Genomic DNA, 139,260 nt, shown 5'->3' with positions numbered 1-139,260 from the left:
TTTATTTCTTAAGACATTTTACTTATTTATTTTTAGAGAGAGGGGACTGGAGGGAGAAATGGAGAGAAACACCAAGACACTGGTCAGGGCTAAAAAGGGTGTGATTTCAAACAGCCTTGGGTTAAGGTCAAATTGGGGGTCACAGTGATTCTTACTGCTGTGGAGGTGATCATTAAAGGTACCCTAATATATTCGTGCTTGTGTTTAGTTTACATTGTTTCACACGCAAGTTAAAATTCCCATACACATGTTTTCTTCTTGGTAATGAACTTGAGCCAATTTATTTAAGCCTTTTGGTAGTGTGGCTTAGGACCAGCCAGGCATTTTAGTGGGGGCTTTTAAAAGCATGAACTCTTCACTTTTGGTAATTTGTTACCAGTGACATCTAGCCAGATAGCTGTAGTATCGGTTTCTTTGAGAACTGCGTCCTCTGGACCTTGCGCTGTGCTATACCTTTCCAAGTTAAAGTTTAGAAAAAACCATAAACTCCTTTATTTTCTTCTGGAGAGAAGGCATGGCCCTGATGTCACTGTGTGGGATAAAAGGGTTGTTTCTGAAGTGTAATTATGGAAGCCTTTATCCTCCATTACTGTCATGATCGTGAAGAGTTAATTGTGGTTTAAAGGAATTAGCTCAGGTGAGTGTTTCAGGCCAACACGCTACATAGTTCTTGCTTATTACAACAGGGTTCTGTTGGGCAGGGCGACTGTTTTTGCTGAGGGCGTTACCGCAGGTCCTTTGCCTTTCAGACGTACAGCCGTGGTTAGTAGTTGTGATCTGGACATTGGGTTCTGAACATTTACCAACGTGGAGTAAAGAACAGTCTTCTCTGTCTTCATGACATATTTAAGATTTTCATGACAGATGTAATTACATTCACGTGATGTGTCATGCAAACACCACCACGGAACAGCAAATACGTGTATGTGTATTGAGAAAAACTTCCTTCCTTACTAGGTGGATTACTTGTGTGAAGGAATTTGGGAGATCTTTGCAAAAGCCTGCAGATGCGGAAATGACTGAATTCACATAAGGTTCGCGTTATCTGGGATCATCCGTAGTGTCTTCCTCTGGCATACCTCGCCTGGAATTCAGTTTCTGGGTTCAGCTACTTGGACTATCTTTCAATGCCTAATTTTAATCAAGACAAGTATATTACAGTAGTTCTCTTGCAGCTTTCATGCTTCTAGCATTTTCTGTTTTGACAGTTCTAGATAGCATAGGTCTGTCCGGCTTTTGCCCGTACTGGGGTGGCGCTTTGATGCTGGGGTTGTCCCCTCCTGACGAGGTTTTAGCCCGGGGCATTTGCTGAGGAATTACATCTCAGGATTCTTTAAAATAAGAAATATGTGGAGAAAAAGAATAAACTGAAATTAATTGAAGACAGCCAGCTAGCTTCTTATTTTGTTTTCTTTACCGACCATAGTGACGTGCAAAGGTTTTCGCTTTCTGGGCGGGTCGCTGATGTCCACACGTTGTGAGGTTCTAAGAGGACTGACCCTGGTGGTCGCCGGTTTCCAGGTTTACGGGAGGATAACTTGGGATACTGGTGATTCATTTCTTAATTTCAGAATGTCTTTTTTAAAAAATTATTTTTATTTCAGAATGTCTTGAGAATACCATGAAGTTCTTTTGACTATCCATTTATAAGCAGCCTTGCAGACACCTACTTGATGAGTAACAGTGGGTTTTTTTTGAATAATAATAGCTACCATTAATCCAGTATTTATTGTGTAACAGGTACTGGGCTAAGTGATTACCTTCTCTCATTTAGTCTTCAGCAGTTCTGGGAGGTGGGTAATGTCTCTGTTTTACAGATGGTGGGAGCCAGGAGGGATTAGATAACTTTTTTAGTAAGGCATTATTGGATAAATGGCAGAACCTCAACTCAGGGCTATGACAAAGAATGCTAGTTTCTGCCCGGGCTGGTGTGGCTCAGTGGATTGAGCGCCTGCTTGTGAACTGAAAGGTTGCTGGTTCGAGTCCTGGTCAGGGCACATGCCTGGGTTGCCTGCCAGGTCCCCAGTAGGGGCATGTGAGAGACCACCATTTGCTGTCTCTCTCTCTTTCTCCCTCCCGTCCCCTCTCTCTAAAAATAAAACAAATAACATCTTTAAAAAAGAAAAAATGCTAGTTTTTCCCCCAGTTTCATTTTTTTTTTAAAAAAATTGTAGTAAAATACAAAATTTGCTATATTCAAACCCTTATCAGAAATATGATTTGCAGATAGTTTCTCTCATTTTGTAGGGGTTTTTTTTCCCACTTCCTTGATGGTGTCTCGCACAAGTTTTTAATTTTAATGAAGTCCAATTTAGTTTTCCTTTTGTTACCTTGTGCTTCTGGCTTCAATTTTAAATACATATGTATACATTTAATTCTTCTCCGATGGAGAAAGAACAAATCTATAACCAGTTATTCACAACTCTTAAGTACCATTTGCCATCCTAACTGTGACTAAAAAGTTGTTTTAAGTTTATTTCCTCTGTCTGATCTGGTAAAAAGGTTGATGAGCAGTGAAATGGGATTTAAAATGTTGACAGAAGTAACTTATAAACCCACTTCAACTTCTTCTTAATCAAGAGATGATTGTTGTATTTTCTAGGGAAGCATTTTACAATCAACAAGCATTGAATACCCACAGTATGCCTAGTGAATTGGTTGCTGTTGTTCCAAAAAAAGAAATCATGGTCCTATTTCTTCTGTCAAAATTGATTTTAAGGAAGGCATAATAGAATATGTACACATAAAACAACTATAAAACACTGTATAGACGTATAAAAACACCAGGGGATAAACTGTGGAAGTGCTGAAGGTAAAGAAGAAAACAGCAGGACCTCAGTTCTCAAAGGTGTGATGTGTGGCCCGTCACCCAAGCGGCAGCATTAGTACCATCACCTGGGAGCGTGTTAGAAATGCAGAGTGTCAGGCCCCAGTCCTGGCCTACCAGGTCGGAATCTGCATTTTAACAAGATTCTCAGGTGATTTTCATACGCATTAAAGTTTGAGAAGCACTATTATAGGATTGCTTACGGTGGGAAGAGATTAGAGCTGGGAACCCATTGAGGGGAAAAGTGGCATCAGTTGGTTTATTGAATGTAGAAATATAGAGAAAAAAGAAAAAAACCCCACATTTTTGCACCCGGATGACCAGGAATATGGAGGAGGCTTGGCAGGTCTCGGGGAATAAGAGCAATCTGGGGAAGCCGTAGTTCAACGTTCAGTAAGTTAAGGATTGGCTGACAGAAGCAGTTTTAAGTTGCAGCGTTATTTAGGATGGTGCAGGGGTTCAGATCGGGTAGAACTCGGAGGTGTTCGATTTTGGGGTCGCCTGCGGGAGGCCTACTGGAGGTACAGAAGTGAATGACTGCTAGAAATAAGGGAAAAGGAAGGAAAGTAGCAAGAATTTAGTCATGACGGTTTCATAACAGGTGGAGAAATGAGAACTCACTTCTCCGGGCCTGGCTGTACAGTAGGTGCTGAGTGGACTGAATTTTGTTGGATTATTGGGAAGCATAGGAAAATAGGTCTGACTGAAATTGATAGATCTGATTGTATTTGAAAAGACTCTTCTTATAATTTCAGAAAATAATTCGATTTGTTAACTGATATCATTCTAATATGGTACTTGCAGAAATTCCAGCTGTATCCCAATACAGGGTAGACTTGCTGGGCATGCGACCCCACCATACCCCAGCAGCCCTTGGGAACTGAGGTTGGTGTGCTTTAGAGAAACACATTCTGTGAGACATGAGTCACTTTCTTCCAGAGTATCTCGCGTATCTCTTCCTTATGTATTTTCAGTGTCCCGTATATTACTTCTACACCTCATCTGACTCAGTTGTTTGTTGGATTTTCTTATGCATTGATGCTTAGATCTGTGCCCGTGATGAAAAATAAAGCAGATTTGAGCAGGAGGAGGGCTGAAGACTCAGTCTCCTTTCATCCCTAAGTGTGACAGGGGGAGTCCGAATCTTCCGTGTTTTCTGGTCTCCATGGGAGGGAAGCATACAATCCCGTACCAGTTGGAGAGAGACCTCCTGTGAAACAGGAGGCGTTTGCTTGGTGGGAAGGGAAGCAGAGGGCAGCTGATTCTGCCAGGAGGAGCAGGGTTGTGGGGAGAGGACCAGAAGGAAATGGGGAGCGAGCAGGTGTAGGTTGGGGGATACGGTGATACTCTGGGTGGGTAGGTGCGGTAGGTATGGGAACTGAAGTTAGGTGGGAAAGCTTGAGTTGGAAAACCCTGGGATATGTGGGAAGCCGAATCCTCTTTGGAAAGAGATTGAAGCACTTGAATTTACGATAGAAAATGACATGGAATGTTGCCCTGCCTGATGAGCTACCTTCCATTGGGCTAGTCCCGCCTGTTTTGAATTTTCTACAAAAAAAATTGGTATTCTTTTATTTTCTATAAAGTGTAATATATTTCTATATAAATATTTATATGTTTTCATTCTGTTTTATATTTTCAACATAAAATGTTGATTTTTTTTCCAGTTAAAAATTATCTTGGAATTTATTTTGGAAAGGCATTCTTAAAGAAGATTCTCCTTATGTGTGTGTATATATATTTTTAAGATTTTGTTTATTTATTTTTAGAGAGATGGGGAAGAGAGGGAGTGAAACATCAATCAATGTATGGTTGCCTCTAGCACATCCCATACTGGGGATATTGCCTGCAGCCCGGGCATGTGCCCTGACTGGGAATCAAACTGGCGATGCTTTGGTTCTCAGGCCTGCGCTCAGTCCACTGAGCTACACCAGCCAGGGCTTCTTATGTATATTAAATGTGCTGTTTTTTCCCCTCTGGTTTTATTTAGGAATTAGTAGCTAGTGCTATATACTGTGGACAGAAACTTGAAGCCATTAGAAATGTAAGGAGCCTATATTCCTCTGATTTTTGATAGCCTGTAACGCTTCTCTAAAATGTGATTTGCTTAGAGCAAATGCAAAGCTTTGGCAGCACCTGGTGAGTGATACTATACTCAGTGAGTTTTCTAATGAGGCTGATTATTGAGTGTTAATCACTAGTAATCAGGAACTTTTGCCTTTATGGTCTTATTGATTAGTTGTCTCTCCTGTGGCTTGTGACCGAAGCACAGTCTTCTCTTGTTGCAAGAAAGCAGTGGGTTGATTTGGGTAAGCAACATGATCATATTCATAGGGCATGATGATCCATTTGCTGCTTTAGTGATTCTCTCCTTTTTCCTTACTGCAGACCACCTGCATGGTTTATCTTCATCGGGTAGACCACTGCACCGGATTCCCCTGCCGCCCCCCACCATCCCTGCCCAGCTTTCTGCTTCTGCTTACCGGGCAGTCCTAGGCTACCAGCAAGCTCCTCGTGGTTCACTCTCTGGCAGTGCAGGGGCCGTAGGTCGAGACCTCACTGACGTGCCTGCACTTAGGGATGCCCGTGTGTTGGCCGAGAGCCGTCCGCATGTATTCGTCTTGCATCAGCTGTCTGACGTGCCGTCAGCAAGAATCGAATTTGTTTCTGAATATATTCCTTCCATATACTGAGCTGGGAGGTTCAATATTGCTGAGTATACACTGGGCATTGTAATGCCTTATTTTTGCGTGTTTGCAATAGAACTTTCAGAAGTTTCCATTGTAGCTATTTTCAGTCATGGAATTTCTTTTGAAATTAGATGTCTAAGAAAACGTATGTGTGAAAAGCATTAAAATGAGTTTTATTTGTATGTGGTCTTAATGATGTATATTTGCTGAAGACTTGAGTGAGTGAGGACTTGGTAACTTTTGGGCTTCTCTGAGGAAGTTCTTACCCTCCCAGGAAACTCCCCAGATAATTTTTTTGCTTTTAAGATAATTGGCTTGTAGGTAGGTAGGAGCAGGTCAGACTGCTTCTGTGCGGTAGTTGAGGCAGGTTCCAGAGGGTGCTGTGTGACGGGAGTATCCAAGTGGCGAAGTAACAGGTACTCCAGGTCACGTAAGTTACGAGTCTAAGTCATAGTAAACTCTCTTTCAGCTTAGGTCAAACACTTTGTTTTTTAGGTGAATTAAGATGATTCTTTTGAAACTTTTAAAAATAGCCAGCCTCCCTTATTTCTGATGGCTGCTCTGTGAAATCTGACAGTTTGTGGTTTAATGGAGGAATCATATATTTAAATAATTAGGAAATGTTTTAAGTCTTTGCAGCAACGCAGAAGGTAGCATGGAAGTTCAAGGAGTGGCGGGGGCCGGGCCAGGAACCTTCACCGAAGGACAGGCGGTGTAAGAAGGTACCCTTGAGAGAGGAGGAGGGGAAGAGAAGGCAGAAGGGCGTCTGTGTGCAGAGGAAATGACTTGTATAGAAAGATGAAAAAACATGGCACTTTGGGGAACTGGCAAGTAGCTTGTGGAGCGCATAGGTGAAATGCGAAGTTACTAAAGTGCATTGTCAGATTTTGGGAGGCGTAGTTACTGTAATCAGTAGCCCGAGTTCTGAGACACTAGTAGAGGTGATACTGGTTAAGCGCTTTAACAACTTTTTTTTTTCTTTTTGTGCATCTAACAAACTAATTCCCATTCACTGCTGCATACTGAGGTGACGTTACACAAGTTTCTGATGCACTAGGTTGTCTTAGCCTTTAACAGATCTTTGTTCTGCAGTTTTCATGGATTGTTGCACGTAAAACAAAAATTGTGTTCAGCTTTTTAACATGCACATGCATGTGTTCGTTCCAGATCATTCTTTGTCTCTTGGGTACTGGTTTTCTGGCACATGACAGGAGTCTGGGCTAAGGTTCGCAGGCCTGCCTGAGTTTCAGTCTCTGTTGAGAAGAGGCCAGCATTAGCTATGGTTCTCTGGGCCCAGTGTTTTCCGTTGTTGAAAAAGAGAGTGAATTAGATCTTCTCTATCAAGGTTATGTCACATTCTTTTTCTGACATTTTTAAATGATACTTTTCAAGTATATCTTGAGATGTCGAAAGTCTAGCTAGCACCACAAACACTTGAACACCCATCACCCAGGTTAAACAAAACACAAGCACGTACGCACACGTGTATCGTGCCCGTGCTGAGGTGTTTGGAAGTGAGCACGACATCACGCCACTTCACGCTCACCTCTTAAAATGAGCTCCCGTCCATAACAGCTGAATACTTTGTTACTCCTAAGAAGATGAAATTTATTTCCTAAGGTCTAGTCCACAATCGGAATGCCCCACTCATCCCAAAAGTGTTTTATAGCTGTTTTTTTCAAACTAGGTTCTAACCAGCATTTACACATTGCATCTGTTTGTCTCTTTAATCTTATACAGCCTAGTATAGCTCCTCCTCCTTTTCTTCCCTGTGGCTTTGGCATGCCTCCCCCCCCCCCCCCCGCGGCTTTTTGGAGAGTCTAGAAGGGTGTACCACACTCTGGATTTATCTGACTGTTTCTCTGTGGGGTCATTTAGCATATTCTAGCCTCTGTATTTCCTTTAAACTGGAAATCCAGTAGATCCTATTGTAACAGAATATGATTTTTCATTTCCAGACTGTAGTGGTTCAAAATCCAAACTTTTCTCAGTTCTTTTCTGCTAACTTTCGATGCCGAGATAACCTTTCGTTACCAAACAAGTCTGAGACTTTTTGTCATTTTCCCACCCAGAAAGAATCCTGTCATCCTCTAAACTTCCACAGGGCTCTTCTTAGAGTACTTACGCCCCTTCTCCCACTTTTTCCTAACTGTCGGATGACACTTAAACTCTTTTACTAAGGATAATTGACAAATGTAGTTGTGTGCACTTAAAGTGTACAGCATGGTGATTTGAGCATGGCTTTTCAGTCATTTAAGGTTTACGAATATATATGTAATTAAATCTGTGAAAGGAATCGTGATTGTGATACACTTTTTATTATAATTTTTGGTTTTTAAAAAATCTTCACACTTTCTCGATTCTTTTGAGATGGCTTCTTTGACTTTAAGGAAGGCTGATACTGATATTGCCATATTACAGAGTAGGAAACTGAGGCATAGAGAAGTTTTGATCTGAGTAATGAATGAAAAGAGTAGCCCAAACTATAAGCTCTGTCTTCTGTTTTCTAATTGGGTGTTCTCTCCACACATGGAGAAGAGTTTGAGGTGACTTTTCTTTCCTTGTAGCAGGAGTGTGCATGCGAGTTTCCGTTCATGGCAGTAAACACAGTTGAGTTCAAGTAATGGAGTGTGGTTTAAAAAATATTTTTAATTAATTTAATTTATTCATTTATTAATTTATTTATAGAGAGAGGGGAAAGAAGGGAGAAAGAGAGAGAAACATCGATGTGTGAGAGATACATCAATTGGCCCGCAACCCAGGCATGTACCCTGACCGGGAATTGAACCAGTGACCCTTTGGTTTGCAGGCTGGCACTCAATCCACTGAGCCACACCAGCCAGGGCTGGAGTGTGGTTCTTTAAGGACTCTTTGTGTTCACACTCCAAAGTGGAGGTGGCAGCAGTAAAAAATAAGGTGGTGATTGTCTTTGATCTTAGCAAATTATTACATTGCATTTCTCCAGATAGAAATTTTGAATCGAGATCTTAGTAATCTAACTGGAGCAAATGGAAAAAAGTAACAATCTTGCTGGTCTTCTTTTGTGTCTCTTCACGCAGTTGTCTTCTTCCCCATCATTACCTTTGCCGCCCCTCGCAGGCTGGATGTTTCCAGCTTCAAGCTCAGTTTCTTCAAGCTTGACTTGAGTTTAGCAGTTGAAATGAACTGTGTGGGGAAACTAGTTTTACTGAGGTCCTTAAGGTACAAGAAAAGAAAGCTTTGTCTAATTTGGAGAAAGTGTTTAATAAGGCTTTTCTAAGCCTGTGCTTATAAACCACCCTTAGCGAGTATTAGAAAAATGGATCTGCCTCGGATCATAAAGTGATGACTGTCCCGAGGGACGACTTGAAGGAGATTACGTGGAGGTCCTCTCTAATTGGTGCAGGCAGCAGCAAGGGAGGGTGGGGTTGGGACCCAGAAGTGGGGGAGGAGGAGAGCTGTCTGTGCTGGATACCAGCACACGGGCCTTTGGACCCGCCTTCTGTTCGACACCGGGTTAAAGGGGCGGAACTGTCCACCTCTGGCTTGGCTCACTCAGAGCGGGGCGGGGCTGGGGAACCTAGGTGGTCCCGTAGTGTGGTTTTATTTAATAGCTTGTGCTGTTTCTGTCAGTCACCAATAAGTTTCTGCCTTGGACTTCAGTTACCCTGGAAAAAAATTATTTTACCTTGACGGCGATTAAAAGCTTCTCGGGCCTTTGATCGTGGTTGTATTGCCAGCAGTTAATGTGGAGGGCCTATTGACAAGCCCGTCTGTGAACTTGGCTCTGCCACTTGGGGTCTGCGACGGCTGCGCCGTGTCACAGATCACCCCTCTCCCCCTGAACGACTCAGGGCGGTTTCTGTGCCCTTTCTGTTCTCACGAGTCCGAAGGGGAAAAGCGAGATACGCCGCTGCACGTAACCCGCAGGGCGTGGCGCAGAGGAACCCGAGAAACAGGAAAATGATATCCAGTGCCCTTGGAACGAACACCGAATTCTTAAAGCGCTTAAGCTGCGACAAGATCTCCGAGAATGCGGAGAATTGCTTACGTTACTGAGGGAAATGTCATGCTCTCGGAAGCAAGGACACTGCGCATCGGTGGACCGCGGGGCGGGAAGGGGGTTCCTGCGCACGTTTGTTTTCTGCACCGGATGTGCGGGCCGGAAGTCGCGATGGAGCTGCATCGAGCAAGCGGCTGACAAGGAAAACTCTTTTTCTATAATAGATGATTCTTAAGCATTTTAATAAGGGAATAGTAAGTAGGGACAGAACTTATATTTCCATGTGAAAGGTAGGTTTTTATTTTATTTATTTATTTTTTAAATTTTCCAGGTGACAGTAATAAGATTATATAGGTTTCAGGTGTGCACTTCTGTGATCCATGATCTGTATACTGTGTCGTGTGCCCACCAGCCAAAACCAGGTCGTCTCCCGTCACCATATGTTGGGCCCCCTTTACCCTTTACCACCCCCACTTCCTTCCCTCCGGTAACCACCGAACTGTTGTCTGTGTCTGTGAGTTCCAGTGTTACGCCCCACACACGAGTGAGACCATATGGTTCTAAGCTTTTTCTGACTGACCGATTTCACGTAGCGTAACGTCCTCAGGGTGCATCCATGTTTTTGCAAATGGCAGTTACTCCATCTTTCCTTACGGCCGAGTAGTATTCCACTGGTATACACAATATACACACTGTATACACATGTATACAGCATATACACAAGTATATGCACATGATGGGCATATAATATATTCATTATTAATGTATACTGTCTTGTTTTATATGAAAACTTATTTGGGATTAAACCTTATATTTATGTTCATTTTAAATTTTTAAAAAAACAAAAAAATTTAAAAAGTCAAAAAGCATGTGTGAGAAAATGTAAGTCACATTTATTCTACCACCTAACATACATATTTTGGCATGCGCCGTTCAGACTGAGGGTGTGAGGCTGTGTGTAGGAGAGAGAGAGGGCAAAACGGGTCGGTCTGTCCAGTGAGGCGCGGAGCGCTCTCTGAGGTCGTCCCAGCCGCGCCCCCGGGGCGTCCGGCTTTACTGATGTTCTCTCCTTGGGGTGGGTGTAACGGGGGTGTCATTGTCAGCGTTTCGGTTCTGGCGGGGCGGTCAGTATCTTTCTAAAGTTGACCCGGCTGTCTTAAAAGTTAGGACTTCCTCGAGTCGCCGCAGTGATGCGAGAGGTGCACATTCCGGGGCTCAGTCGGTGTCCCCCGGAGTGAGGGGAGCCCCGAGGTATCCCCAGCCCGCTCTCCACCCCCTTGTGCGGCGTTCTGCAGGAAGTCGGTGTTCCCCGCTGGTGGCGTTTCCTTCCCAACAGTGTGAACAGTGGGGCTGAGCAGCCTACAGGGCAGGCTCGGGATTTGGGGGTGATGAGAGCCAAAGATGAAGTTTCCAGGGATTAAGTGACGTCCAAGATAGTTCGGTTTTCCCGGGAGTCTAACCGGAGGGCAGTACAGCTTCCAGCAGTTCTTCTGTTGTGATATTTGCGTCAAATATGCGGCTCTTTATAACTTGGTAGGGAGATGGAGAATCTGATGTTGGAGTCCTGATTCTGCGCTATGGATTTTGTGTCAAAATCTTGGACAAGCCAAAGTATCATTGTGTTCTATGGTTCTGTTCAGCCTGCTCTGATTCTTATCTGTTCTTAAAAGCAAGAGGGTTTTGACTGCACTTAGAAGCCCATTCAAGGGGAAGGACTTGGTAAATGAACACAATTTCAAGTAAAGTGTGTTTACCTACATTTTTACCAGGCTCTTAACAAACCTTAGAATTTCTAAAGTAATGAAGACTTTTCACATTGAAAAGGGAGACCATTTTGAATAAAGAAACCGATGGACTGCTAATGCCTTTCTTCAGAAACACTTAGTACTCCTCTGGCAGTGGGATCGGGACTGGCACCAGCGTGCTTTTGGTAATTGGTGTGTGCTGGGAAACTGTGTGTTGTTTGGGCTCTTAGGGTCAGTGCCAACGTGGTTTGCCGCCCTCAGCGCTGGTTCAGACTTTTGAACCGCCCTCACGGAGCCCCAGCCCTTCCCGATGGATCGATCATGTAGCTGCACTTTGGGAGGGGCGGTGAAGTGTGGGACCATGTTGGAAATTTGTTCTAGTAACTCTTAAAGCCATGAGGCAGTGTAGTCCTAGTGGCTCGGGGTGGGAACCTTGGAGTCCGTCAGTCTGGGTTTGAACCCCGGCTGTACCGTCTAGCTGTATGATTTTTGCAAGATTTTTTCTTTTTTCTTTTACCAGACATTTAGGTATTGTTTTTTATGTGCCAGGCACTGATCTGATTGTTTGTAGCAGTCCTGTGAAATAGATATTATTATTATTATCATCTCCCTAGTGCTCTTCCCCAGCTTGGTACTCCACCTTTCTGAGTTAGTTTCCTCAGTTCAGGATGGAGTTACTGGATTCCGTGGGACAGTGTGTAGATAGCACTCTGCACAGTAGCTGGACCACAGTGAGCATTCTCTGTTGATTATTGTTCTTATTTTTTCTGAGAACAGCAGCATTTTGAGGGAGCCACTGCCGTTTACGCACGACGTGACGGCCAGAGTGGTAGGGTCACTCCCAAGGGCTTCGGAACGCTCACAGGAATATTCCTGAAGAACTCTGAATTTATCAAGGAAAGCCGCAAAGGGTCTGATTCTGTCCAGACCCAAACAGCACCCTTGTGGGGCCCTGGATCTTTGGGGCCAAGTGGGATCTGGGTTCATAGCATCATTGCTCTCCCAAACCCAAATCCATGTGCAAGGGATTATCAGAGGGTCATGGGTCTTTTTTAAAAAAAATTTAATTTAATTTTATGACATCTATTATCTAGTCTTATTTATCCAGTTGCCCCAAAATGTCTTCTGTAACTTTTTTCTGTGCGAGGTTCCGAAGCTCATGCTCTGTCTCACCAGGTATAATAATAGAAGAGCCGTTCTCAGCTGAGGGCAGTTGTGCATTCCAAGGAACATCTGGCAGTTTCTGAAGGTGTCTAAACGTTTTCCTTTATCCTTTGTGTTTTCTGTAGACAAGAAGGTTTACAGGTTCAAGTAGATTCAAGTTAGCTATTTTAGATAACGAATACTCGACGTTTGTTTTGTGGACTTCGTATTGCAGCCACACCAGGAGGCTAAGTTTGGTCCATTGGTTAACCGGTGTGAGATATTTACACTGGAATTTCTTCTTGGTAGTTAACAGTATGTGGGGTTATCATGATGCGGTCATCTGTCTGGTGATGATCCTACCCGAGTTTACAGGTTTGTAAAAGACTCTCTTAAATGTGTCATTCTTTTTTTTTTTAATTACTGGCCTTCTCTCATCTCCCCCTTTTAGTAATGGTAGAGATTCATGAATTTTTCTTTCTTCAGGATATTAAAATCAATTTCAGTCATTTTTAATGCTCCAAAATCGATGCACTTGTTGTCTCCTTCAAACTGTCCCTTGAGCCTCTGAAGTGATCTCATTAGTCTTTTTAAAAAACAATATAGCAAAAAGTATGTTTATTGTCCTGACCGGGGATCAGAGGTCGTTACCTTTGGCTTTGCAGGAGGACGCCCGACCGACTGGGCCACACTGGTCAGGGCAGGTCCTTCTCGCCCGTAGCTCTGAATTCCTTCTGATATTTCCGGCTCAGAGGTAACCTGTTTCCCCCCCTTTTTATTTTATATTTGTTTTTTTCCTCATTCAAAATCTTGCTTCCTATTGATATTAATATAGTTCCCTATTTGCTTTATCCTACAGTAACATTCTGAATGATAACAACTGGCATTCTGCATGAATTCTTAGTATTTTAACCTGCTGAGTTTCGGAAGTCCTTGCAGTTTTTTGCTTTAGAATTTATCCCACTAAAGGTGTATATAAGTCAGAGTATCATTTTAAAAATTAACTTGAAATAATTTTCTTTGTATGGTTGTGTTAACACGATACACGGTTAGATTCATTTATTTCTGTGTTCAGTTTTAGGATTTGCTTATTTGTTTATCTCCTTACTTTTTATTCATTTTCAGAGAGAAGGGGAGTGAGGAAGAAAGAGGGAGAGAAACATTGATGTGTGAGGGAAACACCAATTGGTTGCCCCTTGCACGTCTCTAACCAGCGACCTGGCCCGCAACCCAGGCACATGCCCTGACTGAGAACCGAACCGGCGACCTTTCGGTTCAAAGGCTGGCACTCAGTCCACTGAGTGACATCATCCAGGGCCCTTTTTTGGTTTGCTTTTGTTTTGAATATGTAAAACATTTCCAACTTTTCAAAAGTCAGATTTATATGAAAAGCTATCCTCAGAAATCTTCTACCCCATATTTCATTAGGTTCTGTTTTTTTCTTCCAGTGTATGTGCTTTTTTAAAATAGATAACCAAATATATACACACACTCACATATATACACACACATACAGTTAACCCTTGAACAATATGTGTTTGAATTGTGCAGGTCTGCTTATACATAGATTTTTTTCCCCCAGTAAACACTGGAAATGTATTTTCTCCCTTGATTTTCTTTTTTTTTTTAAGATTTTATTTATTTATTTTTACAGAGGGAAGGGGGGGGGGACCCTCCATCAATAGTTTATGTTACTGAAAAGGCTCCTGGTCAATAGTAGGCTACTTAATAGTTATGTTTTGGGGGAGGGGTCAAAGGTCATGTGTGGATTTTTGACTGCATGGAGGTTGGCACCCCCACCCCCATGTTGTTCACATGTCAACTGCCAGCACGTGGAGCCTCGGTTCTTGAACTTACATCATTCCAGAAAACTGTTCGAGAAGCAGTTTTTTTGAAATGCATGTATATATAGTGCATTCCAAATTTACATGAGAATAAAATATTTTACGAGAATCCTTTTAGGCTAGCACAGTCTGTTAGGGAATGATTCTGTGGGATCTATTCTTAACTCTTAAGAGTGTCGGGGAAATTTTCCTTTCATTTTCATGGTCTTGAGAGTCGTCCTCTACTGCAGGAGCATTCTCTCTCCCCTAGTCCTTGCTGCCTTCAGGTCTTCAGAAGCCTTTGCGACAACGTTTTGTCCTTTGATGGCCATCTCTTCCAGTATTCCTTCCCCCCCTGTGGGCTGTCGTGTCAGGGACGCCTGTGCTGTCAGTTTCCTGCTGGTTAAAGCCATCATCCCTCGAGTCGTATTTTGGTATTTACCTTATCTATGCATCACAGCCTCTTGTTCCTTCATTTGAAGAGTCCAGTTATTAAAACAGGTTTTCAAAGAGGGGCCAAAAGCAGGAAAATGACTACAAACAGATTTCACTTTGGAAATCATTGTTTTTAATCAATAAAATGTCAAAATTTGTTTTTTCAAAATGCATTCCAAATTGTGCAGTAAAAATATTGAAGATTATGTTTCTGTTTAGATCTGAGAAGCAAGCCTTTCTTGATTTTTTTCCATGTTAGTGCCATTTACTTGTCGTAGAGTGGGGAGGAGTGTCAGAAGGTGGTAAGGAAAGATAAGGAGTAGATGAATGTGGTCAAGGGGCTTTTGAGAAGATGAGATTTTGGTCAGGTTTTGAAGTTAACGTGGCTTGGAAGGAAAAGCACTGTATTTTGCCGTGTATATTGTGCACTTTTTTGCCCACAAGTTTTAGGGAAAAAGAAGGATGTGAATCAGACATGGGTGTAGTGATTACATACATGCCTGTAATAACGAGCACAATAATCCCATGTATAATGTGCACAGAAACGTGGGTGCGAGGTACGCACGCGAGCACATTGTACCCAGCAAAATCTGGTGTTCTCTGAAGTAACTTAGATTACTCTCTAAAAATTAGATTTCTTTCATTTTCTTCCTTATATATTAAAGCATAGAAACTAAGTATAAGGTTGCTTGCCTGCAATTTAAAGATTTGGAAACATATTTGGTGAATAAAAGCTGTTTCCTGCCTTTAAATTCATTGTCAGAGCTCAGTGCTTAGTCCCAGATATTTGAATGATACTGAGCATCTCCTTTAGTATCAGGAGTCGGATGTGTGAAACAGATACATCTGAAAGTTTCAGAGCGTAAAATACAATCTAATTGAGTATGCCGATTTTACATCTGTTTCTGCATCATCGGAAATGCTTGACTTGGTGCAGACTTAGCTACTTAGCTCCTGGTTATCTCCTGGGCTGATGTCCGTATCCAGTTGTCTTCAGAAATGCAGATTTTATTTCTGAGTGAAATGAAATGCATGATATCAGCTAAATCAAAATGCAATATTTGGGCCCTGGCTGGCATAGCTCAGTGGGTTGAGCGTGGGCTGCGAACCAAAGCATTGCAGGTTCGATTCCTTGTCAGGGCACATGCCTGGGTTGCAGGCCACAGCCCCCAGCAACTACACATTTGATGTTTCTCTCTCTCTTTCTCCCTCCCTTCCCTCTCTAAAAATAAATAAATAAAATCTTAAGAAAAATGCAAGATTTGGTGAGCAAATTCTTAGAATATGTAGGCTGATAAATGCAAAGGAAGTGCATAATTATAAACAATTCTTTTTAAGATTAGGAAGGTTTACTTAAATATTTACTTACAGTTTTATTCTATACCAATCACTGTTCTATGTAGTTTACAAATACTAACTTATTAAATCCTCCTAACAACCCTAAATATTTATGTTTTCATGGGAGCATAAGTTTAAAGTCTTTTGCTAAATGTTTCTTTTTATTTCCTCAGTTCATTTAGCAAAGGTAAGTTAGGCAATAAACTACATTTAATTTCTTTAACATGAAGCTTTTAACCTCATATTTTGCAGTGAAAATTCCGCAATTGCTCAGTGGTTTCTCTAAAATAGTATTTTATGCCCCAGAGTTTTAAGTATTTTAATAATGAACATTTGATAGATATTCTGTATTACATCCTCATATGTTTGTGACATAGGGAAAAATAAAGAGGATCCAGACAGATAAAACCAAGCTTACTTCATGCCACAAACTTTTATTTTTATCTTATTTACTTTTTTAAAAAGATTTTATTTATTTATTTTTAGAGAGGGGGGATGGAGGGAAAAAGAGAGGGAGAGAAACATCACACTGTCTGGTTCCCTCTCGTGTGCCCCCCACTGGGGACCTGGCCTGCGACCCAGGCATGTGCCCTGACTGGGAATTGAACCGGTGACCTGCCAGGTCACAGTCTGGCACGCGGTCCGCTGAGCCACACCAGCCAGGTGTGGCTGTCTTATTTACTTTTTGCACAAAGTATTTGCTTTGGAACCTTTGGCAGCACGTGGATACGGAAATGGATGTGGAATGATGATGATCCTCGTGCAGCATAGTGCATGGCCTGTCCGTTCTGTGGGACTTTGCTCTCGTGCTTCTGGCAGACCCAGGGGTGTGGATAAAGCTGCCTCATGTTTGTACAGAAGATACACGCTTTTATTGCGAAGTATTTTCTGCGTTTACTGTGAGGTGGTTTTCCTGTCGGGCTCTTCTGTTTGAGGGTCTCTTCCAGTTTGTTTTGTTCAAGGGCCGAGGTTGTGCAGGTTTTGCCGCTGGTTTTGCCTTTGCCTGTGATTCTCACACTGACAGATTATACCGAGTCTGTCTCTCCAAACCATTTAGACCAGGTGAGGCTAGACAGTTCTCCGGAACCACTCAGGTGGACCTGAAACTTCATTAAAATAGGTGCCTGCCCATCGTGTCCCATCTTCCACGCCCTGTTCAGTAAACTCATGCTTAGTACGTTCCTTAACTTATTTTTGACTCACGTAAAGGTTAATGTAGCAGAAAATAAAATTTACCTTTCATTTCACGTTGTCGGTAGAATCAGTAGGGGGTGGATTGTGATTATCTCTCACGTTCAGAACGCCTTTTGGAGAATAATGCTTTACCTCCATTTATCTGTATTTGGAAAACAGTGAGAAGTCATTAGTAGATGGTGTTTCTCACATTTGAATTATACCTGCTACTAAATAGTTGTCCTACTCTGGTATCCATTCCCTTTCAGAACTCAACTGGTTTCCATTTCACTAGCACAAGTTACAGGGCCAAAAAGTATTGAGTGTTCTGCGAGAAAAGCAGCTGGCAGTGGCGTGGTGTGCCGCTCTGGAGGGGAGGGGCGCGATCCGGCGCGCGCTGCCTGGAGGCCAAGTGGGCAGACCGGGGGAAGAGAGCGAGGTTTATTCCAGGTATTGAACCAGCATTAGTTCTGGCCCTGTCCTCTGGGAACGCAGTCCGGTAGAGGAAGCAGAGATTGCCCGGGGGCTGGAGTCATCTTGTTTTGTTTCTGTAATGAAGAGCCCACATTTCATTTGGCCCCCCCTGGGTCAGTGAGGGAGGAGTTAATCTCATGGATCCTTTGGAACCACTTTGTGAGTAATTTCTTTTAAATTAGTGTTCTTCCTACAATTAAATATAGAACATTGGATTCTGACACACACCCTCTCCTTCCCACCCGCTCTGTCGTTTACGTCCTACCCACTCTTACCAGACGTCATCGAGCTTGGTCGGCTTTTTACCTGTCCTTTCGTCCATCCATCAGACTATTTCCTGTCCGCGGCACTGCAGAGGGCAGGAATGGTTCTGCGTGTTGGTGTGAGCTCAGTGACCCTGCCCCCTCCAGGTGAGGATCCGAGGGCAGAGAGGCTGCGTCGGTCTTGTTTTAGCACTTCTGCGGTGCCACATTCTCTAAGGAGCCGAGCTGCCACTTAGGGTGAAACAGGAGTGGGTTTATACCCTCTTTTTTTTTTACCCCCCTCTTGGGCTGAAGCTAAAGTAGGGTGTTGTGGTTCTTCTGCTGCCGCGGTGGGGCGCTTCTCCCTTGGCCAAGTCGCAAGGGTCACCTGTTTCACTCCTAGCCCCTCCAAAGAGGGAAGCATTGATCCTGCCCCCTTTCTGCATTAGCTCTTGTGTGAGTCTCAGAGGAGGGTGTCCCTGGTTCCTTGACTAAAATCCCGAGTGGGACGCTGGAGGGGGCATTCCTGGGACCGGGTTTCCTCGCGGAGCCGGTAGTGTTCAGCCGCTCTTCTCGGGACACCACGGAGTAGCTCCCGTCTGCGGGCTTTCTCGGTGGTTCTGCTTGCTGGCTTCCCACACCGGGCGTCCTGACGTGTAAGCCGCTGTTGCCATCTGGTTTTTCCCAGCATCTTCCTTCGCAAAGTCTCTCTTTGATGGCGCCCTTTGATTCTTTTTAAATCCCGTCTTTATTGTCTGGTGAAACACGTAATACTACTTTTCCGGGTAATTTTTAAAACCACGTGGAGAAGGCATGCCGAGTGGAAAAGGCCTGCTCACTTGTCCCTGGAAGGGCTGGGGTGAGCCGCCACTGTCTTCATTCGTGGTCCCACACTGTGGCCTCCAGCTCTAATGGTGACGAAAGAGTCAAAGAGGAAGGACCAGATGCACCTTTCGCACCTTTTACACCTCATACACCTTTTATAAATGTTGGTTTTGATGTCGGCCTCTCATTTTTCTTCTCAGTCGCTTTAGGGCGCAACCAGCCTCTGAAAAAGGAGAAGCCCAAATGGAAAAGCGACTACCCCATGACGGACGGGCAGCTGCGCAGCAAGAGGGACGAGTTCTGGGACACCGCGCCGGCCTTTGAGGGCCGCAAGGAGATCTGGGACGCCCTGAAGGCTGCGGCGCATGCGTTTGAGAGCAATGACCACGAACTGGCACAGGCCATCATTGACGGGGCCAGCATAACCTTACCGCACGGTAGGTGGTCCGCGGGGCGCGGCGCACGCAGCCGGCGCACGCCTGTTGCAGGAGGCCAGACGGGAAGGGTGCGTCTCTCAGCTCGGGGTGGGCTTGCTTGATGTGCCAGTACTTTTGTTTCTTCTTTCGTTTTATTTTTTCCCTACCCAAGGGTGTGTTTGTGGATTTTAGAGGGGAGGGGTTGGGGGTAGAAAGAGAGAAGGAGAAACATCGATGTGGGAGAGAAACACCTGTGGGTTGGTTGCCTTCCCTGCATGGCTGTAAGCGCCCCTTCCGGGGACTGAAGCAGCACCCCAGGGCCGCGCTCGGACCAGAAGTGGAACCTGCAGCCTTTCGGCGTCCGGAACGATGCTCCGAGCAACTGAGCCACTGGCCAGGGCTGCTTTCTAAAAATATTTTTAACCTCAAGAAAGAGAACTCTTGTTTACTTGTTAGCCTGCGTTTTCTAACTTCCGTATAACCGGGGTGCCCGTGAAGGTCCCGGGCTCCTGGGGCTTCTGCCGCACCGGCCTCCTCCAGCACTGGAGTCCGTCTCCAGTGTGGGCCTCAGGAGTCCTGGAGCCCTGGGGCTGTGCCTTTCGTCCCCGTACCTCCTCTTCATCGTCCTTTCCTAGTTAGGGACAGCTTTCTGTGATGGGCGCTCCGAGCGTTTCTGGAAACCGCTCTTCTCTGCTCAGGAGTGTGAAAGCGTTGACTGCTTCCACAGACGCGTGTATGCTGGGCCCGTGTGCTTCCTTCTGCCCGGTCCCCTTGACTAGGCGCACACAGAAGTTCTCGTGCTGCACTCAGAAGATCTGGGTGTTCATTTTGTGTTCTTAGTTTTTTTTTTTTTTTTTTACTGTATTTATAAATGTATTTTTCTCTTCAGTTTTTCAAGCTAATATTTTTCTGAGTTGTCTCCCTAGCCCTGTATATATGTTCACCAGTGTGCATTATTTTCTGTTCATTATTTAGGCCCTCAGTGTGTCCTTTTTATTTTCTCTTGTACTCGTCTGCATTTTCAGAGGAGCAGTGCTGTCCACTGTTGAATCACCTGCTCCTTGCCCCGTGACTTTTTCAGATAAAAGATATTTAACCTCATGTCCTTCCCATTTTTTCAAATCTCCATTAGTTTTCTTTCTTTTTTAAAAAACATTTTTGTTTGTTTGTTTGTTTTTTTAGAGAGGGGGGAGGGAGGGAGAAAGAGAGGGAGAGAAACATCTCTGTGAGAAACACCGATCAGTTGCTTCTCGGACGCACCCGGGGACCGAACCTGCAACCCAGGCGTGGGCCCTGACTGGGAATCAAACCAGCGACCCCTTGCTTTGCAGGATGACACCCAGCCAACTAAACCATACCGGGCAGGGCTCCATTAATTCTCTGAATTAACTGTGCTTCCAAGAAAGTTCTTAAAAATATGTATTCATGGCTGTCTTGTTTTGTATTATGAAAGCTTATTAGTATGGGCTTGTGTTCATAGTTTCTATTGAGCACTCACTGTGTATAGATGGGCATTCAGTTTTTTTCTGCGCAGGTGTAAAAGGTCCCTTCACATTGACAGATCTACAGTAGAATGCCATGTCAGTGTGACCACAGTCCCTGCTTTTATGGACAGTCCCCGAATTCTTCACCACCTGTGTGATTGGAGGTGAATCTCGTCTTGCTCTGTTACCTCTTAGAGTCCCATAGTCTTGTCTCCAAATACTGCCTTCATATAGCATAAAGGGAAAGGCCTTCCCTTACAGATAAGATAGTTTTATGGCCTTTCTCTTTTAATGCTTACATCCTCTGTTCTAAGACCAGAAGGTACTGGTATTTGTATTTGTATAGGCCTCTAAGTGGATGGTGCAGAGGGAAGGAGAGCTGTTTATCTGTGATATTCTTCATTTAGAAGCCCGAGGTTCTGGGGAACGGTGGGACTTTGACTTCCTTCCTTTGACTTATCTTAGTTACCCATAGGAATGCCTGACTGGGTTCTGTACACTGTGGCCTTTTTACAAGTTCATGGAGGCAAAGGAGCTCTTTTCACACAAGGCAGGGGCCCGAGCGTTCCTGTTGGGTATTTGCTGAGATCTCCGAAGACTCCAGTGTCTCATTCCTGCTGCTTGTCTGTGTGAACTGCCAACGTAAGGAATCTTGCTGGCAGCCCCACCAACCAATGAACAGATTAGGGAGACTTATTCTTGGCAGTTTGAGAAAACTGGATGAACCTCTACCCATCTCCCCCTGCCCCCCATGGCCAAGGTGTATATTCTACTTTAGCATGAAATAATCAAACTGTTTGAGCTTTCCTCTTTCAAAACTTTATAATAACTTCCTGGGTGTTGATATTGTCATTGGTTCCCTTGCTTGGATGCTGTTGTTCACATCTGAAACTTACCCGTGATAGTTCTGAAGCAGACTTTGGAATTATGTCCTGCCGTGTGCTCTAACTCGCCATCACTTCACAACTGTTCAGTTGCATGCCTTTTCTTAGACCCGTTGTACTTAGTGATACTGTTGAAATTCCTTCCACCTTTCTGGTATAATTGCATATTTGAAATTTTGCTTTGGACACATTTTGTTGTGTTATACCCTAAACATCTGAAAGTACTTCCTAGTTTGAGTTTAAAATATTGCGTAGACTTTAGCTCAGGCTCTGGTGTCAGGCTTAGCCCTACTCCCTGCCTCTACAGCTCTGGGCTTTAGGCAAGTCGCTTCCTTTCTATAAGCGTCAGTTCTCTCAGCTCTAAAATATGGATTGCAGCCACCTACCTCATGGGGTGGTTGTACTGATTACATGTGATACAGCACATGGAAATGGCTTGCTATAGTCTAAAAAGCACTTAATAAATACTAGTGCTAATGATTGTATTTTTTGAACTCTGACATTAACAAGTAAATTCCTTTTACCAAAATCTTTAATTATAGATTGTGATCATTTTCTAGATGTAAGCACCTAAGAAGTAGTAGTGCTGATGATAGTGTTTTTTGTTTTATTTTGAAGATTTTATTTATTTCAGAGAGAGGGAAAGGGAGGCACAGAAACATTGGTTGCCTCTTGCACACCGCCTACTGGGGACCTGGCCCGCAACCCAAATATGTGCCCTGGGTGAGAATCGAACCGGTGACCAATCCACTCAATTCACTGAGCCACACCAGCCAGGGCTGATAGCGTTTTGTGAACTCTGACATTAACAAGTAAATTCCTGGCACCAAAATCTTCAGATTTTGATCATTTTCTGGGTGTATTGTCTACTGACATTTTCTTTTGGCATGTAACTCTTTTGACTTTTAGGGGACTTTGCCTTGGAGATATATATATATATATATATATATATAATGGGATTGTGTTGATTCAGCAGCAACAGGAGTAGCAGATGCATTCATTGGATGCCAAAGCAGGGAGGACATAGTTAAACATCGTCCCAGACCTGGGCCGCCCCTTGCCCCTTAATCTGCGTCCGTCCCTGCTGAACGGAATGCGGGTCGACCAGCAGGAGAGCTCCTGAGGCACACACCCTCTCTCAGCTTCCTCCAGTCAGACCTCCTTTCTCCCCATCGCGTCGTCTCTGTCTTCTCTCCCCACTGTCTTCGTCTCACCCTTCTTCTTCTGATCTTCCCAACAGAAACACAAAAGGTTCTTTAGAGTTTGGAAACTGTATGAAACTGTACACGTGTTTGTACATGCCTTGTTATGTGCGTTTAGAGTGTATCCTCAAAATAAGCAACGATTGTGTCCTGGTTTAAATTATATTTAGAATCAGTGTTATATGCATAATAATTATGTATACGTTGGTGGCCTTTTTTCCTATGTGATGAAAGGTGCCTTCCTCCGTGAGTTATCTTTAGAGCACACAGCAGAAAACGCTCTTACCACGTTTCCTCCCCTCTTTTCCGCACAGGGTCCCGTGGACAACTGTGTGCTCATCTCACAGTTATTCCCGGCACACGGTCCTCAGAGTCCTGCCTTGTCCACACACAGAATAATTTGGTTCTTTTTAATTATCTTCCTGTATTAATATCAGTGGTAATTCTTTAGTTCATCATTCTCAAATGGCAATAGGAATTGTTAAAAGGCAAGTTAGAGTCATAACTACGTAGACACTTTATATGTGTGTATTTATTTATATTTTAGTTTGGAAAGCATGGTTCAGGTTGAGGACAGTGCAAACGTGTGTTTCGTGGAAAAAGCTCCCTGGGTGATTCTGACACCGGTTGTCCCCTCTCCACAGCCTCCCTGTCCTGTAGGGGCTGGTTTTTCATGATGTAAGCAGCATTTTTTTTTTTTACTTGTGGTCTTAACTTTCTTAAAGAGCTTATTGCCTTTTTGTAATTGATTGCTATTTTTCTCTTTCTTTTTTTAGATTTATTTTATTTATTTTCAGAGAGGGGGAAGGGAGGGAGGAAGAGAGGAGAGAAACACTGACTTGTGAGGGAAATATCAAATGGTTGCCTGTCACACGCCCTCAGCTGGGGACCCAGCGTGCAACCCAGGCATGTGCCCTGACAGGGAATCGAACTGGTGACCTTTCAGTTCGCAGGCCTGGTTCAATCCACTGAGCCACAGCAGCCAGGGCTATAATTGATTGCTATGTTGCCATTAACTAAAAGTCCTTCAAAATTCATAACTGCAGAATTTTACCAGTGAAACCAGGTTATTTAAGTGGCTTACCCTCCCCACCCCAAAGGTGGTTATTTTTATTTTATTCAGGAACAGTGTCTATTTATCTTGTAAAGATGAGGATTTAATGCCTTTTGGAATTATTATATAGAAGATTAAAAAGGATTTTAAAAATTGCCTATCCTTTCCTACCCTCTCATTTTCTAGAAAGGTTGTTGTTACTCTGTAGCATCTACAATTAGTTCTCCAGCTCCCTAGACTTCAAATGTAAAACCCCTCCCTCTTGTCCTTGTGTAGAAGAAGTTGCTGCTCACTGTTACTTTTCCAGACCTGAAGACTGAACTCCGCCCTTCCTCCTTTTTGTGGCTGAACGTGGCCAGTTCTTCATCAGGTCCTTTCAGGGTCTGTTTCTTTCGTCCCTTTTCCTGCCGAGGGATACGGAGGCAGGAAACAGTCAGACTTCCTTAAAAACCCAACTTTTCAAAAATCACCTTCAAAGTAAAAGTAGGATAGGAGTTGCCCAGGATTTTCTCCCCCTTTTCCTGGTATTTCTTTTCTCACACTATCACGTGTGAATAAATTAAATCATGTATGAGCGGAATGCGCTCGAAGGTTTTTGAGACGGAGGCGCTTAGGGAGAGCACGACGTGAGTGTGTGTGTCGGGGAGCCGGTGTGACGAGGGCACACGTGCCCCAAGAGTCGGGGTGACGAAGAAGGGGTAACTTCGTGTTTTGAGTTGATGTATTTCTCATGCTGTAATAACCACCCACAGCAGTGCCCGTTGTAAACAGCCGAGAGAACTGAAGCGCAGGGAGGGGTTATGCCATTTTCTTAAGGTGTAAGTCGCAGAATGGGGACTTTGAACCTAAGTCCTGAAGCAGACAGTAACGAAGGCGGCTTCACGACACGGCGGGCCGTTTCCCCTGTTTCCTGCGGAGAGGCCGCGCAGCGAGTCACCCATTGTCAGTGCCCATTTCACGCCTGACACCGGAGGGCCCTCCCACGCCGTGTGGGAGGCAGGCGGCCCTCGGACGGCACTGGTGTGAGCTGCGCGGGTCCACTCACGTGCGGGGGTTTTTACCAATAAATACCTTACATGTATGCTGTCTTCCTTACCATTGTTTTTCCATTTTTAAAAGTTTCTGTATTGATGATGTCAGAGCAGAGAGGAAGCGGGAGAGAGACAGAGTCAGAGACGGGGGCTAGTCGTTCCGTCTGTTCACGCACTCGTGGGTCGCTCTGGTGTGTGTCCTGGCCCGAGGTCGAACCCACGACCTTGGCGTATCGGGATGGTGCTCTAACCGGCTGAGCCACACCGGCCAGGGCTATCCAGGTCAGCTTTAAATAAACCACGGTGTCCAGACCCGACTTCTGATCTGTCCCTCTGTCCTTTTAAAGAGCTGGAGTTAAACTCGCTGTGCCCCGAGAAATGTGGCAAAGTGTTACACGAGCTGTTACTCACGGGCTAACCCCAGTATGTGGCTTGAGCAACACATGCAGGCGAAGCCGCTTCCCGCCCCTGCCTGCTGGCGGAGGAGATCAGCTCGGGGCCTCCGAATGCCAGGCGCGCAGCTGTGCGGGCGGACGGGACCGCTAACCCTGCTCCTCTCCAAGCCGGACTGCCAGACCTAAGCCTGGTGTGCTTCCCCCCCCCCCCGCCCCGGCAGCAGAGTGCTCGCGTGGAACAGCCTGCAGTTCGCTGGTCCTGGAAGACCGCTCACACCGTTGGGGTGCAGGGTGCTTTTGATGACCTTTGACGTCCCTGTGGTTCAGGTCCGTAGAGAGCCCGATGAGGCCGAAAGCCGTGGACACCGCAGACTATGAATCTTCGGTCTCTTGTGGCCATTGCTGTTGGTGAGCGCGCCCCCGGAAGCCCGGTTCTGAAATGTAAGGGAAGCCACGTTACTGAGTGTTTTCTCTGTTTCTGTTGTATCTGCCGGCAGTTTTGCACGTTTTATTATTTAATCCTTACAGCAGCGTTGTGAGGCAGGTACCGTAGTCCTTGAGGGAATGGACCAGTTTGTCCAAAATTAGGGTCTACACTGGAACGTAGGTGTGACGGACCGCGGTGGCGCTGCTCCTTCAGTCGGCCGCCCCGCCCTCCCCTCCAGCCCCCTGGGCCTCCCTCGCGCTCCTCCGCAGTGGGCTGCCGAGTCCCAGGTCCTAAAACCAGGTTCTAAAACCACTCTTCCCTCCTTCACATTCACTCTGTCCCTTCAGTGTCTGTCCTTGTCGCTGTGTGGCCCACTCTGCGGATGGACCTTCCTGTGCCAAAGGAGGTCGCACGTGTTGAGAAGTAGAGTTTGCACCTTCTAGATCAGTCAGAAAATAGAAGTCAAGACTAAAGGTCCTACCCTGGCTGCTGTGGCTGGCTCAGTAGATTGAACACCGGCCTGTGAACTGAAAGTTCGCTGGTTCGATTCCCAGTCAGGGCACATGCCCGAGTGGCGGGCCAGGTCCCCGACTGGGAGCATGTGAGAGGCAACAGATCGATGTTTCTCTTGCTCACTGATGTTTCTCCCCCGCTTTTCCTCCCTCCCTTCCCTTCTCTCTAACAATAAATAAATAAAACCTTTAAAAAATTAAAACTAAAAGAATAAAGACTGTATTTCCATGGGCTTTGAAAGAAACCCCCCGCAGTTCCTCCTGGGCCCTGCCCACTGAAGGAGCTTCGGGAGGGCGGGCGGCTGTGACAGCACGCTGCCGGTGCACTGTGGATGCCACGGCGCTTGTCGCTGGGTTGCGGCGTGTTGATGAATGCGAGGCAGCGCGTGTTGAAGTGTACAGTTGGGTCAGCTGTGGCGTTTGTACACACCCGTGTGTATGAAACCATCTCCACAATAAAGACGACATTTTCGTACCCTTTCTCATGCAAAAATCGATTTTTAAACTTTTACATAATTATTTATGTAGCTACACAAATTTCAAGTGGTAAAAAATTTAAGACTGAACTGTAGCCTTAATAGCAGTGAGCAGTGGGGGCTGTGGAGTGAGGCCTTTGAACGCCTAAAAAGACATTTTCTTTCTAACCTGAAAGACTGCTTGAAAAAGAGCAAAGTGTTAGACTTTCTGGCATTTAGTAAATGTATTTTTCATTCATTCATTCATTCAAAACATTTTATTTACTTATAGAGAGAGGTTAAGGGAGGGAGAAAGAGAGGGAGAGAAACATCAGTGTGTGAGTGATACATTAATTGGTTGCCTCTCACACACCCCCACCTGGGCACCTGGCCCACAACCTAGGCTTGTGCCCTGACTGGGAATCAAACCTGCGAGCTTTCGGTTCCCAGGCCGGCACTCAATCCACTGAGCCACACCAGCCAGGGCTAGTAAATGTATATTTATTTTTGGCATGTAATTTAGTTTTACCTTTATACATAGGTGAAGTATTTTGAAGCCTAATTAAAAATAGCCATAGAAAACAGTTGAGCGAGGAAAACAGAACATGCCTGAGCCATTCATATAGACAGAAAATAAATAAAAACGGCCTCAGGAAATTGTGTACGAAACCAGAACAGAAGGTGGCGTCTTGGCAGCTTTCTTCCTGCCCCGGGGAGGGGGGGGGGGGCGCTCAGGGCTTCCTGACCCGGGGAGGCAAGGCCTGGCAGCCGCTCCTCCTGGTGGCCATCTGTCTCTGCCGGGGCCCGAGGTCTGCGAGGAGAAGGAGGAGAAGGAGGAAAAGGCGCGCGTGTCCGTCCGTCCGTCCTTCCGCAGAGGAGGTTTGGTGGGCGGTGTAGGTGAGCCTGGCCAGACCCCCTTCAGAACTAGTGAAGGGCTGGCTGGCTGCTCGGTGAGCGCGCCCCCCGTGGCCGGGGCGGGTGATGCAGACCTTTGTACGGCGCAGCTGCAGGCACAGGTGGAAGTGATGTGGGGCAGGTAGAGAAATCCCTGCGTTACCAGCTTTTAGGTGGTTCCTTTTCTTTGTGTTGAAGCACAGGGTTTCTTTAAAGCAAAACTCCCCAGAAAGAAAGGGAAGAGGGAATCCATCAATGGTGACTTGCGGGACCTAGCGATAGGTTATACATGCTGCACAGCAAAAAGGAAAAAAGACTCAGCCAACCAGAAAAAGAGTAACAGAGAATTTAGGGTTACAAAATTCTTTGCTTAGTTGTTTGTTTTTTTTTTTTTTAATTGATTTTAGAGAGGATGGGGAAGGGAGGGAGGGGAAGATAGGGGGAGGGGCATAGAGACCCCATCTTTTAACTGTGCTTTATTTTTCGCACCTTCCTGGCGAATACCGTGGGTGAGGCAGTGACAGTAATACGTCCATTCTGTCACTACGTGTGGTGGCCTCACAGCACCGCAGCCTCCCTCAGTCCCCTTGTCTTCTGCCTTGCCTTCCGGTTCCTTCTTTGACCTGTGGTTAACATCGCTGGGAAACACGTCGTTGGGCCCCATTGGGGCTGTTGGTTTCTGGCCCCTCGTCATTCACGTTTGGTTTTCCGCCCCTCTAGTGTTTGTCCTCTGCCTTGCCCCCCAGCAAGCTCATCGTGTCCTTCCCATGAACCACATGGCTGGCCGGGGAACCAAGCCCTGAGGCCTCGTTCCTGCGTTACGCATTTACTTCTTCAGGAATCCGATGATTTCACTCTTCCGCCTGCTGTCTGTGACCCTGGACAAGTCACTTCTCTCTGCTTCAGTTTTCCCGTTTACCGGATGAGCAGCCGTAGAGGGTACTGTGAGGATTGCACGTGAGTGTACGTAAACTGCTTAATCAGAGCCGAGCTAGTAAGCGCCCGGCTTTCCCAGTTTCGTTACATGTCGTGGGCTTACGTCACCGGGCCATTTCAGGCGCGCAGCATAATGGCTCGACTGTCGTGCATTGTGAGGTGATGACTGCAGTCGGTGTTCCACACCCTTCGTCTCGCACAGATGCAGGGGCAAGCACTCTCAGACGTTGGCTTTTATGTGTAAACGTGTGCCTTTGAGATGATTACTCTACAAACTGCTTTTACCCTTTTCCCAACACTGTGCTTTTTCAGGTACCTGCAGATAATTCGACTGAATTATCTCACTGAACCTGACGCAGTTAAACTAAGCAAAGTGCTCTGGCCGCATAGCTCAGTTGGGTGGAGCGTCAGCCCGATACGCCAAGGTTGCAGGTTCCATCTGTGGTCAGGGCACGTACGGAAGCAATGGATGAACGCAAGAATAAGCGGAACAGCACATCGATGCCTCTCCTCTTCCTCTCCTCTTCCTCTCCTCTTCCTCTCCTCTTCCTCTCCTCTTCCTCTTCCTCTTCCTCTCCTCTTCCTCTTCCTCTCCTCTCTATGCCCCTCCCCCATCTTCCTCTTCCTCCCTTCCCCATCCTCTCTAAAATCAACTAAAAAAAAACAAACAACTAAGCAAAGAATTTTGTAACCCTAAATTCTCTGTTACTCTTTTTCTGGTTGGCTGAGTCTTTTTTTCCTTTTTGCTGCGCAGCATGTATTACCCATGACTAGGTCCCGCGAGTCACCGCTGATGGATTCCCGCTTCCCTTTCTTTCTGTTGCTTCAGCCCGACAGTTACCTCAGCAGGTTTCCCTGGTTCTAGTCAGTCCCCCCCCCCTTCGTGCAGAGGCGCCAGCAGCCCTCAGGCTTCGTCCTGTTCTCTAACACGACCCTAGTGCTTGGGGTGAAACAGGCCATCGGTGTTTGCTGGGTGAGGGACTTGTGTGCCTGTATGAGTCGCTTCTAGTAATTTCTCACAGGATTGTGCCTGTAAACTCTTGAATTCCTCTATCAGGTTCTCACCTTTGCTGTCTGTTCAGTAATTAAACATCATCAATTCTGTGTGCCGCCTCAACAAAGCCCCTTGCTACTACTCCCTTCATGTCTTGTGACAATTCTTGTTTCCATATCATTCCTGTTTCTTGGGATGCCCTTTATTTGTATTCTGTGTCCTACCCAGCACAGACTATATCTACAGAATTTCTCCTCCTCGGCTCCACCAGCTCTAGTCACTTTTCTTTTTCTTTTCTTTTCTTTTTTTTTAAGATTTTATTTATTTATTTTTAGAGAGGGAAGGGGGAGAGAGAGAGGGAGAGGGAGAGAGAGACAAAGGGAGGGAGAGAGAGAGGGAGAGGGAGAGAGAGAGGGAGAGGGAGAGAGGGAGGGAGGGACAGAAAGAAACATCACTGTGTGGTTGCTGGAGGTTATGGCCTACAACCCAGGAATGTACCCTGGCTGGGAATCGAACCTGAGACACTTTGGTTCCCAGCCCACGCTCAATCCACTGAGCTACGCCAGCCAGGGCTCTAGTCACTTTTCTATAGTGTGATACCTCAGCTTCTACATTTGATTTTTAGTGTATCAGTTTGTGCTTAAATCTTTATAGTTACATCACATCTGCCCACCTTGATTATAGGCTCCTGGAGGTCAAGGGAAATCTTTGTTCTCTTGTCCCCGGTGCCAGCGACATGCCCTGCACGCTTCTAGGTGTTGAGCAAATGTTCCTGCAGCGACTGCGTGTGCAAGTTGTTTCCCAGAGGTCCCTGGGGGTCCTGCAGGGGTGGCGTGGTAGGGACCGCTGTCAGCAGGCAGGTCTGTTCTTAATGAGGAGACACAGAGCCATTGGGGGGGGGGGGGGTGTTCAAAACCGCCTGGGCCTGCAGAGGAGTCCTGCTGTGAGGAGGTTCTGGGTATGTTCCGCTGTGGGCTGTATGTAAGCACAGACTGTTTTATTGGTACTTCATGCTCATAGATATTTAATTCTGGGGAGAGAGTAACCCATAAAACCATAGCCTTAAAATGTCATTAAGTCATATTGACTGACTTCATGGTCTGGAATTTTCCCCTCTTTATAAAGATTTTAGTTTAAAACATTAGAGCATATTTATTTCAGTTTATATTTTGACAGGCAGAAGTGATAGAAAGAGTAAGTCAGAAAACTTTGTGTTGAATAATACAAGTTATCTTCCCCGAGAATACTGAACCGTGGCCGCTTCCGAGCAGCTCGGAGCCGGGAGCGCGCACTCCAGCACCACGGCTGTGTGCCGTGCGCCTGTGCACCTCCCGTGGGGCCGCCGCCTCGCCCTGCGAGACCTGAGGGCTGGGCCTGACTGCTCGGGCTGGAGGCAGAAGGCAGAAGGCTCGGCTTTCCGTGGAGTGGGAGGAGAGGGTGTTCAGACCTCTAGGCAGAGCCGGCGGGCCTGTTGGTAGACGGCGCGTCTTGTTGTTGAGGTCCGCGTGGTTCGAAAGGCTGCCGTGGCCCTTCGCGCCCTGTTCCAGGGACCTAAAAATGTGGGCTGGTCTACTGCTTTGTTTTGTGGTCCTGCTGGTTGTTTTTGTTTGTTTGTTTGTCTGTTTTTTAAAAGATTTTATTTATTTATTTTTAGAGAGAGAGTAAGGGAGGCAGAAAGAGAGGGAGAGAAACCTCAGTGTGTCATTACCTCTCACACACCCCCCACTGGAGACCTGACCTGCAACCCAGACATGTGCCCCGACTGGGAATCGAACCAGCGACCCTCTGGTTTCACAGGCTGGCGCTCAGTCCGCTGAGCCACACCAGCCAGGGCTGCAGTCTGCTATTTTCTCTCTGTTGTGGTGCATGGAGACAGAGACACACGTGGAAACCACTTTAGGGGTCAGTCTGGTCCTGCCTCGATTTGCTGATCAAAAACAGTATTGCAGGTTAAAGAAGGTGGCTCAAGGCTGTACAGCTGGCTAATAACGAGGCTGGGAACTTCATCCTGCTTTCCTGATTCCCAAGGTAATGGTTTGGAGTGGTGCCTAGGAGAACATTGTCCCAGCAGAACGGTTATGTAGATATCCTGCGCTTACCAGGCCGACGTGACTGGCTGCCCCGTATCAGTGGGCTGTGCGCCGGAAGGTGTTCACTTGGTGGAGGCGGTGGGCTTTAGTGGCCTGTCCACTTTCTCTTGGTACCCTGTCGGCCAGTCCATCCGGAAAACGCCGGTGGGTTTCTTTGCCTTAGGACCAGGCTCTGGAAAGTACCTGAACAGTGGTAAGTGGCCACACCCCTATTTAGGGACAACACTGGGGCGGCTTCGTGATGCTTCCTCCTTCCTAGTGGGGGGGGCTCCTTACAACTGTGCTGCGGGGGGGCTGCTTTTAGTGTCACAGCCGTGTTGGGATGCAGCCGTGTTGGGGTGCAGCAGTGAGTGGCCCAGGCTGAGTAGCATCATTAAGCAGAGGATGGGCGGGGAGGGGGGGCTTTGTCCGTGTTACGCTCGGCGACCTAGCTCTCCCCGCAGCTCCGGTGGCGCGACGGGAGGGCAGACCCGACTGCACCCGGGGCGCGGGCACTGCTCACTGGCACTTCCCATGCTCTGTGCTCTCCGCCTGTGACGGCGACCGCAGAGGTCAGCTCATAGCTCATTTGTTTTCATCGGTGACCGTTTCTCAGCCCCCACACCCCTTCTTTATTAGGTTGTAAGTGTTTGAGCATGGTGGATGGTTTTGCTCTTTATCCAAATTGAAAATCAGCCAACATTAATGTCCAGTTGGAGCGGATGGCACCCATTCCGAATAACCTTACGATAAAACATGTGTGAAGTACGCTTTCAGCCTCCCTGGGAAGTCCTGGTAATTATAGTGCAGTGTATGGTTTATAAAAAATTAGTCAGTGATACTTTCTTTTGAAACATAGATGCTTTTTTCCTTCCTCTGAGCCAGCTGGCTATAAACTTAATTCCCCGTTCGTTTTTCCTCCGCAACACTGACTGGCTGGGGTTCATAAAACACCTCCGTCGCTTCTGTGGTCACTGGGCTCGTGAATCTTGTCACAGGGACGCGAGCCGCGGGCCGGGCCCTGCAGTGCGGGGAGTCTGCGCACTAAGGAAGCCCCCTGACCCTGTGTTGTGGTGCGTTGGGCTCAGAGACGCTTTTTTTTTTTTTCTTTCTCTTCTTCAAGGTAGCTGAATCTTTCTCAAAAAGATATCCCAGTGCAATTTGAATCTCTCCTTAATTTGGTCTGAGCATTAATGATAGTAGTGAATTTGCATTTCGTGTGCTTTCTTTTCCTTTATCTTTCCATGGAAGTGTGAATTAGATATGAAACAGAAGAGATGAGGGCAAGGAGCTAGGGTTCTGATTAACATAAAATTAGGTAAACATTCAGCTACTTCGTCATGGACCTTGATGATTATCGCTGACGATCAGTTGACAGTGACTGACCTTATTTTAATACTTTTCTCAACAATGGCCAGCTAGCGAGAGATGCTTGGGTGCTTTGCGAGGTGTAAACAGAAGTGCATTCATTAGATTAAACGCTCACTCCTGTCTTCTTCCCAAAGGTGCGCTCACAGAGTGCTACGACGAGCTGGGGAACAGGTACCAGCTCCCGGTCTACTGCCTGGCACCGCCCATCAACATGATCGAGGAGAAGAGCGACATCGAGACCCTGGACATTCCCGAGCCGCCCCCCAATTCCGGATACGAGTGCCAGCTCCGTTTGCGCCTGTCCACGGGCAAAGACCTCAAACTGGTGGTCCGCAGCACGGACACGGTGTACCACATGAAGCGGCGCCTGCACGCGGCGGAGGGCGTGGAGCCGGGCAGCCAGCGCTGGTTCTTCTCCGGCAGGCCGCTCACCGACAAGATGCGGCTGGAGGAGCTGAAGATCCCGAAGGACTACGTCGTGCAGGTCATCATGAGCCAGCCCCTGCAGAACCCCACGCCGGTGGAGAACTGAGCCGGCTCCGCCGGCCGGGCCCCGGGCCCCGGGCCCTGGGCCCTCTCGCTCCTCCCCGTTGTCGTCCCCTCCTCCGCGGCGTGAAATTTAGTTTCACTGCTCTGAATTCCGTGTAATGGATTTAGTTCTGAGGAATTATCAGTGAAAAATTCCATCTGTGATGGAGACCAACAAAAATAATTAATAAAACGCAAAGAGCTAGCCTTTGAGACTCGTGTAATTACAATTTCTAATTCGAGGGACAGTTGAGCAGTAGATGGCCATTTATTTTAAAACACCCAGAAACTAGGTCACGGCGGTATTTAAACGATCCGGACTGTAAATAGAATGCCGCACCCGTGAAGAACAGCACCGAGCACCTTGTGAATACAGAGTTTTTATAAAAGGAACGATCGTTTCCAGAAGGCGTCAGTAACAGTTACTAGACTTGGGCTTTTCAGAATGGAACCTGGAGGGAGCAGCATTTGAGGTTTGCTTCTAGTCTGGCCTCGGTGCTTTGCTCAGTTACTTGCTGTGTAGTCAGTCATAAGGGACGGGGGGCTGGGAAGCCCTGTTTCAGTGCTGCTCCCCCACCCCCACGCGCGGGGCTCCTGACATTCCCACCGAGTCTCGGGGCCTTCCCGGCGCTGGTGGCCCGCCCCCTTCTGGAACACGAGGCAATAACTTAGTCAGTGCAATCAGATCCCTGACTTTCAACTGATCCTCAGTTGAAAAGTGTCTTGTTCTCTCGCTGCATAGGCGTTTTGAAGTGTCTGTGTAACGAAGCTGTCTTCGTGCCCAGGTTTAGAAGGTCATTCCTGTATGATACCATAGCTGTTCTCCCTACTCTGCTCAGAACTTTTCAGGGCTAACGGCCGCCAAATGGGTGGATACTGGGCCAGGGAATGCAAGGGGTCAAGCGCAGCTGTTCCCACTGTGGGGCAATAAAGTCATTCTCTTTTCTCCCCCGCCTTGCAGGAAGGGTGGAAGCAAGCCCGTTCCACCTGTGCCTGGGAGAACTGTGCCTATTTTCCATCTTTCAGAGAAAATTTCAAGTCATAACTGACTGATACGACAGATGTACCGCTGTCACTTAAACAGTAGCGGAGAGACCAAATGGTGAAACGTTGTTTTATATGTCCGTGCTGTCCACTTCCCCGCTGCCTTAGTTGTGGCGGACGACAGTTTCCCTCTCTCCTCTTTCCTCGCGAAGAGGCAGGTTGAGAGCCATCACAGATTTGATCACGGAGGGCTGACAGGTCTGGTGAGATAACCTGATTCTTTTGTGCTGTGGCCGGAATCCACAGATTCCTCTTCCAGGCTGCTTCCAGTAGCGAGGGGGGCTCCCGCGCGATCACTGCGCCCCTGGGAATCCACGGGAAGGAAAATGAGAGGGAGAAGGCACTTAGGCTGTTGGCAGCAGGGAAGCGCCAGACCTCCGCACCCGTGTGGATGCGGAGCACCATTCTTGATTTTAATGGCAAAGTGAGATTGCTAATTAGTTTAAAGATAATGTTTAAAAGGGTATTAAACTTCCTATAGCCTGTTAGATACAATAATATTTATACTTGTAACGTGTTTCTGAGAGCTTTAACGACTTCCCCTTGTAATGCAATTATTTGAAAGATTGTGGCTACATTTAATTTAGGTCTGCTGATAATCGAATCTGAATCCAAGAGGATACAGACAGCAGCATTAATTCCAAAGGAGCATTTTTATATGTGGAGGTGGGGGTATGTGAAGGCCTTTTGGTACCGGGCCCACCCCATCAGCAAAGAGCTTTTGTTAGCTCGTGTGCCTCCCTGAACAGCAACATCTCTCAAAATTTGTCAACTGGGAAAACAGGTGTTTAAACTTATTTTTCTTAAGTAAACTCGGTGGTCTCATCAATCACACATGGTTGGTAGAAGGTCTTTTTTATTTGTGAGGATGTGAGCTCTCAATAATTTATTTTAAAGGAACATACACTTTGAATAACAATTTTTTGGGCATGTTTAAATAACCTAGGTAAGAAAACCATGGTGCTGTTTAATTGTAAATAGATTGATACAAGATTGGACCAATACTTGATATGTACAATTTTAGTGTGTAGGATTTTTGTGCATTTTTTTAAAAAAAGATTGTTCAATTTTTCTCTTTGTCTTTGCCTTTTTTTCTGTTTTTTTTTTTTTTTCCTTAATTGTTTTTCTCACAATAAGGGTCATCTGCCTCAGTCTAATAAAACCTCTAAAAAGGTTTTCCTTCTTTTTAAAACTTCGGCTTAGTACATGAGGAGTTTATGTCACTAGACTGAGGCTCTGCGGTGCCAAACCGTACGTGGTCATTTATAATACGCTTGATCTTTTGCATTGAAATCTTGGTTTAAAATAGGTGGTGGTGGGGTTTTTTTTCTTTTAAGAATCATGGTGTTTAATTCAGTTTTCCCAGAGCACTGAGCTCATTTATAACCATTTTGGATCAAAGAGGAAGGTTTGATGGTTAAATTCTTATTTAAATAGGTGATACATACACACATGTTGGGGGAAAAAAAAAAACACCAAAATACGGAAGTGAAAAGTCTCTCTTTCACTCCCGTTCCTCGCCTCCCGTCTCTGCTCCCCAGAGGCAACAGCTGTTACCAGTTTCCCGGGTACCTTTGAAGATCCCTGGCTCAGGGGTTCTCACGCTTGAGCGTGCACCAGAGTTACCTGGAAGGCTCGTTACACTGAAACACAGGTTGCTGGGCTCCTTTCCCCAGAGGCTCCCAGTTAGCAGGTCTGAGTGGGGCCCAGGGATCTGCATTTCTCGGAGGTCCCAGGTGACGCTGCTCCGCTGCTGGCCTAGGGACGGGCCCCGGTACGAGGACTGTTCCGGGCCAACGAGTACAGACCCCCACCCTCCCCTGTGTTTCCCATAGATACGTATAGGGCCCTACCCCTCTGGTTTCTCTTTGAAACGGTGAATCTGAAGTTGTCCGGGTGAATGGAGCTGGATCTGCTGCCCGCTCCCCACTCCCCACCCCCGTCCGTCCAGCGGCCGTAGCGCTCCCTCGTCCTCCCTCGTCCGCAGGGCCGCGGTGACTTCAGCCTCAGTTCCGGCCGGGCGGTGTGGCCGTTCCCGGGCTCCTGCTGCCACGGAATGCCCTTTTCTGCAGCGCCGTCCGTGTGTCTGTGTGCGTCTGTTGGACGCGCTCCTGAGGAGGGTGACTTGCTCGATCAAAGGGTGTATACATTCAGGGGGTGGATGCTGAATTGCGCCCCCCCCCCCATATAGACTGTACCCCCTTAATGCTGTGAACGGTACGGCTGCTCTGACTTCTCTCTGCCCTGGCCAACTTTTTGATCTTGGACAAGCTAGGTGAGCATCTGCGTCCTCTGGTTTTTACTAGTGTTTTCTCTTCACGTGAGGTTTCGCATTTTACTGTATATTTTAAGGCCATTAGTATTTTTTCCCTGTCAATTCTCTTTAAGGTTGCTCATTTCCGACTGCATTTTGGTCTTTATCCTCCTGATTTGCAAAAATCCTTCCTATATTAATGAAATTAATCATTTTCTATCATGTGTTAACTTGTTTTTGTTTTTATGTAATTTACCATGTGCAAATATTAAGTTTTTCTTTTTAAAAAATGTTTTATTTACTTATTTTTAGAGAGAGGGGAAGGGAAGGAGAGAGAAAGGGAGAGAAACGTCAGTGTGTGGTTGTCTCTTGTGCGCCCCCTACTGGGGACCTGGCCCACAACCCAGCCATGTGCCCTCACTGGGAATCGAACCCGCAACCCTTTGGTTCACAAGCCGGCATTCAATCCATTGAGCCACACCAGCCAGGGCCAAATACTAAGCTTTTCGTGGTCAGACCTATCAGCCTTGTATTTTATGACTTCTTGGTTTTGGTAACAAAAGGTGTTACCCACTCTGAGAGTATTTAAAAAATCATTTTTTAGTGGTTTCATCATATGGAATTTGTTTTGGTCCAGGAATGGGAGTGGCAGCCCGGATTCACTGTTTTCCAGCTACCTGCCCCACTCTCCCCGACACTCACTGGATACAAGGGCAAAGAGGAGCCCAGCTGTGAGCTCCCCTGCTGCCGCCGGTTCCTGGGACTTCCGTTCTCTGGCTCTGGGGGGGGCGGGGGGGCTGCCCCCACTGGTGACTGCCTGCCCGTTCCAGTGGGCGTCGGCAGCGCTGATGTGGCCTTTTCTAGTCTCTGGTTTTGGCGGGAGGCCTGTGACAACACACGAGAGCTAAGAACTAGTCGAAGAGAAGGGGTTTTGCTTTGCATAGATAGCATCCTCTACAATTCTCTTCGCTTTGTGGCTGATAGAGACTGTGGAGGGCCCAGTCCCGTGGTCCTGGGAGGACACTGCAGTCACGTCCTCAGTGTAGCCTGCCAGTCCCCCCTGCCCGGCTGCTGCTGCTGCTCGCACCCACCGCTCAGGCCCCTGAGCGAGCCCGAGCGAGCCTGCCTTGTCGTCCAGGGAATTCCCACATGACTCTGACATTGCCCAGTGACACCACCGTCAAGTGCGCGAACCAGGCTCCGCCTGATAAGCTCCACCCTTAAAAGCGCAGTGGGTCGCCTCCGTGTGGAAATAAGGAAATTCGGTTGAAGTGTACTTAGAAACACATTTTAAAAAGTTTTAAGTCACATAATGTCATTGAGGGGGGAAAAATCCTAATGTGGACAGTGACAGATTTTCTTTGCTGTGCTCCTAGTCCCAAAAGAGTGTCACTTTACTAAGGGACCATTGAATTGTGTTGTTGTTTTTTTTATGCTGAGTGTCAGTTTGGGCCCATCAGAGGTAAATGCTCCGCTTCCTGACTCCATTCCAGAACCACACAGTTTATAGACATGCTCTTCAAAGGAATGTGGCAGTTGGGTCATGATACCTTTTACAGTGACCCTGGTGACTTCCAGGGAGCAGGGGAGGACTGCACTACCTGATCCAAATTCATTTGAAGTCATTGAACAGTTTAAACATTTACATTTTAGTTTACAATGTATTTAGCCAACATGAAAGCCTGCTCACCTATTACCCTCGGCTCTCCCTGCTCCCTCACGGCGCCCGTTCTGACCGTCGTAAAGGGCGGAGCATCCTCATTGCCTTAGGGGCCATGTCTGCAAAAACCTGTGCCTCGTCACCTTCCTATGTCTCTCAGGGCTGTTCCCGCACACGGGAGAGAAGCACCAGAGAGACAGAAGAGACCGATTCCAAGGTGAGCTTCGTGGTGCGACCCTTTGAAATGACGGCCAGTCCCAAGCTGTCCCTTCCCAGCCAGCCAGCCAGTCCTCCTCTCAGCACAGTACTCTGTGTCGGTGTGGGGGGGTACCTCCCGGGAGCGTGCCTGCGAGCTTCTCACCGAAGCCAGGGGAGCGCAGAGCACCGGTCTTGGCGAGGAGCCCTGCGTCTCTCCGATCTCCCGGGCACTCTCGGAGGTGTGTGCCATTACCCCGTGTGCGGTCCAGAAATCAGGGGCCTGGTGGCTGGGTTCTGGCTGCTGGACGTTATTCACGGTCATGAGCACGTTACCGAGAAATCCCGCGTCTGTTCGAGTAACTATAGACAGTGTTCACAGTAATTAACGTGGTTTCTACTGTAAGGGGTTTGAGTTCCGAAAGGCAGCCTTAGGTAAGCAGTGCTCTTGTCCGTTGCACCTCGAGAAAGTGATTCTCGATGATCGTTTGGTCCCTTGGGACCCGTCGGTTGCCTTACGGACAGTTAGATTGCACAATGTAGTCTGAAGAAATCCTTTGTTTATACTGAGTGAGCTGTGTTTCTGTACTCCCCAACCATGTTCCTCAGAAACTTATGGTAGAGGGCAATGTGGTAATTATCAGCATGATACAGAAAGAAGTTCTGAGCCAGTGACGTGGTAGCTTAGAACTTAAACAGAATCTGCTGAAACGGAAGTGGGTTACCCGGATCGCTTGCGCTAAGCCCAGGCACCTGACTGACCTTGGGTTTGAACCCTGGTCCTACCTCTAGTGAGCCACGTGTTCTTGGGGAAGGTTCGTCATCTCTGCAGGCCTCCGTTTCCTCATCTGGACGTTGAGGCCAACACCTGATTCAGAGGTTTATGAGAGGAAACAAACCCATGCGTCCAACACACCTGTCTGACCCACAGGAGGTAACTCTTCCACTACGTGGTAGTCGTCATTACATCACAGCACTGTCGGGCAGGGAGGGTTCCTGGGTCCCCTGCTACAGACGTTGCATTGATTATACAAAAGGTAAGTTAAGCCTGGCTGGCGTAGCTCAGTGGATTTGAGCTCGGGCTGCGAACCAAAGTGTCGCCGGTTCGATTCCCAGTCAGGGCACATGCCTGGGTTGCAGGCCATGACCCCTGGCAACCGTACATTGATGTTTCTCTCTCTCTCTTTCTCCCTCCCTTCCCTCTCTAAAAATAAAAATAAAATCTTAAAAAAAAATAAAAAATAAAAAGCCCATTTAAAAAAAAAGGTAAGTTAAAAGGGGGCCTGTCATATTTACTTTATCCTAGCAGGTGTGATGCATTTGCTTAAACACACATAACGAATCAGAGAGGAATTCCGGTTCTTGGCAAAACACAGCCCAAATATCCTTAAAAGTCAGTTTCCCTTCTGGTTGGCGGCACTTCACCTTTTGCCAACTGGAAGTGTCTTGCATCCAGGGAGTTTCAGCAAAGGACTGGGGGTGGGGAATTGGGGGGGGGGCGGGTAGAAGGGACCCTGAAAGTATTGGACCCACGAGTGACTGACATCGGGAAAGCGTCACCTTCCTTCCACTGCTCAGCCCCAGGAAGTGCTGGGGATTGGCTGGCTGCGCAGGGGCCGGACAGTGAGCAGGGTCGGCCTGAGAAGCCGCAGCAGAGCCGGGACGTGTGGGTGGACAAAGAGAGGGCGGTCACTTCCCATGACACTGTGGTGGGTCACCAGGTCACTCCAGTTCAGAGCCTGCTGTTCGGGGAACACTCATTTGAGCCCTTCGTACATCCAAGTCCATGTGAAGCCACCTACTTTCGTGTTCAAATTTATTTTTAAACCTGTCGCCGGCCGTAATGCCTCACACTGTACTCTCGGGTTCCTTCACTGCACGGAGACTGTCTTTCGGGGCCACGTACACTTCGAGGGACGTGGAGGAGTTTTTCAGCAGAGCCTTCTCCTCTTCCTTCTCCTCTTCGATCTCCGCTTTCTGCTTCTCCTGGTACTTGTCCATGGTGAAGATGGTAAACAGCTTAAATTCCTTGTAATTAAGACGCTTTTGTGGGAGGGGGGAGAAATTATGTCAGGGAGGATTCGCTCCTTGGTTTCGGGTGACAACAGGGCTGTCATGACTTCTCATCTAAGACCTTGGACACCTCCAGGGGCTCGGTCATGAGGACTCAGTTGTCATCTAATTGTAGTCTCGGAGCCAGCGAGTCTGCTGCTGCCTCGGAAGGCATCCAGGGCCGCAAGCTCCGTTCCATGTAGTCTGAACGGTTTGGGCTGGCGTCTCAGGACCCTCCCTTCTCAGCCCTCGCGCCCTCTTGCTTCCCCGGATGTGCTCACTGCAGGGGCTGGATCTATGCAGTTGTCTCGGGACTGGGCCCCTGCGTTCCCATCACAGAACTTCTCCCTTTCTCCGTAAATCTGCGTGCCCTGCCCAAGTTCATCTCCTGCCGTACTCAGCGTCCTCGTCTGAGCTCCCGTCATCCTGCACCCACGTTCCATGACGGTGCACTCAGTCCCTTAGTCCTCTCTCCCCCACAGGCCCATGAGTCACCCCAGCACTGCGCCACGCTGGACCAGGTTTTGCCATCCTCCCTGCCCCCCACCCCGCACCCCATCTCGACTGCAGGTCGTAGGACACTGTCCTCCGCGTCAGGACAGAGAGGCTGCCAGGCGCCACGTGAGGGGCCAGCGCTTACACGATCCCCCGTGATGTCCAGGTCGCGATAGAAGTCCCGGAACTCCTGCTTCTTGATGTGGAAGAGGAAGTCGTACATGTGGAAGTTCTCGGCACCGATCTTCAGCTCCCCGTCCAGGTCCAGCAGCTCGAACACGGGCCGCGAGTGGCGGTAGATAAACTGCTCTTCCAGGTGGTTCTGTGTGGGGGGACGCACGGGTGAGACGGGAGAGAAACAGTGTTGCTGGTGCCACTTTCTCAACTCCCCGCTGGGGCCTGGACCCCTCCGAGCCCCCCTCCGAGCCCCCCTCCGTTCCCTGCAGAGCTGCAGGCCGAAGCAGAGGCGCCCGGGGCAGAAGGGCTCTGTGGCCAGTGCGTGAAGTCCTGCTTCAGTGTCTGCCTGCGGGGGGGAGGGGGGCCCCCCCACCCCCACCCCCAGGCCGAGCTCCACTGGGCAGACAGAAGTGCAGTCACGCCTGGGGGGCTTTAGGGCACTGCTGGTGAAATCACAAAGATGCGGGTCCCTTTCCTCAGGGCGTGGCGAGCAGATAAATTCACGCCAGATGTGTGTGTGCGAGGTAAAGTGGGGACCCAGAGAAGAGCGTTTCTGGTTTCCACCCTTCGTGCCTCCAGAAGATTCTCTGAGAAAGGGGGTCGTGGAGGGAGCGAGGCGCTTGGGCTCACGGGTGGTGCTGAGCAGCCCCAGCTGGAGCTGGGGAGCTGGGCAGGGGAGGGCACGCCCCGGAGGGGGAGGGCCGTGGGGTCTGTTCAGAGAGGCCGCGTGGGGTGGGAGGGCCGAAGAAGGGCAGGGGGCAGGGGCTGGGGAGCTACAAGGAGTGTCTAGGTTATCGACGGACCCTCTGGGAACTGGAACCAGAAACGGTTCCTCCTCGCATTTTCTCCTTCCCGTTTCGAGGGAAAGGAAGAACGTTCCTGGTGTACTCGCAGTTCAGCGCTGCCTTTCGCGAGATGCTGGTAGCGCCGGGCTGGGCCGCCCCCGCCCCCGGGCCCCACTCGCCTGCTGGGCCAGCAGTATGCAGACCAGCACGTAGAACTGGTCAAAACCGATCTCGCCCGTGGCCTCCCAGTCCAGCATGTCGAACACGCTTATGATCTGTCTGCGGTTCCAGTTGGTCACGTGGTGAAGAAAGTGGTAGAACAGCACATCTGTGACGGGGCGGGGGGAGACAAGGAGACGGGTTATTCTGGGGCCACTCCGAAACCTAGTCAAGGAGCAGCTACCTTGATGCAGTCCTACATTCAGCCCTTTAAAGGCCACCACGAGGCTGATGTGGCCCCTGGTGACAATGAATTGGACACCCCTGCTTTAGATGCTAAGCACTTCAAAGGCCACACCGCTGAATGCTGAGGGCCCTACAGGAAGGGCGGCATCGCAGCCTTCTCCAACGAGCCTCGGAGAAGATCGGCTGTCTCGGTGCTGCTCGAACTGTGGTCAGCGTGCCGGTCACTCGAGGATCTTGTAAGAATGCACACTCGGACTCGGGATTCTGCCATGGACCCGGTCCGCATCTCCAACAAGCTCCCAGGTGATGCGGCCACTGCTGACCACACTTGGTGGCCGAGCTGGGGTCTGAATGTGGTCCACCTGACCCCACTGCCTTGCTCCTTCCGGGGCAGAGCCTTTTCTTCTGTACGTCCGTGGGTGATGCCTGTTTAGTCATACACAAGGAGAGGAACATGCTGCAGAGAACAGGGAAGGTTTGTGCTGAAACTCTCACCAATCATCCCGTCTCGGGGAGAGATGCAAGGAACATTGTGTGAAATGCAAGGAACCACCCTGGCGGTTCCTTTAGACGCGGCGTGTGGCTGTACAGACTGTGTACACAACCTGCCTACGGTAACTTCAGGGATTTGCACGTGTTACTTTGTCTCCACGTGATTTCCCCTTGCCCACTGGTTACAGAAGCTTTTTCCTGAATAAGATACGGTTCCATGAAACATAAAGAATCTCTGTAGTTGGGAGTCCCAGCTGAGAGCGTGGTGAACCAGACTTCCGATGGGGGCTCTAGGTGGTCTCCTGATACTCCTCCCCCACACCCCACTGGGTATGCACATGTGGGGAGAACGCACCTTATATATGCACACAGCGATGCTTGGCTTGTGCCGTGGCTTTTTGAGAGAGGGGTTTTAGCATGGGACTCAAAGGCCACTGACCCAGAACTGTTTTTAAACCACCTGGCTCTGGCCCGCTCCAGTCTCCAAGGCCATAAGCCACGCTCTGTCCCCTGTGCCTCCCCTGCCTCCGATCCCCTGGCCACCAGGAGACAGGAGCCCGACTCCCGCTGGGGTATTGCATCACCGGGGAGGGAGGGAGTTACTAGGGAGATGCGCTCTCCCCAGCAAACATTCCGGGGAGGCTACGAGTGGACTTTGGAGTGCGAGAGCCGTGGGTTTCGGTCCCAGGTGCTCTGTTTACACAGGGGTGCCCCGCAGCTGCGCTACCTGGGACTGGGTAATAATAGCAAAAGTCCGGTGACACGCCGTGTGGGCACATCTATCTGTAAAGAGAAAAACGGGGGCCTGAAATCTCGAGAAAATGAAGGTGCCCTTTTATTATTTGTTAAAGATTGAATGGACTCTTAAAAATCTTTCTGGGAGAACCTCCTTATTCACAAAGGATGTTAATCGCTCAGGTCACAGCGATGGGCAAGAAACCTTAGTTACACCCAGTCCTTAAAAGGAGACAATCCTAAGGTATTCTAACTGGTCTCCTGTTAGTTCTCGCATTCCAAGGCCGGGCGAGGTTGTCCGTACGTTTCAGGTCACTTGCGAATACCGAGAATTAGAAGGTCCTTTCAGATCGTCTCTGACTCAGACCCCCATTTGACAGAAGAGAGCCCTGAGGGGGTTCTCGGCCCCCAGGGAAAAGCACGATGACCATGAACACAAAGTCCTTACCGTGTGCTAAGCATTTCCCGCACATTGCCTCAGTCAATGATCTCTTTTCGAAAGATTATTCTTAGTGGGGAAGGGAGGGAGAAGGAGGAGGAGAGAGATATCAGTCAGCTGCCTCACTCACGCCATGACCGGGGAGGGACTGGGCCCGCAACCCGGGTGTGTGCCTTGACTAGGAATCGAACCAGCGACCTTTGGCTTTGCAGGACGACGCCCAAACAACTGAGCTTCGCCAGTCGCCAGTCGGGGCTGGTCATCTCTTTCTCCCAACTGTGAGATGGACCGCGTTATCAGAACCCTCATTTACAGATGAGGACAGTGAGACCTAGAGAGGGCGAGGGCACATTCTTTACGCCACCAAGGTGCGAGGGGCAGCGCCAGGATTGAAACCTAGAGCCTGCGGTGGCAGGCTCCCCACGGATGGCCGCCAGCCCGAAGTCCAAGTCGGTGCATGGAAACCCGGGGTCCGCCCTGGGGAGCCCGACCCCCCGACAGCACTGACCGTTCAGGGTGTTGTTGCGGTGCACGTCCAGGAGGCGGAAGTACTCCACCAAGGCCCGCACGTTTCTCACGGACAGCAGGCAGTACAGCTTGTCCAGGTAGAGGTACCACAGGAAGGACCCCTCTCTCAGTGTCATCGCGGCGCTGCCCTCGCCAGAGGCTGCTCTGGCGGCCTCGGTGAGCACGGAGCTCCGCCCTGGAACTAGAATGTTCGGAAGAGAGAGAAGCTCGGGAGACGGGGTCTTCCCAGGCAACCACCTCGTAGGAGACAGTCAACACAGAATAGATGCCGGCTGTCAGGACCATCTCGTCAGTTGCAGAAATGTCTGTCCCACCACCAGGCTGTTCACCGGACACTGCTGGTGACAGTATCTGACTGTCAGCTGCGATGGGAGAAGCGACAGCGGCTCCCGCCCAGTTCGGCAGCCTCGCCCTGATCTTGGAACCTGATTACTCCTCCGTCACTACCGTGTAACCAGTTCGAAGCTGAAATCACAGACTGGAAACGAATGAGAGCGTGGACACATTTGAAAACTCGTTATAGGGCTGGCGCGACTCTCAGAGGACGATTTGTAGCCTGAATATATTGATTAGAAAATGAGAAAAAGTGAAAAATGCACAGCATACGAAAAGAACCTGACAGATGGTGGGTTGGGGAGCTATGCACCTGAAACCTGTGTAATTTCATTAACCAGTGTCACCCCAATACAGTCAGTAAAAACGGGGAGGGGAAGAACCTAGAATTAGTAAAATAACACCAAAAAGAGAAGGAATTTTTATTTATTTTAAGAGATGGAATTTTTAAAAGACCAAAAGACAAATAAGTGAACCAGAGAACAGAACAGTAAACCTGGCCCGTATTGGGTTGGACGAAGTTAGTTTTTTCCCGTGAGATGGCTCTGGTTGTGCTTAGTTGTCTTTAACCTGATTCAGAACTATTTCGCTAGATTGTATTGTGACAGCTGTCATATCAGTGTGCATTTAAAAAACAGCTTATCAAAACTGGCAAATTTTTGTGCAGCTATTTTCATATTGAAGATGAAAGAAGATACACAACATTTTGGGGGTATTATGCTGTATTATTTCAAGAAAGGTGAAAATGCAACAAACAGGAAAAAAGACTTGTGCAGTGTGTGGAGAAGGCGCTGCGACCGACTGAACGTGTCAGAAGTGGCTTGTACAGTTTCTTGGTCCTGTTGACATTCTGGCCAGATAATTCTTTGCCGTGCGTGGGGCTGTCTTCTGCTCTGGGAGATGTTCAGCAGCATCCCTGGCTCCCACCCACTAGAAGCCAAGAGCAGGAGACAGCCAACATACTCAAAATATCCAAATCAATAAAGTTATTGGTGAAGATGAAAAATGTGTCTCTTATTTTACAGAAAAAAAACGTAATGGGCTTTTGGCCAGCCCAACCTATTCAGGCCCTGTTTTTCTTCATGTACTTTGTAATGGAAAATGTCAAACATCTCAACGTGGATGAGTATAATAAACCTACACGTGACCCCCCCCCCCCCCAGCTTCAACGATTAGCAGGTCAGGGCCGGTCTCCCGTCTATACGCACCCACCCACCACCGCCATCACTGTGTGATTTTGAAGCAGATCTCACATATGACTTCTCACCTGTAAAAATTAGAATCTATATTTCAGAAAGTGACTTTTAAAGAAAACATAACCACATACTATTTATTATACCTAAAAGTAAACAATGATCATCCCTTAATGTCATCAAATACCCAGTGGGCATGCAGAGTTCCCTAATTGTTTCTTAAAAATTTTTAAACTTGCTTTTAAGTTGTGGTTGACAGACAATATTAGTAGTTTCAGACGTAGAACAGGGATTAGACATTTATATACCTTTACATTTTTTTAAATAGTTGAATTATTTAAGTCAGGAACCCACACAGATCAGATTTGTGTGTTACCTCGAGACCATTTCAGAAGTATCTTGAGGTTCCCTCTTTCTAGTTTTCTTACTTCTTCTTGCAATTTATTTGTTGGAGAATCCAGGTTATCACAGAGAGGAAAATGCTCTGATTCTGGCCCATTTACATCTCCAAGGTCTAACATGTCCCTTTGTCTTTATTTTCTATAAACTGGTAGTTCAGTCTAGAACAAAGGCTGGTTTTAGGAAAAGATCGATAAAAACAGACAAGTTTTTGGCAAGTGCGATAAGGAGACAAAAAGGTTTTGAAAACTCAGAATGAGGAAGGAAATGCGTGGTCAGTAAGTGATTGAAATGCACACAGCCCTGCCTGGGCAGTTCAGGGGGTTGGGACCTGTCCCAATGTGCCAAGGTTTCAGGTTTGGTCCCTGGTCAGGAGGGCGCATATGGGAGTCAGCCTGTGGGTAGAGCAACAGATCGATGTTTCTCTCCTAAAATCAATAAACCAAAAATACATGTAAGAATACTAGGCACAACTCTACCAGTCACTTGGAATGTTAGGTTAGCTCTAATGCAATACATACATAATGCAAGCCACAAATACATCACATGGGTCATTTTACATCTTCTAGTGGCTCTTGTTAGATGTAGGCAGGCCCAGCAGGAATGAAAATCACCCGGCGAGAAAAGGGCACCGTGGGAAGCTGCCTGCAGACCCTCCCCAGGAAGGTTAGGGTCTGGGGTCGGCCTACCCTATCCCGCATAACAGGATGCAGCTCTCACCCAGCCACCAGCCGTAGCCAATCAGACTCCGATACCCCAGCTGCAGGTTTGTGCGTGTGAAAACTCTGACTTAAGAACAACGGAGTGAGTCCCAGCCTCCCCCGTCGGCCCCACTCCCCCTCTCATTCCCGCTGACGAGCCCTGCTCTCCTTGCTCGCTGTGTCCGCCCGGTTTCCGGAGCGGCTCCGACCTACCAGCGACATTTAAAACGTTTGTTTTGACAACATTTTATTTAATCCAGCATACCCAAAATATTTCAATTTGTAATCAATATGTTTGAAAAGTCCTTTTTTGGAGGACACGGACAAAAACTAGGGGTGGGGGGTAATGGGGGGGAAGGGGGGAGGGTTGGGTGGGTGAGCTGGAATGGGAGTAGGGGGGAGAAAACTGTACTTGAACAATGATTAAAATAAAATAAAAAAAAATAAAAAATAAAAGTAAAAAAATAAAAAACCAAAAAAACACACAAAAATCCTTTTACACTCCTTCCAGTTTTATTGAGATATAATCAGCGTGTAGCATTGTAGAAGGTTAACTTGTACAATGTAATAATTTGACATAATTATTACATTGTACAACTTAAACTGATGGTGGTGAAATAATTACCCCAATAAGGTTAGTTAACACACCCATCACCTTGTAGAGTTACTGTTTGTTTGTTTGTGGTGAGAACTTTTAACATCTGTCCTTCTGGGGGCTCTGAAGCATACACGACAGTATTGTTAAGTACGGTCACCACGCTGTGCATCAGATGCCCAGCACTTAGTGACCTCACGACTGGAAGTTGTGCCTTGTGGACCCTTTACCCGCTTCCCCACCCCTGGGAACCAGTCTATGCTACTCTCTGAGTTCAGTTTTGTGTTTTTGGTTATTTTATTTTATTTTTTAATATTTTATTTACTTAGTTTTAGACAGAATGGAAGGAGAGAGGAGAGAGAGAGAGAGAGAGAGGGTGAGAGGGAGGGAGGGAGAGAAACATCAATGTGTGGTTACCTCTCACTAGCCCCCTACTGGGGACATGACCTGCAACCCAGGCATGCGCCCTGACTGGGGATCGAACCAGTGACACTTTGGTTCACAGGCCAGCACTCAATCCACTGAGCCACACCAGCCAGGGTGTGTTTTTGTTTTTTATATTCCACATATAAGTGAAACCATGCAATCCTTTTGTTGTTTTTCTAAGATTTTATTTATTTTACACAGGGGAAAGGAGAGTAAAAGAGAGGGAGAGAAACATCAGTGTGTGGTTGCCTCTCGTGTGCCCCCCACCCAGGCATGTGCCCTGACTGGGAATTGATCCTGCGACCCTTTGTTTCGCAGGCCAGTGCTCAATCCACTGAGCCACACCAGCAGGGCCCATACAAGCCCTTTTTACACTAACTCTGAAACCCGGTGTATTTTCTACTTACAGCAGCGCATCTCTGTTTGGGCTAGTTACATTTTGAGTGCTTAACAGCCGCATCTCGCTAGTGGCTGCCATATTGGACAGCACAGACGCAGAATAATTAATTATTTTAGGAAAATTGACTTAACGAAGGCGTTGAAGATGTGAAGCAATCATCATAACCAATAATCAGTAAGTAATCCATGACGAAACGCCAGGAAAAGATATCTGGCCCGGATGGTTTTCCGAGGAGGTTTCTCAAAACTGCTAAGGAACAAATAATTTCTACGTTACACAAACTTTCAAAGCAGTTCTGAGTTTAGTAATAGGGTGGGCTGTGTGTGACACGGATCAACTGCCCAACAACTAGCGATTTGCGGGTAAAGCCACTGCATTCCCGAACAGCTGGAGGAGGAACCAGGCGGGGACCTACGGGGATCACTTCGGTTTTCCTTGAAGGGCTGGGGGGCAAAAGGACGTCTGTTGTCCCGGAAAAGTGGGGAGTCCAACCCAAGGCTCGCCATTTGAAGAGCTGTATCCAGGACACCAGCCTGCCACTCAGCGGTGAAACGAGTCCAACGACCAGGATCGGCGGGATCGTCCTCAAAGATTTCCGTTGTATCTGTAACGAGCTCATGTTTATTTAAAGTGGGAAATTAAGAATCAGAAGCTTTTAATTTAGTATGCAAACATATCTGAAGATTCGTCATGAAGCCTGTGATAAGTAATTCCCAAAGGAGCTCTCTCTCCCAGCCCTCTGCTGCTGGCCGGCTCTGAGTCAGGGTACCGGAGACCCTGGGAAGCAGGAAACGAGCCGGCGAGCCGGGGCCTCCGGGGACCGCCCGCCGCCGCAGGGGCGCAGCATTTCGCGCAGTAGGGGGCAGCGGCGCGCCGAGGAACCCACGCCGCACCCGTCGCCCGCCGGGCTTTCCCACCTGAAAAGTGGGCGCGAGCAGAACGGCCTCGAGGGGGAGTTGCAGCACAGATTCAGGGCTTCATCCCGGCTCACCTTCCCGGCCCTCGGACGACAGTCAGTGCGCACTGGCGGGAAGCCAATTCACTCCCCTTCTCGTTCTCCTAGAAGCTTTGGGAGTCACAAGGCACCACTGGCCTCCCGGAGCCGGGACGGTCCCCCAGAACTGTCCAAAGCCCAGTCCTGAGCTCGCGGGCTCGCGACGGACTACAGTTTCCAGAGTGCCCTGCGGCGACGGGCGGGGCCCGGGAACGCCCGCAGCCAATTAGGGGGTCTGAGGGCGCAGCCGGGGCGCTGCAGGTGGAGCCGGGCCGGTGGGCGGGCGCGGGCTGTGTCCCAGACCGCATCCCGGGGCTCCCGGGCAGGGTGTGGGGCTCGGCGTGACAGAGGCCGGCACGCGGGAGGAGTCCCCGGGGACAGGACCTAACGGGGGCGGGGTCCTCGGCTGCTCGAGCGGTTCCGGGTGCTCCGGCGGCGCTCAGCCCGGGGCGCACTTGATCGCGATCCAGCTGCGGGGAAGGGCGGGTCTGGTGAGAACCCCCCAGCGCCTCGGCGTCCTCCGGCCCCTCCTCCTCGAGGCCGCCGAAGCCACTGCCCGAGGCGCAGCCGGCGCCACCTCGCCCCCTGGCTCGCGCGCCCCCCAGCCATGGCTTTCGCCAATTTCCGCCGCATCCTGCGTCTGTCTACCTTCGAGAAGAGAAAGTCCCGCGAATATGAGCACGTCCGCCGGGACCTGGACCCCAACGAAGTGTGGGAGATCGTGGGGGAGCTGGGCGACGGCGCCTTCGGCAAGGTTTACAAGGTGAGAACCCCGAGGGTGGATGGCTCGGGCGCGGGGTCCGGTCAGCCCCGGCCGCTGGAGGGAGCAGAGGGGCTACCCAGCCCTATCGGGGTCGGGGCCGCTGTCCTGGTGACCCTTGTTCTTCGGGGGGGACCCTCACTCAGCCCATCGAGTCTCTGCGCGCTTGGCGCCCCCTCTGGACACCGCCTCAGCTGCCGAGCACTTCCTGTGCGTCTGGCACTGCGCTGGGCGCCGCAGGGGAGACAAAGGGGCGCGTGCGGGACCTGAGCATCGGAGAGGCCACCCGAGGCATCCTCCGTAAACCTGTGATACCAGGCGGACTTTTAAAGAGCGCCCACGCGTATGCTGTGAGCATGCCGAGGCGCTGCGGCAGGGAGACTCGGCGGCATCTGGAAGGGGTTAGGACCCGTGGAGTTGGGGACACACCTGAAGAGGGTCCAGAGACCGGAAAAGTCGGGGTGGGGTGGGGGCGGGGGCGGTCTTCAGGGAGAGGTTAGGTTTGAAAAGGCGGGCTGGGCAGAGGAGGAGGGCAGCCCCGCGGGGGTCATATTTGACTCTGCAGATGAGTCACAGCTGGGGAGTCTCCCAGCCCTGTCACCTTTCCCCTGGAGGAGTGCGGGGCAGAGCTTTCGTGGGCAGAGCTGAGTGATTCCGGACGGGTCTGCAGCCGGGCATGGTCTGGTTCCTGCTCCTGTGAACCGATTCCAAGTGGCTGAGTTTTACTGAGGACCCAGACACCGCGGACTTGACTCCACCCTCTCCCGGGTCAGAGAACCCTCCAGGAGGGCGCCTCCTGCTAAGCCCCCGTCACCCTCCCTGGGGCTCCTGTAGCCCACAGACCGCTCTGACCCCAGGGTTGCCCTTTTAGGAGGTTGGACCTCGGAAAGGGCTTCCTGCCCAGCTCCGTGTCGCACCAGGACTTGCTCTGCTTGCTTTGGAAGTGGTCTAGAGCCTAGTTCCCCGGGCGCGTGGGCTGCGTGGACGGCGGGCAGTGTCGGCATCACCTGGGAGCTTAAGAAAAGCAGATTTGCAGGCCCCACCCTCGCTAGATCTCCTAAATTCGGCTTTTAACGAGATCCCCAGGCGGTAAGAACTAAGCACATCGGATTTGACAAGCACTGCTGTAGAGGAGATTTGGGGGCCAGCTAGGCCCATGCGATGCCTGTTTTGTCACCTTCTCGCCTCCCCTGCGAGCTGGCACTTCCTGTTGCAGGGTGGAACCCCCGCTGCAGCGCAGGTTCTGTGGTTGGAGGCGGAACTTTTGTGCCGAACTTTTGTGCCGCCCCTATCGCCCCTATCACCGGGGGCTTGTGGCCACTGCCTCTCCCTGCTGCCTTTTCTGGCTGAGGGTTCCACACACCTTGGAGACCCTGGGCACCTTCTCTAGCAGGCACATCCTTTCTTTACTGTTCTCAGAGCTGCATCTTCCGCCTGTGGCATCAGGAAGCTGTCCTGAGCCTTGTGGCTCCCCCCGAGACCCTGCCATTGTCCTCCCCTTCCCGGGAGAACAGCCTGGGCTTCAGATGTGCCCTGACCACCGGGAGGGCAGCTGGACCCTTGGCCAACTGACCACACCTTTCCCTTCTCCAGAAGGCTCATGTGGGTGTTTTCCGTGCATGCCGTCGGCTGTCAAGGATGGTTTTCTCCCCCGGGGGGCTGGCTTTCCATTGTAGTCCTGTCCTCCTTGCTCCCTGTGCCCTCTTTCACCCCGCCCACCAGTGTGTCCTGGGCTCACAGACTGCTTTGTTTTCTTTTCAAACCTAAATGCAGAACTTTGCCTTTTTGCCCCTCAGATTTCCCCCTTGTCAGTTTCAGTTGTCATTTCCTGCTTCAGCTCTGTAACCACCTCACCCCCCATTCCCCCAGCTACTTGGGACATTTCAGACTGAGGACCTCATCGGATCTCAGGTTCTTCTGTCTCCTCTTGGCCCCTTTGTAAGCGAGTCTCGTTGTCAAAGCGGTGACCTGGCTGCACCACAGCCCCTCCCCTCCCCTCCCCTCCCCCAGCAAACTGTGCTCAGCTCACCATTACGATGAGGGTTTAGCTAGACCAAGAGCTGTACACCTGGAGAGTGGATTCCATTACCTGCCTGACCTCAGTGTGTGACCCTCTGAATCTAACCCAACCTGGTGTTACCTGGGGTGTACTGGGTCCAGAGAGAGGATGGGACTGGAACCCTGGGCTCTGGGCTTCAGTCGAACCCTTCCCTTAGTTGCCTGTTAAAGAATCCCCATCCTGGACCTGAGGTCCATCACTCAGGCCTCTGACCGAAAAGGGCCGCAGACTGAGCCCCTTGGAGTTGAAGTTGAAGCAGGTGGTGTTGTCCTAAGGACTCATCAGGGGCCGGAACTCCTTCCCCCTTCGCTGTTTCCTGGTTGTGGCCACCGGGCCGCACAGGGCAGGTGTCACGGCCGAGACCAGGACCTGCGTTCTGACATGGCGCCTGGGACCAGCTGGCCCGAGTGGCCGGGGGTGGCCAGCACCGTTTCTCTCCCTGTTCTAGAGCCAGCGGGGCCCGGTGGCCTCGGTGGTGAGAGCTTTCCTGAGGACTTTCCCGGTTTGTTGGACGCTGGTCATGAGAGGATGACCGATGGGATGAGAGTCTAGCCCAGGCTCGGTCTGGGGACCTGAAGGCTGGACTGCCTCTTCTCCCGGAGGGGCCGACGGGCGGCCTCAGTAGGAAAAAGAAGAGGGTGGGAGTGATTGTTTTGAGCAAAGTCAAGATCATTCTTACGGAATCCTCATGTGATTGCAAATTCATTTCAAAAGAAAGTCATTGCTAGATCATTACGAGATACAAAGTAAAGGTCATGAGCTACTAGTTGTTTCACAATTCTGCCCTTAAAAATCCTATGTATTCTGAAGATAAGGGGGAGAGGAGAGGAAGTGTTTGTTACTGCCTGGAGGGGGAAAAGCTGCCTTCAGCAGGGTGTGCTAGCCGCCTGTCACAGCAGGGGGTGGGGTGGGGGGGCGGAGGGGGGGACAGGTCCACACCCACAGGTCAACAGAGGCGTGGGCCCATGTGGGGTTGGGTTATTAGCAAGATGAGGTGATTTGTCTGCTTCTTGAAAACTGCTTGGGTTTGGATCTTATGTCATCTTTAAACTTTTAAAAGGTTATGAACTTGCAAAAGTGGGAGTAGAGGAAACACGTGTTTAGATGAAAAAGTCAACAGTCTCTCTGAGTCCGGTCCATGGCTGTGGACACGTTGATGATGTATTTCCTTCCAGACCTCATGGCTTTTGATGGGGCAAAAACAGTGTAGCGCAGGGTTGTGATCACACACACCGAGGGCGTTGGATGCCATCGTTCATCCCCGAGCCTCCTCCCGAGTCATTCTGAAACCTCACATGTGCTTCTGGCGTGGCTCATGGCTCCTTTATCTTAATGTTATCAGATGTTTGGTCTTCTCTGTCTCGTCCCCCTCTCCCCCCTTTTTACTGTTCACAAGTTAAAACTGATTCCGTGCGTATCATGGGCTGGGCTCGGTGCTTAGCACTTACACGGACACGTCCCTGCTGCTCCAGAGATCTGTCCCCCGCGATCCCGAGCTCTGTGGGATCACGCAGCAGAAACCAGAGGCCCCGTTAGAAACAGGGCTAAGGACACGACGCCCAGAAACGTCACCAGGAGCACGTTCTTCAAAACGGCCAGAACCTAAAAAACCAGTTGCACCTTTTTGTACAAGTTTTCTGGATAGGAAATAACACCCCCCCAAAAATTACAATCAACACGGCGCCTTATGGAGGGAAGACCTGCGGGGTGTCTGTGGCTGTGGCCATGGGCAGGGTTGCCAGGGAGGAGAGAGGGAGGGGAGCTGGGGTGCAAGTGATGGGTGTGACTCGGGGGCAGACAGGTGTCGGCGGTGTGCACCTGTGCGCTTTGGGCATCCGTCACCGCTCCGTTCAGCTGGGTGCAGTTTTCCGAGTCCACCTCGCGTTTCTGAAAGACGGAACAGCACGTAAGCAAATGCACGTTTAGCGTTTTGATGAACATGTTCCCTACGGACACCATGGGTGATGGGACCGAGTTGCTGTTTCCAGAGTACGTGTTACAGCCAAGCTGTGGGGCAGAGGGCCCTTGCTGGTTAACCCACATCCTTCGAGGGCCGGGTCCTGCCCGGCTGCCCGGCTGGCTCAGCTCCAGACAAAGCAGAAGTGTGGTGCGGCAGGAGGCCGCCACCCTCCCCGCCCTCCCCACCCTCCCCACCGGGGGCCTTCTCCCGTCACCTCCTCTCCCGCTAATAGTTTGAAAGCCCGGTTTCCGTCCAGGGTGCCCCCTCCTCCCTCCGGAAAGAGATCCGGCCCCAGGCGGTAACCTTATTTCCTCTCAGTCAGTGTTTTTAGACAGGAGTCCTTGCTATTGTGAGCAGGTTCCTGGCTGGGCCCTAAAACCGAGGTGGCCCGAGCTTCCTGGGGATGTGGCCCGCTGGGGGGTTCAGCGCGTGTGCCAAGGGGCTGATGTGAGAGGCTGATTTAGCACTTGCCACACGGAAGGAGACTTTTTCTGGCTGGCCGCAGCGCGGGCCAGGGCGGAGGGAGTTGGGCAGCGACCAGTTTCCCAGCCTGTGAGCTCACCCAGGGTCCCCTGGCCACCTGAGGTTCCCCTGGCTAGGGGAAGTCCCCACGGACGGCCCCCAGAAAACAGTCCCCAGAGGGGCTCCGGGAGCCTTGGAACAGTGGGAGTTGGGGTTCAGAGAAAAAATTGGGGCCCAGTGAAATCTGGGTTTCAGCCCCCTGGCAAGGGGCCTCCCCATCTGAGCCTCAGGCCTTGCCTCTAAATGGGGGGTGGTGATTTGGAGAGGGGGGAGGGCTGGGAGGAGCTAAGGAGGTGGTACACAGGCACGTGACCTGCCCCAGGAAGTGGGCAGGAAAGGAAGGTAGTTTGAGATTGTTGATGGTTTAAGTATGAGAGGGAGAAGGGCCTGGCCAGATGCTGCCCACTTGACTGGGGACAAGGCCCAAGGACTGACGCTTGTCGCTTGTTCCTTGGACTGGCCTTCCCTGCTGTGACACTGGGGCGGGCCAGCCTTTGCTGTGGGGGCCGTCCTGTGCACGGTGGGGTGGGAAGCCGCATCCCTGCCTCTGCTCGTGGGAAGTAGCACCGACACCAGCAACCCTCCGCCTCCCCCTCACCTGTGAGAGCCAGAAGTGCCTGCAGACGCTGCCGTGTGTCCCCTGGGGGGCGGCAAAATCGCGCCAGCGGAGCGCCACCGCCTCCTACAAATGAAGGGGCCTCCATTCCGTTTGGCACACAGTGCTTGCTCAGCGCTGTGTGTCCGGCCCCTGGGTGTTTGATCAGAGACTCCCTCGGGCCTTGCAGCCACACAGACCAGGGTTCGAATCCCGGCTGGCCCATACTCCGCAGCTGTGTGATGTCAGGCGAGTGGTTTGTCTCTGAGCCTCAGCGCCCCCGTGTACGTGGGGCTTAGACTACGCCTCAGCCACAGAGACAGGAGCACTGAAAATAGTGTATTTTAGTTAACCCAGTGTATCTGAACTGTCATTATTTCCGCATGTAATCAATAGGGAGTGAAAGAGGTATTTAATGTTCTTATTTTGGGGTAAGTCTTTGACATCGGTGTGTGTTTCACCTTCACAGCACACCTCCGTCTGGGTGGGCCCCTTCCCAGGGGCTCAGAAGTGACGTGTCGCTGTTTGCCCCGGGCAGTGCGGTTCTGGCCTCTGCTGGTCACTGTCACCTGCCCCCAGCCCACTCTGCAGACTTCCGTTGCTTCCTCACACCCAGGGGTCAGTGGGTGGGTTTGGAAGCTGGGCCTTGTCTGAGTGGGCTGGCCAGGTGGGGCCAGATCTAGATTAGTATTTGAGGGCCAGGTCAGGAGAGCCTTGAATGCCAAGTCAAGGAACTTGCATTTACCCAGGAACGGGGGCGAGGGCCCGGAGTCAGAACCTGGGGCTAACCTCCGGTGGGTCATGTGATCCCGAGACAGAGACTTCACTGTGCCTCAGTTTCCCTACCTGCCAAGTGGCTCTAGGAACAGTCCCGCCCGGTCGGGCTGCTGGAGGGTGAAATGACGCAGGCACACCACTGGGTCCAGGGCGCGGGGCCAGCTCCTCTGAGTGGCAGGCACTAGAATTGTTCTCCCGAGCGCCTACTGTGTGCCTGGCACTGCGGGCTCCAGGGGGAGTGAGAGGAATGAATAGGCAGTTGACCTCTGCCCCATTCCCGTCTGCTGTCACTTAACTTCTGCCAGCCCCAGGAGGGGCAGGGGCTCGTGTCCCTCCTCCACACCCAAGGGGGCCAAGGCCCAGACAGGTCCAGAGACTTGCTGAGGGCCACCCAGCTGTTCTGTGGCAAGGCTAGGACTGGAACCCAGATCTCTGTAGCCAGGAGCCTGGGCCTTTTCTTACTGTACAGAATGGGAAGGGGAGACTAAGGGGCTTATTGTGAGGAGAGGGTCCAGGGGGACTTCAGCCTTGGTGTCTCTGTGCCCAGACGGGGACCCTTCTTCCTGCCGGGCCTGCGCCAGCCCCGGCAGGGGCCGAGCCCCTGAGGGCGATGGCCACCCCTCCGGCAGAGGAAGTGGTGAAGGCCGGGCTAGCAGAGGAAGTGGCAGGGGAAGGGGGCGGGTGCCAGGGTGGGGAAGCGGGGTGCTCCCGGGGCCCTGGTGGGTGCGGGGCTGCTGGGGCTGCATCTGAGGTGCTGGGCGCTCCTGGGAGCCTCCGCCAGCAGGGCAGGGAGGGGCGTCCCGAAACAGCCCTCCCCCCTCCTCGCCCTTCCCACCCCTTCTCTGTTCCTCACGGCCCTCACCTCCCCTTCCTCCGGCTTTCCTTTCTCTTCTCTTTTCTCTCTGCTTTGCCCTTTGCTACATTTGCCCCCTCCTTCCTCCACAGCTTACTTCTTTCTTTCTCACCCACAGGCTCTACCAGAGCCAGATAGAACTCAGGCCCTGGGACGTGAGGGTGAACCACGATGCTGGTGACCAAAGAGTTAACGCTCACCAGCCTGTGTCCTGCGGGAGGACAGTGGGAAGGACAGACGGAGGGAGTCCGGGGGGGGGGGGGGGGGCGGGGCAAGGAAGCACGGCCCTTTCTGCCTGGTCTCTCTTACTAGGGCTCTGACTCTGCACAGCTGGGCCCCTCCCCGCTTTCTGGGTCTCATCTCACATGCCCCCCTCTCTCAGAGAGGCCTGCCCGACCCCCCCTCCCTGGCTGTAGTGACAGCTCCTTGCTAATTTCCGCAGAGCTGGTCACAAACTGGGATTTTCTTGTGTGTTCTCTACTTATTTTTCTTTCCTCTCGGGAAGAGGGACGGTCCCCACGGGCAGGGAGTCGTCTGTCTTCCTTGGGTAAGGGGCCGGCTCTGCTCCAGGCTGGTGCCCGGCTAGTCCCGCCAGACGGGGTGGGGGGACCAGACCCAGTAAAGGGCAGGCCCCGCTCCCCCCTCCCTGGCTGTGATTGTGACATGGGCACTGCTGCTTCCTGTGTGGCCCTGGGAGAGTCACCTCACCTCTCTGAGCTGCAGGATCTGCAGCTGTGACAGGAAGATCAAACAGGTGTTCCCCCTCAGAGACTTTGTAGCCACGGGGGCATGTGTCCCTTGACTCGGTGCCCAGCTCAGAGGGGGGACGGGTTGCATGTGACCATCGTCCCGCTTGTGATGATGGCTTTTTCCGTGGGCGCCTGGCTGGCCGGCTTCCTGAGGAGCGGGAGGGCAGAACCCCAGGGGCCGTTCCGGACGGGACGCTGTGTGGTCCGCTCCTCCGCGCCGGCCGGGATGCGCGCTGCTCTCTGGCTGGCTTAGGGAAACCGTGACTCCGTGAAGGTGGAGCCTCCTAAGCCCTGGCTGGCATAGCTCAGTGGATTGAGCGCGGACCTGCGAACCAAAGTGTCGTAGGTTTGATTCCCAGCAAGGGCACATGCCTGGGTTGCAGGCCATGACCCCCAGCAAACTGCACATTGATGTTTCTCTCTCTCTCTCTCCCTCTCTTCCCTCTCTAAAAATAAATAAATAAATAAATAAATAAATAAAAATCTTAAAAAAAAAAAAAAAAAAGATGGAGCCTCCAGCCCTGCCCTTGAGAAGTTCACGCCAGGACAGGGCAGCCTGGGCGCTGTGCCTGCCCTGGGGACGGTCCCCGTGAGTGGATGGGACGGCATCTCTGTGCCCCTTCCACCTCGCCCGCCTTCCTGGAAAGCCCCGGCGCGGCTCATCCGGCTGCCCAGGCCCAGCTCTCGGCCCTCCGGGGTGGCCGCCCGCCGTCCAAGCTGGCTTTGTGGTGCCAAGGCGGTGACCCTGGCACAGCTGGCAGGCGGCCCTGGTAGTCCTGGGACTCTTTCTGGCTCTGACCCGCCCTCGGGGGGCTCTGGTGCATGCAAGGGAGGTGGGCTCTTTCCCGAGCCCGCTTTCTCCCTGGGGCGCCCTGACACCCCACCCTCGCTCTGAGGTGACAGGAAATCTGTCGCTGGGGCTGAGGACAGGTGACTGGTGGGCCTCCGCTGGTGAGGGACTGGGCCAGTGCCACCCTGAGGAGTCTGCAGGACCGTCCACTGCGGCCAGCAGCGTGCCCTTCGGCAGACGGGCCCGTGAAGCGCCCGCCTTCCACAGGCGCCGCCCTCGGGGGGCCCTGACTCGGTGATGTTCTTCATCCCACCGGCCCAGCTCGGCCGCTGTTGTGGCCGTGGTGACCTTTGGCAAGGATGTCCCCCCTCTCGAGGGGCCTCAGTTTCTTTTCTGCAAAATGGGGTGACACAGTAGCTCTGACAAGTGGGACATAGGTGTCTTTTTAAACATGTATTAATTGATTTCAGAGAGGACGTGGTAGAGAGAGAGAGAGACATCAATTCGTCATTCCACTTATTTTATTCATTGGTTGCTTCTCTGTGCCCTGACTAGGGATCGAACCTGTAACCTTGGTGTATCAGGATGATGCTCCAATCCACTGAGCTACCTGGCCAGGGCCGGGACACAGGTGTGTTTACACCTGCAACCGTACGAGGCTGGTGCCCAAGGACACACGGTCAGGGCGAGGCAGAGAACTGGCCGGCGCTAATCCGCTGCGTTAGCGTGGGCACAGGGCGAGGGGACCGCCCTGGGGACCAGTGCGGGTGTCAGGTGGCCCAGGCGTTTGAGGAGCCGCCTGGCAACAGGTCAGTCAAGTCCAGGCTTGTGGACGCAGCACCACGTGACCCGTGTAACTGTGGCTCACGGTGGGTGGCTGGTCGGCTCCAGGGCGGACCCGCCCGTCAGGGGGATGCTGTGGAAGCGCTTAGTGGTCCGAAGAGCTTTTTGCGACACACCGCATCCGTGAAAGGGACAGGGTGTGAGAGTCAGCGCGGACAGTAGAACCCCGTCTTGTAAAGCATGGGGAGACAGTGGTGAGTGGGCGTTGGTGGGGTGCCCACCACGGCCCAGGTTAACTCAGTGAGTGCTTGCTTGCTGCAACCGCCCTGGAGGCGGGAGCTGGGAGCATCTTCATTGTACAAAGGAGGCAAGTCGGGACCTTGAGGTCCCGTGGGCCCCCTGGGGTCACACAATTAGTTGGGAGGCGGAGAGATTTCGGGGCGGCTCCGGGCCCTGGCAGAGAGGTGCTCCAAGATGCTCCGGCCCTAGGGGTGGGTTTCTTCGTAGTATTTTATTTTCAAGATTCTTTTAACAAGCACATGTTGTTTATAGAACAATAAAAAAGAAACAGGACAGAGAGTACTGGCACTGGAAACATGGCGTAACCTTAACCTTTGAGGTTTGGGGGGCCTGGAAGGCAGGGCTGCTGACACCCGCGACGCCCAGGGCTGTGGTGCAGGTGGGGAGGTCAAGCCCGAGGTGCCTGGATGGTGTGGGAGCAGAGGACGCCCGGAGAAGGGTGCTTCCTTCTCTCCGTCCGGGCTTGCCCTTGACCCCAGGCTGCCCTCCTGCTGTGATGCCCGGGCACCCGGAGAAGGTGGCCGCACCACTTTCGTGTCCTTTATCAGTGATACACAGGCTTGGGTTCCACGTTACTTTTGAAGCGCCGAGATCTGCAGGCTCCCACAGCCCTGGCCAAGTTGGACAGGTTGCCCGGGTTTGCGGCCAAGGCCGGGAGGCGACGGTCTTTGGGGCCAAACCCATTTGGGTTTTAGTGTTGATTTGCTGGCCCAGAAGGGTTCTGCAGCCTGGCACGCCCCCACCGTGCCAGGACGGCGGGCTGGGCGTCTCCGCCCCGATGGAAGGAGAGGGTATTGAGGGCCCAGCTTGGAAGCTGAGTCACTCCTGTGCTTTTGTGCTTTGTAATCTTTGTCATCCTCCAGTGTCAGTTGTGAAACTCGGCAGTCTGGTTGTCGCTGAGCTGACACTTGGCCCTGGCGGTTATTGATCCCGGCGGTTCCTGCCCACGGGACGGGCCCGTGGGCTTTGTGCGTCCTGGCCGGTCAGAGCCTTGGGCTTCTCCAGGATAAAGGGGACCTGCCTCTCATAACCAGAGGACAGCCCGAGACTCAGGCATCGAAATGTGTTGAGGGGAAAATGGACTTGTCACTGTCCTTTCTCCTGTTACGTGGGGAGCTTCGTTTCTCTTTGTTTGCAAGCAGGTACAAATACTGCATCCACCCATCTGCCCATCCACCCACTCACCCACCTATCTGTCCACTTACCTGTCTATCCACCCATTCACTCATCCACCTGTTCACCTGTCTGCCTATTGATCCACCATCCTTGTACACTTCCATCCTTCCATACACCCTCCCACCCATACACCCATCCCCCCTCCCATCCATCCATCCACCCACCCACCTACCCATCTGCCTGTCGGCCACCCATTCTCCACTCTCCCCCTTTGCCCGCCCTCCCATGCTTCCGTCCATCCCCTGGCTGCTCTGTGCCCGGCTCTGTGGGGAGGCCTAAAATGCATGAGACGAGGGGTACGTCTCTCCGAGCTCACAGCCAGGTCGGAGAGAAGATATGAACCCAGGTGACCAGGGCACCAGGTAGTCTGCACTAAGGAGGTGTGCAGAAATTCTACTGGGGGCTATGGGAAGGAGCCCTGGGGACATGTCACGGGGTGGGCTCTGGCTGAGTTAGACAGGGTGGGAGGGTCCCACACGGGCGTGGGGACGGCAGCCCGGGTGGAGGAGATGGTGTAGAGAGAGGCGTGGGGGTGGGAAGCCGGAGGGCACGGGCGGTGGAGGTGAGCAGGGGCAAAGAGTGGAACCCTGGAAAAGCAGACGTGCACGGACCCCCAGGGTCGTGGGTGCCAGGCCAGGGAGTCTGGGCTTTATCGTGTGGGCAGCTGGGAGCCGTGGAAGGCTCGTCCTCAGAGTGTTGAAGGCGGTGGAGGCAGGGGTGGGCAGGCGGGGGGACGGGCACACGCAGCCTCTGGTGGGCAGGAGACCCAGGGGATGTTGGTTCTCACGGGCGAGCGACTGAGGGGAAAGAGCACCGGGCACTGAGCCCAGTCAGGGTTCAAGTCCTGGCAGCTGCTTGCTGGCTGCGGGACCCAGCACAGCGGCCTTCTCTGCCCGGACCTCCGTTCCCCCTCAGTGGGCGGAAGCAGCAGGCGGCCCCTCTGCCTCCTGGACTTCTGCTGGGGAGGGGAGGGGTGGGGTGCTCCTTCTCCTGCGCCGAGAGGCCACAGCGGGCCTTGGCAGGCCTGCCCTGTCCCCAGGCCCACGAGGACTCCAGCGTCTGGAAGGCCGCTCCGTGGTGCACACGCAACCCCCCGGTGGGACTCACTCATGCCTGCCAACCCGGGCGCTTTGGGACCCTGAACCCAGGACGCACGGACCGCCCATCCCGGCTCTCGGCCACCCTGCCTGACTCCCCTGCCCGAAGCCGGTCCTGCTGTGACCCCGGTTCCCTCTGGGGCCAGATTCCCTCCCTCCTTAATAGAGGCCAAGCATTTCCCGCAATTGGCAGCGGTCGTCACTGCGCAGGGACGCCGCTGCTGTATATTTTGGGACACGGACCAAGCCCCTCCTCCGTTCCAGTGGCCTGAGCCGCATCTGACACACGGCTGGCCCAGCTGTCAAGCATGCAGAGGACGGGGAAAATAGAAACCTTTAGCCCCGACTGCTCCATTCTTTGGCTCTGACCCACACGCCCAGGCTGCTCATCTGACAGGTCAGCTGGGAACCGTCCCTCGCGCCCGGTTGCTAGGAGACCTCACTAGCGAGCAATCCTGCCTCCGCCTCTTCTTCCCCCACTCTGCACCCAGCGCCTTGCTTCTTCCCAGGAAAGGAAACACCCGATTCTGAGGCTGGGGCTGGGCCGCGGGAGTGGGTCTGAGATGCTCCCTGCCGTGGGTGAGGGTGCAGCGTTCGCTAGGTACTGCCTCGCGTGCAGAGCTGCCGCTGGAACTTTCTGCAGGGATGGGAGTGTTCCGTATCTGCTCTCTTCCGTGTGGCAGCCACTAACCACACGCGGTTGGTTATTAAGCACTTGCAGTGTGGCTAATGCAACTGGGGAACTAAAGTTTTAATTTTGTATCATTTACGCAACTGTAATGTGGCCTGTGGCTGCCATGTTGCACAGCACGGCCCAAGTGGGTTCCTGAGAGGTCAGACAAGGGCAAGGTGGGGTGGTCACTTTTGGGGCACCAACCCCAGCCCGTCCTCCCTGGGGCCCCTGTGGATAATTGCCAGATGTCACTGGGTGAAACTAATTTCGGAAAACCACTTGCATTCCTTTTGCTGTGTTTTCAGCTTGTCCCTGTCCACAGGTGCCGACAGTTTTCCTGGAGTTCTAACTGAGCTATGATCTTATTAGTCTCCTTTATTGAATTATTCTCTGTTGGCTTAATTATTTTCTCTCATTACTGTGTCTTCCTATTTATTACTTTAAAGGGTTGCTTAACATGCCACCAACGTAATTCCACTACTGGCTTACAATCGAATAGCAAGATTATTTCTACTTTTTGCCATCGTAATGGACTAATGTGAACATGACCTTAGTACGTGTTTTTGTGGTCCTTTTTGAATTTATTTCCTGGCCTTAAATCATCAGGAGCTAATTTCCATTTTGGTGGACAATGGTACAAGTCAGGAAGGGAGCTGATGGGCTCACGTAACTGGAAGTCTGAGGGCAGATGCAGCTTCAGGAATGGCTGGCTCCAGGTGTTCACAGACCCTTCATGCCTGAAGGAAGCAGGGCTGCCGTCCTCTAGTGTCAGCCCTGCTTCCTTGTCTTCATCCTCGGGCAGTCTCTCTAAAGGAGTGGCAAGATAGGCTGCAAGACCCTCCAGACTTCCTTCTGCCAGTGTAAGCTACCCTCGAGGAAGAAAAAGCAAAATTCTAAACAAACCAAAACACTAATAGGAACAGCCCTGTTGGCCTGTCTTGGGTCACATGGCACGTCTGAACCACTGGCTGTGACCAAGAGGGTCTGAACTGAGTGGCTGGGCCTGGACCGTGCACCTGGGCCAGGTGAGCTCAGCCCCTCATCAGCCCCTTGCACCAAGAGTGAGGGGGAGGCGGTTCCCAAAGGAAACTGGAACTGTGAGCGGCCAGGGAGGAGGGGGGTGATGTCCAGGTCCCCTGCTGTCCTCTTTAGGCCTAATCTCTGAGCTGCTTCCCCGGCTCCCAGCCTGAGCCACCCCCGAGAATCTGTGGTGACTCCTTGCGGAGTCTTTGCTCCTGCCTGCTTATTTACTCTGCTTGAGTCGGGGCTGCTGTCCCGTCCTGCGGATGAGGCGCTGTCACCGATTGGACTCTGGCCCCTGCAGTCCCCTTCGGGGGCTCCGTTTCCTCATCTGCAGAGTGGGTGTTGGGCAGCGGGGGTTTAGGAGTGTGGCCAGTGTTCTTTCTGGTTCACAAGTTCTGCGATATCAGCTCTTTCCTTGGAGGAGGGGGAGGAGGAGGAGGAGGAGGCAGGGGACACAGTGATCAGCCACCGGCCAGGAGGGAAGGGGAGGGCCTGGGGGCTGGCTGTCCCCTGCTGGCTGTCACTGTGGACTTTCAGGAAGCCTTGAGCCCCTGGCGGGCTGAGCCCCTTGGGTGGGGCAGAGCTGCCCGCAGGGAGGGCTGTCCCCACCTCCTCCCGGCCGGGCCCAGAGCCGCACAAGGGGGAGGATTGTTCCCACGGAGGTGCCTGGGCTGGGAGACACAAGTGGCCACTGTGTCTGCTCTCAAGGGTGTGGACGGAGGCGGTCGTCACTGCTGGCCAGCGGTGCGGGGCTGGGTGGGCGCCCCCCACCCTTCCCTGGGCCTCAGCCAGTGGGAGAGACGGACGTCAGAGGACACAGACAGCTGCTTGTTCTTGGTGGGGCTCCTCGCCTGTCACCTCCCACGGGTGCCCTGTCCGCTCGGACCACCCTTAGCTTTCCAAGAGCCACCCGCTCTCCGGGATGACCACAGAGATCTTGGGCACCGCTCCCCCACCCTGCTACCGTGCAGAGAGGGAAACGGAGGCCCAGAGAGGACCGTTGCGGAATTACAGGCACCGCTGGCAAAGCGGTCATGAACGTGGACTTCAAAGGCACACAGGCTGGAGTTCAACTGCCAGCTCTGTGTTTACCTGCTGTGTGACTTGGGGCAAGTGACTTGACCTCTCTGAGCATCGGTTTTCTTATTGTGTAACCGGAGGCTCCTAATAGTAGTATCTCCTTGGTGTAAATATTAATGGAGGGGATCGAACCGTGTCCTCTGTCACCCTCTCTAGGCTCTGCTGCCTCAGTCCTGGGCTCAGCTGGTGGCACGTCCAGGAGGCCCTGGGGGCAGGGAGGTCCCAGCGGCTCCAGGCCTGTGTTGGGCAGTGCTGGAGGCCAGCCGGACAGCAGGGCCTGGGATACTCTAAGCAGAGGGCTCAGCAGTTTTGCTGCATTTCATTGGCTGACTAGCTCCCATCCCTATCCCTGAGCCTGTCTGTCACTGTGTTCTGATTGGCCGGCGTGAGTCACCTGCCCACTGCAGAGACAGGTGGAGTTCTCGTCCTGGGGTCTGGGGAGGTGGGTGGGTTAGCTCTGCCATGGGGGGGGGGGGGCCTGGATGCCGGCCCACAAGCGCCCTGTAGGCAGGAACTGTCTTGTTCACTAGGAAACGTCCTCACGCCAACCTGGGCTGGCTAAGTAGTGGCCGAGTGAAGGAAGAGGGGGTAAGCTGACTCGTGGCAGCTTAGCGGAGGCCTTGGGTCGGTCCTGGGTGGGTCCTGATGCCGCTCGGAGCCTGACCGCCAGCACCTGCCTCGCTGGCCTGTGGGCAGATGGAATTCGGGCAGTGGCAGTCACCCAGCTGCCCTGTGTGCTGTCCGCTGTGATTGTCACTTATGCTCAGCAAAGGGAGCCGGGGCCGGCACCTGGGCACTTGCCAAGCCGGGCCTGTGGGGAAGTGACTCAGAGCTCAGGCAGGCCTGAGTTTGGACCCAGCCCTCTCTGCCACCCCCACACTCACTGGCTGTGTGTCCTGAGGCAAACCACTGTGTGTCTCTGAATCACAATGGCCTCATCTGGAAGCCGGGGGCGCTCACATTTATCCCTGAGCACCGGATGGAAGGTGAAGTGAGAAATTGCACGCACAGCCTGCTTGGGCACACGGGCGTGAGCGCTCACGCTGCCTTAGCTGTTTCTTTCTTTTTTTTTAGATTTTATTTATTTATTTTTAGAGAGAGAAGGGAGGGAGATAGAGAGAGAGAGAGGGAAACATCAATGTGCGGTTGCTGGGGGTCATGGCCTGCAACCCAGGCATGTGCCCTGACTGGGAATCGAACCTGCGACACTTTGGTTTGCAGCCCGAGCTCAATCCACTGAGCTACGCCAGCCAGGGCCTTAGCTGTTTTTTAATCATCTGCCGTTGTGACGTCCTCTGGGGCCTGCAGGCGATGGGTCGCTGTCCCGGCCAGGCTTTTCAAGACTTCGATTCTGGCCAAGTCCCTGTGTGCCACGATCGCCGCTCCCCCCTCCCTGGCCGGCGCTGGCCTCTGGAACCCGAGCCAGGTGCTGGGGCCGCGGTGCCCCTCAGTGTGGTGGCGGCGGCAGCAGCCCTGCCGGAGGCCCGGCCCCCGGGTGTTTGTGGCCAGCGCGGCCTTCAGGGTGGCGGGCAAGGCGGGTTTTGTGCAGTCCTAGAAAATGGACCCTGCCTGCACCCCCGCCCCCGCCTCCAGGACAAGACCTTCCTTGTTAGGAAACCCAGAGGAAGGTGCCAGGCGGCCTCCTTCGCCAGCCCTCAGCCGTGAGAGGTGAATGGAGGTGGGGGGGCTTTGCCCAGCTCGGCCCGGCCTGCTCTCCGGCAGTGGGGGGAGCCTGGTCAAGGCCACCGCAGAGCCCTCCGAGCGAGTCTCGGGTTTGCACTGGGGCCGTGTGCAGTGAGGAAGGGCGTGTCAATGGCCCTCAAGTGGGGCAGGTGCGTGACCAGTTAAGGGTGTGTGTGCACATGTAAGAAAGACAGACACACAGACAGACGGACAGAGAACCTGGCTGCCTAACCGATGGGGATTTCAGGGGCTCTGAGGAAGCTTCCAGAATTCAATTAGGGGAGAGCATGGCACCCGGGGTGAATTCTGGGGCAAGGACTGAGCCCGAGGGAACGGCTCCGTGTGAAAACCCCAGCCCTGACCTGGGCTCCGGGGCCGGACAGGGAAGGGTTCGTAGACTCTTAGTGACGGAGGAAGAAGGTGGCTTCAAGGACAGCTGGGGTTCCAGACCCAGCTGTGTCACCAGCGTCCCTGCAGGCTCTGCCGCCGTCTCCTCGTCTGGACGGGAGCTAGCAATAGCGCCTGCATGGCAGCCCACGTTGAAGTGTAAGCCAAGGTCCCGTGCAGAGTGGGCCAGTGAATAAGGGTGGACTTTGCAACTCCATTAACTGAAACATTTACCTAAACTGAGAAAAAATTCACAAGCGAATGTAAGTAACAATTGCCTGTCCGCATGACTCCCTTCTAGAAGGCTCCCCGGTGAGACCTAATGCCCAGTTCCCACCCTGCCCTCAGAAGCGCCCTGTCTCTCCCCTCCAGCCCTGGGGGGTGGGTCTCTCCGGCTGGACCTTGAGCACCTCTCGGCCAGGGGCGGGGCCTCTGTGCCTCCGAGTTGTGGGTGCCCTGCGCCCAGGCGGCCTGGGACCACTCGGAAGTGCCTGTTGGCGTCTGGTCTCGGAGGCGTCTGGGTCCTGGGGCCGACAAAGCTCTCGCACAGCAGTGCCAAGTGCGCAGGGTCTCGGGACTTACAGGTCCCAGACGGGGTCACATTCTGATGCCACCAGCCTAGATCAGTCACGTCCCCTCTCTAAGCCTAGACTTGTCTGTCTGTAGGATGGGGACACTGGGGCGCTGGTCACTGTGACAATCACATGAGGGGACTTGAGTGCCCATCCTCATCCTGGGGGAGCTGGGTGCGCTGGGGGCACGAGCGTTTCCCGTGCATCGCGTCCCGTCCGGCAAGGCCCGAGTGGCCCGTGCTGCCCTTACCGGGGAGACCCGGGTCGGGGCCTCCCGCCCCCTCCATGCTTGTGTTGCTCGCAAGAGATGAATTCACACGAGAGACAGCACATAGACGACAGGTTTGTTTATGAAAAACGCATGAGCACAAAGCTGCAAGCAGGCACCCGGCTAGCCTGAATGCCCCACGTGTCGAGGAAATAAAGTTGTCAGGAAGTCCGTTCGTAAGTTTACTCTGTGCACCTGAGCCGAGGCTGCAAGCGGGCACTCAGCTGATCTGAGCTCGCGGACTGTCAGGGTTCAGGGGTCATGTGCTTGAGTCAGTTTCTAGGTTCTTCCTTCCTCTCCCCCGTCTAAACCTTAGGAACAACGTGCAGCTACAAAGGCTTCCTTTCTCAGCTAGGAAGGGCTCTCCGTCTCTGTGAGACGGCCACCAAGGCCCCCTTTCCCAGCACGGAGTCTCAAGGACCCCCCTCCTCCTGCCCCCGTCCTGCCTGTGACGTGGGGAACACCTGGCAGTCTTATCAGGCCGAGCTCAGGGCTGCTGAGTCAGCGGGGGGAGGCGCGTGTCCCTCCCCCTCCCTGTCTTGGTTTACTGCCTGTCCCACCCAACAGCGCTGTCCCCAGGGAGGCACCTTGGCGGAGCCTGACACCCCAGCAGCCTGCTCCCCGACAGATCGCCTGCCAGAGGCTGCGGACCAGCGGCCGGCTCTGTGGGTCCCTGTTGCAGGGAGGAGCACTTTCTGAGTAACTACTGGAGCCCTGAGCCATGCTCAAGGGCAAATGCAGCAGCCCCCGGGGCTCACGGGACCACCGGAGGGGGCCGTGGCTTCTGCTCCCTTTTCTTGGACACCAGCTCACTGCGGGTGGAATTGCTTGTGCTGTTCACCCGGTGACTTCTCCCTCGCCCTCGGTTTTCACCTCCTTGTAAAATACGTGTAGCACACAGCTGCCCGTTGTAGCCGTTTCTCAGTGCGCACAGCGCCCCGGCTTGGGTGCATTCTCACAGCGTTGCTGCCCAGCCCAGCCTTCCCCACTGTCCGTCTCCAGAACTCCTTCATCGTCCCAAACAGAAACTCGGTGCTTATTAAACACGGACTCTCCGTCCGCCCCAGGAGGCAGCCCCGGGTGGCCTCTGTTCTACTGTGGGGGCTCTGAATTTGTCGGCGCCGGGCACCTGTTGTGAGTGGAATCACACTGTATCGGTTCTTCTGTGCCCGGCGTGTCTCCCTTTGCGTCGTGGCTTCCACGTTCATCCACGTGGTAGCCCGCGTGTCAGTATTTCCTTCGTGTGGCTGAGTAATAACCCTCCACCGACTGTCTGGACGACATTTCATTGACCCGTTGGTTCATCTGCTGATGGATACCTGGGTTGCTTCCCCCTCTTGGCTCCCGTGAGCGGTGCTGCTGGGTCGCTGTCGTCCCCACCCCGGCTTTCTGGGTTTTTTTTTTTGCTTATTGACATACCCAGGGCTGGCACCGCCGGGCCACAGGCGAGTTCTGTGTTCCGCCTTTTGAGAAACTGCCAGGTGGTTGCCCACGGTGGCTGCCCCCCACTTGACACCCCCAGCAGCCGTGCACGGAGATTCCAGTTGGTCCCCATCATCACCAGCACTTCTCCGTCATTTAAAAAAAATGACAGCCATCCCTGTGGGTGTGACATGCTCTTTCTCTTTTCCATCAAGTGAGAAACAGTTGTTAACGCCCACGTGAAATGCCATCGAAGAAGCACTTCCGGTGTCACTGGTGGGCACGTACCGAAACCCCTTAAACCCCTTTTCGTTTCCTGTTTAACGTGTATCATTTTATGAAGTGATACAAAGAAACGCATGCAACCTTCCTAGTAACGTGTCAAACAACACAAACAGAGTGAAAGGCCCTTTGCCTCTCTCCCCGGCCAGCGGTCAGGCAGTGTCTTTCCGGAGTTTTCCGTGCATCCACATGCCGGTGAGCATTCACAAAAGCGTCTTTTTCCCCAATTTTGTATAAGAGTACCATGTTTATTGTTCAGTGACTTGGAATTTTTACTGAGCAACTCAACAGTCTTTCCCTGTTGGTATTTGCAGAGCTCTAGGCCGCTCGGGTATTTTTATTTATCTCACATGTGCCCTACTTTTAAAATACACTTGGTGTCATCGAGCACAGAACACTGTTTCTCACGCGTGCTGGGAGCGTGGGCCATTGTCCAGGACAGCGTACCCCCTGCCCCGCCCCCGAGTCCGCCCTCAGTCCCCCAGCTGGACACCCGGCCTCCGTGTCCACACCCCGCGGCCTCTCTGAGCTGGCGTCCGGGGGTCTGTTTCCTGCCGGCCGAGCGCGCCTCCTTGACCTTCTGTCTCCGCTCTGCAGGCCAAGAACAAGGAGACGGGAGACTTGGCCGCCGCCAAAGTGATCGAGACCAAGAGCGAGGAGGAGCTGGAGGACTACATGGTGGAGATCGAGATCCTGGCCACCTGCCAGCACCCCTACATCGTGAAGCTCCTGGGGGCCTACTACTACGACGGGAAGCTGTGGGTAAGGGTGCCGCCCGCCTGCCCGCCCCCCTCTGCCCCCCTCCCCCACCTTCGCCCTTCCGCCCCAGGCCCCTCTGGCCTGGCTGAGGGCCGGGGCAAGGAGAAAGTGAAGTAGGGGGGCTTCCAGGCCCCCTGCACCCTCTTTCTGCATACCTGCCTAGTGTAGGGGTGGCGGCAGTGGTGCAGGGCAGGGAGGAACTCTGAGGCGCTCCTGCCTGGTCCCCAGCCCCGCCTCTGCTGCTCACGAGGTGCGTAACTCTAGGCGAGAGCTCTTCACCGCTCCGCGCCTCAGTGTCTCCCTCTGTAAGTGGGGATGACAGCAGTACCTGGCTCACAGAGTTGTCGTAGGGACTGAGTGAATTAGTCCCCGCTGGGCACCTGGCACAGGCAAGAGCTTGGCGAGTGTTGGCTGCTCTTGTTACTTGTAGAAGTAAAATCGTCCCTACCACTGTGGTGGCTGCCACGTGGGGATTCTTCCAGTGGCAGCACCAAGGAAGGGGGGGCCCTTTAATAGCGCCCCCTGCTCTCCGGAGGGCCCTGGGTCTTCCGGGTGTGCCCTGCACCACTCAGTGTCACCACCGTTGACTTGCTCTGGTATTAGCGCCTCTCTGTGCGTAAAACCCAGACTTCCTGGCAGGTTCGTGTCTTTCCAAGCGTTTCTCAGTCAATGTTTTATTTGTAAAACTACACATTTGTGTCCCCAAAACTCGGTACGGCGGTAACAAAATGATGTGCTGGAGAAGTCTCTGGTGCATTCCGGACTCGGGTGGGAGGCTTGTCGGGTCGCTCGTGGACCTTTTGCAGGGGTTGCACGGGCTTGGCAAGGCCGGCGTCGCTGGCGGTGTGGGACTGGAGGTGCCCAGGCTCACGTTTCTGCACACGGCACGGTTACTGCCAGCCGCCAGTGATGGTTGGGGGTCAGGAGGGGCTGTTTTAGCAGACATTTCTCCTCCTAGTTTATTGTGTGTAGAAAGAGCATTAGTATGTTTCCGTTACATCTTAGGAAGTTAGTGCGGAGTTTGGATTTGACTCGTGATATTTTATTATTTTTCCACCTAAAACAATGAGAAGTCGGCCCGCACTTGGCTCTTCTCTTTGCGCAGAATGTCTGATGTTGAGGAATAGAACTACCGACGTTTAACAGGGAAATCTGAGAACAGGGTCCCGCTGTCCCCGAAACCCGAGGAGAGTTCAGGAGCTCGGTTGAAGTTCGTGCCTCTCATGTGCCAGGGACGAAGGAAGCCAGTCTGAGGTTGGGCAGGAACTTGGCCCAACCTCGGAGCTCTGTCCGCTGACACTGAGGGTGCCCCTCTACCCTCCGACCGGGGCCAGCTCCCCTCCGTTCTCTGAGCGTCTCCTTGGGGCCCTGCTAGGTGTCACCGGGGGGATAAAAGCACCACCAGCTGGTGTCACCTGCAGGTTTCAAAGCTCCTCCTCGTCCACGGTCTCCAGACACCTTGGAGGTGAGCAGGGCAGGGAGACTGGTCACCCTTTCCCAGAGGAGGGACAGAGGTCCGGAGAGGCAGGCCCCTTGCTCGTGGTCCCACAGCTGAGGCCCAGGAAGCTGCTGCCCACGCGTTTCTTCTGTCTTGATTTAAGCTTTTTAAATGGTTTTTCTCCCTTTAAGAAATGCAGCGATTACAGTCGACCCCCGAACAGCACAGGGTTGCACTGCGCAGGGCCACTGGCCGTGTGGATTTCTCCGGTAAATACCGGTACCGCTCCCCCCCGAGCCTGGGGGCCTGCGGACTTGGGGGCTGACTGTGTGCGCACTGCTCTGCGCCGTGTTGCACAGGGGACCGGAGCGCCCTCCTGGAGCCAGTGCCCTGCGGCGGTCGGGGGCATCTGGTGTCGCCGGTCCTGGGGAGTCGGAAGGTACGAGCGGATTTGGGGCTGCGTGGTGCCGGCCCTCCTAACCTGCGTTGCTCAGGCGTCACCTGCGAGTGTGTGGCCATCAGGGAAGATGAGAGTACGTAGACGAGCAAAAGGGAAAAAAAACGATCAATACCATCCAAGTTTTTATACCGGAGATGACCACTGATAATGCTGGGAATGTGTTTTTCTAGACTTTTTCTATACATACACGCTCCCATACCCACAGGTTTGTTGTGTTTTTTTTTTAATGAGTTTGTACTGTATCTGGTTCCTTTTTTTTTTTAAGATTTTATTTATTTATTTTTAGAGAGGGAAGGGAGGGGGGGAGAGATAGAGAGAGAAACATCAATGTGCGGCTGCTGGGGGCCGTGGCCTGCAACCCAGGCATGCGCCCTGACTGGGAATTGAACCTGCGACACTTTTGGTTCGCAGCCCGCGCTCAATCCACTGAGCTACGCCAGCCAGGGCTCCTTTTACTCTTTCTTATGGGCGGCATATTAAGAAGAATTTTTCACGTCCATAGGCAAATACCTGCATCCTTAGTGTCTATGTTTATTTCTATAGAATTCCACCCCCTGACGGTGCTGCTCCCTGCCGATGCAGAAGGTGGTGATTTGGTTGTAAACGACTCCGGTGGATGTCTCTGAGTGTTTGTGTTGTTGCTTGAGAACCTGTTCCGGGGCTTGCTTCAGATTTCTGAGCATCCCTTGTGCTGCCAGCCCACAGAGCCATGCTTGATAGGGCGCAGAGGGGTTCCCCGTCTTCCCGGGACCCGTGGTCCCACGGATCTGTCCGTCCGCCCCGCTGTCCCTCCCCACAGCCTTTCCGGGGCTGCTGGTTACGTGCCCATTACGAAAAACATCTTTCATGCGTCTGCGCCCATTACCGATGGTGGCTGGGTACCAAGGTCATTACTGTCTCGGGTCCAAAGACAATACAACAGCAGCCAACCTGTGTATCAAGGACGTGCTGTGTGCTAGGCCTCTTGGCTGTGAATCGTACTCCCATTGTGCGGTTTCTTCTTCATTCTGTGAAGCTGTTATCTCCCGTTTACAGATGGAAATGAGAAACAAAGAGGCTAAGTGCCTCCCCCGCCCCCCTCCTCCCCGAGGCCACCCTGATAGAGAGCAGCGGAGCTGGAGAACCAGATAGAGGAAAAGGACGTTGTGTGACTGGACCGTGACTGCTGAGGTTATGTGAAGAGATAATAACAGCCGCATCTTCTGGCCCCGAGTGTCACTCGGGGCTTGTATTTTCTCCTCCAGGGCTGCTGCTGTCTTGGGCCCCGTTTCTTCCCCTCCTGTTTTATAGCCACCCCGACGGCCTCCCTTTGCTACTTTGTCGACCTTGGAAGGGGCCACCTCCTCATTTTGGAGACTTGAGTGGAGCCGGGGAAGGGGCACTAGAACTGGGTGGATCAGGAGGGACAGGGGGTTTCAGGCAGCGAGGACAGCGTAGGCCCCGGTGTGGAGGTGGGGAAGACGCGGCATGTTCGGGTGAGGGGTAGACAGGGGGTTCAGGGTGTAGGTGGGAAAAACAAGGGCAGTAAAGTAGTTGGCGGCTGTGGCGTGCAAGGCCTGGAATGCCAAGGTGAAGAATTTGCACTGGATCTTCTAGGTCTGTTGCCAACGTACAGCCCTCAGACCCGCAGCAGTACCTGGGGCCTTGGTAGACATGTAAAATCTCAGCCCCCAGCCCCCTGGCCCCGTGCAGACCTCCTGAAGGAGAACTCTGAGGAGGGGGCCAGCAATCTGTGTTTTAAGGAGCCTTCTACGGGGCTCTGAGACTTGATTAAGTTTGGGAACTGTTGTTTTAGGTCATAGTGGCCCTGTGACGATTTTCCCAGGGGAGAGACACCTATTCTTTGTTTGAGAAAGAAAATGATCACTTTTCAGCGCTAGCCACATTGCAAGCGCTCAGTAGCCACAGGTGGTTAGTGGCCGGAGGTGTGGGAGAGGGTGTTCACTCTGCAGCTCTGGCTGCACCCAGGCCCAGGGGGGCGGGGCGAATGCAGGAAACCCGGGCCCACCTCCTGCATTTGCTCTGGTTTTTAACTGCCCTGAGCATCCCCCTCCCTGCCCCCCAAGCCCCAGCCCTGAGCCAGATTTCCGCCTCTGGGAAAGTCTTTCAAGACGGGGTCTCTTTTCCTACATTTATCACGGGAATGAGAGAGTGTGCCATTTACGGTACATGGTGAACGTTGAACAGTCCGCCCTCTGGGGAGAACAGGCCTGGTTGCTGGCCTCTGCCAGTCTGGGTGATGTCCGTGTCCCCACCTCGGTCGGTTTCAGGCTGCCTGGCGACATCACTACGGCAGAGTTGGGGAGGACGTGCCCTCCACAGTGACACATTTCTGCCACACTGACACAGGAGTTGTGAATCGCTTCAGTACAGACAACAGGAGAATGTGGTAGAATAGTTAGGAAAGCCGTGCGTTTTTGAGTGTGTCTCATCTTTGTTTTTAATGTGATTTTTAAAACTAAGAGGTTGCCCTGGCTGGCGTAGCTCAGTGGATTGAGCGCGGGCTGGGAACCAAAGTGTCGCAGGTTCGATTCCCAGGCAGGGTACATTCCTGGGTTGCAGGCCATAACCCCCAGCAACCGCACATTGATGTCTCTCTCTCTCTCTCTCTCTCTCTCTCTCTCTCTCTATCCCCCCCCCTCTAAAAATAAATAAATAAAATCTTAAAAAAAAAGAATGTATTATTTAAAAAAAAACAACTAAGGTTATATAATGTAATTTCAAATAATGGTTGTGTTTCACAACCAGCTTGCAAAAATTCCTGAAAATGTAACAGTCGGTTCCAATGAGCCAGTGACCAGCGGCTCCAGAACCCCTGCCTCCCGGAGCCGGGCCAGCGGGGTGGTGACTAACCACAGCGGGGCTGCCGCCAGGTGTCACACAGCCCACCGCTCCCTTGCCAGATGAGACAGCTGGGTTCCAGAGAGGGTCTAGGACTCACGCAAGGTCACACAGCAAGTCGGTCCCGAGGCCAGACCTGCAGAGGCCCTCAGGGGTCGAGGGAGAGAGACCCCGCTCACATCCCCCGGTCCTGAGCAAAGGCTTCCCACAGGCCATGTTGCTCTCAGAATGTATTTGTCAAGGAAAGACTGTCTGAACCTACTGAAAATGTATTTTGTTTGTTTACTTTTTAAGTATATTTTATTATGCTATTACAGTTGCCCCATGTTTTCCCTCCCCTTTAATGCCCTCTGCCCTGCGCCCCCCTCTCCCTCCAGCATTCCCCACCACCTTGAGTTCTTGTCCATGGGTCGTGCATATAACTTCTCCGGCTTCTCTGTTTCCCATACTGTTCTCAACCTCCCCCTGTCTATTTTGCACCTATCAGTTATGCTTCTTGTTCTCTGTCCCCCGTCCCCCCATTTCCCTCCTTTTCCTCCCTCTCTGCTGATAAACTCTCCACGTGATCTCCATTTCTCTGATTCTGTTCCTGTTCTAGTTTGCTTAGTTTGTTGCTGTTGTTTTAGATTGAGTTGTTGGCAGTTGTGAGATTGTTGACCTTTTACTCTTCCTAGTTTTGATCTTCCTCTTTTTCGTAGATGAGTCCCTTTAACATTTCTTATCAGAAGGGCTTGGTGGTGATGAACTCCTTTAACTTGACCTTATCTGGGAAGCCCTTTATCTGCCCTTCCATTCTAAACGAAAGCTTTGCTGGATAGAGTCCTATGGGTTGTAGGTCCTTGCCTTTCATGACTTTGCTTCTTTCCAGCCCCTTGGTCCCTGTAAGCAAACCTACGGAAACCTTTTCTATGAGGATGCACTTGAACTGGCCTAGGCAGGGGGATGGGGGGTGGGAGCTGGGGCGGGGGTGCTGTGGCTGCCAGGCCTGTCACTCGGTTTTGACCGTCCTCTGGCTGTGGCTCCCTGGCCTGCCCTCGTGCAGGGGACGCCGCACTGAGGTTGTCTGAAACCACGGGGAAAATTGGGTGGAAAATTCACCGTGGCCACTGCCAGGAGGAGCGCTCCCTGGCTTTGTTCTTCTCTGAAGCTCCCCGTTCGGCTTTGTGCTGGATCTCGTGTTGACTCCTGAGCGGCTCAGCCCCTCCGGCTTCTAACCAGTGGGCCTCAGAAACCTCCTGCGGCTGCGTCACCCACCTGCCCCTCGCGCCTGGGGTCATGGGGTGCGTGCTCACATCTGGAGTGCCCATGACAAGGGCCTCGGCACTCGGCTCCGCCCACACGGTTATGGGTGAATCTGCCGGAGAAGCAGCGCCGAGAAGAGGCCGTCCCCACTCGAAGGGGCGTTCCTGGTAGCCCAGGAAACCTGTGATCCCTTCCTCACGGCCCGGGAGGGAACCTCACGCCCACGGCTGAGCAGCGTGTAACCCGCCGTCAAACGTTCATTGTGAGTTTTGACATAGCCATTTCGACCCTAGGGATCTCTCTTATTAACACCCGGCATAGAAATATCTTTAAAAAATGTAAGTTGAACTTCTGTTAGATAAAGATCCATTAATACTGTAAATGTTCTCAAATATTGGTTATTAATGGACAAAACAAATAAAACACTGCGTTACCATAAAAGAAAGAATCTATTCGAGCCACAGTTCTGAGGACGTGCCCAGAAGCAAGACCCCCCCGGGGCAGAGGAGAAGGTCACGGAGAACGGCGGTTTTGCAGCTCATGGCTGATACACTCAGGGTCACAGGAGAGAAGGGGAGGGAGGGACCGGAAGTCCACGGGCGGTGGGTGGAGGAGGCGGGAGATAGCACCCCGGGGAGGTCTCTGGGGTTGGATAAAAAGCAAAAGAGGAGCGCGTGCTCCTTGCACACCGGCGGGTGCGGGGACTGATGAACATCCACAGCTCGTGGAGAGGGGGTGCGGGCACCAGGGGACGGACGGTGAGGGCTTCTGTGGTCTCCTGCTCCGGCGCCTTCAGAGGGTCCAGCAAGGAGAATGACTCTGACCTTTCAAAGGCACGTGGCCCTACCTGCGTGAGAGCAGTGGACGGAGCTCGCCGAGGGTAAAGACTGACCTTTGCTGAGGAGGCCCCGGGCCTGGGACGTGACCGCCCGCATGGCCTGCCCAGTTAGGAATCTGCGATCGGAGCGTCCTGTGTGGTTGCTTTTGGTCCCTGAGCCCGTGCGGCTTGCTGAGCAGCCTGCGAGTTGCCCCCCGGCGTCATCCTAGTCTAGACCCACTGCCCGGGAATCGTAGGCTGCCGGTAGCTGCCATCGGGGCCTTCCCAGGCCTCTCCTTCAGCTCTTCGGGGCCACGTGGGGCGGAACCTCCATGTCTTCGCCTTCTTCCAGCCGCCCCCCCCTTCTGGCATCTCTGCCTTTCACCTGGGGTGACCCTTCCTGAGCCTTTGCTGACCATGTCATCACCCCCAGACAGAAAGAAAGATGACATCGTGGGGGGTTGGCAACACCAGCACAGAGTGAGGGGGGGCCTTTCTTGTGCCCAGCAGGCCTGCCCTGGAGGCCTGCACAGGTCAAGGTCAAACGTTGTGTTGCCCACCCCCACCCCGGCCACTGGCCGCTGCGTCTGGTTGGAAAGTTTTTCAGGGAGCGTATCTGCCCAGGAGTCTCTTTGCTGTCTGCCGAACAGAACAGGGGCTCCTTCGCTGGGCATGGAGTCTTCCCGGTCCCCCCGCCCCACCCCTGCCTCCCCCAATGGGTCCCTCCCCCCCACCCTGAGGGCATGAATTACTATTTTTGGTGCCACGGGTCCACAGTGTTTATTTGTACGGCGCTCTCGGTAGGGCCGCCTCTCCCAAGCCTCCTTCCTCCTTTACCTCTGTGATAGTTCATGTAACTTTAAAAAGATGACTCACGCTTTAGAAATGAAACGCATTTATTTAAAAGGAAACTTTCGTCTCACTACTCCACATGGAAAACGAGGACCCACTCGCCATAAATAGAAATGAAAGAAAACAAACCAGCGAAGTTCTGCCCCGACCCCTGTGCCTGCTAAAGCTCTCCGCCGGAGTCCCCCACACGCCCCTGCCCACAGGGGGGCCGTCCCGGGGGGCTGTCCCAGTGGGCTCTCCAGCACGAAAGCACTGAGCGGATGCGGTGTGGGGTGACAGAGGCCGGAGGCTGCCCCAGTGCCGGGCGACACCCCAAACTCCATTCCTTATCTCAGAGCCTTGCTTGGGGGTGTGCCTCGTGGGGTGTGGTGGATGTTTGGGCTGGCGGCCCGGAAGGTCAGGGGTTGAAGATGAGTCAGCCAGGCTCAGTGACTTGTCCTGGGTCATGCAAGGGCGCGGGGACTGAGCTTGGCCCCGCCTCTGCTGGACAGGAGGAGGTCTCGCGCTCGCCGCTCACTTCTGGACTCTCGTCGTCCGCCTCTGGGCCGTTCCGTCGGTTTCAGCTGTGGGGTCCCCTTCTGCTGACATCGTCACAGAAGTCCTGTTGGGCCCCGGGAATCAACAGTTGGTCCACGATGGGGTGGCTGGTCCCCTCCACCCTCAGTCCCCCCCACCCTGCTCCCGAGGTGGTCCCCAGAATAGCCCTCAGGCCTGTGGGTTCTCCGTGGCCCACACCCGGATTCGGCGCCCTCTCTGTGTGGAGGGGCTGTCCTGTACGTGAAGGGGCTTCTAGCAGCATCCCTGTATCTACCCCCCACATGCCCGTAGAACCCCCCGCTACCTCCCTGCTCAGCCCTGACAATGCAAAATGTCTCCAGATGCTGCCAGGCGTCCCCTGGGGGGCAACATCACCCCAGGCTGAGGGCCACGGGTCTCCCCCACTCCCAGATCTCGCAGTGGGGGTGGGAGGGTGTCCCCACGGCAGGCGGGCGGGCAGGCACTGGGAGGCCCGGCCCCCACCTGTGTGGCGAGCCTCGGAGCAGGTCGCAGACGGGCGATCTCAGGCCAGATTTGGCCTGTGACGCGTTCTGTTTGGCACGTGTGACGCTTTCAGACATTTGTTGTTAGTGATTTGTCGGAATATGTCTCGTAGAATGCTGGTCTCTGCCTGGCCACGGTGGCTTGGGCTGAGCAGCAGCTGCCCCGCCCCCTGCCCCCCGGCAGGGGTGTGGCCTCCAGTTAGCCTCAGACCTCACCACTCCCTAGTGTCTCCCTCCCCTGCCTGGGGGCTGTTTGCCATTGATGTGTGGGGCTGCTTCTCTGAAAGCAGATTGAGAGAAAGCAGTTCCCATCCCAGGGGTCTGTCAAACCTCGGGAAGGTGGAGACAACCAAGAGGACTGAGTTCCCGGGAGAGCGTGTGAGGGGACTCGTTTTCATGTCCGCGGCCTGCCTCCCTTCCCGGGAGGGCTGCTGCCCAGGCGCAGGGGGCACGGGAGCCAGGCTTCCTGGCCCGAGGAGTCCAAAAACAGGCTCGAGGGGGGTCTGTGAGCTTCCGGTACCTGTGCATCAGGTGTGTGTGTGTGTCCAGGGGTCACCCTGGAGGGGTGACTGTGGGCTTCTCAGGGTGTGACTTCTTGTCTGGAAAGTGCACATTTTTGCAAAGAGGAACAGCAGGTCCCAGGGTTACAGCAGGGTGTGGGCGGGCGGGCCTGCTGGCCACATCTGTCCACGTGACCACATGTCACCACCCGGGGTTTCTGTGGCTGGTCCTCTTGGACTCAGAAGCTGGCGGAGGGTCACTGACGGAGATTGCATCTGTGGTCTGAAGCAAGGCCGGGGCTGCGAGGAGACTGGGGCTCGGTGGCAGCCAGAGGCCACGTGGGCGTCTCCAGAGTCACTCGGCGTGGCAGATGGGGCGCCGGGTGGGAGCCGGGGGACCCGACGTCTTCCTGGATTGGGGACTGGCTGGCTGCGTGACCCTAGCCAGCCTCCGGCACCACGGCCCCTCCTGGCTGGCCGGGAGTGGGTGGAAACCTACAGTTGAGGACTGACAGGCCGGGTCGTTGGGGTTTGCCTGGGTCCCGCTGCCGGAGGGGCTGGGCTGGGCTGGGGCGTCTGCGTCACGTGTACGGGAGCAAGGGTGGCCCTGTGGCCCGGCCATGCTCCCGAGCCCCTGAACCACCTGACCCGTCCGCCAGGGTTGTGTGCCGCACCTGCGTGGCCCTCACGTCCCTGCTCGCTCGCATGCACATCCCCACTGCTCACTACCTATGAGGCAGGTCCTGTAGTGACCCCCACTTTGCAAGGGAGCAGACTGGGGCTCCCATCTCTGAACTTGTCCCAAAGTTGTGTCGTCCGTGTGGAAGCCAGGCGGGTCCGACTCCGGTGTCAAGGTCCTGTGCTCACCTGAGGGGACGAGTGCCCACCCTGGCGCCGTCTCCCGGGCCCTGCCTGCTGGGCCCTGTCTCCACGTTGCCACCCCCCGTCGGTCGGTGGCACATCCCACCTGTCCCTCGAGGACATGTCAAATGCCACAGGCCTGGGACAGTTGTAGGGGACAAGGCTGTCTCTTTCCAGCCTTAGGGCGTGTCTGTGTTTCCTGGGCCCTGCTCACTCCACAGGGACTTGGGAGTCCCACTCCTGACCGCCCCCCCCCCCCCGCCCTGCCCCCGCCCCACCAGTCCTGTCCCCAGGGCAGCAGCCTTGTGCTGGCTCATTCCCCCCGCCCCTGTGGGCCCCACACAGCTGGTTTGGGGGGAGGGTGGTGGGTGGACCCGATCCAGTGGATCATAGATGTGTGGGTGCAGACTGGCCTGTGTTCCTGCCCCCCGCCCCGGGGAGGAAAGTCCAGTTTGCACCCGCCTGGGGTCTGGTCCCAACCCTGGTCTGGGTGTTTCCCGGAGGGCGGTGTGGTGGGGACAGGGCGATGCCCGTGGCTTGTATGCCCTTCTCTGGCTGGGCGTCAGGCATGTTGTTGTCACTCATGCCGTCTCGTTCAGTGCCCCGAGACTGCCTCAGGGGAGGAGCGTGCTGTTCCCGTGTTAGAGGAGGGCCTGGAGGCTCGGAGAGGTGAAGCAGGTGTCCAGAGTCCCCCAGGGGCAGCCTTGGGACTTAACAGTCAGAGCATGTTGACCCCAAGCCAGTGCTCCTGACCTCTGGACTCAGCGGGGTCAGAAGGAGTTGGGCACCCCTGAAGTTGAACCACCCCAGGGCCACCCCAGAGACGCCCCGGGGCTTGGGCCAGCACGTTGGGCATGGGGCCACCTAGGACTCCCTAAGGGTTGTGGCAAAAGGGCCAGACAGGCTCAGGGGCTCCCCGATTGTCACTGGGGAGCCCCAACATCATCCCCTGTGCCCAGGCGCCCTTCTTTCCCCTTGGGGGGTGCTCAGCGCACTCGGGGAGCCCGAGTTCCCTCTGGGGCTCTCTGTGGGCACGCGGGTGGGCGGGGTGGAGGAGTGGACCGCGTTCCTGGGAGGCCTGTGGGCCGGGCCGCCCGCTCAATGGCCGCATTGTTTGGACCGGAGCTCGGAGGTGCGGAGGCTCTGGGACCTGCCTCCAGGGACAGGCGGCTGAGAGAGAAGCTGTGGATGTTTGTGTGTTGAGCGTCGTGGTTTTTGGTGGCTGGCTCTGTGGACTCCTTCCTACAGGCCTCGGTTGAGTCACCAGAAGCCTGTTTTCTGTGCTGGTGGAATGTCCTCACACCCAGGGGACAGTGCCTCTCTGGGAGGGGGACCTAGGGGGGGGCAGCCTGTGCCCTGCTTCCCCAGGAAGAAACAGGCCCAGGCAGGGAGAGGGGTTTGCTCAGGACCGCCCGCTTCCGCGTCTTCGTGTCCTGGAGCCAGGCAGACCTGGGTGTGTCACTGAAAAGCTCAGTGGCTTTGGGGAAGCCCTTTCCCCACCAAACCTCAGCTGCCCCCTCTGCAAGCAAAATAGGGACGAACCTAACCGCTCACGGGAGCACAGGAGGATGGATGCTCCCAGAATGCTTAGCGCAGTGCCAGGCCTGCGTCAGGGACCAGTGATAGTGGCCATTCTCTCGACTCTTGGGGGACAGGAGAGCGAGGGACAGGCTCGCTGTGTCTGGCTGGCTGTCTTTGAAGAATCTGTTAGCTATTTTAGTCACCTTCTAGATGGTTTGCCTTGGTTTCTGGGCATGTTAAGGCCACTGAAACATTGCATTCATATTCATTCATTCATTCATTCATTAAACCCTTATTGCTGATGCACTAGGTTCTAGGGTCTGTGAGTCGATGATATGAATGGACTTTAAAAAAAATATTTTGTGTATTTATTTTTAGAGAGAGAGGAAGGGAGGGAGAAGGAGGAAAACATCAATGTGTTGTTGCCTCTCGACCTGGCCCACAACCCAGGCACATGCCCTGACTGGGAATCAAACCAGCAACCCTTTGGTTTGCATGCTGGCACTCAATCCTCTGAGCCACACCAGCCAGGGCTTTGAATGGACTTTTATAAATACAAACTGCCCGGTCAGTGACAAAGTGACTTCAGTCCCCTTGAACCCCACAGCGTTACTGTTGCATACGACTTTACCGCTGCTGAAAGCTTCATGTCCCAGCCAGGTGAGGGCACGGAGGCTCAGAGCAGGAGTGGGGATGCGACAGCCCCACAGGAGGACAGTGGCAGGTCTGTGGCCATGTGCAGACCTCTCGCCTGGGGCCTGCTTAACCTCAGTCCCATGCGTGTTGCCCACGTTTACTGCTGAGCACCTTTGTGTACCCGGTACCCGCACTGGCCGAGGGACAGGCCGAGGGGGCTGGCTAGGGGCCCCAAGCCCAGGGCGCTGAGGCATCACCAGGATGTCGGTGCCTCACCCCCGGCCGGAACGTGCCCCAGCTGTCTCTCGGGGACTGCCGGGCTGTGGCGTTGCTGCCCTGGTTCTGCCCCTGGGCCCCTTGGCTCATGAGCTGTCAAACTTGATGTCCACGCACTGCGGGTGGTCCCAGGGCCTCTTATCTGGGCCAGGATGTCCTGGCTCCCTTATCTGCAGGGCAGCCAGCACTCGGTGTGTGTGCGCGCAGCAGTGGGGCCCAGGGAGGGTTGAAGCCGGGAGGCAGAGGGGCCCTTCCCATCACCCACCCACGGACTGGGTGCGGCTCCAGCCCGCGTGTGGCTCCCTCCTCCAGGCACAAAGAGGGTGGGGTGGGGTCACTCGATCTCCTTCATCGGGCAGATGAGTGGAGCCCAGACGTGGCACCCAAATAGAGGTCTCAGTTCAGATCCTGGCTCTGCCATTTACCCTCCATGTGACCTGCATAACCTTCCTGAGCCTCAGTTTCCCCATCTGTAAAATGGGGGAAAAATACCACCGAAGGCTGACAATAATTTGTAGCATTCATCGGGCATTTGCTTGCTGCGTGCCAGGTGGTGTTCTAAGTGCCTGGCACCATCCCCTTTGATGCTCACCACGCACCCCAGGAAGTACAGGCACGTTTTAGGGTGCCTGCTTCACCCAGCGCGTGTGAGATCATCCACTCGAAGCCCTTGCATTGGGGCTGGGCCCATAGTGAACTTTCAATTCCCCTTGAATGCCGGGGATGGGGACACTGAGGCTGTCCTGGCCGCCGCTTACCTTGTGAACAGGTGGAGGGTGGGATGGGACCGCAGGGGGAGCGGCTGTGCACCTGGCGTTTTCTCTGCGTGTGACCAAGCAGGGTGGGCGTCGGCTTGGCACAGCACCCTGGGGCCAGGGTGTCGGCCTGGCAGAGAAGAGAGATGTTAAGTCCTGGTGCTGTCAGTGCGGAGGGGGGTGGTGCTGAGTCCCTGTTCTCAGGGCCCCAAAGGAGGCTGTGGGGAGCCTGTCCCAGGACCCGGAGGGGAGAGAACACTTCTTTTTTTTTTTAATATTTTATTTATTTTACTTTTAGAGAGGGGAAGGGAGGGAGGAAGAGAGAGAGAGAAACATCAATGTGCGGTTGCTGGGGGCCATGGCCTGCAACCCAGGCATGTGCCCTGACTGGGAATCGAACCTGCGATGCTTTGGTTCACAGTCCGTGCTCAATCCACTGAGCTACGCCAGCCAGGGCGAGAACACTTCTTGAACGGAGGAGCTGTGCAGGTGAAGCGCTGCATTCCCAGCTGGCTGATAAATCCACGAATGAATGAGTGAGGGAATGAACGAATGAACGAATGAATGAGTGATCAGAGAGGCGCCGTGGCCTCCCAGGGTCACGAGGCAAGGCCCTGACCCTGACCCTGCATCGTGACAGCTGCGCAGTCTACACTGATGCGGATGGAGGTAAACTCAGGCTTCCTGTCCCCTTTGGCCCCCGGCCAGAGAGGAAAGCCGCAAGTGCAGGCCGCTGTCCAGGCCCCCGTCGGGCACGTCGGAGAGGGTGTTTGGGCCCAGGTCTCCAGGGAAACGGAGCTCGTGAGCCTGAGGAGGGAGGCCGGGGCTGCGGAGGGTACCGGTCTGACGAGGGGGCCCGGAACAAGCCGTGCCTCCCTCACCTACAGGGCTCCCTGTGTCCAAGCTCAGGCCCACCTGCCCTGTTATTTGTTCAGAATCCTCATTGGAAGACTCCGCCTGGTTCAACCTGACCGTCTTTTGTAATGCAGACCCCTAATGCCCCTCTGTGGACACCCACCGCTTCCCACCCCTCCACCTGGGAAAGGCTCTTGCCCCCCCAGCCCCCTGCTCCAGCCCCTCCCTCGTCGGTCAGAGGCAAGAGGTCAACAGAACACTGACAGTGAGGTTCAGGTTCACAAGGAGCATGAAAGAGAGGCTCCTTCTGCAGGGCTGTCTCCAGGATTTCTCTGCTACCGTCCTCCGTTCTGCTTTTGTTTGGGGGAGGAAAATTGGGCGGCCCAGGGTCCAGGCCTCTCGCCTTTTTGGGAATTCCCATCGAGCAGCAGCGGTTCTCGAAGTTCGGTCCCGGGACCCGCAGCAGCATCCCTGGGTCCTTGGTTAGAAACAGAGATTCTCGGCCTCCACCCCCAACCTGCCGAACCGGAAACTGTGGGGCCCAGCTCTCCTGGGCACGGGTGGCGCCTGCTCAGGTTTCAGAGCCCCTGCTGCAGGGTGTTGAGTTGGTCCCACCTAGAGGTTCCTAGGAAACTCGCTTGCCCAGCTGGGTGGCATCCTTGTCCTCCTGTCTCTAATTCAACCTCATTATTTCTTGCCAAATGTGAGATCAGATGTTTCCTGTAACAAGTAACAAAAAATATCAACTCACACTCACCACCCCAAGGGAAGGCATTGATTGGCTTGCACGTCCTATTTGAAGAGTCCAGAAGGGAGGGCAGGTCTGAGCGTGTGGAGGGAAGCTGAAGCAGGGCTCGGTCACACTGTGGTTCTCTCTCCGTCCTTCTCTGTGTATCAGCTCTATCCGCACACCAGCTTCCCTCATGGCTGCAAAGAGGCTGCCTGCCACCGTCAGGGCTGTGTGCTTCCTAATCTGCTCCAGAGGGAGATGACGCAGCATCTCACAACATCAAGCAGAGCTCACCAGCTTTGCCCTGAATAGACCAGCCCTGAACCAGCCGCCCAGCGAGAGGCAGAGAATTGCCCTGATAGGGTTAGGCGCCCGCTTCCCGCCGGGGATGAGAGGAGTCCCATCCAGCTCTTACAGCTGTTTCAGGCAGGGAAGGGAGGCGATGCTGCGTGTGCATGGCGAAGGCAGCCAGGATGCCCAAGGCTCCAGGACTGATCAGTCAGCCCTTTTGCTTCTGCCCCAAATCCACTCATCCCTGGCTTTCCCGGCCTCCGGAGGAAACACATCCAGGGGCCTCTCCCTGAAGCAGGAACCTGTGCATGACACCCCTTGTTAAACCCTTCCGTGGCCCCGGCCGGGTAGCTGAGTTGATCAGAGCGTCATCCCGATACACCAAGGTTGCGGGTTTCATCTCCGCTCAGGGTGTGTACTACAAGCAACCAATGCCTGTGTCAATAATTGGAATAGCAAATTGACCTTTCTCTCTTTCTCCCCCTTCCTCTCTCCTATTCTCCCTTTCTCTCTCTAAAATCAATTTTAAAAATTTAAAGTAGGAAAAAAAACATCCCAAAACCCTTTGGTGCCTCTTCCCCTCCCTGCGCTGTTCGTGCAGCCCTGCCTCCACACTTGTGTTCTGCCTGGAGTGTCGCTGTCTGTCTTCACTTGGTAAACTTGCCTTTCCAAAATCAGCTGGTTGCTGCCTCCTCTGGGAAGCCCTCCAGGACAGCTCCAGGCCTGGTGAACCGCTTCAGCTGCAGGCTTCTGGGTAACGCAGCCTCCGGGTGCCCGTACCTCTCACCTCCGTATTTGCCTCCGCTGTGGCCTTGGGGCAGGTTCCTGTCTGGTCTGTCCGAGGTCGCCAGTCCCTGGGCTTGTCACAGACCAGGAGCCCACATAGTGTTCATTGGTGGAATACTACTTTCATGGCCCCCGCTGGGCTGAGCACTATGAGACCCCTACTGGGTTCCCAGTTGATGACTGGTCACTTGGCCAGGTCCCGAGAAAACTGTGAACCCCAAGCTGCTCGCTGCCCCCTTGAGGGTGCCCGGAGGAGCCTCTGACGGGTTCAGGGAGGTGGTCCTTAGTGCGGGGAGCTGCGGGAGTTGGGGTGCAGAGGCCCTGAGCTTTGCTCCCAGGAACCCTCAATCCCCAGGAGCTTCCTTTCATCCCAGGACGCTAGGGGCACAGGCCTGCTGGGGCTTTCATTACAGACGGGCACAGGTAGATGCTTCGGCAGCACAGAAAATTCGGTAACACACGGGCTTCGAGTAAAGCATGGGAAACACCAGAACAGGCCACCTCCAACCCTCCCCTGGGTGTTGATGTGTGTGCTTCCTGTCCCCTTTCTGAGCCTGCGCACTTAGTTACTCCCTGAGGTTATTTTTCTTACTATTTTATTTTCGAGGTTGTTATTTTGTTAATCAACCCCCCTGCATTTCTGTGAGAGGCCCCTGCAACCCTGCCACTGAGAGGCTGAAGGGTAAACGTTAAGGCACACGAAATTGACCCTAGTGAGAACCAAGTTGTGTTTTTTTTGTTTTGTTTTGTTTTGTTTTTCGGCTTGATTTTGTTTTTGTTTTTGCATCACCAAAAGGCCCAAAGATGTGACACATTTAAAACCAAAAGGAGGGGTTAAAAAAAAACCCTTTCAAAAAAAGAGAGGAAAAGCCAAACCATTTTGCTGGGCCGCATTTCCAGAAAGGTTGACGGAACGCCACTCGGGGGCCGCTCTGGGCGACACCGAGGACTGCTCTGTCCAAAAAAACTTCGCACTTCCTAAGTGCGGCGGGAGGATACCGATTCCCTAGACGCTCTCCTCGGAGTCCACTCACGGTTTGTGAAGTGTCGCGGGTTCAGTCCTGGCCTAGAACGAAGCGTTGGCATGTGTATTCATGGGAATAAAACCAAAACTAAGCTCGGAGCTTCCCAGCAGCCAAGGCAAAAATAAAAATAAAAATAAAAATAAACTAAAAGGGAAGTGTAAGGGGTCCTGGAGCTCTCGAATGGCAGCAGAGGAAGCAAAGGAGCCAGCAGGGTCTCAGGCTCTCCTGGTGCTGACCTCGGGCACCAGGGGTCTTGGGGTTCTAGGGTTAAGGGTGTGGTGCGAGGGACAGCTTGGCCGAACAAGGAAGGAAACGTTGGGTTTGACCAGTTCTCACACTGCCTCTTGATGATGGCCGCGGGGGTGTCGATCAGCTGGTTCTCACTGTTTGTAGGAAGGTGCTTTTTTGTAGGAAACCCAAGTCACCTAGCCCAAGTGTGACCCTTGCAGGTGACTTTATTTGCTGGAGATTCAACAAGCCCACACTCTCTGGTGTGGCTGTCACTTAACTGCCTCGATGACACTGGAGGTGGAAGTAAGAGTTTCACTTCACAGATGAAGAGGAACTTGGGGACAGTTGGTGGCTGACCCAAGGTCACGCTGCCAATTAAGGGGCACCACCCAAACGTGGGCTCAAGCCCACCACCTTCTCCTTTCCAGCCACCCTGCAGGCGGTGTGTCTGCTCCTTGGTTAGAGGGACTTCCCACCAGCAGGAGCCGGGGGCGTGGGGGATTCTGGGAGTGTCTCCAGGTTTGTGTCACTTCCCAGCTTTTCCCCCCCGCCTGACTCCCACTTTAAGGGAAGAGAGAAAGCCCGTTGGCACGTACGAGCCCGGAGGGGCCGAGAAGGAGTGAACCCGAGGGAGAGGCCTTGTGCCGGTCCTCAGGACACGTTTCACCCTGATGCGGTCCCCTGCCCTGCGCCGGGAGCCCCTTGAGGGCCTGGGCCTGGTGGTTCTTCCGGGGCCTGCTGCTGATGGGGTGTGTGGTAGGCGTGTACTGAATGAATGGATGATGAATTAACGAATGAATGAATGAAGTAATGAATAGTTGCCTAAATGACCAGAGGGTTGGAAAACCTGCTTTCTAGTTGGATTCCTGCCACGGTGGTCAGTCACCTCCCCTTTTCGGGCCTCGGTTTCCCTATCCAAGCTTCTCTTCGAGGTCTTGACATCCTCATGTTCCGAGGTGGCCGGAGCCCCGGGCTCTGGAAGATGGAGGGAGATAGGAGACAGGGGCCAAGATTCTGGAAGGACGTGGATGGCTTGTGTGTGTGGCATCTTCTGAGACCCTCGCCGTGGAGCATGGAAAGGGAGGTGGCGGGCAAGTGAGCAGGACGGGCCGGAGGGGCAAGAGAGTGTGCGCTTGGCTGAAAAGGCTGTTCACTGAACCTGTGGGTATCCATGGCAACTTGGTTTTGCTTGTTCTGGAAAGTGAGTTGCCCCAGCAGCCCCCCTGGGTGTTAGAGCCTCTTGTGAGCGTTGCAGGGGGTGTAGTGCAGACTGCTCGGGCCCCAGAGCGGGGGTAAGGAGGGGAGGAGAGGCCCTGGGGGTCTCCCCATCTCGTGGGCTGTGTGCAAGGCTCATCGTTACTTCGCTTCGTGTTTTCTGCAGATCATGATCGAGTTCTGCCCTGGGGGAGCCGTGGACGCCATCATGCTGGGTGAGTCTGCCTTGGTCCAGCGTGGGGGCGGCAGGGGCGGCTCCGTCTAGGGCAGGGTCCTTCACTCCCCCACCTAGGTACTCACCTGGCCCGTGAGCACCTCCCCACTCTGTTCCTGCGGGGGGTGGCCAGGGGTTGGGCTCCTGGAGAGAAGGCATTTCCCCGGTGGGAAGACCAGCGCATCCTTTCAAAGAGCCTGGTGTCCCTGAGCTGGTCCCCTGCCCCCTTGACCTTCTTGGCCGTGAGACAGATGCCAGGACTCCTTTGCCCAGCCCCACAGCACTTGCGGGAGGTGAAAGGGAGACACTTGGGGGAGGTTCTTTGAAAAGTGGGCCCCCCCCCCCCGCATTTTGTAAGAACTTAATGGGGATGTTGTCGTGATGTCCCCTGCAAGGTTGAGCAATGACAAAAATGTATACAGTAATCACCGAGGTTGGGGCACAGACACTATATGGCGGTGGTAGCTTCTTTCACGTGTATTACCCTCATGTATAAACTCCGGAGTTGCTGTGTTTCCCTCGGCCTGACCTGACCCACATGGCAGAGGTTACGGCGCTGGCCCAGGGCCAGCCAGCAGAGCTGAGCTGTGCACCCGGGTCTGGGGGGCCCGGCTCCTAACCGCTGCCCACCCCTCATCACCCCCTGCACTTGCCGACCTGGTGGGCAGGGAGCAAGGAGAGACTGAGGGTCTGGAGCCCTGGGGGGTTAAGTGGCCTGTCCAGGACTCTGGGGAGTGGGGGCTCAGGAGAGCAGAGGCCCTCAGTACAATGCAGGGCCATTCAGCCACTTCTTTATGGTGAAGAAGGTGTTTTCCCCGAGTTTACCTCCGTGATGTCTCTGGTTTGTGGCAGCTCTTCCCCCCCTGAGCTGTGGAGATGCTGGCCTTCCTTGCTGAGCCCCTTGCCAATCCCAGAGTCCCCAGGTGAGGGACAGGGTAGGGGTCCTTGCGACATGGCCCCCGGGGACGCCCCCTCTGAGCAGAATCCTGTCCTTGAAGCTTTTTATTGTTCTGGGCAGAATCTAACAAAATAAAAGTGGTGGTTGGTGTCAGTTCAGATTTTTCAGGTTGTGAGGAGACTGTTCAAACTGGGCTAGGGGAAGAGTAGATGGTGGGAGGGGGAATTTTCACAATTAACTGAAAAGTCCAAGGGGTCTGGCTTCAGGCATAGCTTGATCTAGGAGTTTTTACAGAAACTGTCAGAAGAGCTCGGTTTCACCTTCCACTCTCCAGCAGCACCACTGCTCCTGTCGGCCTCCAGGCCTTTGCTTCTGCGGGGTCCTTGGCCTGGCATGACCTTCTCTCCTCTCAGACACCTCTTCTTCCTTCAAGACACAGCTGGAGTGTCCTTTCCTCTGGGGACCCTCCCGTTCCCCACTGGGAGGGGTTGGCCACCCATCCTGCCCTTCTGTGCACCTGAGCCCTACTCTGCTCCAGCATTGCTCGCCGTTCCCACACCCCTCCCGTGTCCCCACACTGAGCACGGAGCCTGACACGGAGCCAGCGCCGCTCAGTCCTGCTCACAGCACCTGCTCCGCCTCTCAGGAGGGATGTGTTTATAAACCCGGGCTCTGAGGCCAGACCGGCTGGCTTGAATCCCAGATCCGTGACTTGCTGTCTGTGTGACCTTGAGCAGGTGACCCGACCTCTCTGGGCCTCAGCTTCCTCCTCCGTAGAATGGGGCAGTAAGGGTGCCCGCTCCATGAGGCTGCTGTGGGGAGGCAGTAGGTAACACGTGAGGTGCCGGACGTGAACCCGGCACACAGTGAGTGCTCAGTAATGTTGGCGGCTTCTGTGTTTCTTGCCCCTGCTGAGCGCCTGACACCGCGTGGCCTGCGGCGGGCGCCTGCTGAGCTGACAGCAGTTGCCTCTGTTTCCAGAGCTGGACCGAGGCCTCACCGAGCCCCAGATTCAGGTCGTTTGTCGCCAGATGCTCGAAGCCCTCCACTTCCTGCACGGCAAGAAGGTCATCCACCGGGACCTGAAGGCCGGCAACGTGCTGATGACCCTGGAGGGCGACATCAGGCTGGGTAAGCGCGGCTGCCGGCGTCGGTGGGGGCGGGGGTGCGTCTGCTTGCGGGTGTCGCCGTGGCCTCTGTGGGCAGGAGGGCACGAGGGTGGGGGCCTCACTCTGCGGCCACCCAGGAAGCGACGGCCCTCGTCCACATACAGCTCCCGTGGGCTCTCAGGGGATGGTGATTTTGTCCCCCAGGGACCTCCACAGTTGTGACAACTTGGGGAGAGACACTGGCATCTGGTGCGGAGAGGTGAGGGGTGCTCCGCCTCCGAGGGCGCCCAGGACGCAGCCCCTGGATACCAGAGCGGCCGTGCCCACTGGCCCTCAGGAGGTGATGCCGGTCCCGCCTGTCGCCATTGTCCCTGACCGACCGAAAGGACCCAGCGAGGGGGCGGAGGGCGGGCCAGGCCTGCACCCTTTCCCGGAGAGGAGCTGCACGTTGGGGCTCAAGTCAGAACCTCATTTTTTTATGTCTCTTCTCGCTCCGGATTTTTTTTTCTGATTGCGGAGAAGTGCCCCTGACGGAAGCTTTATTATTACCTGAGCCGTGGCCGAGTGGACAGCTCAGGGGCACGCGGCACCATGACACCGCTGTGCAGCCGTCCCCACCGCCATCTCCAGGGCCGTGGTTTTCACCGTCCCAAACTGAGACCGTCCCCATTGGACACTCCCTGCCCCCAGCCCCGGCCCCCTCCTCTCCCCTCCGTCCCTGCCAAGGTCACAGCCCTGGACCTGGTGCAAGTGGCAGCCTTCGTCCCTTTGTAGTTGGCTTTTCTCACCGAGCGTAACTTCTGCAGGGTTCATCCCTGGCCTAGCACCGCTCAGCATCTCTTCCTTTTTTTTTCTTAAGATTTTATTTATTTATTTTCAGAGAGGGAAGGGAGGGAAAAAGAGAGAGAGAGAGAGAGAGAAACATCAATGTGCGGTTGCTGGGGGCCATGGCCTGCAACCCAGGCATGTGCCCTGGCTGGGAATCGAACCTGCGATGCTTTGGTTCGCAGCCTGAGCTCAGTCCACTGAGCTACGCCAGCCAGGGGCTCTTCCTGTTTTTAATGACTGTTTTAAACAACGTAACGCGCACACGCCCTGTGCTCCCACCACACCCGTCCCCGTCCACCCCAGAGGTTCTCACATGCTACCCCTCTCCTTTGGCTCTTGCGTTGCTAAACAGCAGTCCCGTAAAGCTGTTTTTAAGTAGCGGTTTTTATTGTTTGATGAAAAATGGTAATGCTCATTATACGACATTCACATCGTACGGGGAAGGTTCAAAGGGGAAAGCTGGGACGTGCCCCCCGTCCCATCACCCCGACCTCGGCCCGGTTGTCATCCCAGGGGCCTCCGCGCCCCCTCAGCCGGCAGGAGGTGTGCAGCCAGCGGGGGGTGGGGTGACGGAGCTCCCCTGCTTGTCAGCTGGGCTACGTTTAATTTCACTTTCTGGTCACACCCTGCTTCCATGCTGACACGGTTCACCCATCTGCCCGCCCCCCGTCCTCCCAGCCCAGAAGCGCCCCTGTCGGACTTCCCCTGGCGGTGGCCCTGTCTCCTCGCGCCCACAGGGCCCTGCACTGCTGTGGAGCCCCCGTGACTGAGCACTGCAGGGACAGTTGCAGGGCTGGGACGGAAGGGGCACGGGCTCAGCGGCAGGAGGACTCTGAAGCTCAGAGAGGGAGGGCGAGCGCCTGCCGGGGGTCGTAGAGCTGGAGAGGCCGGGGCCGGGCTGCCGCACCATCCTGGCACTCACCTTCCCAGCTCAGGGCAGGGCTGGGCCTTACCAGACGGTGTGAGAGAGGTCTGACCCCATAGTGAGTGCATCTCAGTCCCCTGGGGGCGCAGGTGGCTGGGCACGGCTGCCAGGGTTTCCATGCGGCAGTTCTGGGGTGGAGCCCAGCCACTGTGTTTCTCCCAGGCTCCTCCCCCCTGGGGCCACTGGTCTGGGGGAGCCTCACTCGGAGAACCACTGCTCGAGACCCTCCCGCCCAGAATGTGGCCGGTGGCAGCACTATATCACCTGGGAGTTTGTTAGAAGGGCTGGCCGTCCTGAGCGTGGGGTGGGGCCTGCCCTGAACGGCAGAGAGAAAGGGCTCCTTACCTGGGACGTGAGCCAGGCCGCACCTCCCACTCGGTGTCCCAGGCTGCTGTCCCTCCTCCTTGTTCCCTCTTGGAGCTGGAGGGGTTCAGAGCAGACACTCTGGGCCTGAGAGACCTGAGTTCAAATCCCAAGGCAGCTTCTAGCTCTGTGTGACCTTGGATGAGTCACCTCATCTGCTGCCCGTCCGTTTCTTCATCTGTAAGCCGGGGTGATGCTAAAACCTCCCTCGGACAGGGTGTCACCAGGTACCAGGACACAGGTGTGTGCTAAGCTCCAGCGCCTGCTTGGGCCAGGCCCTGTGCTGGCCTCTGGGGCGGGGAGAAGGAGGCCCCGGTCCTCCTCCTGCCCAGAGTCCCCAGCCTGCTGGCCTGGGGCCCAGGCCTGGAAGAGGCTTCGGTGAGGGAGTGGCTTGAGCTGAGCTGTGCGAAGTGGGCAGGTGTCTGCCAGGTACACCAGCTGGGGCCGGGCAGTCCGGCAAGGGGGAGCCCAGTGGGCAGAGGCACGGGGGCGAGAAACAGGTTTTGGGGGGAGTGATCATAAAAGTAACAACACACCTTCGTTGGGTTTATGAAGCTCCTGCTATTAGAAAAGGCAGTTTCTGGGCGTCAACTCATTTTATCAGCACTCCGGGGGAGGGGTGTGTGTGTGCGTGTGTGTGTGTGTGTGTGTATACATGTGTTACCTAACACAGGCAAGGACACTGAGGCCCACAGTGCACTGAGATACCCAAGATCAAGGCTGGACTCCGGGAGGGAGTAGCTGAGTTTGGTTCTCCCTGACGTCACAGCTGCCAGCGGCCTGATTCAGCCCAGGGTAGAGCATGGTTGGCCAGGGCGGGGCTGGGTCAGGGAGCACCCGAGGGCCCGGGAGGACCCAGGGGCAGAGGACAGTCTCGTGTGCTCTGGGGAGTTCAAGGCTCAGCCTGGGAGAATTAACCACTCGGCAGAGTCAGCACACAGAGAACCTGGGCCAGGACCAGCCCCGGGGCGAGACCGGGGTGGAGAGAGAGCCCCGGCAGCCTCGGGCTGAGACGTGCCCAGTGAGGTCCTCGTTTCCCACGCTGCCCCCTCGTCCACAGCCCTGGAGGGTGCTGAGGTGCGGGCCAGGCCCCAGAACCCCGCTGCGGACCCAGCAGGGGGTGGATGGGAGCAGACGGGTGCATCTGGTCTCCAAATGGCTTGGCACAGGCGGCCGAGAACATCAGAGAGCCAATTGAGAAGGAAGAATGTTCAGGGAGAGTTGACTCTGTGTGACTTGACAGAATTGTCACTGGCTCTGGAGCCTTGGGGTAGGCACCTCCTGGGGCCTGTTGTTCTGTTTAAGACAATCACCCCGCCTCCCCCACTCCGCCCCCTAGAATCTGCCCTAGTGGAGGAGGCCTGTGTGACTCTTCCCTGCTTCCCGGGACCCTGTTGGGCCCCTGGAGGCATCCCCTCCCCGAGCCCTTGTGCAACGCAGCGGGGGCAGGAGAGAATTGATTGCTCAGCAGATCTCCCTCCCAAGCAGGGGCCTCACCTCGAGGGAGACCGTGCCTGTGCTTCCCGACAGCGTGCTGCAAATAAACAGGAAGCGGCTGGGTGAGCGGAGCAGAGCAGAGTGCGGGCTCTGAACACAGAAAGGCCTGGTTCGGATCCTGGCGCCTCCACTCCCGAGCTGGAGGCGCATGGCAGACCGTCCAAACCTCAGTTCCTCCCTCTGTGCAATGGGTACAGCCCCAGACCGACCAGCCTCACAGGGCTGTTGTGGGGCGTCACATGCACAGCCGGGGGCTCGGGGTTACAGCTCTCCCTGCTGCAAGGCCTTTCGTGTCTTCCTTGTGTCAAGTGTTTACTGGCGTCCAAGGGGTCAGGCTTCCTCGGCGGTGCGTTTGACGGGTGCCAAGAGAAGCCACATCGCTGCTCTGGGCGGGCGCGAAGCTGTTTTCCACAGCAGCCGGGAGTCCGTTCGTGCAGAGAGAAAAAGGAGCCATATCTGCCTCCCGAGACAGTTGGGATGTTAAGCGGGGTGTGGACTTGGAAGTCCAAAGATCCGTGTTCTTGTCCTGGGTCTGCCGCTTGGCATTGGGTGCCCCTGGGCAAGTCAGCTCGTGAGCCCCCGTTTCTGAAACGTAGGGGAGGGTAAGGGTTGCTGCCTCACTGGTGTGATGGGTGGGTGGGTAAGCCAGAGCCTGCCGAGAGCCTGTGGGTGCGCAGCGCGTGGTAGGGGCCCAGCAGCGTGAGGTTTCTTTGCCTGGCGGAGGAGCGTCTCAGAGCAGCTGCTGTGGGAAGGCTCGTTCCCTGTTCTCCGAAGACCCCGCGTTCCTCTCCCCAGACGGGCTTCTGGGAGGGCGGGAGGTGGCTTCCCAAGTCACCTCTCAAGTTCGAAGCAGAGGCCTGCGCTGTTCTAAAACCCAGTGCCCAGCACAGAGCCTGGCACAGAGTAGGTGCTCAACACATCGTAGCTTCCAGCATTTCATGACTTTACCTGTTCACAATTCCTGCAGGGTCCCTAACCCCCAAAGGCCTGCGCTGTACATACAGGAAGCCTAGCGGGTGGGCCCACCCAGAGTTCCTCTTTGCTGCCGCCAGCTGGCTGGGGTCCCGGTCCTTCCACTGTGGCTCCCGTGCACGGATTCAGTGGTCAGTATGTAGTAGCTCATTCAGTCCTCGACTGTGGCTGATGGCAGCTTACCGAGGAGGGATTTGGCAACCAGAGAGGCTAATTCATTTGTCCAGGGTACACAGCTATAGGAAGTGAGGTTCAGACCAACGCTTCTGGCTCCAGAGCCCACGCGGTTAACATTGCCTGTTTTTAGAGGTTTTTGGTGGCAAATGATGAAAAAACCCTCTCCTGTGACCGGGCAGATGTGACAATGTGTGTGTATATTATATGCAACGGGTCTGGGGAGGAGAGGCTGCTGGTTGGGTGTCAAGGGGGGCTGAACCCCGTAACACAGACGCTGCGCAGACGCCCTCCGGTGTCCATGCACGTGGGTTAGGCTCTCAGACCCACCCCCTTCCCCAAAGCTAATGCCACGGTCTAGGTCTAGTTTTTCTTTTCCCAGCCTGGCCTGCAGGATGAGCTGAACCTTACCATTTCAGACCTGAATCAATAATCCCACGAAGGGCTCTGATTGGCCCAGCTTGGCTCAGGGGCAGATCCTTGGACCAATCAACGAGGCCCAGGAGGGAGAGCTTTTCTGATAGGCCCAGCTTGTGGTCAGTGTGTGTGGATCGGGGCGGGGCCACAGGCAACGGGGAAGTCCCCGGGCCCCTCCCAGAACAGTGTGGTTGCAGTGGGCAAGGTGGTGCTCCAGGAGAGAGGGCTGGGACTTGGCCAGAAAAACAAGTAGTTGTCCACCATGAACTGGCACAGCCTGTTGGTGTAAGAGAGACTCAGAGGAAGGGCAGTGAGTGAGGGGCGGGAAGCAAGAACAAAGGACCCAATTTGTGATGGGGGCCCGGGAGGAAATAGGAAAATAAGGGTGATGGAGGGAGAGAAGAGGGCCGATGCAGGCAGTGGGAGCAGGGAGTGGAAAAGGGAAGGAATGGGAGAACAGAGGCATCATTCGTGGCCATGTGGATCAGTGGTTTCGTTGGGTAGCTGCCTAGAAAACAAAAGAAAATAAAAAGGGAACAGAGAAGCAAGTGGAGCAGTTCTTTCCGTCTTCCGTTTGGCCGGATAATACGGTCACTGTGTGATAGATGAGGAAACGGAGGCTCAGAAAGATGAGGCCGTTTGTCCCAGATCGCGGTAGAGCCTTCTCACTTCCCTGCCTGGTGCTATTTCCGTGACACCAGCAGAGGGTCCCGATCGTTTGGAGAAGTCGTGTGGGTGCCCAGGGGAAGCCTTCCTCTTAACGGGCTTGGGCCTGGCACTGGCTATAACCTGATGTCGGAGGCCGGGTCGCGGGGGGCTGGGATTCCAGGCTGGAGGGTGTGAGCCTTTGCTTTCTCCTGTGGCCACCCCAGGTTCAGCAGGTCCCAGGCCTCCTCTAGGCCTCACCTCCCTGTCTGCCACGGGGGCCTGGCTCGTGTTTGTCCACAGGGCCCCTGCTGGCACTTTGGACGGGACAGTTGGTGCCGTGCAGGAAGCCCAGCATCCCAGCCTCCTCCACACGGGCTGGTAGGAGCACCCTCATCATTGTGACAGCCGGACCACCCCCACCCATTTCTAGACACTTCCCGGGGTACATGGTGCCGCCCTGGGTGAGGGCCACCTGGAAGTTTCTCAGACCAAGAATTCAAGGGTAAGGCCTGACCAAGCTGGACCTTGGACTCACCTGATTTGGGGTGAAGGGTCCAGGAGAGGAGGGGGGTTCAGAACTGCAGTTGGACAGTGGTTTGGCTCTCACTGGGCTGGCGTCATCAGGGAGAAACCTCCCCTCGTTTTGGTTTCTTCTGTTGCTTGCAGTTGAGTGGACAGACAGGAGGGTCTCATGTGTCTTCAGACAGTCTGATTTCATTGCTCGTGGGATAACATAATGCATTTTACTGTGAATGTAATTTTCTGATTATACAGGTAATATTTTTATGTGCCTGTGTGGAAAGATATGTGCATGATATTTATTGCCGCAGTGTGTATGGCAGCAGGAAGTCAGAAATGATTCAAGGGTACTCCAGCAGGGGGTTAAATAGGCTATGATACTGTCACACGATGGAATGAATCTCAGCTTCGGAGCAGAAAATGCATAATCTCTTGTAAAGAAGTCCAGTTCGCCCTTGAATGACACGGCTCTGAATGATGCAGGTCCACGTAGACATGGGTTTTTTTTTTCCAACTAGTACAGTTGGCCCCTCACATCTGCAGGTTTTGCATCTGTGGATTCAACCAATCACAGGTGGAAAGCGGTGTTCCCACCCATGGATTGAAGAGGATTCACAATTATAGCTGGTGGAATCCACAGATACAAAGGGCTGACTGAAACCTCCAAAGTTATGTGTGGATTTTTGACTCCACCCCTGCCCCCCTGAGTTGTTCCAGGGTCAAGGGCATATGCCCACTGAGACGAGGGAAATCATGTTGTTCAGTACTGTGTGTAATCTGATTTCGTTCTTTAACAGTAGCAGGTGCATGAAAGTGATAATCATTTTAACGACCTATATCGCATATCAGTGAGTGTGGGGACAGATACCATGCTGTCTGTACATAATTTGGAAGGAGTGGACCCACAGAGAAGGAAGTTAACCTCCCTCCCAGTCTCGCCAGAAGGCATCACCGTAGACCTCCTTCCGGTCTTCTGTGCACTCGAAGGTGGGACCATCCGGTGGCAGAGCACAGTCTGAGTGTCACGCCTGTCCTTAGAGCTGGGTGGCCGTCTACAGGTCACTCAGTCTCGCTAAACTTGAGTTCTCTCATCTGCATTTTCCTGTCCACAGGGTCGTTGATAGGGAGGCTGTGCATAGGAAGACACACGCAGATGTGATCCAAAATGTATACAGAGGCAGATGAGATGCAGAGGACTGTATATGCAAATGACATGCAGATGATATGCAAAGACAGCTATAAATGAGATGCATAAGCCTCTCCGCACAGTGCTGTACGCCTAGAACATTCTCAGTAAATACTAGGTTTCATCAGATAAACGCGTATTAGATAAACGTCGGTATTGTAGTATATATACAGTTTTCTCTGCTGCTTTTTTAAATTGATAATATCAGGGTGGTTTCCCCGAAACCTTAACTGTTTCTCAGAAGCGTGATTATTTAATGTTTTTCTTGCATTCTGTCACGTGCATCAACCATAATGTACCTTTGAAACCCTGAAAAGTGGGTGTTTAGGTTCCTCACGAAGCTTCCCATGCTCTTCGCTGACGAGGGGGCAGTGGACACGGGTGTTCGTGGGGCCAAGGCTCTCCCCGTAGTGCCCGTGGAGGGGGGGGCTCTCGGAAGCAGAATGTCGGCTGTGCGCGGCGTTTTAGGCTTTCGAGAAAGCCCGGGGCCGGTGTGCCTGCCGCGCCTGTTGTGCCCCTTTCCGCCCACCACATCCTGGCCCCCCCCGGGTTTTCAGAAAAGACGAGGCGAAAGTAAACACCCAGAAAACCATATGCACGTCAGCGTTTTAAACCCTGAAAGCAGTGCACACGCACTTGATGAAAAACGTCTTAAAGAGTAAAAGTGCACGAAGCAGAAGGACGTAAGGGGCCTCGGTGCGCTGCCCCCACCCAGGTCCCGCTCCCGGGAGGTGGTCGCCGTCCAGCTTTCCGGGCAGCCTCCACCCCCGTGTCCGTGTCCGTGTCCGTGTGTGGGGGAGGGTGTGTGCCCGTGTCGCTCTTCTGAGGTGCCGCCGGAGTCACGCCCCACGTTCTGCGATGTGCGTCGGTCAGTCACAGCTCGCTGGGGACGCCGTGTTACGGGCAAAGTCCCACGCTGGTACATAGGCGCCGACCTCACTCCTTTTCAGGGCTGCCTACTATTCCATGGCCCGGGTGAGCCCGCGGTTGTCTTCCTACTCCGGTCCAGGCTCCAGGAGCCGCTCAGTTCATGTTCAGTGTTTGCCCCTCCTGAGTAACGCTGGCATAAGCCTTAATATATACTAGAATACATACTATACCTCTGGTTTGGGGGATCTGTTTCTAAAGAGAATTGCTGTCAAACGTGTTTCTTTAAGCCCAGCGACATGATTTCCCCCAAAGACACAGGGGTAGAGGCGTTCTTGCAGAGTCTGGCTGCTCGCGTGTTCGTTCAAGGGGACCCCGCTGAGCGTGTCAGGTGCCGGGTGTGGTGGGCAAAGCCGGCACGGTCCCTCCCTTACGGAAATGACAGTTCGTGGAGAGAGCCCCCCCTTCCTTCCCTGCCCCCTGCTGTCCCGTCTCTGAGGCTTGCTTGCAAACGGGAAGAGGAGGCTTTTCATCCCAAGGGCGGCCTTGAACTGGCAGAGGGCAGCCAGCCAGCCTCCTGGCAGAGAGTAACCCCCAGGCAGGCCGCCCCGCTTCCGGGCCAGGCCCCATCCTGTGGGGCAGAAGGGGAAGTAGCAGCTACCCAGAAAGCCAGTGGCTCTTGCCTCAGGGGGCCCCTGGGGATGTGGAGACCGGCCGGGTGTCATTGTGAAAGTGAGCGGTTTTGGCTTTTCCTGTCCCTTCTTTGGAAGGGACCAGCAGGGCGTGGCGGGGCGTGGCCGCCCCCTGCCAGAGCCCCATTCTGGGTCTGAGAGGCTGGCATGGTTCTCAAAGGGTTTCTGGAAAGATTTCCTGGGTGACAGGCCATCCAGTGTCGGCGTGGGCAGGGCAGGTGGGGCCCGGGCGGACCCCGCAGGGAGGCGGTGAGCTCAGCTGCCCGTTACCCGGAAGCCCGGCGGGGGTGGGGTGGGGTGGGGGGGGTGACTCACGCAGGGCACGGGGCAGGGAGCAGCAGAGCTGCATCCTCACCTGGACTTGCACCTCGCCCTGCAGCGGCTGGGTGGTGTTGGCGCTCTGCCCTGTTCCCCGTCCCGGCCCTGCGGGGCCTCCTCAGCTGACCGAGCAACTGTCTAGTTAGCAGGTGGGGCTTGGGGCTTCGTGACCTCAGCCTTGACCCAGCCTAGAAATCTCAGGCGACTGGCTCAGGTGCCCGAGTGTTTACTGAGGGCTGGGCTTGGAGCTGAGTGTTCTCTGCGTGTGGTGCAGTCTTCATGACAACCCTATGAAGTAGTTCTACAGTGTCGTCATCCCGTGTGAACAGGCAGGGAACGTGAGGGTCAGGGGTTCGGTAGCTGTCTCCTAGACCTTGACCTCCTGGCTGCAGTAGCTGCCATCCCCGCAGCACGCTCTGTGGCTTTGCCCCGCCTTCTCCCTTGATGGTCTTCCTCACAGCCCTGAATCACAGGCTGGTGTATCCATCCCAGGAAGAACAAGCCACAGGAGGGTGAGGAGTGTGGTTCATCCCTGCACCTAGGACAGTGTCTGGCACATAATAGATGTTCAGTTAATGTTTGCGGAATGAATGAGTAGTCTGGAGGCACTCAGCTGTCCTTCCTCCATTCCCTCCTTTTCTCCCCACTGGCACTCTGGAGGCCACACCCCTCTCCCCCCAGCCTCCCCAAGCCCTGCACTCCGGCCTCCCTGTCTCTTACACAGTTATGAGTATCAGGTGCTTGTTGGTGTTCACCTGAGTGCTTCCCCTAGCAGCCTGTGAGCTGCCGGAGGAGAGGTACTTGGTTTGCTTTGGCCCCCACAGTAGTCTCCGCCCCAGGCTCCTGGTGGCCCCCGAGTGGACAGGGAGAGGAAGGGGCCAGTGAAATAAATACAGGAGCTGAGACGGGGCCCCATTTCCTTGTGTTCGGGCCCCACTCGTGGCCCTGTCCTCCCTCCTGGTTTGAGATCCTGAGTGATGGAACACAGCCACTGTCGCCACCTGTCCCAGCCAGCTCATTTGGGGTGGGGGACTCGGGCCGTGCACACGACTTTGCGGTTTCTAGTGGCAAAGCCCAAAGCAGGCCGTCACCTGTTCTCTCGGGGTATCGCTTCCTCCTGAGTTTATTTTTTAATCAGGATGAAACTTTGGCCCGGAGCCCAGAGCTCGGGAGAGCGGGAGCTCCTTGGGGGCGCTGGATCCTGCCCCGCACGCTCAGTGGTGGTGCCGGGCGTGGGTTTGAAGAGAAACGTATTTGCTGTTTGTCGGTGCCGACATCGTGCACGCTCAGCACGACAGCACGTCGAAGGGACTCGGAAGAGTGGAAGGAACCGCGTCCGGTCTCACCCACCGCCCACAGGCGGCCGTTTCCCCAGTTTGCTGATTTCTTCCCGATCCGTCCAGGATGTGTTTTTGCCCTGTTTTTGGGGGAGGGATGAAACACCACATAATTTTGACCATACAATACAGTCAACTGTGCATCTCCCCTTTCCCGCTTAACCTTGTAAGTATGTAAGTGAAATGCTAGTGTTGTTAAGTATTAAAGTATTTAGCAATATGGTAAATATTAATGTTAACTACATACTAAATGTTTAATATCGATAAGTATAATTTCACATTAAAATATGGAATAAATGACTTCAACACTAATTTTAATGACTGTGAAATATTCCATCATATAGGGTTCATTACACTTTTCTTAACCTGTCTGGTTGTTTACCGTTTACCTTGTCTTACCTCTCCTAGTTTCTTAGTGTGTGTGTGTGTGTGTGTGTGAGAGAGAGAGAGAGAAAGAGAGAGAGACATGTCTTAAATCCTTTCAGAAAAGACAGGGTGTGTTCTGTATTGTGTATCAAGCATTTAAAATCACTCCCTAAGCTTTGCTCAGTGCTGGTGTTGTAGCCGGTGAGGGGCACCCCAGGTCCGATTATTGTCAATCAGAACTGCCGTCTCCAAGCGAAGCAGCTACGGTGGTTTTTACTTTGTCACTCTCACAGTGGTGCTTTGGTGAGCGTGGTTAGGCGTCACTCTTGCTTATACTCAGGGTTATTTTATGAGGGTAGATTCCTAGATTTGGAGTTAGAAGAATCTGGATCTTCTGAAGTTTCTTGCACTCTATTGTCAAACAAACTCCTTCGCTAAAAGGCTCTTCAGGGTTTCCTCTCGTTAGCAAGTGGGAAATTGCGTGTCCCCGTGCGCCCTGAAGCGGCATAGGCACGTCTAGTGACCTCTGGTTTGTGACACAGAAGGTGGCATTTGGTCGTCGCCGTGGAACGCACGTCCCCGAGTCCACGCCCCGGGGCTGTGGGCGGAGGAATGCCCGTGGAATATGTTATCGGGGATTTTTGTCTTGCAGCTGACTTTGGTGTGTCTGCCAAGAATCTGAAAACTCTGCAGAAACGAGATTCCTTCATCGGAACGCCTTACTGGTGAGTTGGGTAGCTTCCGGCCCTGGGATGGTGGAGGGGTGGGGGGACGGCAGACGGGCCTCTGCCACCGCCTGGCGCCATGACCTGGGCCCAGTTGCTTCGCCTCCTGTGCCTCTCAGTGTCCTGACCTGAAAAATCAGGGGCGTCGTGGCTCCCACCGAATGGGTGGTTGTGAGGAGTGAGTTGGGTGGTGCACGTAGGAAATGCTCCGTTGGTCACGCTTTCGCTGGGACTCCTAAAAAAATGGTTCCATTCTTGATCCGTTGAACAAGGGCAGAGTACGGGGCTGGGGCTGCGAAGACCAATAATGAAGTTCAGTTCCCACCCTCCCGTGCAGTTTCCCTGAACTTCTCCAGTCCTGGGTGTTTCCTCTTCCAAACTGTTACTTAAACAAAACAAAACAGAACACCCGTAAAACTCTTTCGTTCCGTTTCACGCCTAACTGCTCTCTGGTTTCCTGTGCATTAATTCCCATTGTGGAGGTGGGCTCCTTGCTTGCTTGCTTTTTACTCACTCTTTTCTCTCTCTCTCTCTCTCTCTCTGCCCTCTCATACCTCTCCCTCTTTTTCTCTCCTATCCCTGCTCTCCATGCTGTTGTATTTTCTCCACTGTCCTTCCTGCCCCCAGTTTTTTCTGGGCCCCTTCCCCTCTGCCCCCGCCCACCCTCCCAGGACTCTGAGTTCTGGATTGTGGCTGCCACCTGGTGGTAGGCAGCGGGAACTGCAGCAGGCCTTGGCGGTGGAGCCGCGCGGAGGGCGTCTTTCTGAGTGAAGACCACCAGCAGGAAGACAGTGGGATGGACAGGAAGGCAAATCGTGATGCGGGCGTGGTGCTGGCAGCCCCTGACACTGGCCCGCGCTGGTCCTTGACTCTAAGTCTCCAGGAAGCGCCCGGGAGGCCAGGTCCTCAGCCCTGTGTTGTCCCCCTGGTTGGTTCAGGATGGCCCCCGAGGTGGTGATGTGTGAGACCATGAAGGACACCCCGTACGACTACAAGGCCGACATCTGGTCCCTGGGCATCACGCTGATCGAGATGGCGGAGATCGAGCCGCCGCACCACGAGCTCAACCCCATGCGGGTCCTGCTCAAGATCGCCAAGTCGGAGCCCCCCACGCTGCTCACGCCCTCTCGGTGGTAAGGAGCAGGGCGGTGCCGGAGGGCCGGGGGCCCGAGACGCGCTGGCCTGCAGGGCCGGGCAAGCTGGAGGGCCTTTCTGAGCTCCCGGGCCCTCCTTGCCCCGCCCTCCCTCCGTGCCGTCCACACGGGCGGCCTAGTGGCTTAGAGAAACCGGGTCCCGCTGTGGGAATAAGTGCCCGAGAGAGCTCTGCAGCCTCCTGGCTTAGCCTCCGGCTGGGACTCAGGGCTCCGGCCAGAGCCCCGGCACTGCGGTGCTTTGCTCTGTGTCCTGAGCAAGCCCCTGCTCCCCGGGTTCCCACGCCCCCGCCTGTCTGGGGATGTCCATGGTGAGAAGTTCACCTCGAAGGCCTCACCACCTCCGCCTTCCAGCCCATGAAGGGGCCCTTTGTCCTGTGATGGTGGGCTTGTCTGGGAGGCGCAGGACTCCCGGGAGAGTGGGGTCTGGGACACGTGGCGTCCTCTCGGCCCTCGCGCCGCTCCAAGCTCACTGCGGCCCCTCCTCCCAGGTCTGCGGAGTTCCGAGACTTCCTGAAGACCGCCCTGGATAAGAACCCAGAGACCCGGCCCAGTGCCGCGCAGCTCCTGGAGGTGAGTGGGCCCCCTCTCCCGGGGCTGCCTGCCCTCTGCCCCCTGCCCTGGCCCTCCTTTGGGTGAGATCAGCTGTGACCTCGGAGCCAATGTGTTGTTCCTCGCCCAGCCCAGGTGACAGCGTGCACAACCGTCCCTTCACCCGCCGACGTCCCCTGGGGGCGGGCTGCCGGGCAGGAAGTCCCCAGAGCCCTGTCCTCACGGGGCTGACGATCCAGTGGGGGCGACGGGGCGGACTAGCAGAACCTGCATGTGACAGGGGAGACGAGGGCTTTATAGCTCGGGTGGGCGGCGGGCCTGGGAGGGGTCGCTCTCCTCGGAAGGGCTCCCCGGGGGAGCAGGGAGCCAGGCCAGGGCGGAGGCCAAGGCCCAGGACGTCGGTGTGAGCGGCCCGAGCCTGGAAGAGCCAGGAGGCCTGGGCAGGGGGTTTGGGGGTGACATCGGGGCGGTATGGGGTGCCCACCCCCGACTCGATGGGTCACAAGGAGGACACGCAGGGCTTGGCGGGTCGCAGTCACCACTGTGACCCGTTACAGCAGAAGGGTGCAGGGAAAAGGCGTGTGGGAGGGGACCCGGCTCCGGCTTGAGTCGTATGGGGACACACGTGGTTCCTCCAGTGCCAGGGTGTGTGCCGCGTGTGAAATGCCTGCCCTCGGGTGTGCAGCACAGCCATGGGGTGTGTGCACTGGGTCGGAAAGTCCTGGGTCCGAGCCTCAGCCCTGCCCCTCACTGGCCGAGTGGCTTAACCTCTCAGGCTCAGCTCTTGCCCTGAGATGGGATTCTGTCTGTGATCCCCTGGCCAGGCGGCTGCGAGGATTAAGTGAGAAGACACTCTCAAGAGCAAAGAGTGTAGCCTCACTGGTAAGCCTGTGTTCGTGGAATGCTGGGTGTGTTGAGTTATAAACAGTGGGAGGAAACCAGAGAGAGAAACATCGATATGAGGAAGAAACATCGATTGGTTGCTTCCCACACGTGCCCCAACCAGGAATCAAACGCACAACCTAGTATGCGCCCTGACCGAGGGTTGAACCCACAACCTTTCAGTTTACAGGACGATGCTCCAACCTACTGAGCCACTCTGCCAGGGCGACAGCAGTCTTTGTTCAGTTCACTGATGTGTCCTAAGCATCCCAACAGTGCCTGGATGGTGAGGACCGTTGACAAGCATTTGTTACATGCATTTACTCATTTTTATTTAACACACTGTTAGGTCACCCTTTCTCCATGCCAGGTGTTGTTCTAAGTGTTTAACGTTGACTAATTTTTAAAATTTTTTTATTTTTATTTTTATTTATTTTTAGGGAGGGATGGGAGGGAGAGAGAGAGAGAGAGAGAGAGACAGAGGGAGGGAGAGAGAGAGAGAGAAACATCAATGTGCGGTTGCTAGGGGTTATGGCCTGCAACCCAGGAATGTACCCTGGCTGGGAATCGAACCTGGGACACTTTGGTTCCCAGCCCGCGCTCCATCCACTGAGCTACGCCAGCCAGGGCTAACGTTGACTAATTTAACCATTATAACCGCCCGGTGAAGTAGGTCCTGTTCAGATTTCCATCAGACGTGAGACTGGGCACAGAGAGGTTAGGGAGCCTGCACAAGGTCACACAGCTTGTAAGCGACAGAGCCGGGATTCTGATCCTGGTCGTCTGGTTCCAAAGCCTGTTCTCAGGACTGCTCTGCTCTGGGAAGCAGCCTCCGAGTGAATGGAGGAGGAAAGGAGAAATGAAAGAGGAGGCGAGAGGGGGAAGCGGTTGGGAGGGCGGGAGGCAGGGCTGAGGGGGAGATGCTGACACGTGTCAGTCTGAGGCATTTTCTAAAGCCAGTGTTGGCGTGGGGGACTCCTGGGCTGGCGGCTTCTAAGCACAGAGGAGAAAACAGGCTCGGGTTCTTGGAAGGGAAGACTGTGTGGACGGCCGTAGGGGTCCTGGCCGGAGGGCAGGAGCCAGCTGGCGTGCTGTGTGACATCTTGGGGTTCCCTGCAGAGATGGCAGGGAGCAGCTGGTCCTCTTCCTGAAGGAGCAGACGCCTAGGTTCCCCTTGGATCGGGGCCCTCTGCAGGGGTGTGAGCACTATGTGCGGACCCGTGTGCACAGCCCTGTCTGTCCTCGTGCCGGCCCCACCGGGGCAGTGCCTGGCTGCAGAGTCTCATCTCTCCAATGGGCCTCCAGTTTGGGGGCTGAGGAAATGCTTCTCCTGAACGCCCCCCTGGAGATGGTACAGCTGAAGAAAGGGCTGGGGAGGTGGGCTGTGCATTGGGTCCCGGAGCAGTTGACAGAACAGTGTCCTGGGCCTCATCAGCCAAGGAGGGCCTGCCCCACCTGCCTGCAGCTCTGCTCACCTGCGATCGCAGAAGCTCACCTGCCCCTCCATCAGAGGCTTTTCTCTCCATGGCTTCTCCTCCCCCTCGCTTCCTAAGGACCCCGGGGGCTCCGTGGAGGCAGTGGGGCAGATGGGTCAGGCTCGGGAAGGCGAGGCTCCTGGTTGTGCTGAAGAGCCACTGATTTGATCAAAACATGTAGTGTGCCCTGATGCAACCTGGTACCCCTGGGCCCGCCTCATTTATTTCTGCCACCTCCGCTTCAGCCGCTGTGGGACGTGCCCTGCGGCTGCTTGCTCAAGTTCCCATGTGTGAGCTTGTGCAGCGCGAGGCTTGGGAACCTCTGGGAGCTGCCTCTCACCCTCTGTTCCAAAAACCTGTGCCCTGCGGGGATGCAGGAGGGGACGGGAATGGTGGGGAGTGCAAACTGGTACCTCAGAGGGTTCTGTGACTGTGATACTGCTGCTGCTGGAGGTGGTGGTGGTGGTGGTGATGGAGGTGATGGTGGTGATTGAGGTGGTCGTGATGGAGGAGATGGTGATGATGGTGGTGATGAAAGTGGTGATAGTGACAGTAGTGATGGAGGTGGTGGTGATGGAGGAGATGGTGACAGTAGTGATGGAGGTGATGATGATAGAGGTGGTGATGGCGGTGATGGTGATGATGGTAGTGATGAAGGTGGTGATGGTGATGGAGGTGATGGTGACGGTAGTGATGAAGGTGATGATGATGGAGGGTGGTGATGGAGGTGGTGGTGATGGTGGTGATTGAGGTGGTGGTGATGGAGGTGGTGGTGATGAAGGTGGTGGTGACGGTGATGGAGGTGGTGGTGATGGAGGAGATGGTGACAGTAGTGATGGAGGTGATGATGATGGAGGTGGTGATGGAGGTGGTGTTGGTGGTGATGATGATGATGAGAAGGTATTGACGATGGTGGTGATGGTGTAGGCAGTAGCTCTCACAGTCTGAGCTGTAATGCTCAGAACAACCATGCTCTCGTTCCCAGTGTACGGATGAGCAAGCTGAGGCTCGGAGAGGTGAGTGACTTGCCCAGGTTGGTGGTGGAAGCAGGATTTTATCCCAGGTGGTCCAGCTTTTCACTGCTGTTCCCCTCTGCCTCCCGTATCAGTAAACCCTTACTACTGGTCCCACTCAGCCGCCAGACCGACACCTTTAAATGACACTTTCAGTGTCACTTTAACACCTTTAATGTCACTGCTCTGCCGCAGCCCTCCAGTGGCTTCTGAAAATAAGGCCTCGGCTTCTCACCCCCGCCCAGGTCCCCTGCGTGCCCCACCCTCCCCTTCCTCCTACGGCTCCGCCCCCACCTCCCCCACAGTTCCTGGTGCCTCCGCATTCTCAGTGCACCTCCCGCACGCCAAGCTCAGTCCCGTCTCAGGACCTTTGCACCTGCTCTTCCCTCTGCTTGGAATTCTCTCTGCCCAGATCTTTCTCCCTGGCAGGCCCCTTCCCATCCCTCAAGGTCTCGGCTCCAAGGTCACCTCCTCAGGGAGGCCCCCGTGACCACAGACCTAAGGAGCCTCTGCTGCCCAGACTAGGCTGTTCCAGCCTCCTGCTCTCCTGTCACCAGATCTAACAGTGACCTTGCTTGTCCCTCAGTGGCGTACCTGCTGCCTCCCCCTCAGCTGCAAGCCCCCAAGGGCCGGGACCTTGCCTGTCCCCTTGCTCACCTTGTGTCGGCACCTGGCACGTCAGGTCTCACCGTGCGGTTGTGGCGGGAATCAGTGAGTGAGCGAATGAGTGAATGGGTGGGGACATGGGAAAGGGAAAAAAGATGCAGTTCTTCACCCCTCCACTAGTTTGGACCAACTGGGGAGAGTCGTCCGAATGCCAGGGCTCTTGAAGGGGAGTGAGGCCTGCTGTGGTCTGATGTACAAAGTGAGGTGACTGAGTTGGATGGGGTGCTGCCTCGTGCACCCCACAAATGAACTGATGTAGGTGGACAAGCGGATGAAAACACCTTTCGAGGCCCTGTCGGTTGCCAATGCGTTTTCAGGCCGCTGGGAAATCTACTTCCCGCAGCCGTTCTCACACTTCCCTGCCTCCTGGACGCCGCCGCTCCTCTGCTCTCACGCTTCCCGACAGTAAAGACGCGAGATTCCATCAGCGCCTTCCTGTGGGTTTCAGACGAGCCCGTTCCCACGTGAAGACCGCCCCCACGCCCAGCATTCCCTCTGAGCCGCCCCCCCAGGGGGAATGTGATGCATGAGGGAACCCCCATCCCTGTCCACACCCAGGGACAGACTTCCTTCCACCTGGGGGGTGCTCGTGGGATTTAACATCTGCCGAGGCCGTCAGAGCCCTGGTGTTCTGCATGCAGGGTCTGCGCAGGGTGGGACGTTTCTGTAAGCTCCTCGGAATAGAACACACACCAGTCCACTTCAAGCTTTTGCAAACATGCTCGTGTGTTCTCGGCAGACTCGGTCACAGTTGGCACAGACAGGAAACAGCACAGATGCCCGGCGAGGCAGGGTGCGTGAGCAAGCTGATGTGTGTGTGTGCAGGAGCGTCCTGCACGTGAGCATAGGAGGAGCAGTGCTCCGGTGCGCGCGGCTGTGTGGGTGAATCCGAGTTTCACCTCGTGGCGTGGAGAGAGCCAACCGCAGAAGACGACGTAGTGTCAGATTCTGTCCGTGTGCAGCTGAAGGGCGGGCAGGATGAGCCGCCGAGCCAGGCAGGGGGGCGGGGGATTGGCAGCAGGGGGTGCAGGGGCCTCTCCGAGGCGATGGAGTGCTCTGTTTTGCTTGGGTGGTGCTTCGTCCAGGTCTGCATATATGAAAAATATGGAAAAAGTCGTCGAGCTCAATGATTTGTGAACTCGGTACTGCTTTTAAAGAGAAAAGGGTGCACGAAGAAACCGCCCCAACCCTGCGTCAGCTCCTGCTTTGGGCCGAGCAGCCCTTCCGTGGGCAGCAGCTCCCCAACCGCCACGGCCTCCCTGTGGGTTGGCCACCGCTGTCTCTCCTTCACAGGGGACGGGCCTGCGGCTCGGACAGGGAAAGTCACACGCTTGGTGTCATCACAGAGTTGGGGCGTGCCCTCCTTCTGTCACACACAAGGCTTTCCGAACCACCATGTCCATGTTACTCCCGCCTTTGCCTGCCCTCCTCACCCCCTCCCCCGCCCCCGCCCCTGGGCCAGAGTGGCTCTGACCCGCGTGTCTTGTCCCCCCAGCACCCCTTCGTCAGCAGCATCACCAGTAACAAGGCTCTGAGAGAGCTGGTGGCGGAGGCCAAGGCCGAGGTGATGGAGGAGATTGAAGACGGCCGGGACGAGGGGGAAGAGGAGGACTCCGGGGACACCACCTCGGTAAGGCCCCGGGGAAAGGCTGCCTGGGAGGGACGGGAACCCTCCTCCTCCTGTGGGAGGGGCCTGGGGGGGCAGGTAGGCCTCCTTCCTGTGTCTCCCCAGCTCACAGGTCACACGGGCTCCCAGGAGTCAAGATTTTCACGTGAGGTCCAACACGTTTTAAAAGTTGGTAGCTGGCTCTTTGCTTCCCAGCCTTTTCCCCGCGTGGCTCACATACCAAACGCGTGTGTTTGAGCGTGCACGGGGCTGCACGTGATGGGAGGCCACAGGCCGAGGGGCTCCGGCCACCCCAGATCCCGCCCGGCTGCCCCGAGGGCCCAGGGGACCCGTGTCGGTGCCCATTTGTAACTCATTTGCAGCTTCAGCACTTGGTTGAATTTAAATGTAAACGAAAGCTAATCTTTAAAAGCGTAAAGCCATTTGGGCCCAGGGAAACCAGTCAGTGGCTAGACCCCGGCCTGAGCTGCTGCGTTTGGGCCTCTGGTCTAGTCATTTGCGGGGCTTGGGCAGCGGGGCGGCCTCTGCCAGGAGGGCCATTTGCTGTCCAGACGGTGCCGTGGGCCTGGTGAGGCAGGTGCTGGGTGTTGCTGGGCGGGGACAGGATCAGACCTGAGGTTTTCAACCCTCGCTCTGTGCGTGTTGAGAGAAAGTGGATTAAAGTTGTTTCTGGAAGCTTCCATATCCAAGGTCACAACCCAGTAGCCTTCAGGACCCCAGGGAATCCTTCCAGTGTGAGTCTGTTAATAGCAAGTTTGAACATGGACAAACCCACCTACGGGACTTAGATACCGAGGTCAGCACCGTGATTACGTCAGCGGGAAGGATGGACGCACAGGGTGGGGGTGGGGTCTGGGGCCAGGCCCCGTCCCACCCTGACCCACGAGGGGGCGGCGTGGGTGCTCACTTCATTCAATAGCCCGGACCCTTGGGTGCTAGCCAGATACACGGGTGTCCTCTTTCCCAATAGTATCATTTCCAATGCTTTCCTCCCTACCAAAGCTCTGAAAACAAAACATTAAAAAAAGTGTGTGGCTGGTACGTGAAATCTCACCCCTGGATAAATGTATTCTGGGTTTTATGCAATTTTGGAAAAAAAATTTTTTTTAATAGTTGCCCGTGTAAAAAGCAGAAGATGTGTAACAATCCCGATCCTAGCTTGTCTTGGACAACACGGGAGGTCTGGCTGTAGGGGACCCCTTTCCCCACGGTGTCACAGTTGGCCGGAGCAGGGAAGCCAGTGCCCCTTTCAGACGGGTGGGGGCCTGCCAGTGGGTCACAGCTGCCTGCGTTCCTAGGAGGAGTAACAGGTATTGAGCTGAGCTACGATCTGAGAGAACCAGCAGGTTCCATTCCTCCCGACAAGTAGTAATTTGATTGTCAGTCAGGCAGTAGGGAGTGCTGGGGCCTGCGGCTTGCTGGGGTGACACCGAATTCGCCTCCCTGGCTGGGGCACACGCCACCCTGTTGGGGTCTGGCCTGCAGCCGCACGGTACCTCTGCCCGTTGCCTCGAATGCACAGTAGCCTGACCTTGACTGCCTTTTCCTTTCCCCTAGCCTCTGGGGAACCACGCACCCGCCTCTTCCGAGGCGACTCAGGTGAGCCTCGGTGCCGACAAGGAGCCACTCAGCACCGCAGTGCCACCCAGCCAGCCTCAGGACAGCGTGAACGGGCCCAGCCAGCCCTCTGGGGACGGACCCCTGCAAACCACCAGCCCCCCAGAGGTTGCCCCTGAAAAGGAGAACAGCCTAGCCGTGCCCGTGCCCCTGCGCAAGACCCGGCCAGTGTCCATGGGCCCCAGGATTCAGGCGCCCGAGGAGAAGCAAGTTGCTGAGCAGGGCGGGGGCCTCGGCCCAGCAGCCAGCAGCCGGTCTTCGAAGACAAGCCAGAGCCGGCCCAACAGCTGCGCACTGGAGGCCTTGGCCAGCGAGAAGCTGGCCAACGGCAACGTGGAGCTGCCCGCCCAGGCCTCTCCTCGCCCGGCCAAGAGGGACTCGGACTGCGGCAGCCTCTCCACCTCTGACAGCATGGACTACGGTGCCTCCCTGTCCACCGACCTGTCCCTGAACAGGGAGTCGGGTTCGCTGTCCATCAAGGTAATGCCACCTCTTGCGCACAGGCTGGGCTGTTCCTCTGCTGGGCCGGGGAGTTTGGAAGCAGCTGATGGCTGCCTTCCCTTTCTAAGTGGCTCACAAGGATTGCTCTTTTTATTTTTATTTTTAATTTAATTTATGTTTTACTTTTTAAAAGATTTTATTTATTTATTTTTAAAAATATTTTATTTATTTATTTTTAGAGAGGGAAGGGAGGGAGAAAGAGAGAGAGAGAGAAACATCAATGTGTGGTTGCTGGGGGTCATGGCCTGCAACCCAGGCATGTACCCTGACTGGGAATCGAACCTGCTACACTTTGGTTCACAGCCCGCGCTCAATCCACTGAGCTATGCCAGCCAGGGCTAGATTTTATTTATTTTTTAGAGAGAGGGGAAGGGAAGGAGAAAGAGAGGGAGAGAAACATCCATGTGTGGTTGCCTCTCATGCGCCCTCTACTGGGGACCTGGCCCACAGTCCAGGCATGTGCCCTGACTGGGAATTGAACTGGCCACCCTTTGGTTCTCAGGCCCACGTTTATTGCACTGAGCCACCCCAGCCAGGGCAGATTGATCTTTCTTGAAAGGGCTTTCTGTTTGACTTGCAGTTTAATCTCCAAAATATCCGAGCTCAGTCTGCGGTTTAGTCACGTTGAACGGTTGGTTTGGGTATAAATGCCAGTGTGGGTTTCCATTTCAGGTGGGTTTGGTTAAAGGCTGTGGTGAAATCGGGGGGAGAGGATTCTAGAAGTGGACGTTCTCTCATCGGTGGCCCAGCCGGGGGCTGGCAGAGTCGATCGAAGGGAGCGGGCTCAAGGCTGCCTCCTGGCTCCGTGGCCTTTCTAGAAGGAGGTGCCCTTGTGAGGACAGAAGCCACCGCTCGATGGCCTGGCCCTGCAAAGTGCTTTATTTAAAGAAAATGAAGGCAGCCCCTTCGCCCACGTACATATGAGCAAACGGGCTGAGGGGGAAGTGGGGAGCTGCTCAGACACCACCACACTGTGGACTCTGGACCCCAAAGGCTATCCTGCCTTCCCGCTGGGACTCTGGCCTCCCCTTCCTCCTTCTCCTCCTCCTCCTCAGGTGACCAAGGGGGCCGACCTTGTCCCCTGCCCGCCCTGACAAATCTCGGACGTTCTTGATCTCACTGCTGGTCACTTACTAGACGGGTCGGTTTTAGGGAAGTTACTGTATCTTTGTGGCTTTTCCTTTCATTGTTCACTCGGGGAAAAGCACACAGTAGAAACTCACATACCTGCCGGCTGAACCGGAGCGAGGCCGGGGGCCGGCACAGCGCGCCCTGGGAGCAGGCGGAGTGGAGGCTCGAACCGGCTGCCAGCACGGGGGGCGGTGGCGGCAGCTTCTACCTGCAGTTACGGGCGGGGCCCATCCTCAGAGGCGTCCTGTCTCTTCTGAAAAAGACACTAAAAGAGTGAAAAAAATTGGAAAAAAAAAACGCCATCCACCCAGAGCCGGGGCCCTGCCTCCTCTCCGGGGTGTGGACAGCGCGACTAGCTGGCCGACTGGCAGCGAGTCAGGGCCTCGGCTGCTCTGATAAGAGTCCGCTGGCTGCGCTGGCACCCGGGCACGCCAAGTAATCTCAGAGGCGGGCGGCCCTGTGACTGCCTTGAATTGAGTCCTAGGACACGTGAGGTGGACGTGGCTGGGAGAGGACAGTCAGGGGGTGACCGTCCAGTGCCGTTGCCGTCCAGAGTCCCCGGGTGCCCACTGAGCGGGAGTTGGGGTCAGAGCAAGGGTGAGGACACAGAGACTTTTGGCCGGAGCCGCCCTGGCCCTCCCCTCCCCCTCCCCATCTCCCCCCTCCCCTCTAGGGCTGGGAGGCCCCAGGGGAGTGTTGGAAAGGCAGGGCTGGGCCACTGCCTGACGGGCCTCCGGAGCCAGTGGGAGGTTAGGGAGGGGCTGCACCGACCCTTCCAGTGCAGGCTCACGGGCCCTCATCCGAATCAGGGAGGACTTTCAGGGACATCGGAGTGCCTGCAGGGCCCCGGCCGTGCCCTGTGACCCCGTGAAACGCGTGATTGTCCGCAGGAAAAGGCACAGACTGTGAATGGCCTCCCGGTGCCCCAGACGGGTGTGGCCGCCGGTGGAGGTCAGGGTCAGCTTCGGCTGCCAAAGCAGTTATGAACCCGGTTTTCGGGGCTCTGTGGATGCTGGCGCCGGGGACGAAAGGCTGGGTCCGCAGTACCGGCTGCCAGATGTAAATGCCGAGCCCCGAGCCCTCGCCGTGAGCCGGGGGCTGCGCCACGTGCCACCCATGCATTTTCTCACCGAACCTGTGCCACCTCTCTGGGAGGCAGGCGCTGTTTTTCTGCTCCTGTGACACGCTAAGGAAGCAGAGGCTCAGGCAGGACAAGGGACTGCCCAGGGTCACCGAGCCAGTGGGTGACAGGGTTGGAAATGTCCTGTGTGTGAGAGTGTGGACAATGGGGTGGTGGAGAGCACAGGCAATGCCTGAAGGCCAAGGTCATGGAGAGGACAGGGGATACGTTGAGATACTCAGACCCCTGGTTTGAGAAGCTTGAAGCAAGGGCACGATGGACATCCGTGTCCTCCCCTGGGCGTGGGGCCGAGGGGCCAGGAGGGCGGTGGGCCACGCCCTCTGCCACCCCTGGATCTCAGCTGAAAGGCTGAGCTTCGCCTGGTGATCTCTCCCGGCCAGGACTCGAGGCTGCACAATAAAACCCTGAAGAGGACCCGCAAGTTCGTGGTGGACGGCGTGGAGGTGAGCATCACCACCTCCAAGATCATCAGCGAGGACGAGAAGAAGGACGAGGAGATGAGATTTCTCAGGCAAGCCTGGGAAGGGCTGCTGGTGGGGCTGGCTGGGCGGGGGTGCCGTCACAGGGGCTGGCGGGGCGTGGCGTGGCGTGGGTCTTTGGTGAGAGAGCTGTCTGTGTGTGGCATCGAGGGACAGGCGCAGGTGGCAAAAGGAAAGTGGTTTTGCTTGAGGTCCTGTACTCACCCATCTACCCCATCTACCCACTCACCTATCTGCCTGCTCACCCAGGCATCTGCCCACCAACCCATCCACTCACCCACCAACCTATCCACCCAGCCATCTATCCACCCACCCTTCCACCCACCCACCCATCCACCCACCCACCCATCCATCCACCCACCCATCAACCCACCTGCCAATCCACCCACCCACCCATCCATGCTTTATCCATCCATCCGTGTATCTACCCACCCACCAGGTTGGGGAACATGTTGGTGGTGCCCCGGGCAGTTGAGGCGGGTGGCTTTGTAGAACTCACACCTAAAGGGCCAGCACCCAGCACCCAGTGAACCCCACCTGTGGGCACGCGACGGGAGTGATGGACGATGTGAGAGCGAGAGGCAGGGCTGGGGGCCGCAGCTCCGCGCACGAACCTCCGGAACGGAACCCGGGGGTGTGAGGAGTCCCCAGGGCACTGCAAGCCTGGGGCCCGAGGCCTGTCCAGGGAGCTGGGAGGTCAGGGCTGGGGTGCAATCCCCGGAGGCCTCGGGGCCGGGGTCGGGGTGGAAGAGTGTGGACTCTGTGCCAGCCGGTGTGAGCCTGCCGGGGTGTGCCCAGCTCCCGCGTCCCTGTGGGACTCTGGCCCTGGCCGCAGTGCCGGGCTGGGCTGCGGGGACCCCGTCCGGGATGGTGGCCAGGAGGGGTGGTCAGACCTAACATGCACCATGGAGGCCAGACTGGTGGGTTGAGAGGGTCTGTGTGGGGAGGGGGGGAGGTCAAGCTGGGAGCCCCCTGTGTATTTTTTGGGTGCCCGGGCCCCCAACAGCCCTCCCGAGGGAGACCCTATTTTCACCATCTCATAAACAGGGAAACTTTCGGGCAGGTCGCCCGGGTGAGAAGGGGTTGAGCCGCCGTAACCAGGCCCGTCTGCGGGAGGGTTCTGCCCAGCTCCCGCTGGTCGTGAGGCTTCCCCGGGGTCTGCCGGGTGCGGGGTGTGGGGCGTGGGGCTCAGCAGTCAGGGAGCCTCGGGGCCTAGGAGCTCCCTTGGGGCCAGGCCTTCGCGTGGCAAATTTATTTTTGGTCTAGAGACTATTTCTAGAACATCAAACACATCTATACTTTTATTTTTTAATTTTTTTAAAGATTTATTTATTTATTTATTTTAGAGAGGGAAGGGAGGGAGAAAGAGAGAGAAAAATGAATGTGCGGTTGCTGGGGGCCGTGGCCTGCAACCCTGGCATGTGCCCTGACTGGGAATCGAACCTGCGACACTTCGGTTCGTAGCCCACGCTCCATCCACTGAGCCACGCCAGCCAGGGCCACATCCATACTTTTAAAAAGCAAAAACATGCAAGAGCCACAAAGAAGCAGTTTGGGCTGCCCTGGGCCTCCACTGGGTGTGGTTCTGCATACATACGTGTGCACACACACGCACATGCTTTGGTGTCATCTGTGTGGGTTGGGCAGTGAGCGGGGAAGGGTCGCTGTCGGCAGAGGACACCACCCTCTGTGTGAACAGTCACCTGGGAGGCGACCTGTGTCCCTCCAGCGTCAGACCTCGAGGGCTGGCTTTCCGACAGGTGCCCCCTCTGGGCCGCTCAGGTTGCCGGGGCTGAAATTCCAGACCCACCACTCTCCGCGGAGAGACCGTGCCCTCCGGCCTGGCCCCCGCCCCCACCCGCCTCCCGAGCCGAGGCGCTGTGCGCTGCTCAGGTTCGGAAGGTGAGACCGGGCCGAGGTGGGGGAGCGGAGCTCAGGAGGAGCAAGGCTTTGCATGTCCTGATGGCCGTGTCCCGTGAGCCTGGCCAGGCCTCCGGGCTGCAGGGGTGCAGGAGGTGGTGACCAGGCCACCCACAGCTGGCCCCCCACCCGCGCCACACGGGGGTCCTAGCATTTCCAGAGGATCGGGTCCCAGGCGGTCCTCTGAGCCATGTGACTGAACGGTCACTCTCCCAGACTGAGGCTCCCAGGTCAGAGTTCCTTCTCTTTGTCCCTGAAACTGGTGCTGGCCCTGTTCTGCTTTCGGGGGCGTGGGGCAGTCAGGAGGTAACGTTAGAACCTGGCTCTCTCCGTCTCCCTGTGTCTTTGGGTCAGCTGTTCTGCAAGCCTGTTTCTCTCGAGTGAAGATTTCCAGTGTTTGGTTGACGCTCTCGAAGTCGCCTCCTGCCTCCTCACGTCCCAGAGCGCAGAGGCTCCGGGGGAAGCTCCTTTCTGTGGCCGTTCAAAGCGTCTTCTGGCTGTTCCCAGAGATTGGCTCTGCTTCCCCATTGTCATTGGAGAAGGCGCCACTGGGAGTGTCGGCTGCGTGGCAGGACAGGTGTCTTCTCGTTTAACCCTCCGAGGACCGGAGTGGTGGAGATGCCCTGCCCCGTGTCACAGCTGCAGGAGCCAAGACCGGGGGAGGCCAAGGCCCTGCTGCAAAGTTGGTGGGGGCGGCTAAGACCCAAGTGGGGTCCCTCTGACCCCGGAGTGTGCGGCCCCCCTCCTGCAGCGGCTCTCCCCTCTTGGGGCGGCGAGGCAGGCGGCACAGTGGGGACACCAGGGTTCAGGCCACAGGCTTTCAGTGAGGCCAGGACACGGGCTGCTGGGGAGCCCCCAGTCCATCAGGGAGTCCGGGGTCCTTCTTTCCTGATCACAGAAATGGTCCCTCAGTTTTTGGGGGGCTTGCTCGGAAAGAGCCGCGGTCAGCAGGTGGGGGTTGTCTCCCGCCCATGTTTTCTGTGAGCGGGTGACACAATTCTGTGAAAATGAAGGTATGTTATGTGGTTCAGGTCAAGTTTTTTTTTTTTTTCATTGTATGCACGTTTTGCATAGGTAATATAATATACTTAAAAACTCAAAAAGAAAAAGAGGGTAAATAGTGAAAAATCTCCCTCTTTCACTTTCCTGCCAGGCACCCAGTCCCTTCCCCGTGTTATGATTTTCTGATGTCGTCCTCCCAGGAATACGCAGTGTTTACATAGGAGAGTCAACACACACACACGTGCACACATATGTTGACTTTTCACCCAGATGGTAGGGCAGCAAATGGACCCCCCACCGACTTGGAGATCATTCTGCATCTGTCGTGAAGAACGGTGGCAATTGTAGAGGTTTTCCTTGTCATTAAGTATCTTCTAAAACTTGATTTTTGATGGTTGCATAAAATCACATCACATGGGTGTGTTTTAATTTCATTAGACCTCTACCGACGGACATTTAAGTGGCTTCCAGTTTTGTGCGAAGATAAGTGGCATTGCTATTAATACGTGCATTCAGTTTTGCTGTGCATCTGCGCACGCTGCTTTCGAATCCCAGTCTGGAAGTGGAACCGTTTTTTCAAAAGGCATAAACTTACTCCACATTGTCCTCCAGGAATGTCGTAGCAATTTATACCTCAGCAGGTTACAAAAGTCTCAGTTTCCCCTCGATTGAGGAATCTCACCCGTTTAGTTCATCAGAATGGTGTTTCTTCTAAATTTACATTTCATGTCCACGTAGGGTATTTAAAGCTTTCTTCTGTCTCATGTCTGTTCATGTTCCGTGTCACTTTTTAAAATGAGGATATCCCTGTCTTGTTGATTTGTGAGCACTCTTTACATATGAAGATTATTGTTTCCTCCGTAAATGTCAACTGAGGCCTGAGTTCTGACCCTGCCTCTACCCCAGACTAGGGTGATGCTGCTCCACGTGCCGGCCTTCAGTGTCCCTAGCTGTGAGTTACGGGGTCTCTGGGGCCACTTTCTGATGGAGACGGCCACCTCTTTTAACCCGTCAGGCGCCAGGAACTCCGAGAGCTCCGGCTGCTCCAGAAGGAAGAGCACCGGAACCAGAACCAGCTGAGCAGGAAGCACGAGCTGCAGCTGGAGCAGATGCAGAAGCGCTTTGAACAGGAAGTCAACGTGAGTGCGAGAGAAGACGGGTCCCTTGAGCGGAAGCTGCAGGGTGGGCGTGGCTGCGCAGTGGAGAGGGACTCGCGGTGGCCCAGCTCCTCTGGTGTCCCGATGTCATTAGGCACTGCCTTGTGGTAAACCCATGAATTCCGTGAAGGTGGCAGTGCCCCTGAGTTATACAGGAGGGTCCCTAGAGGGAAATCAGCCTGCATTGAGGATCGTGTAAAAACCTTGCAAGGTTGATGGCCTGGTCCCCCGTCTGCACACAAGGGAACAGAGGCTCAGAGAAGTTAAGTGACTTGTCGCAGGCCACACAGCGGAGAGGTGATAGAGCCAGGGTTTAAGCCTGGGTCTGAGGACAAGCTCTGGGCTCTCCCATCCCCGCTCCCCATCTCCCCCCGCAGCGACTCACAAGGCCACTCTGCTGAGTTCCTCTTCCTGCTCTGTCCAGGCCAAGAAGAAGTTCTATGACACGGAGCTGGAGAACCTGGAGCGGCAGCAGAAGCAGCAGGTGGAGAAGATGGAGCAAGACCACGCCGTGCGCCGCCGGGAGGAGGCCAAGCGGATCCGCCTGGAGCAGGAGCGGGACTACACCCAGTTCCAGGAGCAGCTCAAACTGATGAAGAAGGAGGTGCGTGCGTGTTGGGTGGAGGCGGGGCAGTCTGAGGGCCCCGGGACGCTCTCGGTTGCGAGCAGTCGAAACCTCAGCTCAGCCTTGCGCAGCAGCGGGGAGTTTGGGGGAGCTGGTTTACCCGAAAAAAGTGCATGTCCTGGTGTGTCTGGATCTGTGGCTCCGCCTGCACCGTTGGGAGCCGCTTCTCCATCACCTGGGCGCTGCCTGCCTCCGTGTTGGCTTGGCTCCCGGGCAGGCCTTCACCAGGGGGTCTCGGGGGGCAGCTTCCTCTATGCCTTCCAGCTTGGCAAAGAGGGCAGGGGAGCAGGGAGGATGGTGGCCAGGGGGATTTGAGATGCTGTCGCCAGGAGCGGCTGCGGGTGCTGCCAGGACAAACACACACGTCCTCTATGCCTGACCCTCTCTTCCGCCTTAAAAGCAGTCCCTGAGTTTGGACCCAGGCAACCTTCTCCCTTTCCCCCATCCAGCTGGAGGGGGAGGGGAAGGCGGCCAAGAGGGAGCGGGTCCTGGGACCAGGGGACTGAGGAGGCGTGGCTCTCAGCCTGCCCTGGGGAAGGGGGGTTAACCCCAGAGAACAGCCCGCACCTCTGGGGGTTAGCCAGACACCGGGAGGCGGGGACACCTGTGCTTTCCTGTGTTCTCAGGAGCAAGGAGGGGCACAGAGGCGGACGTCCCGAGGGTGGGTGTGCCGGTCCTGGCCATCCCCACTCTGCAAATGAGAGCTGGTGGGGGAATAGCCTCCGGGGCCGTCCATGGCGGGGCCTCAGAGCCTGGGTCCCAGACTTCACAGGGCTGGCTGGCACTTGGTGTCTCCAGGGGCCCGTAGGGGCAGGGCTCAGGCTGGGTGGCACAGGTGAGGAGGCACGCGCCTCAGGCACAGAATGGAAGAGGGCGCCAAAAAGCTTGGGAATCAGGAGAGGTAACATTCTAATGCAACGTGTTAAAATAAAAATTTGTGCCCAGTGTTCGTGATCAACAACAGAATATCGGCTACTAAAAATAAAAACAGGATCCGACAGGGCGGGGATTAAGGTGAGGCAGTGAGGCTGAGCCCTACAAGCAGAGGGCTAGCTCCTGTCTGTATTTAAAATTTAGATGTGTATCTATTTTACTTTAAACTTAAAATGCACTCATTTATTTTTAGAGAGAGGGGAAGGGGAAGGGGAAGGGAGAGTAGAGGGAGAGAAACATCCATGTGCGAGAGATACGTCGCACGCCCCCGGCGGGGGACCCTGGCCCGCAACCTCCCAGCTCAGCAGTCCCAGGGGCCAGAGGGCAGCGTTTTCTAGACAGGTCCAGCCAACACCCTGAAGCCCTTACTGGCCCAGGAAGGGTCCCACGTTCCCTCTGCTCCAGTCCCCGAGGCCAGGGCTTGGGGACCGTGTACCCAGCCTGGAGTCAGATGGGGTTGGGGCGTCACCCCCCCTCACCCCAGGCACTGAGGAGAGGGGCTGAAACCATGCGTTCTCCACCGGGGTAGTATCACCAGCGAGGGGTTAAAGAAAAGGAAACCTGTGGGTACTGTTACGGTTTAACAGACTGAGAGCGTGTCTGTGGGGCCATGTTTCATGGGGGCGGGTGAGCAGGAGGAAGAGGTCTGAAAGGGTTGGGGGGACAGTAATGGGAAACAGGGCTGAGAAACCTGCCCCGAAGGAAACCGAGGCGCTGGCCTCAGAAGGGGGTAGGGACACCCCGCAGCAGAACCAGCACTGGGCTGCCTGGGGGGTCTGGGAACTGAGTCAGCAGCAGTCAGCAGTGGGCCCGTAGGTGCCGCCTGGCAGAGTGGCTGGGTGGGGGGCGGGGTTGGGGGCCGGCGCCCTGACCCGGCCGCGCTCTGCCGTCTCTGGTGCAGGTCAAGAACGAGGTGGAGAAGCTCCCCAGGCAGCAGAGGAAGGAGAGCTTGAAGCAGAAGATGGAGGAGCATGCGCAGAAAAAGCAGCTTCTTGTGAGTCCTTGCCCCTCACTCGGGGAGTAGAGGGGCTTGGGAGTCCCACCCCGAGTGGTGACCAGGTCCCCCCTTCGTCTATGCCCCATGCCCTACCCCTCGAATGCCTGTTATTCTGAGTACCTAAATCCAGCCCATCCTTTTGTCATCGTTACCACCTCTCTCAGGCAGTCTTCCTTGATTGCCCTCCCTCCAGCTGGAAGGGAGCTCTCCCGTCTCTGGATACCGCAGCCCTTCCCGTCCACCTTTCCCCATGCCTCCTGCCTCGTTTGGATGGTGTTTGTACGTCCCATCTCCTCTACCAGCCCAGGGCGTCCGTCTGTCTGCTTGGTATCTTTTGGGGTCTCAAAGACATCAGGCCCACCACCTCCCGGACCTGGTCCTCTTCTCGTGTTTCCAGAGGGCCCCACCCTCCATCCGGTGGTCAGGCCAGAAACCCTGTCATTTCTGACACCTCCTCTCCCTCTGGTCCCTCCTCACCTCCTGAAGCACGTTTTTGTTCATTCGTTCGTTCGTTCGTTCGGTCTCCAAACTCCGGATCCATCAACCCAGGCACATCTCCGACCCACTAACCGTTGTCATCTCCTGCCTGATCTGCTACAGCCTCCGCCCAGCCAGCCAGTCTCCCTGCTTCCTCTTGTCCCTCTGCAGTTGGTTCTCTGTCACACCAGCAAGTGTGACCATGTCACCCTCCCCCCCCCACAGCCCTGTGCCTTGAGAGCCTTCAGCGGCTCCCCCTTTGTCCGTGAGATATGACCGGCCTCTTCACGTGCCTGCGAGACCCCGCAGGTGTGGCCCCTGCTAGCCCGTGCCCCTGACGCGGTCCCTCCACCCCGGCCTCACCGGCCTCTCTCCACCCCCGACGGCCACGCGTGTATTTCCTCCCACTGCGGAGCCTTCGCATGTTCTGCTCCTGCACCCCCAAACGCACAGACGTCTCGAGTCGACACCCACAAATGCTCAGCACGGGGTGCGGTTTAGCCTTTGCCGCCCCCTTTGCAGGGGAGGGAACGGAGGCTCCGGGAGGTGACACTTCGGAGGCGACGGCGGGGGCGGAGGCCCCAAACTCAGCCTGACTGCAGGCTTCCCGCGGGCTCCAGGGCACCACCACCCTCGCCCACAGCCTGTCCCTGGACACCCAGGCTGGGAAGGGGACGCGGGGCTGGGGAGGGGGGGAGACACAGGCCCTCACCCCCACAGAGGGACAGCGGATGGGCCCTCTCTTGGAGAGGACAATCTGGTAATGGAATCATTGGCCTCCGAAACGTGCACGTCCTTCGGCCAGGATGTCCTGCTTTAGAGACCAATCCCGAGGATTAGACATCACAGAGACTCATGCTCCTTTGGCTGCCGCAGTGTGAAGAGCAGCGCTGTCTAAAGTAGGGGCCCCTGGAGACAGCCCGGTGTGTGTTGGGTACATCAGTTAGGGGCTGGCCTGCCCGTGCAAGGTTTTCGGCCAGTAAGCCTCATTTGATGGAATGTTACATTACAACGTGCAAAGGTCTTTTAAGTAATACGTTTAAATTGAGGTAAACAGACACAATGTAAACCTGCCATGTCAACCGTTTTCCAGCGCCCCCCCGGTTCAGTGCGTTAATTCCACTCACGTTGTGTCAAACCGAAACCCTGCCCGTCAAACCCCGGCTTCCGGCTCCTCCCCCCGGAGCCCCTGGCGACCCCCGTGTTACTTTCCATCTTCACACATTTGACCTCACAGAAGCGGGACACGCAGCGTGTGTCCTTTTCTGACTGGCTCATCTCACTTAACACAATGCCCTCAAGATTCATTTATGTGGGAGCGTGTGGAGGGATTTCCTTCCTGTTTAAAGGCTGAGTAACGTCCCGTTGTGTTTATAGACCACATTTCGTTTTATTTGTGCGTCTGAGGATCCCTGAGTTGTTTCCATCCCATGGCTGCTGTGAGCACAGGTGTACAGGTCTCACAGATCTCTAACCACAATCCCATAAACACACCTAAAACATGGATCTCGCCCTGGCTGGTGTGGCTCAGTGAATTGAGTGCTGGCCTGCAAATCAAAGGGTGGCCAGTTCAATTCCCAGTCAGGGCACCTGCCTGGGTTGTCTGCCAGGTCCCCAGTAGGGGGCGCACGAGAGGCAGCCATACTTTGACGTTTCTCTCCCTGTCTTTCTCCCTCCCTTCCCCTCTGTCTTAAGTAAATAAAGTCTTTTTTTTCTCCTAGTTCTAATTCTTTATTTCTTTTTTAAGATTTTATTTATTGATTTTTAGAGAGGGAAGGGAGGGAGATAGAGAGAGAAAATCAATGTGCAGTTGCTGGGGGTCATGGCCTGCAACCCAAGGCATGTACCCTGACTGGGAATCGAACCTGCGACACTTTGGTTCGCAGCCCGCGCTCAATCCACTGAGCTACGCCAGCCAGGGCTTGTCTTTAAAAGCTGTAAATATCTCGCAACAGTTGCTTAACAACATCATTTGCAGGCAAGTCAGTATTCACATTTCTAATGGTCTCATAAATATCTTTTTTTTTTTACCAGGGTCCATATAAAGGGTCCCGCACATCACGATTGGCGGCTGTGTCTCTACGTCTCTCTTAAATTCCCCTCCTGTGTATTTCCTAAGTTTTCTCTGGGATCAGGTGACCTTCCTCCTGTAATAAATGGAGGAGTCAAGACGCCAATGCCAGCACTAAGTGGCGGTCCGTCCTTGTCCCCTCCCTGCAGGACCGGGACTTCCTGGCCAAGCAGAAGGAGGACCTGGAGCTGGCGATGAAGCGGATCACGGCCGACAACCGGCGGGAGATCTGTGACAAGGAGCGCGAGTGCCTCACCAGGAAGCAGGAGCTCCTTCGAGGTGCGTGCCGGGGGCGGGCGGGGCCGCGTTGGCCCAGACTCTGCCAGTGGACGTCCAGCCTCTGGCGGGAAAGAGCCGCTGGGTCGTCCCCATCCTAAAACTCGGCATCATCCTTCCTGGTTGGAACATGGGGGAAACCCCCGCTGAAGTCAGGGGCGAGGCAAAGATACCAGCTCTCATCCTCACGTCTGACACTATTCCACGTGTCAGGGGAGGAAGGAGGTGACGTCGAGTGGGCGGGACCTCTAAGGGAGCTGGGTTCCCGGGACGGAGGGGGCCTCGTGTGACAGCCGCCCCATCCTGAGCGACTGCTCCGCCGGGCCCTGTTCATACCTTGACCTCCTGAGCCCTCCCCTTACCCTTAGGAGGTGTACAAGGCCGGTCCCGCCGTTCTGCCCAGTTCCATAGATGGGGAAACTGAGGCTTAGCCAGTGGCTGTTCTCGGCCGAGGTTGCCCAGTTCCTGAGGGTGCGTGGGCCTGGAGCGCAGACCGCTCCGTGAGGCTGAGCTCTTTCCTCTGGGGGCAGCGGCGTTTTGACAGGTTTGCACGTAGGCAGCCTCACAGCAGGAGACCTTCTGGGGACGACTGTGTGGGCCACCGCCCAGAGGGAGGAGGCCGGGGGGACCCCTGGGGATGCAGGGGACCAGAGACGGCCTGCGTGTGCCTGGCTTCCGTCACTCAGCTCCCGGGGTGGGGAGGGAGCTCCGATGGGGCGTCTCTGGCTTAGCTCCGAAGGGCAACCGGGGCTCGCTCTTGTCTTAGGCTAGCAGAGGCTGGGTGCGGTTTTTGGGGGTGCAAAGCAAGCGAGCTGTAAATGCCTGGAAATGTGTTCTGTGAGCCACATTTAAAACAGTTGGTGGCTTTTGTGAAGAGGTAAACCCAGAGCCATCGATTATACCAGCGCCGTCTGTGGCTCATTTATAGGACAGTGGAAACCCCTCTGTACTCAGTGTGGGCCAGCAAAACGGGGTCCTTGAAGCTCCGGCATGCTGAGTAGAGCACAGATGTCCCAGGGAGGCCCCGTTTCCTCTGCCTGTCCCGTGATGTCCCTGGGAACCATCCTGCCTGTGGGGCGGTGGTTCCGACCTGGCTCCGACGTACCATGGGTCGGTCCCAGCTTTCACGGGACAGGAGAGCAGTGAAGGGGACCGGCCATTTGCAGTGGGCTGAGCGCCACCTGCTCAGCGACTTGCCCGGGGATCGATGAATAGATATCAGCATTCGAACACGGCATCATTGCCCCAGTGATGCACATAAGGGGCAGGGAGGGTCTGGCCCGTGTTCCCCAGGAGGACATAGTGCCATGAGGCCGTGCTGTCCTCTCCATGGGCTTCCGTAGCCCATCCTACGGGCCTGCCTGGGGGGCAGAGGAGATGTGCAGATGGAACATAGGTGTCTCCCCAGGGCGCTTCTCCCTCCGTGGCATGGCCGTGCCCGTTTGGCAGAGGTGGGAGCTGAGGCCCGGGGAGGTATTTTACTTTTCCTAAATTCCAGTGGTGGAGCTGGGTGCCGGCCTAGGTCTCGGTGTCCCTGGCTCCTGACTCGGAACATGTGTCGCTGTAGCGCACTCTCGTCCCGTGGACATTAAGGAAGTTTCTAGGAGCTGGCTCAGTCAGCTTCTCCGGTGCCATCTCACGTGAGGCACAGTTAACTATCCGCGGCACAGGCAGGAGGCCCGGCGAGGGGGAGGGGAGGGCCTGGCAGGGCTCTGGCCACCTGCGCCTCACCGGGCGGTGTGTCCCGCACAGAGCGGGAGGCTGCGCTGTGGGACATGGAGGAGCAGCACCTGCAGGAGAGGCACCAGCTGGTGAAGCAGCAGCTCAAGGACCAGTACTTCCTCCAGCGGCACGAGCTGGTGCGCAAGCACGAGAAGGTGAGGCCGATGGCCCAAGCATCTCCCTCGCTGCCTCTGACGCCCCATGCGTGTGTCCCTTTCGTGCTTTTTCCCCTCTGCCCCCATCCTTTTGTCCCACCTTCCTTTCCGTTGTCTCTTTCCCATGGGGTCCTTCGGAACACTTGCAGGGGCGTCCAACCTTTTGGCGTCTCTGGGCCACAGAGTTGGGTTGCTTGCGTTGGGCTGCGTTCACAGCCATCCTGGGCTGTGGGTTGGACACCCTTAAGTATCAACTTAAACGCCACCTCTGCCCGGAGCCTTCCCTGCCCTCCCCAGAGCAGGGGAGGCCCCTACGCTGTGCGGCCACAGCACCCTCCACTTTTGTGTAATCGTCTGTCTCGGTTTAGTCCCCTTCGTGGGGACACAGACAGATAACCGAGGTCTGGCTGCACAGCGGGTGTGGGTAATTCCAGTTCCTAAATTAAGTGCAATGACGGAAGTCCGCTTAGGGCTGGGGTGGCTCCAAATAAGGGTGCCCAACCTGGCTAGGAAGTCACGGTGGGCTTCTTGTAGGAGGTGACGCCCATGCCAGATTTTGAAATACAGATAAGTGTTAGGTAAACAAAAAATACAAATTCATCCAGACTTTCAAACATATCAATTGACACCTGTCATCGAAGTGATAGACTGTTTTAGTGTATCTTTGGCTTTGAAATACGAGTGCACGATGGCGTGCCACCATTGATTAAATAAGAGGGCATTTAGAAGAACCCAAATGTTAATAATAATACTTCTTAAAGTAAGAACAGAAAGTGGTGCTTAACAGTAGATGCAAAGGGATACAACTTTGCTCTGCTGAGCATTCTGGGCCACGTGGGTCCCGGGCTTCCAATGGAGTGTGGCGGCAGCCTTTAGCCCTGACCACACCTCCAAGGAGTGCAGCTGACCTTGGCCCTGGCTGGCTGTCTCCCCCCCTCCCCCCAACCCCAGGAGCGGGAGCAGATGCAGCGCTACAACCAGCGCATGGTGGAGCAGCTGAAGGTGCGGCAGCAGCAGGAGAAGACTCGGCTGCCCAAGATCCAGAGGAGCGAGGGCAAGACGCGCATGGCCATGTACAAGAAGAGCCTGCACATCAGCGGGGCGGGCAGCGCTGCCGAGCAGCGTGAGAAGGTCAAGCAGGTAGGGTCCCGGGTGTGGTGGGGCCTGCGCCTCACCGGGGTGGGGCACCTCTGCAATAGGAGGTGCAGCGGAGGGTCTCGGAAGGAAGTGTGGGAGCCACAGGCCGGAAGCCTCCCAGGCCTCGCCACAGCCCGTCTGTGGTGGGCAGGGGATGTCTGGCGCCGCTCTGTCACACTCCGTTCCCTCCCCCTGCGGTGCCTCTGCCCCGCGGCTTCCTCGGCTGCTGAACCCCTTCCCCTCGACCGCCGAGACCCTGCTCGCATGCCACCAGGGAGGCTCAGGGACTTGGGGTTCCTATGTGGCACACACGCTATCCCCACACATGTCACAGCACCGTGGCATGTCCCCGCCAGCCTCGAGGGCAGGGGCCAGGTCTCGGCTCAGGGGGAGGACTTAAAATGGGGGGGCACAGCCTGAGTGGTGTGGGGCACCAGTCCCTCTGACGGGGCCTCCCTGGTACGGGGCCGGCTGAGGACGGCCCCCAGCCCAGCCCAGCCCAGCCCAGGACCCTGAGGCACCCACCCTCTCCCTGTTGCAGTTCTCCCAGCAGGAGGAGAAGAGGCAGAAGTCGGAGCGGCAGCAGCAGCAGCAGAAGCACGAGAACCAGATGCGGGACATGCTGGCACAGTGCGACAGCAACATGGGCGAGCTGCAGCAGCTGCAGGTACCAACCCCCTCCCCCCCCCCCCCGCTGCCCCCCATTGCCTCAGTTTCCCCAGGGCGGCCAGCTCAGGGGCAGAGACTACCCTCTGACAGGTGGAGGGTAGTAGGGCTTCAGACCCACTGTGCCATGGGATGACGTCACCCTCCCAAGCCGCAGTCCCACATCCGTAGAACGGGCATGGGGCGAGGGTGGGGAGTCCTGCTTTGCAGGATTTGAGCGAGGCTTTGGAAATGAGCTGACGGTGCCTGGCCCGGGGCCTCCCCACTAGACTTCTCGGTCATCACTGTGTTTCGGGGAAAGGTGTCCGCTTACCCTACTACCAAACCCAGACCCAGGCAAGAAAGGAAAACTGCAGACCAGTTCTCTCTCGAACACAGATGCACAAATCCTCAACAAAATATTAGCAAACGGAATCCCACCGTGTATGAGAAGAATTACGCACCATGACAAGTGGCGTTTATCCCAGGCTGGTTCAACATTTGAAAACCCGTGAATGTCGTAGTCCGTGACATCAACAGGCTAAACAAGAAAAAGCACGTGATCGGATGCAGAAAAAAGCATCTGACAGAAGCCTCCTTATTCATGATAAATACTCTCAGCCAACTAGGAGGAGAGCAGAACTTCTTGAACTTGATAAGGGACGTCTGCAAAACACCCATCGCCAATGTCGTCCTGCAGGGGGCGCAGCTCAGGGCTCTCCCACTAAGCTCAGCACAGGGCGTCCTGCTGTTGCCCAGCCCCCGGGTGGCCTCTTTCCCTCAGGAGACCCCCCAACCTCTAGTTTCCTGGCTCTCAGTTTGCCCCACCCCAGGGGCTAGTGCTGAGAGTCCCCGTGCGGCGGAGTGAGGCAGCTTTGTAGCGACAGGTGGGCCAACTTGACCTCCGTGACCTCAGGAACTGGCTCAGGCTGTTGGATCCACCTGGCACTTTCTGGAGAGCCAGGCGGGCTCGGAGGAAACATTATGGGCGCACCGAGGCCTGCCAGGTTGGGGCTCTGCCCTCTGATGCTGTGTGAGTTCGGGCCGCTCACCCGCATCTGTTTTTCCATCCCTGCCTCTTGGGGTTACCCGGGGATTAACTGGGAAGAGCCGCACTGAATGCTGGGAGCCCGGGTCCTCGCAGATCCCAGGCTCTCAGGGCTGCTGTGAGCACGAGTCCCAGCTGAACCAGCTTCTTACACTCCCAGAACCCTGTGAGCTCGCAACCCAGTAATAACCGCTCCCCCACCCCCAGCAGGACGTCCCGGTCGAAGTGCTGGAGTAGGTGAGTGTTGTGCTCACCTCCTCCCACGGCCACGTCCAACTAGAGAACCGCTGTGACTGCACACCGCCTGGGGGTGATTGGCCGAACGGAAGTGCTACAACTGAGGGCATGAAGAAGCCCCATCGGGACGGGTAGGGTGGGTGCAGGTGCGGAGCAGGCGGGCCCCGCACTCGGGGTTTGGCCGTTAAGAATCGGGAAGGAGATCTCTGCCACAGAGGTCGCCCCCGAGGAGGGCAGCGTCCCGGCCCCGCGACAGGCGCCCCGCCCAGGGCTGCAGGGCTGGGAGGAGGAGTCCTCAGGATGAATACCCGCCTGGGAACGCCAGCCAGGAAGCGTCCGAGTGTGGCAGAGGGGCCGCCGGGCACCCGGAACAGAAACACTCCAGTTAAAAAATGGGTGGAGGACCGCAGGTGACATCTCTCTCTCGAGAGGACATGCAGACGGCCAACGGACATACAGGAAGATGCCCAGGATCAGCAGTCATCAGGGAAATGCAATTCAAAACCACGATGAGATGCAGCCGCACACCTTCCGCATGGCTGTCATCGATGAATCCACAGACAATAAACTTGGATGAGGACGCGGAGGAAAGGGAACCCTCGTGCCCAGCTGGTGGAACACACACTGGTGCAACCGCCAGGGAAAATGGTGTCAAGGTTCCCCAGAAGCCCGAGACGAGACCTGCCACGCGAGAACAGTCGCACGCACTTCTGGGTGCTTGCCCGAAGAGTCCCAGAACGCCAGTTCGAAGAGATTCGCGCCCCCGTTCGCTGCAGCGTTATTTACGATCGCCGAGGACAGACGCAACCCGAGTGTCCACCGACAGAGGAATGAGCAGAGGTGGTGTGGTGCACACACACTCACAAGGGAACATTACTCGGCCATCAGAAAGAAGGAAATCTTAACTATCTGTGACAACGCGGGTGGACCCCGAGGGTGTGGTGCTGCGTGCAGCCAGGCAGTGCCATGTGATTTCGCTTATGGGTGGAGTCTGGAAAAACGGAAACGCACTGCACAACTCACACTACAGGGAACTGATGATGGTGGCGAGACAGGCGAGGGGAGGGGTGCACCGGGGACGGGGTTCAGAGGCACAGAGGAGCAGTTACAAAAGCAGTCACGGTGGTTTGCAGTGCAGCCTAGGAAACACAGTCGTTAACGTTTTCGTAACTGCATGCGGCGTTGGGGGGTGCCCGATGTAGGGGTGATCCCTTCGTGAGTTGCATGAGTGTCTAACCCACGACATTGTTCACCTGAAACTAATACAGTATCGTATGCCAGCTGTGCTTGAAAAAAATTTAAAAGCGTCCGAGGAATCCCCCAAGGGGTTCCGCTCGCCCGGTCCAGGAGGGCGGAGGTCTCTGGATGAAGGCGCCCCCTCCCTCTGCTTCATAAGCTCCTTGCGGACCCCAGGGCTGATTCCCTGAGAGGAGCCAATGAGGACTTGCCACCTCCGCCTGCGAGAGACCGCAGCAAGTTTGGGAGGCGGACACGGTGTCTCAGCGCAGGAACACTGAGGCCGGCCGAGCCTCCGTCAGGCCCCCGGCCCCAGCCTGTGCTGCACACATCTGTCCCGACAGAATTTCTGTGATGCAATGCAGGAAACCACGTCGTTTATAGAAACGTAACCACGTAGGCGCACTGGGTATCTTCGTTAGCTCAGGTGGCTACACCACAGAAGCTTCCCTTTCTCCCCGTCCTGGAATCTGAAAGGCCAAGGTCAGCTGGCCAGTGTGGTCGGAGTTGGTGAAGCGACCTCTCTTCCTGGCTTGCGGGTAGCTGCCTCCTCGCCATGTGCTCACAGAGCGGACGGAGAGATAGGATGAGCAAGCCCTCCGGGGTCTCTTCCTACAAGGGTCCTACGCCCATCTGGAGGGCCCCGTCTCCGGGCCTTGTCTAAACACACTTACCTCCCAAGAGCCCCCCTTCAGATGCAGTCTTGTTGAGGGTTAGCGGCGCTTCAGCGTGTGAGTTTTGGGGAGACGCCGGTCAGTCGGTAGAAACAATGCTAGATAGTGAAAATTAAAAGCAACCTCAGTGGCCAACAGTAGGGGGCAGTATCTCAGTAAGTGTGATGGATCCTTCCCATGGGAGACTCTGGGCCATATGGATGATGGTTGCGAGAACCGTTCTTTCTTCACAGAAGAGCTCAGAGTTCCGGGGGGCGGGGTGCAGGCTCCGAGCTGTGCGTGCAGCACCTGCCAAGCCACACGCAGGACAGAGCACGACAGGACACCTTCGCTGGCTGAGCTTCCGCGGTGGTTGTCTCTGTGTGGTCGGAGAGGGCACATGCTACCTTCATTGTTAGTGTTGTTTTGTGAAAATGACATGTGCGTACTGAAGACGAAAACTGCACAAAGCAGAACGTTGCAGTTCCTGTAGGTCCTGCTACACAGTGAGACGTGGTTAGCATGAATGTTCTGGAATGTTCCCTCAGCCACCTCTGGGGGGCGCTGTGTATTAACTGTCATGGAGTTTTCCGTAAGGGGGGTTTGTCATCAAGGACAGGGAGTGATGAGGGGATGGTGTGGTGCCCACGTGGCTACAGCACAGGTGCGTCTCGGCCCTCTGTGTCTCCGCCTTCTGCGTTTCTCACCTGCTCCGCCGGGAATCTGTTCCAGAATGAAAAGTGTCACCTCCTGGTAGAGCACGAGACCCAGAAGCTGAAGGCGCTGGACGAGAGCCACAACCAGAACCTGAAGGAGTGGCGGGACAAGCTTCGGCCACGCAAGAAGGTAACCGCGCCTGGGCTGGTGGGCTCGGTGGGGGGCTCTGCCCGTGGGACAGGTGTCTGCCTGCCTAGGAGGCAGGTGCACGTTTATAGCTTCATTTTAAGGAACCGGCTCGCACAGTCGTAGGGGCTGGCAGGTAAGTCTGAACTCTGCAGGGCGGGCCGTATCACCCCAGGGGAGAGTCGAGGTCGCAGTTTCAGCCCTTAGAGCAGCCTGGAGGCAGAATTCCTTTTTCCTTAGGGGGCCCTCCACTGATTGGGCCAGGCCCACCCATGCTATGGAGGGCAATCTGCTTTACTCTGAGTCCACTGAGTTAAATGGGAGTCACACCTACACGACTCCTTCCCGGCGACATCTAGACTGGTGTTTGACCCGACAGCTGACTACCACACTCGACGCATCAGCCATCCCAGGGTCTCCGTGTGGTCCCCCGTAAAGTGGAGACACGGATGCTGTACATCGTTAGGGGGGAAGTCAGCAGCCCACGGTCCAGGCCCGGGACTAGTCAGGCCAGGACGTCCTCGTTGCCTCGCAGTCTCCTAACCCCTCGGGGGAGGGCGCTGTCCGGTTTGCCGGCCCGCAGCCCTGAGGCTGGCTTGCTGCTGGACATCGGCTCAGCCCGCGTCGCAATGGTCTGGGCGGGAGGCAGCTGCCCACCTCTGCTGTGTAAATGTCCTTGGAAGTCCCTGGGCCCAGGCTTCCCTCCCTGTGCTCATGGAGCTTCCTGGCTGGACGCTGGCCAGGGTCCCAGGACTTTCTGTCTGCAAGCCCACGCTCATCAGTTTCCGTAACTGCGGCCTGCTGGGACCTTTGATACTTGACACTCAAATCAATAGTGCTCCTGCCGACACAGGTTGACTCTGGCATAGGGAATAAACGTTAACCTGGTCTCTCACCCGGGGGGGGTCTGCATGCCCTCAGTGCATCCTGAGAGGGTTCGAAATGAGTGGCTGTGATGCCTCTAGCAATTGCCTCATATCCTGATCTCTGCGGGGCGCGCCTGGGCCTGGGGGAGCCACCGCAGGTGTGTGATCGGGGAGCCGCCTCTGCAGAAGTCCCTGCGGAGCTGTCCTGTCATCGGTGACCTGGGCAGCTGCTGGAACACTGACCTGGAAGTGGTTCTCCTTCTGGAATAACTGTTCTGTAGCCTCCTGCATCGCGGTGGGCAGCCTGGAGCTGCAGTGTGTGGGGCGGGGGGAGAGGATGGGGCGTTGTAGGGCATTTTTAGCAACGTCCAGGTTTCCTTCAGGTGAGGACAGGGTATCTGGCAGTGCCAGGGAAGTGTTGCTTGGGTCGCAGAGAACACGGAATGTGGCCGCAGGCAGGGCCAGATTTCTCTCTCCCCCGAACCTTGCTTTTTGGCTGTAAGATGTGAGTCACGCGTGGTCCTGGGAAGCAGATGTCCGTGAACCACTACTGCCCGTGGGCTCAGCCGCCTGTGTCTGAAAGTGAGGCTTTATTGGAACACGGCCACGCACGTTCACTCACACGGTGTCTGTGGCTGACTGCCCTGCAGCCGCGGGGAGGCTGCGGCAGAGGCCTTACAGCTGGCAAAGCCAGAATCATTTACAGACTGGCCCTTCACCGAGACAGGGTGGCCCTCCCTGCCTTAGGGTGCACAGAGGAGCCGTGGTCGGGGGAGGAGAGCGGAACGGACAGCACAGGCTCCGGAGGGGGAGACGTGGGGTGAAGGTCCAGCTCTCCCGAGACTACCCATGAGGCCCCGGGCGAGTTGCCCAGCCTGTGGGGGGAGCCGCGGGCATTAAGTTGGAGTTCCTGCGGCAGAGGTCCCTAACGATGATGGCCCATGGGCTGACGGTGCCTCACAGGTATGACCTATGGGTTTTGTGACCTCTGAGCCGGGGGCGTAGACAGTGTTGCTTTCGTCTGTCTGGTGTGCGTCTGCTTGTCACAGGCACTTCGGTACTAGTGCATCCAGCAAAGGAGAGCTGGAGCCAGGAGTCTGTGTGAGTTACCCGACATTTCAGGTCACGCATGTCCAGCTGTGATGAGACATGCCTTGGAATACCTTGCCTTCCCTCACGTGGACGTCCTAGGCCAGGAAGAGTGGGTGTTGTGGCTCAGAGTCCTTTCCCCGCGTTCCTTCAGAGGGAGAGAGAGCTGGCTAGAATTCGGTACTATTGAAGGAACAAGAGCTTAAGGGGAGGTTCTGGTGATTACGTTGTTTGTTAAGTAGAGACTCTCTCAGGGCATGCAGAGAATTAATTGTCTTAACAAAGAGAGAGAGAATAGAAGGCTGGGCAAGCCCTGTGACCACAGATGCTTCCATGGGAAAGAGGAGGAATTCTGGCTGGTGATCACATTCCTCTTTATAATGAAGCCACATGAACGGAACAGCCTGTGTGCCCACCTTTGCAGGTGGGGGGCCGGTGTTTCAGAGCGGGAGTGCTTACGTCAGACCTAGGTTCCGTCTTGGCTGTGCCCCCAGCTAGCCGAGTGGCTTCGGCCAAGGGCCCCGAGCTCTCTGAGCCTCAGTTTCCCCGTCTCTGAGGTGAGAGACCTCGCAGGGGGAAGATGAGACGTGATGCACAGAGACGGTGCCGGGTGCGTGGGAACCCTCGGGAACCGCGGTCCGTTCGCTTTTCACGCAGTCTCACGGCAGCCCCGCGGGGCAGGGGGGAGAGCTGCCGTGTCACACACGAGGGAAGAGAGAGGGAAGGAGGCGTGCAGGGCCCGCGGCCGGTAACGTTGCGTTCAGCCCGACTGCAGAGCCCTCGAGAGACTGACTGTGCTCTAGGACCGGGTCTGTGCAGATGCACCTGCGTGTCCCCAGGGAGGCCCGGGTGGTGCTGGGTAACGAGACGCCCTCCTGCGTTGTCTCACCTGCTTTCACAGCCCAGAGCACCCCCGTCGGCCACCAGTTCTCGGAACCGGAGGCTCGGGGTGTTGTGACAGCGCACACATCTCGAAAACGCCCTTGGTGACTTCTGTGGGGCCGGGTCCCGGGTGGGAACCCCGTGTGACTCGGACGTTTCTGCTCCCCCTGCTGTCTCATCTCTCTCCCCGTTTTCTGCCTCGGGGTTTTCTCCACTCGCCTGGCTGTTTTCCATGCCAGCAGCTTTGCTTCCCCCCACGCACGTAGATTGGCATTTCCCCAAACTGCAGCCCTCGGCTCACAGGGAAACTCCTATATGGCTGTGGCCAGGGGCAGGGAGGTGGCACTTTCCTTCTGTGTGACAGCTCTGCGGAAGACAGGTGACCAAGTCGCCCCCGCACGAAGGCCTGGGAGGGACATTTCCAGAGAGAGCCACTTTGGGGTGGGGAGTGCTGATGGTGGGGGGCCTGTGTCCCAGGGGACCTGGCCGAGCTCAGTCTCCCCCCCTCTCTCTGTGCCAGGCGCTGGAGGAGGACCTGAACCAGAAGAAGCGGGAGCAGGAGATGTTCTTCAAACTGAGCGAGGAGACGGACAGCCCGGTCCCCGTGACCCCCAGCAAGGCCACCAAGTTCTTCCCCTACAGCTCTGCGGACGCCCCCTGACAGCCCCCCAGGGCCTCGGCTGGCGGGTCGGTGGGCTTCCGGGGTCCCCCCCCCCCCCGTTCTCTGTGAACCGGTAACTCAGGACCCCTTTTCCCTCACACTTCCCTGCCAGCTCCAGTCCAGCCCCTTGCCTGTGCGACCCCAGTGTGCCTGGCTTCTCACTCACTCACTCTCGGAGGGTGAGGTTTTATTGTGCCGCCCAATTTTCATGTGTTCTCTTGGAACCCCAGGCGCCTCCGAGCTGTTGGAGGTTTGGGCTGTGGGTGGGGCAGGGTCTGAGAGCAGCGTGTGGCCTGTGGCCCCCAGGCCCCCTTCCCCACCCCCGTGTGCCCCGGCACCAGTGATGTCTGTGGGCGCGAAGTGCTGCCGCTGAAATCGCCGTGGGCTCGTCTATCGGTCGTCATTCTTGGAGGCTTTTTGGCCTTTCCCCGCGGTGTCAGACAAGAATCATGGCTCCTAACAATCATGCTCAGGGGTGCCCTCCTTTCTCCAGTCCCCCCCCCGCCGTGTGCCTTGCTCTTGAGGCCATGTCTGCGGTGCGGGGGAGCTGGCCCGTCCATTCTGCTGGGCTCAGGTGTTTTGTGCCACCTTCTGTTGCACCCCTCGCCCCTCACACACGAAGGGCTTGGGCCCTGGTATTACCAGGCTTGCGCCCACCCTGGGCCTCCCTTGCTGGCTGGTTTGGACTCTGCGGCCTGAGCCCTATGGGGTAGAGCCGCTGGTAGGGGGTGTGCCGGGTGCTGGCACCGGAGGCACCAGACGGCACGGGGTGAATGGCCTGTGACTCCTTTGCGCCCCCAGGTGGTATCCTGTGGTCAGGGATAAACCCCTCACCACACTTCCACGACCCAGTCTGTTTCCATCTCACACTTGCCTGGGGGGTACGGGGAGGCTGTCCCCCTCGGCCCTGTGCTCCTCCACCTCCAGGAGCCCAGCCCTAGACTTCAGACGGAGGCTGGAGGTCACGGGGACTTCTGCTCAGGAAGCAAAAGCATCAGGGAGAAACACGATGCTTCCTGCCTCCGCCCCGCCCGCCCGCCGACATGGCAGAAGCAAGGCTTCTGTGGCACAAACAGAATCCCGGGGCTGCGGCTCGCTCAGCTGGCGCCCGGGTTCCAGCCCCCAAGGCCGCAGAGTGTCAATAACACAGTGGAGGCAGAAGCTCCCACGGCATTCGGCCGATTCACAGAGAAAACCTTTGTTGCCTTTGTTTCTAACTTGAAGCAAGTATAAATGAGTGGTTTCTTCAGGAAGATACCTAATGTAAAGGGTCGAGAAAACCGAGGGTGATTTCGAGGAATCCTGTGGGCCCGCTGGGTCTGGGTGCTGTTTTGCTGGTGGCGGGGCGGCTGCCGCACCTGGGGAGGAGTGTCCTCCTTCACTCCTTACGGTTAGAAGCTTTGTCTTTCTAAAGCAACTTCCTGGGAGCCTCACTGGCACTGGCTGTCCTCCCGCCCTCCCGGATCTTGCAGAGGGAGGGGAGCCATTCCAAAGGAGAAGGGCCTGGGGTCCCCGAGTCTCACAGATGCACCGAGGATGCTCTGGAGGCCGGGGGAGGGGAGGCGGTGTCCTCCCAGGCTGGTGCGAGTGCTCAGCCCGCCTGCCGCAGTGTTTGACCCAGGTGGGGCGCTCGTCAGGGATGAACAAATGAACCGTGAACCGATGGTCCCCTTGGACCCTCTCAGGTACCCGGGTGCTGGAGAACGAGAGCCAGCAGCGGTGTGAGGACGATGGGGGCTTTGTTTACAACACACGGCCCTTTGCAGCCCAGGTGTGAGATGAGCAGCAGGTGAGGTGCCGGTTCTGTGGCCCAGACAAGCCTTCGGTCATTCTCTGCTCTGGCTTGTCACGCACGCTGGAATCTTGAAGGAGTTGCTGCTTTCCTGCTCAGGGCCGCCCGAGCCCTCAGAGGCCCCCTGTTCTTGCCGGGTGGGGTCTGGCGGGGTCTCCCGGCCGCACCCTTGGGCCAGTGTGCAATGCCCGTCGCCGGGGAGGCCCGCACGGTGTTCCTCGTTCCCTGCGCTGATGTTTCCTCTGGAAGGAACGGATGAAACTGTTACTCATTCTCAGTCGATTGATCGCAGAATAAATATAACTAACTTATATTTTCCCTTCGCGAAGGATATTAGTTATTTTTTATGTAGGTTCCAAACTTTATACGAGACTTTTGTAAAATGTTCTTTGCAAAGTTAACTGCGAGAATGTAAATATGCTTCTAATAAAATAACAAAGGGAGAGACTCTGCTTGCCTCCGGGGTTGTTCTCTGGGACTGGGGGTGGGGGAGGGCAGGGCACGCTTACCCACGCCGGCCGGACGGGAGAGGGCGCGCTGGCGTCGGAGCCCGGGCGTGCCTCCCGGGTCATCCCGCAGGTCCGGCCTTGCGGTTTCTGTCCTGAAGGAAGTTATGCCTGGCTGTGTGGGCACTTTCTCTCTCCAGACGTTTAGTACAGTGCTCGGTTAACCACAGACATTTGACTACTAGGAGTTCTCACGTATTATCACACTGAATCCTTTCAACAACCCCCGAAGACTGTGTTGTTCCCATTTTATAGACGAGGAAACGGAAGCTCAAGTCAGTTTTGTTGAGAGCAAGGTCGGGAACCGCCTGACTAGCAGAAGGGTTTTTTTATCGAGTCACTGGGGAAATTCACTTTTTCGACTTCTGGGAGCATAGCAAAAGCTCTTTGCCATGATTTCTTCAATGAGTATTAGTTTTGCCCGTGCAGCAGAGAGAACCCTGTTTTTTCAGCGAATTCCACCTATTTCACTCCCTTTTCGAGGCCTGCAGGAAGAGCACACCCTTCAGCATCCCGCCTGGCCCCTGAGGACTGATTGTGCGACTGGGCCCTGACCAATGAGGGGAGTGCGTGGGAACTGTGTTCTGAGATAAGGCCGTTAACCTCGGGGGAGCCTCCCCTCTGGCCCAGCAACACTGTAGACCGTGAGCTCCAGGGGGCCTGTGCTGGACTTCACAGGAACTAGACGTGGGTACTAAGGTGTATGTGCATTTAGTAATGCGTCAGGTTGGCTAGGCTGAACCATGTTGCCCTGAATTCTCCTCGTCTCTGGCTTTGACTAGGATGGGCCGCACGACGGACTCCTGTGCAGGGATTTGGACGGTGGAAGTGAGTAGTCGCTTCCCAGCCCAAATACATCTTGTTGATGAGCTCACTCTCGCCCCGGGGCGGGAGGAGTGGCTGGGTCTGCAATGGCCCCACGTTCCCTCAGAGCCTGCTGCAGCATCTCCAGTTCCTGGGCCAGGTGTGGGCAGGTGTTCAGCTCTGGGACACAGGACTCCAGCCTCTGCAGGATGTCCACGGCACAAGGTCATGGGTGCCGAGAACTGACCGGGTTTTCCTTGTCCTCACGGACCCCAGTTCAGCTACGCTTGCTCTGCCCCGCCTCCTACACAGCTTCCCTTCTGAACAGCCTGCCCTGTGGACTTGAAGATCCACTGTGGCCTGGGGAGACAACAGCCTACAGACATTGTTAACTAGACCGGACAATTATATGACGTCAACTCCTCGTAAGAACTTCCTTCGTTCACTCGTAGTGGTTCTGCTTTTCTGATACGTGGGGACAATGTACCACAGTGCAGGGGTCCCCAACCTCCAGCCTCGGGCTGGTACTGGGCCCAGCCTGTTAGAGGCAGGGCTGCACAGCAGGAGGTGAACTTGAACTTAATGCACTCGAATCATCCTGAAACCATCCCCCCTCCCCTCAGTCCATGGAAAAACTGTCTTC

At 54.8% G+C, this 139,260-nt stretch overlaps 3 protein-coding genes across 3 annotated transcripts in view; 2 read left to right on the top strand and 1 right to left on the bottom strand.

Moving 5' to 3' along the window:
• UBTD2 (ubiquitin domain containing 2) overlaps nucleotides 1-33,717 on the top strand; it is a 35,292-nt gene extending 1,575 nt beyond the window's left edge. The window contains exons 2-3 of the mRNA XM_028528394.2: nucleotides 18,898-19,134; nucleotides 32,956-33,717. Coding sequence (XP_028384195.1) covers nucleotides 18,898-19,134; nucleotides 32,956-33,353 — 635 coding nt within the window. The 3' untranslated portion in view covers nucleotides 33,354-33,717. The remainder of the gene's footprint in view (nucleotides 1-18,897; nucleotides 19,135-32,955) is intronic.
• A 6,593-nt stretch (nucleotides 33,718-40,310) lies between these two features.
• Nucleotides 40,311-44,859, bottom strand: EFCAB9 (EF-hand calcium binding domain 9). Its single transcript, XM_028528762.2, has 4 exons — nucleotides 44,591-44,859; nucleotides 42,191-42,339; nucleotides 41,195-41,371; nucleotides 40,311-40,545 (listed from the first exon to the last, which is right to left on the bottom strand). The coding sequence occupies exons 1-4, from the start codon at nucleotides 44,724-44,726 to the stop codon at nucleotides 40,351-40,353; spliced, it is 657 nt and encodes a 218-aa protein (XP_028384563.1). The 5' UTR covers nucleotides 44,727-44,859; the 3' UTR covers nucleotides 40,311-40,350.
• A 4,953-nt stretch (nucleotides 44,860-49,812) lies between these two features.
• Nucleotides 49,813-137,758, top strand: STK10 (serine/threonine kinase 10). The gene is made up of 19 exons (XM_028528628.2): nucleotides 49,813-50,414; nucleotides 70,060-70,224; nucleotides 88,760-88,808; nucleotides 90,687-90,836; nucleotides 102,576-102,648; nucleotides 103,587-103,781; nucleotides 104,291-104,372; nucleotides 109,883-110,017; nucleotides 111,572-112,111; nucleotides 114,785-114,915; nucleotides 118,821-118,944; nucleotides 119,387-119,566; nucleotides 121,422-121,514; nucleotides 124,215-124,344; nucleotides 126,094-126,218; nucleotides 127,170-127,358; nucleotides 127,897-128,022; nucleotides 131,907-132,020; nucleotides 135,375-137,758. Exons 1-19 carry the CDS (start codon nucleotides 50,259-50,261, stop codon nucleotides 135,513-135,515), a joined length of 2,898 nt encoding a protein of 965 aa, XP_028384429.1. The 5' UTR covers nucleotides 49,813-50,258; the 3' UTR covers nucleotides 135,516-137,758.
• Nucleotides 137,759-139,260: the final 1,502 nt, after the last annotated feature.

The sequence above is a fragment of the Phyllostomus discolor genome, chromosome 13 (assembly GCF_004126475.2).
Source record: "Phyllostomus discolor isolate MPI-MPIP mPhyDis1 chromosome 13, mPhyDis1.pri.v3, whole genome shotgun sequence".
NCBI lineage: Eukaryota > Metazoa > Chordata > Mammalia > Chiroptera > Phyllostomidae > Phyllostomus > Phyllostomus discolor.
Note: the sequence above shows the minus strand (reverse complement) of the source record. Positions and strands in the feature narration are given on the sequence as shown.

Coding starts and splice junctions, on each gene's coding strand:
- EFCAB9 (XM_028528762.2), bottom strand. CDS start 44,726: ATGACACTGAGAGAGGGGTCCTTCCTGTGGTACCTCTACCTGGACAAG. Junction 42,340..44,590: donor CCGCAACAACACCCTGAACG/GTCAGTGCTGTC, acceptor GCCCCGTCACAG/ATGTGCTGTTCTACCACTTT. Junction 40,546..41,194: donor TGGACATCACGGGGGATCGT/GTAAGCGCTGGC, acceptor CTCCCACAAAAG/CGTCTTAATTACAAGGAATT.
- STK10 (XM_028528628.2), top strand. CDS start 50,259: ATGGCTTTCGCCAATTTCCGCCGCATCCTGCGTCTGTCTACCTTCGAG. Junction 114,916..118,820: donor GAGGAGATGAGATTTCTCAG/GCAAGCCTGGGA, acceptor TTAACCCGTCAG/GCGCCAGGAACTCCGAGAGC. Junction 118,945..119,386: donor GCTTTGAACAGGAAGTCAAC/GTGAGTGCGAGA, acceptor TGCTCTGTCCAG/GCCAAGAAGAAGTTCTATGA.